This window comes from Rhyacophila brunnea, unplaced genomic scaffold (genome assembly GCF_057557595.1).
Source record: "Rhyacophila brunnea isolate RB1 unplaced genomic scaffold, BYU_Rbru_1.0 scaffold_11, whole genome shotgun sequence".
NCBI classification, from domain to species: Eukaryota; Metazoa; Arthropoda; class Insecta; order Trichoptera; family Rhyacophilidae; genus Rhyacophila; species Rhyacophila brunnea.
The window spans coordinates 18,825,480-18,969,658 of record NW_028232763.1 but is presented as its reverse complement, the minus strand read 5'-3'; the positions used below and the strand labels follow the sequence as shown (position 1 = coordinate 18,969,658).

At 30.1% G+C, this 144,179-nt stretch overlaps 1 protein-coding gene across 1 annotated transcript; it reads right to left on the bottom strand.

The window, feature by feature from the left end:
• Nucleotides 1-22,779: 22,779 nt before the first annotated feature.
• LOC147078446 (cell adhesion molecule 2-like) lies at nt 22,780-104,484 on the bottom strand. The gene is made up of 6 exons (XM_085957116.1): nt 104,330-104,484; nt 56,963-57,174; nt 55,338-55,473; nt 42,457-42,716; nt 38,642-38,783; nt 22,780-23,036 (listed from the first exon to the last, which is right to left on the bottom strand). Exons 1-6 carry the CDS (start codon nt 104,406-104,408, stop codon nt 22,942-22,944), a joined length of 924 nt encoding a protein of 307 aa, XP_085813242.1. The 5' UTR covers nt 104,409-104,484; the 3' UTR covers nt 22,780-22,941.
• Nucleotides 104,485-144,179: the final 39,695 nt, after the last annotated feature.

Below are 144,179 nucleotides of genomic sequence, written 5' to 3'. Positions count from 1 at the left end.
AGTGGATTGGATTATGGATTTCTTACGAAATAACTTTTCATACAAAACAGAATTAACTGAAAATGAATTCAATTCTACGGAAAGATGGCTAAAAGTATTAAAAGAGTGCATTGGCATCGTGTTCTGATATATTCTAAAGGTTTCAAATGTCTAGCTAGTCAGGAAGTTAGTTAAAAATCGATTGCAAGATTTGTACTGGATAAACAACCACCGGACAAACAAGAATACGAGCTAGGAAAAACGTGGTAATAATAAAAATAGTGTATATTAAAATATATACAACATTGAAAATACATATTTTGAAAAACACTTACTGAGAGAGTATATTATAACCAATAGAAAAAATCTTTTTTTTTAAATCTTCTGAATTATTCGTTGAATAAAAGAAATGGTTAATTATAAATTATTAGCAAGTGCAAGTAAGTTACATCATAAAAAATATTGGAGAAATCCACGACGTCGGTTAGTAATCGAAGTAATAGATACCTACTTTGATTTGAAACAAAAATCGATTGCCAAAGTAGCTTGATTTGGAAGAGCGCTGATGAGTAGGTATTAAAATTGACCAATAGTTAAAATTTGTCGTAATTAGTATATCACTCCGTAGCATATTGGTAAATGCGACGGATAGGGCGTAAACCCGGGTTCGATTCCCCGTCGGGATGGCTTACTTTTTTTAAAAAAAAAAAAGATTTTTTCTATTGGTTATAATATACTTTCTCAGAAAGTGTTTTTCAAAATATGTATTTTAAATAATTATAATGATATATTCTTATTCGTTGAATAAAAGAAATAGTTAATTATATACAACATTATTTTAATTTGTTTCAAAACCATTAAATTTTTAAATTAACGCTAGAAAAAGGATAAGATTATTCATGAAATTTTCGACTCAATCATAATTTTAATGCCATATATTACTAATATTATTTCGTTATAGAATTTTATAACAAAACAAATCAAAATTATTGGGCAATATTATAAATTAATTGTTATAAAATTTTCACTAAATCATGTGGGTAAAACGGTGCCAACTATTGTAACTTAGGAATGCTTGTTCCTTATCTTGTTAGCAAGATGTACATATCTCGATTGCACGACGTTACCTTATAATAACCAAATACATACATATTATTACACATGTTCAGGGTTGAACTTTTAAATACGTTATTTAAAATATTGTAATCACATATTGTTTTAAGTCATTGTCAATCTGGTAACATTTATTGATTCCTGATAACTAGGTATATAAAGAATCTGGATAATCAGTTACTTACTTTTCTAAGGCACAGACCTAATGTTTTATTAGTGATCCCATTTGGGAGAATAATAGCTTTAATGTTCAACTAAATTAGTTCTGATATTTATATTTTTCGCTTTTTTGGGGTTCGGGTTAGCGTTAGTTAGATGTTGTTTTATAAATTCTATAGATGGGACTTATATAGAACACTATATATTTAAAATAAAAATACATAAAAAAACACTTATACAATTAAAAAAATTACGTTCGTAAACCTTGTATATTATTTTTAACCTTCAATAGAAAATATGTAATTGAACATAGTCATAGCTATACATTATTTGTATGGTTGTGTGTATCAAAAATACTGTTACAACTGCGGATTATGATAAACGGGCTAGCAGGTACCTAGTTAAAAATAGCTCTCGGGGACGTTAATATAGCTAATCCGTCCCTGACGCAGTGTAACGCGTGACTCACGACAGGAAGTAGACAGGGATGATCGCTCGGCGTAGAGGGCGCCCATCGATCTTTGCCCTGTCACTTCGCTTGTAGCTCACCTCTGCTCGTTTTGCCCGGCGTAGAACAAATTGCCTCTACGACTTTCAGTTTATTCACTTATCTACTCACACGATCGGAAACTTGTAATGTATATCAATAAACATGGCTGAAATCAGCGGACTCATAAAAAAGGCGTAACTCAAAATCGAACATTCTAGATACGACTTTTAAATGTTAATAAAAAGAGTCTGATGTTGAAATAAAATTATACCAACATAATATTGTAGATTTATTTGAAAAAAAAAACGGTTAAAATAATGATAAAATTATATTAGCAGATTATGAAATATAAATTCGTTTGAGTAAAAAAGCTAGTTTTGTAGATGAAACTACTATCTTACATATAATATTTTTTTATAATAAGTTTAATATGTTTTTACAAATTATGAATAATATTATTTTCATAACAAAATATATTCGTATAATAAGCGTAACGTTACTTTAATTATATAACCAATTTAAAAGTTCTTAATTTACATACAAATAAAAATATAACGGTCTCTTGGCTACTAATTTTATTGTCAATTAATAGAAGTTATGATAATGATATCTGATTATATGTGAGCAATAGATTTTTGGTATTCGTTTTACTGACTGTTTCTTGTAAGACTATCAATAGTTTCAAGTTACGTCTATTTGTCATTAAATATGAAAAATAATTTATGTATGTATCCTAATAATTATTAAAAATGATGTACCTATTATATTTAAGTTACAGTCAACTTTGTGGGTATATTATTTATTTTCAAATTGGTATTACTTATAAATATACCAATTTTACGGTGTTATTTGACCATAATAATAGTAGATGCATAAAAATATTTATTTTGCAATATTTTAATCTTACGTAACCAAAAAAATTCTGTGTAAAAATATAAAGGACGATAAGTAGAAGATATTGAAATAAGAATTAAATAAGACAAAGCAATCATAAATCTGTAGATAATTTTCAAGTATCTTAATTATTAATTGTCTAAAACAATTTATTGATTAGTCAGTTAATATATATTGTTAAAAATATTTGAGACGTAATTTAACGTTGATCAATGACCTTTTGGAAACAACAGTTATTCAAGTCGTATTATGAATGATCTTTAGGAAAATTAATAGTATACCGTTAAGCCGAATGAGAATCTCTTTACTATGAAATATTAAATTACACCCTTAAAATTGATCGGAGCGTTTATTGAACAGTAAATTTGCTCTCAATTTACACAAAGCGAAAACCTTTTAATCTCTGATCGTGTCACAAGTGCAGACGTATGGCACGACAAAGGATTGAACTTTATAAAAAATATCCTTTGTTATCTTTCCAATATATATTTTTAATATATTTAGCTTACATATTCAGATAAAATACGAACTACTATCATATTAGTTTACTATGCACATATTAAAAAAATCTTTGAACTGTGTTTGTAGTGAGTTTTTTTATAATAAGACTAAATATATATCTCTATGATATTCAAATAAATGGTGGGATAAAATATACTGAAAGAAAATACTGAATCTTGGATAAAAAAATCATCATTAAAAGTGACGTAGATAATCTGTACATCGTAAGTATAAGGTCGGGTGTCAAATATTAGAAATTCTTAAAAAAAAGCAAACAGTAAAATAAACACTTTTTTAGCATATAATCGTTGGTTAAATTGTTTTTTCACTAGTATGTTATTCTATTTGTGTTGACATTAATGGAATAATAATAAATAGTTCTCGTATAATATCAACTTATATTTTTTAAGGTTTTTAGGAAACTGGTACATTTACAGAAATTGGAAATATTAAAAAAATATTGATACGCAATTTTATACAATGACTTACATAAAAATAAGCACGAACATTTTCATAACTCATTTTTGTGAACAAAAAATAGACACTCAACCTTTTAATTCTAATGTACATACCTTTTCACTAATTGAAGAAAATTATATATTCTTAACTTTCGCCGCGTTACCGCTCTAACTTCCCAACCCCGCAGGTTTTAGCTTATATTTGCTTACATGTGAGCAGGTATTAAAAAAACCAATAGTTAAAATTTGTCGCAACTAAGCATGGCAGTCGTAGCATAGTGGTAATGCACAGGGCGCGATACCCAAGATACGCAGGTTTGATTCCTGTCGGGTGTCTTACTACTCTCTTCTTACTACTACTTCTGTCTTATTACTACTGTAATATATTTTCTCAGAAGTGTTTTCAAAATTATGTATGTTCAATAATTAGAATGGTACATTCTTAAAATCTCGTGAATTATTCGTTGAATAAAAGAAATCGTTAATTATATTATAGATTACATATTATTTATGTGCTTATAATATGACTTGTATGTGTAAAGTTAATAAACATAAGGTTAGTAAAAACACCTTAACGCGAAAAACGACAAAATATTATTGCAAAATATCCAATATGGTATGGAGATATTTTAAAACTTCGTGATAATAAAATCTGCAAGGTGAAAGAGTGCTTGAAAGTTATAATTCGGTTTCTGCATGGGATAACGCTTCGCGATCCTTCATATTCTGTTCAAGTGATTGCTTTACCCGCTAGTGCTGCACAGGTGTTTACCTTTGCGCTTTTCCGCCAGCAGCACACTTTTCTTTGGCGTGGTGCAAAGTTTCGCAGCAAAACTACAGCACCTGGTTATATTGTATGCAAATATTTATAAGAGACGTGTTTCAATTTAGATGGTATACTTGATCTGGGGCGAATATATTGGCCAGCCGCGCCAGGATAACGCTACCCACTGTGTGCAGTACACATCGCAGAACAAGTTTGCTGTACGTTTATTCAATAAATAAGTTTTTGAATAGTGTGTGTGAAAATTTAAAATGCAAAGTGAAAAATTTTACTTTGCATTTACAGGTGTTAAGAAATTGAAAGAAAATGACAACGACTTTACTTTAATTATTGATATTTTTTTTTAGAATTATTAATAACTATGTCCTTGCTTTTTCGTACAAGGTGGTTGTTAGTAATTTTGAACAATCACAAATACCCAGGCTTTGAGAAAAACACATAAATGTTTTTTTGTCATTAGTGGGAATCGAGCCCAGAAATCTCGGGTGGAAGGCCAGCGCCTTACCCACTGCACCACGAGAGCCGCCTAATTATTGATTATTATCATTATATTATTATTAATCTTCTAGAACATAATAGAGTAGCACGCGAAGAAAAATCGCGAAAGGCGACCTTAATCAATAAAATTCCAGACTATCTCGGACAAAGCATGTATATTGTCGAATGAGGTATGTATGACAAAACCAAATCCGTATAGAGGACAATTTGGGAGCCTCATTGTGCAAATGATTCAACCAACGTGTGCTACCAGTGGTGATGAAGGGATGTGAAACTAAGATCCATCTAAATACTATGTGTCGCGTAGTTTAGTATGGAAAAGTACATGTTGGACATTACGCAGCAAATTACAAATAAATTGACATGCTAAATAAAGAATCATTTATTTTAATAGGGTCGTGAAAGAAAACAAATGGTAGAATACTCTCTTATTAGTTTGACAGATGATTGTAGTGAAATACTAACATATCGAATATTATACAGAAAGTATACATCACGATTATAATTAATTTGTAACAGATTAATGGAAAGGTATATACTAGTGTGGTATCGGATAAGAAACACGGTACCTATTGAAAATGATTTATCACTGAAAATTTAGGATACATTAAAAAATTTCGGGATTGGATAAATCGAAGTGAAAGAGATAAAAAAATCAACAGAGTGGCATTTAGATAATAAATTAGTGTGTTATCCAATACATAAACAATCAAAAATGGAAACATTATGGACGAGGAAGAACTATCAGTTAAGCGTCGCCATTTGACAATTAATGAAAGAGTTCGAGCTATATCAAATAATGTTGACAGATAGCACTCGTCATAGTAAAGTCACTTATTTATTTGTATTATGTATTTTTTCTAGTTCGCTATAATCACAGTTAGAAGATACACTTTTCTACGATAATAAACAAGAGCTTTCACCTCAAATAGGTGTAATAAATTTGTCCGTGTGAAGTTATATTTAAATAACCCCGGTGATTAAATAATACAGTCTTCACATGTATCACTTTCAATTAAGATAACTTGGTTGTAATATTATACTAAGATATTTCAATAGAGTGCGAAAAAGAGAATAGTAATAAAGATCTCGGTTAGAAATTGGCTTCCGGCGGTTGCCAAGGAGTGAAGGGAGACTGAATGACTAGCCGAGGGGAATGACGACTGACGAGTCACGAGTCACAAGTCACGACGTCACGTGGACGAAGCTAAAGGCAGAACATGATTGAAATAAAGAAATCCTACGTGGAATAAATTAAATGATGGGGAATGAAGGTTAATTTAAATGGAACCATCTAAGAAATATTGACTGACACTACTTTGGTATTGTTAAATAAAGTTTAAATAAAATATCTATTTATATGAGAACAATATTTTTATCTACGCTACTGACAAAGTAACCGTATCACGCGTAGGGATTGCAATACTAAATGAAAATATCAATACCGGTATTACGGTATTTCCAATTGAATACCGGTATTCGTGAAATATGTGGGAAAAAAAAATATCCACTAATAAAATATACTTAAAATATACTTATACTTAATATTAATATTTTATAGAATACAAATATAAATAGATAAATATATTATGTAAATGTACACCGTTAAAAATAGATAAAGGTACGATGTGGTAGAGATGCTGAGAGATGTTCACAAATACTTAGATGTTGAACCATTTGCACTTTCTTCTTCAAATAATGATCATTCAATAAATTTATATTATAAAGTGTTCTAAAAATGTGTATGTGCCCCATTGGTAATTCCACCCAATATTTCATTAGTTTATTGTACTTTTCACACTTAGCAATTTCTTAAATTTTTTCCCGTAAGCAGCAAAAACACAACATTACTCACTTTTTTGTTGAAAAAAATAAATATATTTCTCCATTATCTTATGAGCTATTCTTTAAACATAAAAAATGAGGCACAAGTCCATCAAAGTATATAATTATTACTTAATCTGTTAAACCTTTAATGTCAATTAATACATTTGTTTCCACTTTCAAAACCGAATACTTATATCGGTATTGTCTGATTTTTAAAACTGGTATTTCAGTATCGAATACTGGAATACTAGTTTTGCAATCCCTAATCACGAGTTAATAGAAATTTATTTTTTACCAATTGATAAAGTCGGAAAGCGAATTGATATTTAATAAAAATGTAGAAAAGTTATTATATTACATAACGTGGTCTGAAAATTGCAGTTTGACAGTGAAAAATATTAATACAATGAAACTAGTGTTTTTTTACAAAAAAAATTTATTGTGGCAAACAAGTGAAGGATAACTATTACACATCACTATTAAAAAACTAATTTCTAAATAAGATTATATAACCTCCCCACTATAAGAAGTGCATATTTAAAATCAAAATAAATTCGGGTATTTTTCAAATGGTGTATAAAACAAGTACCTACATATCGAAATAATCTAATTCAAAATTACAATAATATTCTATATGATTAAAGAAGGATAAGTACATAATATATTATCATCATCACCAATCGTGGCGCAATAGTATAGGGTAGGCCGTGGCCTCCTCTAGTTGTCTTTTCCAGTCCGGTTTATCCTCCGCAATTCTCCTCCGACCAGAGATGTCAATCGGTTGTTCATCATATGCTACGTAATTCTACCATACAAATTTGGATACCCCCAATACTTTCATCTTTCACCTTTGTCTAGAACTGGTTGCTCTGTGTCCATTCGTTCACATGGACATTGGATGTAATTGGGTCGCCCAAACTCCTCGTGGACTTATATGATTTATGTGTGTGACGTGTATGTACACTACACTCCATCTCCATTATTTTTTTGTCCAAATATGTCTCAAAAATATCAAAAGATCCTTTTCAGACATATTGCTGATGGTTTATGTTTAAAAACTGGTCTCAGCAGTGTTTTATATATGTAGTGTTGGATGTGTGGGTTATCACTTTAGGAGTCGTCAATGTGTCGTAGGTTATGGTGTTGAGGATGATGATGAAGAAGTCGAAGATGTATGCAGGAGCGAGTTTTATTGGGCGTAACGGTTGGTACAATAGTATGTTACAGCAGTAATGTTACAATACTAAACTTATGATAGGTACGGATCCGAGGTCCGCATCTCGGTATAATCAGAAGTTGGGTGAAGCGATATAGAGACAGCGATGGTAACAGACAGGAAACGTATATTCCAGTGACATTTTGATAAATCATTATTCGTAATTTATACAGTCAAAAGTAATACCTAAACATTATATTCTAGTACATAATTATATTGAACGAGTCAGCGGTTTAAATACGAGTAGCTGTGAATTTTATTTATTATTACAGTCATAATATAATTTGATACTATGGGAATGGATATTAGACTTATTTTCTATCGCGATACCGTATTTAATATCGCCAACCAATCTGCTGACACAGGTAAACAGTTGTTTACCGGCATATGAGTCGCTGGAAATATATTATTGCGGTCGAATAATTTGATACATTAAAAATAGATATTTGGTCAATAATATACTGACAGCTACATATATCTGGATTTTTGTTTTCCGATAGATGTAGATTTCAGATATTTACTAATTCCAAAGTAATACTTGGTAGCTATCTGTATTCGTCTTCTAATTTATTTTACCATGTCGAAACCCATATGTTTAAAGTGGTCATATTATATAGATCTCTAATAATATCACTTTTGATATTATATTGTGTAAAATTACGCCTTAACTTTTTACGTTGTAAATTATACAGGTGAGTTAATAAAAGTGTATCGACTGTGTTTAAGAAAAAAAGCGTAACCCTCGATTTTTCGAAAAGTGCTATTATTAGATATTAACAATGTATACAACTAAATAGACGTTCTGTAAAAAGGAAGTAAGCCGCAAAAGCCAAATTATTATCTAAATTCAGGTTTTAATTGAGCTTTAATTAAGTTTTAATTTAAGGAAAAAAGCATTTATAATTTTAATAATTTTTCTGTAATAACTTCTTTAATTATTGTTAGATCGAAAAGATATTACACTAAATCATCTTTAATCATGCACCCAATGTATGTGCCTATTTTTTAAAACAAAATTAAACCAAAATCATTCAAAAAACGTTTTTTGCCCCTCCTGTAAAATTGTTCTGTGAGGGTTACGCCCTTTTTCCTAAACACGGTCGATATGTGTTTTATAACAAAATGGTCGTGTATGATGAAAATAATTTTTATAATGAATGATAATATTATGATACATAAAGTGCTATTTTTTATTTTCAGTTTGACATTACAAATGAAAAATACGCTGTCGTATTTAATAAAACATGAAAAATGCTATACATAATATAATACATAAAAAAACAATTTCACAATAAAGTTCCATTAAAGCTTCAAAATGTGAATGAGATAATGCACTAATGGACGTAACAAATAATAACATAATGAACAAGCCTGTTTGGTATTGTTTTTTTTTTAATAACAAGCATTGATGCGCGAATTTTTCCCGCAGGGGGTCGGGGTGGGGCTTGTTTGTACTTGCCAAACGTCAATGGGCTCTCGATGATGGATGATGATGACCACACTGTTCGTCTAATGGACTAATCAATTCTAAAATATTGACTTACAGTGTCAATTTGTTTTAACCGCCGCTTGTCTGCAAGGAAGCAATAAAAGTCTTGTTGAACTTAGACAGTCTGTCATTTTTTTGTTGAAATCAATACTACTATGAGAAGATTTTTAGAAAATGTTTAGTGTATCTACAGATTTGGTTGATTTATTTTATACAGTATAATAATCTTACACCTTATGAACTAAGATACTTTATCTTATACGTAAATGTTTTAATATACTGTGGTAACCGCGTGGTCAATACGCATTTGAATATTTTGATTTTAAAAGAAAATTTTCAAAGAAAGTTATCCCGATCATAACAATACATTTGGTTAAAAAAATATACATATTATAGCTTAAGCGTTTTTATTTTTATAATATATATACCTACTAATAATTATTATTTTATTTCCCATAACACACTGAAAAATAATGATAATTATTGCTAACAATTGGTACGCAAAATAAAATAACCGATATGAAGTTCTCACATTATCAGTCAATATTTTTCATCGATATAAATATGAATGTCGGAGAAGGCCATGACTCTCGCTAGATTAATAAAGCCATTAAAATAATATAGCAATAAAGTGAGCAGCAAAAAGATTTCATGTTTTTCTCTGATATGCTTCTAAGGCATTTATTTCATTTTTCATCAAGAAGTTGTTGGGGTTTTTCTACATAGAGTAAAAAAAAAAAATTCAAAAAATATACGGATTAATATTATTCATTCAACTTTTATTAAATTTTACTGTGTTTCATTATATCGTTTGAAATATCCGAGTAAATTAGTACTATTTGTGAAATTATAATATTATATTATTGAATCTATTTTTTTTCTTATAGAATAAAAAAAATAATATACTTATTACATAATAAATTATGATGTTTCTTTCTCTACATTTGCACCTGTTTAGTTGGTGACAGATTTGAGTGCTGTATAATTTCAAATTTACATATGCATAAATATAATATGTAGATGTGTGTATTCAGTGCAATCATACTATTATTCATATCCAGGAAATGGTTCGAATTTTAAAAATCGCCATGTTGATAATAGTTGTCGTGTTGACTAATGGTAAAACACTGAAACCTGAATTGTTGACTGCAGATAAAACACGTCAAGGACTCTTATGGCAATTGTTGTAATGTCGTGAAGAGAAGCAGGAAATAGTTTTATGGGCATGAAAAATAAATGTATTCTTCTTGTTTTACTTGTTCAGTGTGCGATAGACTAAAGTAGATATATTTTTAATAAATTAAAAATAATTAGTGGTAAATATCATAATCATACAAATATTATAACCCAATATTTATATCTTTGTCGAGTTGTGACTAGAGATTCCAATCCCGGGATCCCGAATCCCGGGATCCCGGGATCCCGAGCTATTTTCGATACCTATGAATCCCGGGATTGATAAACATAATCCCGGGATTTCGGGATTGATTTTTTTATCAATTTTTATGGAAAATCAAATAAAAGCGAAAATATAACATAAAAAATACTTTAAAATAAAAAATAACTACATTAGAAATAAACTGAGTTTGAATGAAGTTTGATTTATACCCATGTGTAGGTTGCCGATTCATTTTATTTTTTCACATAAATTATTAAAAATGGAAAGATTGGAAAAAAACAATGCTTCGCACTTTTAACAAAGTAATTCCACCATGATATCATACGTTTTACGGCAGTTTCATATTTGTCTGACTAATTAGATTTATGAAGCGGAAAGGCCATAAGTACACCATGATTATTTGCTTTACTATTTTAAATCTCGCTAATCCATTTATTAAGTCTTTACTATCAGAAGCAGCAATCTCCTATTAAATTCACATTATTATTTAAATTACAATATTATTTACTCCGTTAAACTTGTGTATTTCCAAGATTGAACGTATACAATATTAACAATAAATTTCTTAAATAGTCTCGATTTATTTTTGACCGATTTTATGAATGTTATTTGTAAATATAAAAATTTTATATTAACAATGGAAAAAATGCCAATCCCGGGACCAGTCCCGGGATCCCGGGATTGTCAAATTGTAATCCCGAAATCCCGGGATCAGAATTTTGGCTCGGGATTGGACTCCCTAGTTGTGACATAGCTGTTAAGATACAATGAGAATAATATATATAATTTTTTCAAGATATTTTTGAAACATTGTATGATTGCTATATGCACCTCCTAGAACGTAAGAAATATCAGAAAAATAGTAAAATTGGGTTATTTATTATTAGGCATTTTGATGAATGATTTCAAATTATCAATTTTTGCATAGACAGGTAGGTAAGTAAATGATGCGGCAAATAAAATTCATTCGAAATATTTTTCAATAAAAAAAAAATCGTTTCTGTCTAATGAAATACGTCATATTCTCGGAAATTTTCCCAAATAATCTCATAAATTTTCCGTCAATTTGATGAACACATATACGGTGCCGCTATATGAAATATTGATATTTCAGGGTAGACACACAGTTTGCGAAATCTTTGTTTGTATAGTCTCCACAGCGTTTCCGGTACTCTTTCCGGGAATGTGCGGGGCGGAATACCAGAGTCCTGGAGATCCTTACATAAATAATACATTGTGTGTGTTGTACGGGAGATACGAAATGGTCTAGATAGCAACATACAAAGCGGCGAACATGCAAAGAAACAACCGGTGAAATGTACTAGTAATAAAGTTATCTACCATTATAGAAACTTAGTCTTTTAGATTTGCGACTTAGTGAAATAGTGTGTTTACAATGGTGCTCAATAGACTGGACATTTTCATTGCAATTGTGGTTATTTTAAAATAATAGCATTTTATTTTTAGATATGTTTTTTCAAAACAATTTGAAGAATATGTTATTGTAAGCGCACAGAAATAATTAAAAAAAACATCATAAGTAATCCAAGTTATGACGACATTATACTTGGTAATAATAGTAATTATTAATATGTATTTCAAAATAATCTATGGTAAAATTTAGTAGAGGTCACCTTCATAGGTATTATCTAACTGACCCAGTTATGTGCAGTTATTATTAGTCAATAATATTTTTCTGATTACGCAATACGAAATAAAATTGCATGTCTAAATAATGTAACCAATAATATTTTTGGCATGGAACTTGCTTTTTCTTGATAGTTACGAAAACATCGCACAGGCACACAGCGGTAACGAAAACGAAAAAATAAAGTCAAGATAGTAGCGCGGGTGAGTGGCTTTAGTGCTCAGCCGTAGTGGTTTGGCGGGCGCGGCGCGGCGGCGTCTTGCGAAACTCAAACGTATTGCAGTTTGCAGTTTTTTCGAATTTTGACAACCAGTATTCAGGGAATCAGTAGGCAAAGCATGTTCCATGTTTATTAATTTTAGCCGCCAGGGCTTAAGCAGCCATCATCTGAGGGGCCCAGGGGGGCGAAGCGCACCCCGTGAGGCGCAAAGCACTGAGTTTAGCTCCAGTTTTTTTTTAAAATTCTATTTTACTAAAACATAAACACAAAATTGATAAACGGTAAGCACCTTATTCTTAAGTTTATTTATTTAAATTATTATTAAAAATAACAATTTACTCAAATACAACATTATTATATCTTTTAATTAAGTACATATATATTTTAAATATAATAAATTGATGAATAAAACATGTATAAAATCTGTTTTTCCATTACAATATTAGGTACTTATATAATTTAAAAAATGTGCCCCGTCAAGATAACCTCGACAAAATAGCCCGCATCACTGTCATAGCTATGTCAAATAATAATACTCTTTTTAAAAACCTATAGTTACCTATAAGGTTCTTACAACATATATATATATATTTTAGATATATTTATAATATTATTATAATCATTAATGTTTTGTGAGGTTCATTATATTTTTTAGTTATTAAAATACTTTGTCTAGTCTATTTCTTTATTAAAATAATAGATTACACAGAGAATGAACATAAACATAGATACAGAATAATAAAAATAAATAATAGTGAGCAACGGTGGAAAATTTATATAAAATATTTATTAAACTCTTAATATCCTATATATTATAATAATATTAGTATTTTACAGTAAGGATCAATATTTTATTTTTGAAAACAGATTTTACAAGCAGACGGTGAAATTTTTTGTAAGGTATCTGAAGTATAAAAACATGAATATCTACAGACATTTTTGAATTCTAAGCAAAGAATTTATTATTGTTGTTTATTTGTGTTTCAAATAATATACTCCACATTGTTTTGTTAAATCATGCGTAAGTTTTTTTTATAAAACGATACGTAATATTAATGTAGATTTGTTTACAGATCCAATTCTTTCTTGCATTATTGAGTAAACAATAATAGTTCTATATTTATGAGATCTTTTGTTTACGTATCTTCGCATAGATTCATATATATATATAAATATATCATTTTCTATTCAGGTTAACCCTCACATGCTCCCTTTGAAGACGCATATATTTTCATTTCGCTATTGCACGAGTCCTGATAGAATGGTATACAGCTGAAAGGTCTAGATTGACATCAATGATGAAATATCTCCCAAAGATAATGCATTTAGGACGAATTTTAGAAGAAGGAGCAATATGTGTATATATTTTATGTGAACATAATACTTATATATATTTTAACAATGAAAATATACGAATTTATAAAATTATATATAAAGTTGTTCACTTTTCGTCTAATTCACAATTCATTTCCTAACTATCATCAAATTAATGTAAAAAAAATATAATTTGTATTAAATAGAAGAAATAGTTTTATAGCATCAAGAATATAATCTGAATTTATTTATTTTAATATTAAAATTAAGTATTAAATTATTTAACATACCTACCTAAATGAATCATAATCAGTCTGATTATAGCCATTGCGAAAAAATAAAGGCGTTTTACAGCGGCTCTCGTGGTGCAGTGGGTAAGGTGCTGGCCTTCCGCCCGAGAGTTCTGGGCTTGATTCCCGGTGAGGACACAATATTTATGTGTTTTTCTCAAAGCCTGGGTGTTTGTGATTATCCAAATATACTAACAAACACCTTGTACGAAAAAGCAAGGACATGGTTATTAATAATAAAAAAATACCAACCTAAATGAATTATAATCAGTCTGATTATAGCCACTGCTAAAAAATAAAGTCGTTTTTAAACTGATTACATTTTCCTAGATTCTGTACATTAAATTGGCAGTTTAACATAACATAGGTGACTAGACTGTCCCTTGTTAATATATGTGTCCAGCTCATTTTAATTAGAACTTGTAAGCGTACTCTATAATATCGGATGAAAATTAATTGTTTATTTGCTTATTCAAAGAATTCTTCTTTGTCATTTCGCCATGCACCTCTCATACTACCACGTCATGCTAATATACGTTTTTGGATGTATATTTTACTGAGAGTTCATGATTTCCACGTATTTCTGATTACGAGAAGTTCAAACTGGTTGAATAGTTTGCATTTTTGTCACAATGGGGCGTCTTTTTGAAGAAGACTTTTGAAGGTATTATTCAGGCATCGAAAGGAACTCATAAATTAAAATGAAAATTGTAAATAAATGAGATATAGCACAGATTATACTAATTTGACCGGAAATTTATGGGATAGAAAAAGTATATTATATTGTATTTCTTAGTAGATCTGTGTTGAAATAAATGAATAATAAATACCAAATCAGTCTGATATAATATGATTTATAATATGAAAGATATTTTTAAACGAAAATTAAAAATAAATGTGATATACGAGTAGAACAAAGTAAACTAATTTGATCCGACATTATTATTAGATTACAATTTAAGTTACATAATCTTCTATCTATCAAGAAATTTTATATTCAAAAATTTTCACATCAGTAGTTACTCTAGAAAAAGAACGATTTTCAGACTAATACTATGATACTTTCATAGATTCTATGTTTTCCTAGATCTATATTGGATAATATCACATATTATGTTATATTTACAATGATTATTAATTTTACTAACTTTACTTATACGCATTTATTTTACCTGTATTAATCTATAATAATAACGTTTCCTATTCCTAATCAATTCCTTATAGATTCCTAAACAATTTTTATCATCTAAATATTTATACTTTATTTAAAATTATTATATTTATGTATTTTTACTGTGTTATGGTGTATAGCTTCTTTAAATGAATTCTAACAATATTCAGTAAATTATAAACCAACAGTCAAAAGTCACCACCTGCCAATATATATTTTTGTATTAGTCGTATAAATATTTGAAAATAAATGAACTTACCTAAGCTGGTACTACAGACAAATGTGCTCCATGACCAAGTGTACAACTGCCCTTCAGGGATGTCCATCCCGAGCCCTTTCTACCCAGTCGATCACATTCAGCCTCGCGTCCATCTTGATGTTCATCGTCCATCTCCTCCAGAGCCCGAGTGCGTATAAGGGTTCCTTCATAAACTTCCCATCGCACTTAACAACGTGACCGGGCCAATCTGTGTCTTCGCACCCTCAAAACATTTACTATATTGGACTTAAAAATAAAATCCCAATTTGTGAAACATATTAAATAATAAAATGTGTTGAAAATAATATTGATGAACTCCTTATGTATAACATATCATAATATATTGTTTATATTATATTGTTTGAATTATATTTTTTTTACTCTTTACTTATTAATATATGTCATATTTGTATATTTCATGATTTAGTTTTAGATATAAACGGATCAAATTTATTGATATTTTGATCGAGAGATACAAATTCCGCATGTTTTTACATAGCTTGAAAAATAGGATATCATTAATTTAAAAACCGTTAATTTATTTTGTTGGTCTGAATAAACAGGAGGTTCATTAATCATCGAAATTGCTGACATGAAACGAATTTATTAGAAAATGAAAATGGATGACATATTGTATCAAATAGAGAGTGGCGTGGTATCAAAAACAACGATCAATATCTTAACATTTGACCTTGTTTTCATAATATAAGATGAAGATTATGATTAAAAATATATACAACATAATATTATATGTACATCAGATCAGATATACGAGAGAACGAAAGAAATATATATTACTCATAACATAATAATATATTCACACTTTTTAATATAAGGAAATAAATAGATAAATCACGATTTCCTATGACTTTCTTGTTCAAATGTCGTTTTTTGTAGAGCGAAAATATCGACATCGTACATTAATAGCACGCTGAACACAAAGAGAGTGGATAAAGTAATATTCGAAGAACGGATCATCGGAAACGTGAAGGTTTTTGAGATGTAGCTGTATCGACGTAGAACGATGATTTTTTGAGCTGATCACTTCGGTAAGTCAATTCAATTTTTTACCACGTTTTTATTAGCTATATTAAATACTATATTAAAGTCTTGTTTTAACTAACTTCCCGACTAGCTAGACATTTGAAACTTTTAGAATATATCAGAACACGACAACAATGCATTTTTTTTAAAATACTTTTAGCCATCTTTAAGCAGAATTGAATTTATTTTCAGTTAATTCTGTTTTGCATGGAAAGTTATTTTGGAAAAATTTCGTAAAAAGTAAAACACTATTATTGACTGCTAAGGGGGTCCTAGCAACTAAATTATTTATATTTACGTGCGTTACTATGGAAATCAATATGAAATTTCAAAATTACTTTTCAGTATTCTATATATATTCAGTATTTGTATCAAGTACAAATAAAGGATTTATTAAGGGGGGACATGCTCGTCGTAGGTCAAATTGAGTTTTTATTGTATTTTAAAACCAAAATCCTGGACACTCCTTAAATGTTGTAGATAATCTATTTATACAATTTTGAAGCCTTATTATCCTTTATATTTGTTTTAAACATTTAATGACTGCATAAAATATTTTTATTACATAAAATAGTATTCTTTTAAACCTCTACCTCTAATGTTTTAGAATATAGTCATATTTCGGTACATGAATGTGCAGTGGTGTTTAAGATTTTTTACATTTATTAATTTTTAAACGCATAAGTAAAACCATTAGTATAATTTATGACGAGATAATTTTAGTAAAACATTCACGATAAAAAATTATATTGATAATCTCTGTGATCCCAAATTTGACAAGAATTAGGCATTTTATTATTCAAAAATTGGCAAGATTAACACATTTGAAGATAATTCTAAAGATACTTATTATAAGCTATGTCTTTGACCATTCAAGCGTGATAAACATCTTACGAATAATGATTGCTTTATAATAATTATTGACCTAAGAATAAGGTAGTGCACCTTATTCTTAGGTTACCACACTAAGGTAGTTCGTTGCACCAAATCTATCATGGTTTGAGTAAACGTCGCGTGTATATCATCCATCCTGAACTTATCATCATCATTCATCAACCTCATATATCATCCATCAAAAGTGTACCGCCCATTTACCAGTGCGTGAGTGCGTGAACAACGAATGTGCTCCAGCACGCGCCAGCCCTATCAACATAAAGGTCAATGTCTGGCATCCTGTGTAACCCCCTCCCCCTAGAACCGTAATCCACCAGCATCCTTCAAAATTACAGTCCACTGCAAAAAGTGCAACAAATATTTTATTATTATCTTAACACAATCACTGCCCTGTTAATTAATATTAAAATTTATATTAAATTCACATTAAAATAACATGTTAATTATATCTAAAGGTCAGGTAATGCTAACGCGCCAGTCGCATTATTAGCACTAAATGAGTTAATGTTCATTCTTTCATATTGATTCATAATATAAAAAAATTAAGAGAGCCAATTTTAAATTAAAAAAAAAATTTTTTTTTAAATAACAACCATGAAATGAATAAGAGTACCATTTTCTCCTCTTTATCTGTTTTATATATAATTAGAAAATCAATCAATTAAAAAAATCTATCATCCAAAAAGCACTTTGACTGAGTCCATTTATCGCCAATTGGCAAAGAATTTTAATGACGGTGAAAAAAAAAAGTTTAAAAGCATCCATACTTACGGCTCTTGGCTATTAATGTATTAAGTTGACGTAATATACAAAAAAATCTAAGTCTTTTCTCAACAGGAAGGCTTAATGTCCCCCCATTAATCAGCCACGTCGGAAGCGTAGCGGTGATTTTGGGGAGAGCTTTCCGCTTTCTTGTCATAATAAAAATCAGTCAAAATAAAATAAAATGTCTCACTAAATCGTGACGTTTCACTATGCCGTACTATAGTATTCACTATTCTAATACAAAGTCAGAACAGAATAGGAAATTGAAAATTAAATAATACATAATCATTTCTGGTAGCTACAAAATAACTTATACAGCTTTACAGTGTTTAGGAGTTTTGGTAGTATTTACTACTATAATATTATATGAATTGTCATTTCAAATTATGTTTATTAACTAGTCATTCGTTTTTTATGATTTTTGTAGAAGGTTTATGAATGGATCATAGAATTACAAAATTACATAATGACTAAAATATGTGCCTATTTAGACTTGTGTCGTTATTAATACGGTTAAGCATGCAAAGGTGGTATTACACATCCATTCTTATGGGGAGATTTATTCATCTACTGTGCATTTTGAGTCTATATTTTATACGTCGTAATATATGCGCCTACCTTTTTATTATGGATAATTTATAGCAATGTATATTTAGACGTGGAGATACAATATAGTTTAAAAAACAGAATAATTGTAATTGTCTTTCAAAAAGTTATAAGTTAAAAGTTTTTTCGGTACTGTTCGGTTTTGAGGAATACAGCGGAAAACACATTTTTAAAATACCCGATATACTGGATTATTTGTTAGTTTGGGTTAGTTTAGGTTAGGTTAGGTTGGGTTAGGTTAGGTTAGGTTAGATTGGGTTTGGTTAGGTTAACCTAACAAATAATCCAGTATATCGGGTATTTTAAAAATGTGTTTTCAGCTGTATTCCTCATAACCGAACAGTACCGTTTTTTCTTTAAAAAAGCTTTCAAAATATGTGATTTTTGCGAGAAGAACTTGCAAATACAGCTCTAGACCCGAGCGCTCAATATATTCTTATTATCTATCTATTCCTTAGGTGTACAATATGTATAATATATATTTTTATGTATAAATGTAAGTCTAACATTAACTTTACAAAACCCATATTATGAAATAATTTTTTTAATTTTATCATCAGAAGGTTTTATCCAGTTTCTTACCACTCTTCTAAATTCCTTATTATTTCACTTAAGTCGGTGAGTTCGGCGATTCAGCAAGGTTTAGGGTGGGCTCGTGGCTGTTTTTTGCTCCATATTTTTATGACCCAACAATTGTAAAAAAATATTTTACACTATCCGTATACTTACATCATATCACTGAGTGGAGTTTGCTCGCCTCAATCAGTCTCTTCCATTCGGATATTTTGATCTTTTTCTACAAAAATCTACCCCCATCGCTTGAAAGTTATTGGAATACTATCAATTCTTTAAAGTAATCGTTTTATCATCATATTCGTTGTTTCCTTTGGTTTTGTAAAGAATCATGAGAATCAATGTAGGTGCTCAAACAATCGAATAATATTAAATGTGGATTTATGCAGCCACGACCACGACCAGAGTCGTTGCAGTCACCGATGTTTATTATTTAATGTGAAATCGTGCCATTCAACGTGCACGGCGACGCGTATTTATTATTAAATGATGAAAATTGGTGGTCGTAGTCGTGGCCGCATTAATGCATCCGTAGCATAAGATATGTGGCTGGCCTAATATTATAGGCATTGATTTTTCACAAATTTGATAATTTAAAATTTATCGATGAATTTATAAAATTCAGTGATCAGATACTATCGTCATATATGTGACTATATTGCAGTGGCGAAGAGTGACTTTTGGAAATAGGTAAGCTGTGGAGACCTGAGAAAAAGAGCACACTTGTCAGGTATATTTACGGGAAATAAGAAGATAATACGATATTTTACTAATGAATAGCTACACACTAATGACAGTGACACATTAAGGGGGATCCTATATGCCAACAGAGAACCTAGCGGAAAAATAAGAAGCTTGCAATTAGAGAATTTCTTTTGATAATTTACAATGTCAACTGTATTAATTAATAAATATGTATCTGAAAACATTAAAAAGATTTTTTTTTAAGTCAAAGATAAGCTTACAATTGTAAAAAAAAATGTGAATTTGTCACATATTTGGTACAGAGGTTGCGTTATTATTACATTATTTTTATGATTATATTTATTAATAAAATTTAGTTATTAAAAAGTTAAATAGAAGTTTTCAATATTTAACCGTTTATATTTTTCACTAATTCATAGTTTTTTTTTTTTAATTTTTTATATCTATTTTAAAAAACATCGATTTTTATAAAAAAATATAATTGTGTATAACTTGAAATCCTTTTTATTTAAATATTTTTTTTCTTACCAAACTAAAATTTTCAACCGATATGTGTCAGATGTATCAAATTTCCTGTATAATATATGTTCATTTTTACAGCTATTTACTCAACATGTTACTAATTGTTTTATGTCATCGACGCAGTTTTAAATTTAAAATGCTTAATAATTTATGTAAATCAATTAAAAACGTAGATCGTAGATGATATACAAATTCGATATTGTAAAATTAAGAATACAGCCAACAACCGCGATCGACCTGTTGACTACATCTGGTTATTACTACTAACGGTTGTCCATGTGATTTAAAGATAAATTATTATATTGTAAGTATTATTATTCAATTTCACTTCAAATTGTGTAATATATATTATTACAACATTCTGAAACACAAAATATTTTGTAACAGAGCATTTTTTAAAAATTGTTATACATTGTATAGACTATACTTACTGCTACTACACTATACTGAATGTTTTGTATGCATTAAGATGTATATACATATGAAATATAATTGTGTACATTTCAGCGAGTAAGCTACGTATTAAAATTGTTTGTGAGTTGTATACTTACTGTATTGCGTAGACAAACAAAAGCGATAGTTGCGAAAAGGGTTGTGATTCCGTATTCACTTGAAACGGCTATTAGCCGAAGCATCATTGGCGCGGTAACGGCAAACTTTGTCGGCAAAATAAAGTTCAGCAAAGTAAGTTGGAGCAAGAAAGTGATTATCTACAAACGTAGTTTTGCTGTTGGTGTTGGGTATTGCAAGCAAAGACGCCATGGCGCCAGATATCTTTCCGAACCGTTTAATAGATAAGGATGCTGGAATTAGCAAACGCTTTGGCAGAGAGCACATCCCGCTTAAAGCTCCGGGTGAAAACTTTCAGTAGTTAAGCCTCACTTTTGACATGACACAGTGTCGGAGCTTTTGCCTCGGCACTTAGAAAACTTTTCGCGGATTTTCTTTCCCGGAATTCTGAATGCATATTCTAAGATTGATGATTCTACAGCGCAAAGCAATTTGTTTTGTGATTAATTTTTGTATTCGCGGGGGCTATTAAGAGTTGCTTGGAATTTTCGGGGAATAAACGATTTCATTTCAGTCGGCTTAAATTAACGTCAAAAAATAAATGCACGTCAAGTTTTCTGAAAGAAAGATATTTTTATTGTAAATAAATTATTGCAAAGTTTTATAGGGTATTTAAACCTCATAATTTGTATTAATATAACAAGTTTATTTCACTTCATACCAATGAAAACTGTAAATAAAACAATACGTTTGATTGATTTTAAAGGTTAATTGATTATCGATTAACTGTTTATTTTGAAATTAATTAACAGTTTGACGTATATAAAAAAGAAATAGTGGAGAGAGAAAATAATATTTTCTTTTAAGCGGAGATAATATCTCCGCTTGGCGTGGCCTTGAATCTAAAGATTATTAACAAATTACATAAATATGTAGTTTCAAATATAATTAAAAGTAAATATTTCACTAGGTACAAAATACTTAAAGAATTACTTAGTAACGTATTCATAAAATGGAATATTGTAAAATTATTATTATTAGCAATAATAAATAAAATGTTCATTATTAAACAAAATATTTTTTAGGAGTGCCTAAAATATAGACTTAAAAAAAAGTTTTCTCTGTAAATATAGTATAAAATGTTATTTGACAAATATATTTCAATTGGTTTGATTACAATCTAAGCAGACCAAACGAATGCCTATTATGTTTTTATATTGGTGTATAATATATTTACTCGGAACACATTGAACAGGTAATTTCAGCGACATATTATGTGTGTTACGTGTATATATGTACGATAAATTTTATATGGGAATTATTTAATAAAAAAAACATTGAGATGACAGACGAAGATTTTTTATTATAAACTTATATATTAAATTACATTAAAAAGAAAATTTGTACATTTAAAATAAATCACAATTAATTGCACATTACATAATGATAGGTATCACTCAAACAAAAGGTTTAACTTGTACATTAACCACCTATGTTACTTTGGCATTCTATTTACGAATTATTAAGTAGTGAACTTTATATTTTTATATTACGTGGTAAACTTCTATATATTATATTTCAGGTTTTTAAGAAGGATAGCATTGTTAATTTTGTTATCTATCCGTGAGGATTTTATGAAGAATGATCAGAAGTAACGTCATTGTAGTCGTATTTCGGTGACAACATACAGATGCGTTCAAAGTGGTGGCTGAAATAAAAAAATACATTGTTAATTATTTATTTAATACAAAATATTTACCAACCAGTTAGTGGAATACTCAATATACTAGCTAATAGTTAGGGATGGCAATACCGAATGAAAATGTTAATACCGGTTTTTCGGTATTTACTATTGAATACCAGTATTACTACCGGTATTTCTTAAACATAAAAAAAACGGAAGTAAGTGCTTATCAATAAAAATAGCTATTAAAATCTTTTTAATATATATTTATTGCAAAAACCTACATACCTACATTTATTATGTTGACATTAAAAAAATATGTATTGATCATAATTGTAGAACTAATTAGTGATTTTTAGAAATAATTTGAATATATTGATAATTTTAACTAAAGCCCTCAAAAGTTCATCAAGTGCAAATAAGTTCGGCTGCAGGAAAAGCTTTTAAAATTCAACGCTTATACAGTCATCAATAATTATTATAGAATAATTGAACATTTTTGTCACGGATGTTTTCTATTTCGAAATAATATTATGATAATTTGTAAAATATATTTGATGCTATTTGTTTTATTATTTTTTCAACTCTGTTGGATTCACTCAATATATTTGCATTTTCTTTCTTTCGACCATGTCCGATCCTAATAGGATCATATGGGCCTCCACAGAGTAGAGATTTGTATTAAAAGATTTTGTTTTTTATGAGAAATGGATGTCAGCCACTTGCACAAGCTATTAGGGCGTTTTAGCAGCACATAACTTATAATTTATTTTCAAAATGTAAACGAGTGTGGTTTCTTAATACCGAAAATTCCGGTATTTTGGATTTTTAAAACCGGTATTTCGGTATTGATAAATACTGGAATACCGGTTTTGAAATACCGGTGTTGGAATCCCTACCAATAGCAATACTTACGAATACGGTAGTAACAGTTATATACAGTATTTGTGACAATAGTTATATTTATATATTAAATACTACAATAAGTCACGAAACCTAATTACAGTGCAGGTAGAGAAACAGTTGGGTAATAGTCACGTGAAACATTTACAGAAAAACCACGAAATTTAGACAAAAATACAAAGATATATTTATTGTGACCACACCAGTAATCAAATCAGGATCCAGTGTCTTACACATTAAATACCCACGGATTTGGTAATTTATTTACTTAAGTATACATATTATTACAAATAAAACTCTATAAACGTTTATTATTGGAACATATTAAAAAACACTTATGTATACAAATAAGATAAGACAATACTTATATAAATATTTAAAAAAAATAAAAGTTTTTGATAGAAATTAAAGAAAAGTACTTACAAAAAAGATTAGGTTATAATATAATATAAATAATAATAATAATAATAATATAAATATATCCAATATCAGGGGTGGTTAATCTTTTTATATTTATCTGACAAAAAAAGGGTTATGAAATTTAACGAATTACGCTCAGAATCATCAGGGTCGAGAGTTATTTTAATAATAATACTAATACATTGGAACATTATATCGTCGCCCTAAAAGCAAAAGGGCACTTGTGCATAAATTGAGTTTTGAGAAAAACGCATTTGAAGTGTTTTTGGGTTAAAAAAATCGTGGAGAGGATATTACTTAATATTTCTAAATAAAATTTGGAACACATGTGACCTAATTACTCAAAATTGAAATGCAATTTTTATTTTTTTTATAATTTGTCAATTTTTGAATTTTAAGAGGTTTTAAGTCACGTGTTACCTTTTTCCTATATGCATTTATGAATAGCATTATCTTCATATTTGGATTTGCGAGCGTCCAATTTACGCTTATCGTGATCTTCGAAAATATTTATTTGGGCCTCTTTGTCCGCTGCCAACATGTTTTTAAATATTTCACAAATTTCACAAGTGCCCTTTTTCTGCAACGAAATTATTTTTTTTGTACAAAGGCCCTTACTCACTTTTAAATAATTACACTTGTTACCTTTTTCCTATATTATTGTTGTAAACATTGCACATAGTTCCTAAAATCGTGTACATGTTACCTTTTTCCTATACATTAAATAAAGATCAGTTTACAAATACACAAGTGACCTTTATTTTCTTTGCTCAATTGTGAATTCATGGGTTTTCCTTCACAAATGCCATTTTGCCCATAATGTAGAGAAAAAAATTACGAAGAAAACTGCATTCATAACTCAAAACTGTCAAAATTGCACATGTGCCCTTTTGCTTTTGGGGCGACGATATTATATTATTAGTGTAAATGTTAATATTCATAAATATTATTATATCTTATATAAATATATATTATATATATATATATTCTTTATTACACTACTACAAGCCAAGAGGCCCCATGACAGTAGTGTAGCGAAACAGTAGTATATTTAGTAATATAAGTAAAACAATGATTTGAGTTTCCCCATCTCCACCTGTCATGTATATGCAGCCGCGGTTTGTGCACGGCCGCCTTCCATGACGCTATAAGCGTGTCAGAAAAGATTTTAGTGCCACACTTGTCCCGAAGCGATACTACACGGGACTGATGTAGCAACCATGCACCTTAGTGCTTAAAGAAAGAGTTTTAGAAAATAAAAAGAATCTTGACTTGCTCTGTCGTCATTTATCTTTAATGACATGAAGTGTTCTCTGTTCCCGTGTACTGAAACTCTGCCGAAACAGAGGAGTCAGAAGTTGAAAGTGAAGAATCTAGGGAGGGATCGGAATTATTCCGTCCTCCATATGACGCAGCAAATTTTCCGAATGCCATCATAAACACCCAGTTGACAAAATCACATTAATGTATTCCAACCTAACTGAGAATCAATCGAACCCAGAGCTCCTGGATGATAGTCAAGCCTTTTATGCAATGCATTACGAGATTATATGGTATATCAGAATATCAAGGAAAAAATAATTATTTATGTTCTTTTATTTAATTTATCATCAAATTATTACCATGCAATATGATGTATAGGTTGCTGTTAATCACATAATTAGATGTGTTAAAAAAATTTGAACCGATAACTAATTTCAAATTTTTTTTAAAATTAAATTTGAACTTTATTTTTATAATCATAGTTTAATGAAAAGTACAAAATCAAAACATAATAATACGCGTAATATTTAGAAAGAAAAATGTATTGTATACCTGTATTATGTTTAATGACAGGGCATTATGAATACAATATTGTAACACCAACTTAGAATCATTGTAAGGGTTAAAACAACTTACTTGTTGAAATAGTTTTGATCTAAGCGAATTAAACATTTACTGAAAGGAAAATGAAACTTTTAAATCAAAGTTAGGTACTGTCAATTAACAATATCATTGCTGATAAAACACATTGCGACTTTGTTTGACTTTGAAGTAAGACTAGGATTGAATTCCCAAGACATTCTGTACCTAATAATTAATTCTAACAACTGGTCGACTACAAATGACATAAGTACATCTCATAAATATACTTGATTTCTTGGAAACCATTTGGGAAACAAAAGAATCTTAACTGAAACGTAAAATATATCCTACTCATTGCTATATTCTTTGTAGTTTTTAATTAATCTATTGTAATAAACACGATTTTTTATTCCACGAAAACTTGACTCAAATGAAAATATATTTGTGTTATAATGTATGAAAAAATTATATAAAATAAGTTTATTCGTACATTTTATATGCGAATGTTTGTTAACAGTTGTTTTTAAATATATCATCACCTCAATACTACAACTAGATAACTTGATTTTCACTGTTTTTGAGATAGCTATTGCATTATGATTCTACATTCCTTTCTGTAAGAAAATAATAAAACTGGTCAGAAGTTAATGGGGACTATATTAATATTGTGTTTGAAAATATTAGATAACCTTAAAACCATAAATGCATTAAATAAATAAAATAATATATCTACAATATTTTTTAATATTGAACATTATTTAATTCTTCCCAATTAGACAAGCGCAATTTTCAATTTTCATTTTAAATAATAATAATTATAGCCTATATTTATGTTAATCAAATAAAGCTTAAATTTAATTTTCCCAGCAATGACCAAATCCGAGCTATCTAGTTGTGGTATTGAGGTGACGATATATACATATTGAAAAATATTTAAATTGTTATAAGGTAACGATATCTGTATACGAGAGGTTAAACTATTTTCTATCATCCTTTTTAATAACTATACAAGAAAAATACATATATTATGAAAATTTATTTTTTAATTTCATTTTATTTTTAAAACGTAGTACCTATTCATTGCAATTGGGTAGGTAGTTGTTGGAAAATTATTATTGTTTTATTTTTTATTTTCGGGATTTTGGCTTTCGGGTTTATGTATAAGATAGTTATTGTTTAACTTCGAATGAAATGCGGTAACCTATTGGCAGTAAATTAATATTTTGTTGGCATATTTTGATGTTTACAGTATTAACTTAAGCATTATCATTTTTTTTTCAATATGACATAAAGTAATTTTTACAAAAAAGTTATTCATATTGTATTCGAACAATAAGCGATAACTAACAATACGATAGAAATGTACTGCTTCATGCCGCGGCCTGTTTGTATAGGAGAGCTTTGGTATAACATATTATATCACGAACTATGATAATATTAATACTGTTATTAAATGTAGATAAAATAGATTAAATTATTTATATACATGGAAATAAATAGAAGGCTGAATAAAATATGGTTATTTTTGTTTATGCAGATAGGCTATTACTTGTTTGCCAATTTCAGGAAAAATGTTCAGTACTTAGACTTATAATGATATAAGTTTGGTCTAGCAACTAGATGCGAACTCAAAACCCTCTTATTGAGTGGCATGCGTTTAACTTTAATTCTTCACTGCACTCACTAAAACCATTCTTCTAAAGAAAGGTGACAAATTGTTTCAATATAAAACTGTGGGACGCCATGAAAGTGTAAAATTATAAGTCTATTCCCAATGGGGTGGATTTTATAGCAGTTTACGTTTCGAAAGGTACTTCTCATAAATAGTTAGAGTGAATATGTAATGACATAAACAGCTGCGGCTAAAAACTTGTCTTTGACAGGCAGGATAACGGGAAAAACCCGTCCTAGATGGGTGACTTCGGGGACTCGATAGTCATTGGGTTTAGCTAGGCTAGAGGGTTTAAGAGTATATTTATTGAGTCGTTTTCTTCTCCATTGGGAATATGCAAATTTATACATAACGATTTCCATGCTGTCAGGACATTCGAAATAATGTTCCGAAATAAAGTTTTCATATCATCGTTCCCATCTTGATAGTTATTCATATTCAACGTTTTTTTTTGCCTTTTGTCTTAAACGGTTCACTACCTTCCTGCTGAAAAGATAATATTAAATGATAAATCGTTTGAATCGTCCATTTTTTCTTTTTGTTGTAAAATATCAAATATTTAATAATATTGTAAAAGTACTTTTTCGGACATAAACATTCATAGCATTGGAATCAACGTATATACTAGTAAATTTTTATATTAATCAATAATGATTATTTTCAGTAGGACAATAAAAAAAAATACGGTTGAGAAGATATATTTTGTCCTAATCAAAATTTTGGTAGGAAAACTAATTTAAAATACTATAAATAATGTGCACAATGATGATTCCAAAATATGTGACATTATTGTATGAAGGCTCAAGGGATATTATCGCTTTGTACTAATATGATGCATCATAAACGCATTACTAAAGTACAAATATTAATACTTTAATATTATAATTGGTTCTCTATTAATAACAAAACATAACATTTTACATGCCGTAATACGTTTGACATTATAATTTATTGTAAGATACGAATAAAATATTTACCCATCGGTTATAAACTTAATTGTGAAATTAGAGTTATTTTTAGATTAGATTATTAGATTAACAAAAGTTTTACGAGTATTGTGTATAGTTTTTGATTTTGAAGTTTATTATCTAAATCTGGTCTCTGAGATTTAGAAAACGACAATGGTAATTACTTTAATGGATATGTATATTGAAAATACTTATTCCTCTTTTGAATTAAAATAATATAAAACACTAATCTCGAATGGTAAATGAATACCATGTTTTTTTCTCTTATTTAATAAGAGTAAAATATTATGACGAATAAAAGTCTTATGGTATTATAATATTACATAAAATATATGGCGTCTATAAACTGTGAAAATCTACACATTTTCTTTTATATTTGGTGCATTGTTATTTTTTTTGAAGTATTTATAACAGTGGTAGTAGGGATTGCAATACCGGTATTCCAGTATTTATCAATACCGAAATACCGGTTTTAAAAATCCAAAATACCGGAATTTTCGGTATTAACACAATGCTTACGGGCCCTTTTAATTAATTTTGTAATTAACGTGTTAATTTGCATTTGAAAAGTAATTAGCAAAAACACAATTTTGTGCGACCCGTAAGCTATGGGTTAAGAAAGCACACTCGTTTATGTTTTTGAAAATGAATTATAAGTTATGTGCTGCTAAAATGCAAATATATTGAGTGAATCCAACAGAGGTAAAAAAATATTAAAACAAATTTCATCAAACATATTTATACAAGTAATTGTCGCGATGAATTATCATCATATTATTTCGACATAGAAAACATCCGTAAAAAATATGTTTAATTATTCTATAATAATTAATGATGACTGTACAAGCGTTGAATTTAAGAACCATTTCCTGTAGCCGGCTTAATTGAACTTGATGAACTTTTGTGGGGTTTTGTTAAAATTATCAATATATTCAAATTATTTGTAAAAAATCACTAGTTCTACAATTATGATCAATAAATATGCTTAGATATCAACATAAAAAACGTAGGTATGTAGGTATTTGCTATAAAATAATATTTTTAAAAGATTTTGTTAGCTATATTTTTATTGATTAGCAACTACTTCTGTTTTTTTAATGTTTAAGAAATACCGGTATTAATACCGGTATTCAATAAGAAATACCGAAAAACCGGTATTGACAATTTCACATTCGGTATTGCAATCCCTAAGTAGTAAATTTAAAATATTTTGGTAAATAACATATGTTCATAACACCTAATATTATATGGCATTACAAATACTAGTTAGACTAAAAATGTCGATAGCTGTCGTATACCCTTTAGTCATTGTGAAGTTAGAAATAGTTAACGATCTGTCAAAACACTATATGGAAAGTGTCAAGTTCGATTAAATAAAGAGTTTCCAGTGTGAGCTCGCATTAAATGGACATAAAACTAATACATATTACATAGAGTGTTGAGTGTTTATTGCCAATCGTAAATACTTTATTTATCGCCAATAATATTAACGCGGTCCCAAAAGATTACATTGTATCGTTTTACGGGACTGTGAAAATCCAATAATAGATGTCGCCAATTGTGGCGGCCGACCACGGCGTGAAATTGCCATCGAAATAAATTCCTGCGTAACCCAATCGATAAATAATGGCCTCATCGAGCTAATGCATAATTTTAATGCCAATTTATGATAGCGTATGGGTTCGGATCGACCGCGGCATTAATCAGCTAGTGCGAGTAAAGGGTTGACCGCAAAGGCTCTGGGTAAGATTCCCAGGGATGGTTTTGCTGAAACATGCCTACCTTTAAGCTACATAAATTAAAGAAAAAGGGATCCAACTTGAACAATTCCTCTTTGACAAATTGTAGAGTAGACATTAAATGAAGGATTTAGATAAAATAATTAAACGTTCGCATCTAATGTAATTTCCATGATAATATATTATTACATGATAGTGTGTTTCTTAAATGATTAAACTCAAGTTAATAATATTTATGTAAAATTATTATTCGTAAAGAATTAATATTATAAATTTCTCTAGTATTCAAGTTATCAAGAATATAACGTGTAGACTATCAGTCTATCTGGATTTCATTGAATATGAAAAGGCATTTGATTATATTAAAAAATCGCCTTTTACAGCCGAAGAATTTCTAAGCGCTACATACACAAACTGAAAACATATACAATGAGCATAAAGCTTTATAAGGCTTCTTACAGATTTCTTATTAAGATGTGTGTCCGTTAAGAAGGCACATCTTACCAAAATAATTTACCGTTACTCTGGAAGATATACCCAGGCGACTTGACTAGGAAAACAGTGAAATTACCATATTTCTGTCATTAAAAAAACCCAATAAGACACTTTGCAGGAGCTTGCAAATGAAAGTCGAAATGTAACTTTAAATATAAATGTCTTCAAGAAAAATGTAACATTAAATTACTTTGCTGCACCAAAAACATGTATGTATGAAAATGCCCACTGAACCGTCAGAATGCAAAGATCGAGATAACCGAGCCGATGAAATGGCAATAGGCCAAACACGTTACTCAGTGAGTTAACAACCATTAGACAAATGCAGTCATACAGTGGTACCCAATTATCACAAAGACGCTCTTAAACGTATCGGATCGATGAGCTTATAAAGTTTGACGGATGTACGTGACAGCGAAGAAAAAAGAGTAGAAGAAGATAGAGTTCAGCAGTGAATTGATCCAGACCAATTACAGTTATTATATTATATGCAACATCTTTGGCTCCAACAGATATAATCTATATAGTTACGTGAAATGATTGGTGAAAATAATGGTGTGGTGTTGTACACCTGTAAACCTTTATTGGAAAAGATGTCTCCTTCCTTTTAGAGGAACTCAAACTTCCTTCTTGACTATGGAGAGTATATCGATGATAACATGCAATGCCAATAATCTTACTAATGCCGTCACTGTAAATATGTACGTAACGTAAAATATATTGATAACATGTGAGAGAGTAAGATCTGATGTATGCATATTTAATTAAATATAATTAAATTTCTACATTTTATGAAGAATAATAACTATTATCAGTATTGGCAACACTAATAGCTCCCCGTGTGGCCTACGAATATTCAAAACAAATGGATAAGTGAAACGGCAAATAATTTTCAACCGTATGTGGAACGAAATTTCGCAGTTGTCGCCAATCTGAAACTGATAGTCGAGGTGTGAGCACGTCAATTTATTTTGTGATGGCGTCGGAGGAATATATTCTTAAATCGTGTAAAGACAACTAAATATATTTTATGACAAATTATATTTCGTTCGGCTCGCGTCATTTGCACAATCCACGCATCGCTTAGTCACGATCTTTTTAGACGATGCCTCAGCTGAAGTATAGGCTTAATGTTATGTCGATAATCAGATTTGAAAGAAAATAATCGACAAGTCAGCAAAATTGATTTATATTTTGATAAGAAAATTCAAGTCTACGAAAACAATCATAAAATAGATTCATTTTTGAGATTTTTTCTGCAAAAGTTTAGGGTCCGACGATAGGTTTGCCGCTATCAGCTAAAGACATCAGTTTATCTAAAATAGTTCACCCACTGTGCGGTTTACGATTCAACCCGTACAATAGGCTTTAAAACGCGGTTTTCTTTGAGCATACGTAAATATATTTAGATGACCTAAAAAGCTATTTAAAAGCACAAGAATGCGTATAATATATTACGTTGCTATGTAATTATGAAAATATTTGCATTATATAATTAGCTCTCCGCGTAAATATTATCATATTTTTAATTATAAATGATGACAAATTTAATATTTTGTTTGAAGTTGGAATTTCACAGTGTAGTAAAATGAATTGCCGTATTGAGAATTGAACTAATTAGAGGTGCACCGTTAGCAAAATTGAGTACCTATAATAGTTGATTGTTAATTGCAAATATCTAACTGTTCTCAACGTGGTTTGCATGAGATTTCGTTGTTCAATGATACTTTATTACTATTCCGCAAATTATTGATAGAATTTTTTAGTAAAGTTTGTAGTGTTAAAAAAAGACAAGTCAAACTGGCATAATATTATTTTAAATTATATACGATTGTAATGAAAACAATAATGAAAATTATACACAATGCCAAAAGGATATATTCTACTGTTGGAAGTAAAAGCAGTTTGATTCATAATTAATTATTGAATCATGTTTATGTATATTTTTTGGACATGTGTTGATGCGAAAAAAACTCTAGCTTATTTTTAATTATATAATATGTTTTTAATTAACTATTTTTATTCAACATATAATTCACTAAATCGTGTGAATTAATTATTCATTGAATAAAAAAATGGTTAATTAAAAGCTAATAAAGCTAAGGCGAGCGCCTTACCCACTGCACCACGAGAGCCGCCAATTAAAACTTATTGGCAAGTTCAAGTAAGTTACAATAAAAAATCTTGGAGTGATCCGTGACGTTGGTTAGTAATTACAATAATACCTACTTTGATTTAAAATACTAAAGCTAATCGCCAATAGTATATTTATATATATATAGCTCAATAGCTATTATATATCTCAATAGCAATACCGCCAATAGCTCAATTTGAAAAGCGCTTCAGAGAGTATTAAAAGCCATTAGTTAAAATTTGTCGCAATTAAGTATGACTCATTTAGCATAGTAGTCTATGTGCACGGGTGTGATACCTGAAAGATGCAGGTTCGATTCCTGTGTCTGATTTGGGTGTATTAATTTTTGTTGAAAAATATTTTTTCTCTTGGTAATATATTTTCTCAGAAATGTTTTCAAAATTATGTATAAGTATGTAATATGTTACTTGTATTCAATATGTACCAATTTAATACTTACAGGAATAATGAATGCAAAAAAAGAAATTGAATGCCTTCATTTTACGATTGATCAACTTTCTAATGCTTACTATGGATAATGTAGGTAATATAATAATTTATTATGTATATATTATACAGTGTATGAAAATATAGAACAGAATCGTTTCGTTGAAAGAAGAATCATGAGTACAATAATTATTATGTATAATGGCTTTTGACAGATGTCATAATATATTTTAATTTGACGTAACTCTATAATAAATCAAGTAGGATATTAAATCCTTTCGTCAATAAGTATAAGAAATATCTAATTAAAAATATGGAGATAATAAAATTGTTATTGTCAACTTTCATTTTATTTATTTGTCATGCATTTTCTACCAGAACAAATAAGAATATTTATTCGTTGTGTACGTACAGGCCAGAGATCACAAAAATAAAGGAAGTGGGTTATATTTTGAGTGTGGCTGTAAGAAGATACAATTTTTGAGTGTGGAGTAATATCGGATTAATTTAAACACGTGTTATAAATATGTTATTTTCAATATTTGCGGATATATCATTTGCATTCAAGTTTGCCACGTGCGAGACATGCTGCGTAACTAATATTATCTGTCAGCCTACATAATAATATATGCTACTACATATCTCTCCATATACTACAGTAAATGATTTCATATGTAAACATAACACATTATTTAATACGAACGAAATATTAAATTATTAATAAATACTTTTTCACAACCATTTCACTTCATTGTATTGGAAGTAATTAAGCAATAACTAGTACTATGAAATCTTATTATAAAGAACCTTGTTGATTGCATATTATGCCATGAATGAACTTCCATAGGGTTGAAGGTTTATTGATAGATTTTTTACAAATTCTTTTTTCTTTCGACCATGTCCGATCCTAATAGGATCATATGGGCCTCCACAGTGTGGAGGTTTGTATTGAAAAATTTTTGTTTTTACGAGAAATGGATGTCAGCCACTTGCTCAACCTATTAGGTACATACTCTGACTCATACACAAATTGAAAAACAATATGTGTACTTGTCAGACCCAGGATTCGAACCTGGGACCCACGGCGTTATAGTCCAATGCTTAAGCCGCGCGGCCACCATGGTATTACCACAAATAATGGTGATTAATCATTCGCATAAACTATTGGTTTCTTGTTTTAGATTAAACACACAATAATAAAAATATGTGATTTTTTCTTGACTCAGGATTTAAATCCGCAGCAATGGTTTCAGTCATGGGCGCTCTTCCTCTACAAATGGTGTTCGAAGTAAAATAATTAAGGGTATTTAGAGTCAAAAATGCAATTACTCAACCACATATTTTAAAATGTTAATATGCCTGAAGGAAATTAGCGCCCTACTGCACTAAATACTTATCTATTTACCTTGTATAACTAAATATATTGAACATTTCTATAGTAAATAAACAAATAAAATAGCTTAAAAACTACTGTATAAGTGGAATGCTATAATTAATGTCTGCAATATTTTACATTATCAAACAATTTTTAAGAAACTATTCAAAAGTTTGAAGCATCTTCCGATGCACGACACAATGATATGTTTTATATTCAGTAAGGTATACTAGTATGGGGTTTGCATTACCTACATTGCCATATAAAATCCGGGTATCATCGAAAAGACTTTCTTTGCTTTCATGTTTTGCCAAAGTAAGTCCACGGAATATGTCGTGCAGCATTTTGAATGCACGATATTTTGTACCAGTGGAAAAATGTAGATAACTTGCTTTACCAAAATGTGCAGATGAATAAATGTAACGAAAAAAGTTTTCAAATGAATATTAATCGGCGTAGTTGGATATTTTTTTTCTTTTCAAGAGATTTATTTAAAAAAAATGTTTTTTTTTTACATTTTGCATACTTACACTAGAGTAAGTTTATAAAAATAAAATTAAGAAAATAATAAATTTATAAATAAACATAAATAACTTTAGGTACTGTGGAAAGACGTTGTATTAATAAAAATAAAATACCATGTATAGTACTTATTTCACATGATATAATAATAATCAGGATTGGTTTTGTCGTTTTAATTGAACACTGATACATCATATAAAATGTTAAAGCTGCTCTGCTATGTACACTCAAGATAAAACTTTTGTATTGACACAATGAAGGGAAATTAAATAAAATTCAAAAAAAAACTTTGTTCAAAAAATAGCTTTTCAGAGAACATCGTATTTAGGTACTTGAGATGCATTAAATAAATATTGGTAATATATTAATGCAACCCTCTTCCCCTTTTATTAATGCATTTTTCATAACTTGCATTACTGAAATAGTGATATTAGTGATTTGCAGCTTATGTAAATACGCTTATACTAATGTTTTCTGAAAATTTATAAAAATTATTTTGCTTTTAATATATTGTCGGTATAAATAGCGGAAATATTGTATATTTTGTATTTGTTCATAATTTTATTTTGGGTTAGACAAAACCGGACATGATTATTTTAGATATATAATATGTAATGCGTACAATATATATGAATATTTAAAATTAATTTAATTAAAATATTAATATTCATTGTATGCAGACTTTGCGAATACGATTAAACTAATGTTTTCTGAAAATTTATGTAAATTTAATTGATTTGTATTTGAGAACCTAATTTGTTAGAATTTTATATGCCTAATCATTGTCTATCATTATTTCCCAAACTTTTTCTGCAACGGAACACTTTGCAAACCCGGAAATTTTAACGGAACACTTTTTTTAGATTAATTCCTACTACTTAGTTAGAATTTAAAAAAAAATGTTATTAAAACACATTATTTATTTAGTAATTACATATTTTTAAGTATACAACTATAATTTAATATAAACATAAACATATGAATAAATAAAGCACTTAGGTAATGACTTTGATAATTTTGAGTCCTTGAATTGCATATCTTCTTGATATCAGGCATAATATTGGTAAGTTGCATTCTAATATCTAATGTGGCGTCGAGCCTGTTCCTGTACTTTGACTTCGTTGCAGCATAAATAGAAAATCCCGCTTCGGATAAATTGGTAGTAGGAAACGGAAGTAAAACAATCATGGCCCCCACATCCTAAAGCGGGCCCTTAGGCTAGGATCTTTGGCGGGCCACCTACTTATCTCTAATATTAAAGGCAGTGTGACACATCACATTAACAATTTTCAAATTTTGTTACAGCTCAAATTAAGGGCCCTTATTCAGTGTATTATTAACTATTTTTTTTCTATTTTTAATACATCTACTTTCATCATGGAGTTGTTGAGTAGAATACGCAATAATAAAAAAATACATCGTTCAATTATATAATTTAAAATTAACAAATTTGAATAGTCATGAAGTATAATAGCGCCGAAGGCAATTTTTTTTAAACTATTAAAGCAAATTTGTGATGTGTGTTTATCTTACTTATCTAGTCAACCCGCCATGCCGGGCCTACCCAGAGCTCGTGTTCCCAGGCTAAAACCCTGTCAGCATCCCCTTGTGGGGGCCATGAAAACAATAAGAGCTTGTTTTGAAAAATTGGGGGTACTCTTCTGACAAACTCACCCAGAAATCATTTAAAGGCTGATCTTCAAATCAGAGTCATTAATTAAATCAATAAGATTTTTATAGTCACTTGCGCTTAAACCTACTGATTTAGCTGTCACGGAAAATGGATTCCGAATCCAGGAATCGTCCTTACTAGTTTTCAGAAAATATTGAAAAAGTGTATAAAACCTTACCAAATTGTCGCGGAACACCTATTTAGGTTCGGCAGAACACTGGTGTTCCGCGGAATATAGTTTGGGAAACCCTAGTCTATATCGTCAATAAAGAATTTCGTTTTTAATTTATTGATATAAACAACTGAATATTGTAGTGGGACTCCAGCTTTTTAGGTAGACGCGGTAGCTACTCGGTCATCGTGGGTGATTTAATCAGTAACCTTAAATATTATATTAATTGTTTCATCATTATAATCTTCTAATATAGAAATATACATATATGTAATTTTAAATTAACACTATGAATGTTAGGTATTATTACAAGATCCGCTAATATGTTATACCATATTTTGTAATTCTAGATCAATTTATTAACAATGCTACTAACATTGATTCATAGACGGTGTCATAATCATTTTATATAAATTTTAGTTTTAACGTAGGTAAGAACACAACATTCGTCATTGAATAATATACTATATAGGTAATTTTGAAAAAAATACATAATTATATTTTATAAATACATAGAAAAATTAACCCCGGTGGTTAATAAAAGGTTATTCAAATAAACTTCAGTATATTTAATTATACATAGGATGGGAATTAAAGAGGTATATGTGATATAAGGAAACATATAAGATAGAAGCAATTTTCAAAAAGATTTAACAGTGCAATTCCTTTGGATGAAAAGTTATAAGCAGTTTATTCCAAAATTTGTGCAAGTACATATATTGTTTTTCAATTTGTGTGTGAGTCAGGGTATGGACCTAATAGGTTGAGCAGGTGGCTGACATCCATTTCTCGTAAAAAACAAAATCCGTTAATACGAACCTCTACTATGTGGAGGTTCATATGATCTATTAGGATTGGACATGGTCAAAAAAAAGAAAGAATATATTTTTAATTTTTAACCTGACTCATGCTCCTTGAAACAATAAAAATACTAATTAACTATTTGTATTTATTATGACATAACATTAGTGCATAGTTTATGAACCAGACCTCATTGTTAAATATGGTTATGAAGGATGAATATATATATATATTTTTTTTTACTTTGATGGTTGATTTACTCAAAACTATTTTTTATGCATTTTGAATCCTTTAATCCTCAGATTCACAATTATTTTTAAACGATTCGTAGTTATACTATACTTAGTACTAAGAGATATTGTGTATTTGATTTAATTGAATGTTATGTTATTAAGGCAGTGGGGCAGTGGGTTGGCGAAGCATCGATCACATTTCTTTGATCCCATCTTGTTTTTAGTACCAACCTTGCGCTCTGTCAGCTCGGGACTCTTCTTCCGCTTGGGCTGCGCTCTCCCTGCTTTCCAGGGCTGGAGCTCGTTGTGGCCGTTCCCCTTCCACACTCTCTTCATTACTGCGCCAGTAAATTGTCGCGATTGTGGCTAAGCACTGTAAAACGGGAAAGATACAGATATACTACATATTATTAAGATTAGTACGAAATTTTGTGCTTAAGGGGGGACATGCTCATTGTAGGTCAAAATTGAGTTTTTATTGTATTTTCAAACCATGATCCTGGACACTCCTTAAACGTTGTAGATAATCTATTTAAATAATTTTGAAGCCTTATTATCCTTTATAATATTTATTTTAAACATTTGATGACTGCACCGAACCGAATTTTTTTTTTATTTTTTTTAAACGGTACATGTTCAAACACGCGCGTCAATATCATTTTACTCCCTACTTCAATTATAGTTTGTCGATTTATGGCTACGGCCGTATGTTGTAGCTTAACCACTGGGGAATGACAAAAGAAATGGCGTATTTCAAAAAAACACTACCTTATTCTTAGGTCAATAATTATTATAAAGCAATCATTATTCATAAGATGTTTATCACACTTGAATGGTCAAAAATATAGCTTATAATTAGTATTTTTAGAATCATCTTCAAATGTGTTAATTTTGCCGATTTTTTGAAATTTGAAATTTGGGATCACAGAGATTATCAATATAATTTTTATCGTAAATATTTTACTAAAATTATCTAGTTATAAATTATACAAATGGTTTTATAAATTCGATTAAAAATTAATAAATGTAAAAAATCTTAACACGACTGCACATTCATGTACCGAAATACATTAGAGCGAGAGGTTTAAAAGAATACTATTTTATGTAACAAAAATACTTTATGCAGTCATCAAATGTTTAAAATAACTATAAAAGATAATAAGGCTTCAAAATTATATAAATAGAATTTATACAACGTTTAAGGAGTGTCCAGGATCATGGTTTGAAAATACAATAAAAACTCAATTTTGACCTACGACGAGCATGTGGGCCGTTAACATAATATGTAAAAAAAGTACATACTTATTAATATATTTTATTTTTAATTATTAGTAGTATTTTTGTGTTATTATTAAATTTATGAGATCATCGAAATCAGTAGTTTGGTATGAACTACAAATATGTATATAAATTAGTATATATATGTTTATCTGAACAAAATTAAATTACATACATGGGTTTGGCATGGTACAGATAGTCTGATAATAATTTTAATGTAATTAAATAAAAATAATTTACAGTTATATCACTTTAAAAAAACCTGATTTTTTTTTAAATTAAGCAAAAAATATGTAAATACTTTTAACTATAATATTTTCAATGAATTCAATTCTGCTTAAAGATGGCTAAAAATTATTAAAAAATGCATTGGCATCGTGTTCTGATATATTCTAAAAGTTTCAAATGTCTAGCTAGTCGGAAAGTTAGTTGCAAATCGATTGCAAGATTTGTACCGGACAAAGAACCACCGGACAAATAAGAATACGAGCTAAGAAAAACGTTTCATTTCTTTTGACCATATCCGTTTCTAATAGGATTATATTATGGGTCTCCCAGAGTGGAGATTTGTATTAACAGATATTTGATTTTTACGAAAAATGGATGTTAGCCACTTGCTCAACCTATTAGGTCTGTAATCTGTTTCAAACATAAATTGAAAAACAATATGCGTATATGCCAGAGAAGGATTCGAACTTGGGACCCACGACGTTATAGACCGACGCTTAAGCCGCTCGACCATCGTGAACGTATCAAAAATATTATTGTTCAGGGAAATCATCAAAGCTATTTAGTTGTCATTAAGTTTTATTTAATTCAAAAATATAATTTATCTTTTTTTGTATTTTTTATACATGTATAATTAAAACATTATCATTTTTATATTTTCACGTTTCGTATTTTGGTGTTAGGTGACCCTAATTGCACTTAAAACGTAAAACAAACTATCATTTTAGATATTATGATGGAACGCTATAGACTTATAGTTTTCAGTACTAAATTTAATAATAGTGTTTTATCATAAGTTTAGTTTGTTACGATATTCTAAATTATATTATTATTTAAAAATAAATTTGAATTATGAAACTAAATAAAAATTATCTGTAATATCGCAATACGATGATAATATTGTTGTACCATTTAGCGAGTCTATTTTTAGTATTTGACATTCAAGCCAGGGTAGAAAGGTTTAAATGATATATATACAAGACAGTTCGAGTTAGTAAAACAGATGAAAAAACCAAATCCAATTGTTTTATTATGCGACAGAACGTATCAAATCAACTGTGAAATATATATTCGAAAAAAGTGTTATACATTTCTCAATTTGTCTCAAATTACATACATTCTTTGAAATATCAAGCAGAAAATAACATAGAATTAAGTTTTTTGCAGCAAATGTCTGCAGGTTATTTTGCCAAAACGATTTAATAAAAAAAGGTAAATCTTTAGACTGGATAAGATATTATTTTCGGCTATATATTACTTTTGCATCGTTGTGCTTGTTTATTTTACGTAGAATAATGTCTGATTTGATTTTTATTTGATGAATAAATAATGCATAAATAACGAATAGAAAACAATAATAATTTTAAATTTGATTCATTTAACCAATCATGAAATTTTGGAAATAATATAAATGCATGATAATATTCACAATCATTTAGAAAATGTAATATTTTCTTTAATAATATATTTTACGTTATACAAATTATTATAAAAAGTCTGGCATAGCGGGTAACATACGAGTTATAAATGTACCGAGGAAAGTAATGGGGTATGACAGGATGAAAGAAGAAGAAAGAAAATGAATGAATAAATATGGAAATGACCTGCTAGAAATTAGTAATGATGATAATTAAAACTGTATATCAGTTCTGCTGACATTTTGTTTATATATGAGAAGAATATTGAATAAATATATACATAAAATGAGATGAAATTACGTACTTAAATAATGGACCTACATTTACAATCGTATCACTATTATAACGATGATGTGTGAAGAATATCATCTTAAAACTCGAGACACGGTGAGTAGTAAACGTACCTTTCGGGACATATAAGTAATAAGCGTTCCATTAACCAGTAACCTCTTAATAAATCAGACAAAGCGCAGCATTTATCAATTAATTTTAGTCACGAAAACCTTTCATATTTTGCACAACGGAATATTTAAAAATTGTAACGTGTGATAAAAAATGCGCCGCAGGTGACATTAAATTTTTGTAACTCCTTTTTGCGAATTTCTTCTTCAAGCTAAAACACAATTTTTTTAAAGACATCTTTAAGTATTGGAAAAGATGCGCATAACTCAAAATACTTCAGAAACATTATTATCATAAAAAATTCATAAATAATAAAAGTATTAGTATTATAAGTATTGCTACTAACTGGACAGGACTAAAATCCGTATCCATCGGGTTTCGTTCTTTATGCCATCTGTACCATACTGAATCTCGTGAATCATCACGAAATGAAAGTTTTTGATTTTGTGTCAAGATGTTATTCATAATTCTAAAATAAAAGGTTTTTAGATGGCGTCAGGAGCATTCAAAATTTGAGTTTTAACATGTATAAAATTGCTAAAAATTCATAATTAAAGTAAAGCTTCAATATATTACAATGTACCTAGTTGAGTGATCGTTATAACTGTTAACTATCATTACTATTTATATAGAAAACAATCGATGATTTGCATTGACAATACATTGGTTATTAAGTATATCTAAAAGAAATACAAAATAATATAAACTATATTTTCTTACCTTTAGCTTCATATCACCATTTTTAAAATGTTCTGCATCAACTTTAAACTCGAGCCCCAGTGACGTGGTAAACATCCCTTTGGGTCCTGCGCGGCGTCTGGGCCCCCGCAGCATGTCGGCGTGAGCGGCCTCCCCGTTCACGAACCAGGCGAGACCGGCGGCAGGGCTGGAGGGGCCCGACCTGCAGGTCAGGTTGGCGGTTTCCCCTTCCTGGTAGCGTCGCCGTCCGCCCGATATCCGCGGCCCCTTGGCCGGAAGTGCTACAAACATTTAAAATTCCACATAATCTTTCGGGTACGCAGATTACCGTTGTCTTATTTTATTTTACGCGGAACTCTTTTATATAATATATTAAACAAAATATTCCCATTCATTATACTATATTCATAATGTATACTAATACTAGTTAAAAAATGTAAGTAATGTTTTCTATTTTATGCAAGTGTGATTTTGAATGAATAATGTTTAACCTATCATAACTTTCTTTTGAAGGCAATCGAAGTAAAAAGATATATAATTTAACAGATTTATTAACATATAATATTATGATACAGGAATTTCGAAATGCTTTGTATGAATTAAATCACCAATATATGCAGTTTTAGTTACTCTCGTTACAATAGATTTAAGTCTTGCTATCCTCACTCATATTAATAATTTTGAATAAAACACGTATTTTCACCCTTACAGACAAAATAATTGTTGATTATTTTACACTTATACTGTGATTTATTCACGTTCACAATAGTTTTTGATATTTTTTTACAACTTTTTAAAGAAATTCACATACCCGACCGTATCAAATTTAAAAATTTGGCTTTTATACGCAATTAAATATTGTTTCAAGACTATTCAAAAATATATATCTTAGGCGTCTACGATATTCTGAATCTTCATCTTAGTAAACTTCCCTTATTGATATTTTAAAACTATATACAGACATACACTATCATTTGCACAAGCGCAAAGTAATGTGCTGGTAGGCAAACTTAAAAACGTAGTGTATTATATCTGTTTAATCCTGCCTGCAGCTGGACACAAAAATGTACATTGGCTTATCAATATGTGTTTTGTTCCTATACAAATTCCAAATGAGTTAGACAAATATATAACGACCATTCCTCGAAACATTTTTTTTAATATGTGGCCCATATGCTCCAAATATACCTAACATGGTATTTAATTTTCTAAGGTTGCTACCTATATCAAATTGATCTGTCAATTTTTATTAAGCTACATAATTATTTAAATGGTATATAGTTATATTTATAAATTATTATATTTGTAGTGTACCTAGCTGTCACTTACTAAGTCTTGGTTGAGTAATAATAAATTGTGCTTAAACTTATTCAGTATGAACTGTAGGTATAAATGAAAAATCAGTATAATTCGTTAGACAAATTCAAAATTTGGATTTCAGAAGAAAATTTCTGATAGTAATAATAATAACATGGGTTAAACATGACAAAAACGATATTTTATTTAAAATTATTGCAAAATGATAACTTGTAATAGAAAATAAAATAAACTAAAATATGTATTATCCCATAGCTTAAAAATAATAATATAATCATATGTTAGTAACAGTTAACACACAGAACTAATATTTATCACCACTAAATAATGTAGAATATTATTATATTATAATAAAAATAGTAATATCAATATTATGATATTATATTATTGTATATATCTACATATTATATTAAGGATTAAATTCCCAGATTTTGTATTTTCCATGTTAATTCTCGGAAAAATTTTACATAAAAACATTTTTCAGAATTTCATATAATAATCTATCTGTTTTTTTCACGTTAGAAATATTTTTATATTTTGGAGTTGAGAAAAAGACAGTAGTGTAGCAATAAAACTGACGATCTTGTAATCTCGAGAAAATAAATACCCACTACATAATCTCTATATATATAAAAATCTCGTGTCACGATGTTTGTGGTCGAACTCCTCCAAAATGGCTCGACCGATTTTTATGAATTATTTTATGTATATTTGTTAGGTATGAGAATAGGTCAACAAGTATATTTCATATCGCTAGGTGATTAGGGTATCTCTATCCAGAAAAATTTTCTTTTATTTTTTTGACAATTTTTTTTTGTATTTTTTTTATTATTTGGCATAAAAAATTACTTATAACCCAAAATTTTCACTCTCCTACCCCCACCCTCCCATTTTTTATTCGCTATTTTATTATTTTTGTATGAACAAATTTAACCGTCGTTCGTATTTCAAACAGAACGAAATTATTTATGTTGTTGAATGACAGATGGCGCTACGTCCGAGAAGAATTCAAGAGAAGCGTCGCGTCATTTTGACATTTCATTCGGCATATCACAACGCAGTGCGTGCAAAATTTTGTACGATTTATTTTAATTTATCTATTTTTTTGTGCGTGTATCAAAGTCACAATGCCAGCAAGACGCAAGGGGGGCCATTTGGGCCGTCGAACGATTCGAGTACGAGCCAGATGATATTGAATATTCCGCTCATCCGAAAGTGCTGATTGGTGCTATGGACAAAGAATGCCCCCATTGTCATGCGCTCAAATTCAAACATGAGTCAGCCGGGATGTGTTGCGCATCAGGAAAAGTGCAACTACCAGAAATTGAGATACCACCAGAACCATTGAACGGCTTGCTCATCGGCACGGTTACAGATTCAAACCTGTTCCTGAAGTCCATTCGCACATTCAATTTATGCTTCCAAATGACTTCGGAGCAACAGAAATAGTTCACAATACTGCGGCAAATGGTCAACAATTTCATTCTACGTTCAAAATCAAAGGCCAAGTATACCACAAAGTAGGCTCATTGCTGCCAATGCCAAACGAACCACATAATTTTTTACAAATCTACTTCATGGGCGGTGAGGACATCAATCATGTGGATGCACGTTGCGGCTACAATAGCCTCAATTTGCCTAATGCCAGGCGCATCGTCGGCGAACTGGACGCCCTGTTGAATGAGCACAATGAATTATTGAAATTCTTCAAAGCACACATGCACGAATTGCAATGTGACAATCACGCTATTGTCATCAATACTGATAAAACACCAGCTGGAGAGCACGTGCGTCGATTCAATGTGCCTGTTGTTGACGACATTGCTGGAATCATGGTTGGCGACCGCACATCGACGCGAGAAATCGTGATTCGAAGAAGAAACAATAATCTGGAGTTCATCGCTGACACACATCGTTCATACGACGCTCTCCAATATCCGCTAATTTTCTGGAAGGGACAAGACGGATATTGCATAAACATTAAACAACGAGATCCTGTCACAGGTAATTCATTCATTATGAACATCATTACTCATTTTGAATTGAGAAAATGAATGGTTGATGTTTTTTTGTTTTTATCGGCGATCATCGTCTACAGCGCTCTATTCATCTTTTTGTCATAGATCCCATCCCCACACACATACGATACATTCGTTATTTTTTATTTAACAACCAAAATATTCACTAGAAATAATTTATATGGCAGAACAACGTTTGCCGGGTCAGCTAGTAATAATATACTATTTTTGGTATGATATATTTGTATACCTACAACGTTACATATATACCGACCATGTAGCCAGGATTAGATAAACGTACGAGTATAATATGTTCATGTAACAATCCTGACTGATGATGAAAAATAATAATATCGGTAAAATTTAACATGAAGATTGAAAAATACATTAATATGAATAACTGATATTTGAATATTAACATTTTATATAGCTGACGCCATTTTATCATACATTTTATATTATAAGAATTTATATTATAAAAATATTCATTTCTTTCAAAGTGTTTGTTTAATTTGGTAATAAACACTTCTTTAAGTTTACAAATTAGTATTAAATGATTTTTTACAAAAAAACCATGTAAAACTAATTTCTAACAAAGTTTATAATAAAAGCATAAACCAAAATTCCAGCATTTAAATATTTTCAATCACGGAATATTCGAATTGAGAAATTGTATGCAATCCTGGAATTGCAAACTTCATATTTTTTTGATTAAAGTATGTACTTTTACATATTTTTAGAATACACTGAAACCGTTGTCGTTATACGACATTATATAATTAATTAAACTATAATGGTAGAAAATCAAATAATTAATTAAAATATATTATATTTATGTTTTGCAAATTAAAAAAAGTATGGCGAGTGTTTAAATATTTTAAAAAGAGGGCACGAATTTTAAATATTTCCTCCAAAGTTAAATGAACCAGTATCATAATTCCCATTTCATTCCTTTTTTGAGGTCAACCTCTTACATTAACAGAAAAAATTAGCAAATAAAAAATTACATAAAGCGCGAATAAAGTTCACCCCAGTGGCGTGCCGGCTGAAAACGAAACAGCCGGGGGAGGGGTTGTTTCCACTACGCAAGTTGCCTTCCACTTTTTTTAACGTCTTGATTGCCAAACCAAATTAAGTCGCCGTTATGACGGCGCTCGTCTCTGCCTCCTTTATGAAGATTAAAATTTTAACATTCATCTCGGATAAGACGCCGGGGGGAGGGGAGCGGCTGGCACTCGGAGAAGGAAATGAGAGAAGACTTCCGAAAAGCGACACAGCCCCCCCTTTTAAGCTCGTTGCTGTATTAAGTTATGTATGAAACACACCAGGGTGGCATGTTTTATGTAAGTGCACACCCGTAAAAGAAGAAATACTTTTCGTGTCTGATGTTTTTTATGGAAGCTATGATTTTTATATTTGTAAATTCGCATTCAACGGTATTCCTAAAAGCCAAGTTTAATACGACCGGGAATTGATGGAAATTATAATTGTTTCAAAGACTTTCTATATGTGAACACACATTCTATGTTTTATTATGTTCCTACGTTCAATTGCACAAATGTGTAATACAATGAAAAGAAATTGATAAATGATTTTTTTAACCAACTGATATTAAAATTTTAATTTGCAGTGAAAATTATCAAATTTTTGGAGTTCATTTAATTAAAGTTCTGATATAATAACTTAAGACCACGAGACTGACGTCTTCAGCTTATAATTATAAAATAATATAAATATTGTCTTTAGGGATGTATTTAGAGAAGAAACTGATTTAAAAACTTGTGTCTAATACATATTTTGTAGATTTAAACGATTAAAAGTTGCTTTAAATTCTGCCTAAATAAAATAGAATAATTTCATTACTTTAAAGTTGAACATGTACCTATTGAGTCATCATTTTACCAATTCCAAAATGACTAAATAAAAATAACGATAATACTAATAAAAAAACATAATCTAATTATAATGTTTTCTATAGGTGTGGGTATATATGTATTTAACCTAATATTTTATTAAGTTTTATGTACATTTATTATGGAATTGTGTACAATTGCATCATAGGAATTCACAAAATAATTTATACTTATGTAGTTTCATCCGAATGTAACAAGATAAAACGTCCGTATGGTTGGGTTAACGAATTTTATAGTAACCACTTTCGATAAAAAAGTTGGATTTTTTAGCTCAGATTAACTTAAACACATAGATACAGCGATCACGAAATAGTTGGCCATTGGCTTTTTTTTCATAATCGACCATTTATCATTCTATTTTCCCGGTTGGTGAAAATTGAATACTAAATATTACCCCATTTTAAAACGATCTATGCTTAGGGGTTAATAGCTTAATTTATATACTTTACAGTCGAAATCATGAAAAAACAACATTTCACAACACCATGCGTTGCTACTTATTTCCGGTGAAATAGTAAAAAAATCGCGCAAACGTGTCCAGTGTCCACCCTTACTTGTTAGGTGGTGCATTAACACAGTATGTTTTCCATCTGCGGTAAAATAAAAAAAATACCAGAGCTTACATAAAACATGTTTAATGCTAATTGAAAACAGTTTTCATACTTTGTTTATTTATTTGTCGACAGATGTATGTAATTATACTGGGTTTAATTGGGTAAAAAATCTCTATATGATACTAATGAGAAGTAAAATGAGGTAAATTAGAAACACAATTTTATGTAACAGACAGAACTGAAGTTATCCCATTTAAAGAGAATATTTATGTATAGTATAGTGTATGGTATTATATTGTACAAAATTACTCACATGTTATTATATTAACTGTGGAAAAATTAATATAATTTAATTGCCTCGATAGGTATTGTTACATTCTTAACATAACCCCACCCCGATTATTCTTTGGGTCTAAAATGAATATCGTCAGTTTTCAATGCGAGTGTCTTGCAGCAGCTTATCCTGTATTGGTTTTTCAGTATCTATTTAGTTATTATATATTATTTAAAATAAATAAATTTCTTATGTTGTGAACTAAGCTCATTGATAGGATTCTTTATAGTATGATTATTAAATCATTAATGCACATCAACAAAAATTATTACACCATATTATATGTAGGTACGTGATTGTTTCAATAATTAATATGGTTTATCTTTGTAAATTTAATAGTGATATCGGTACTTATAGCCATATTTTTTATGTCGAGAGATTGATCATAATATTATATTGTGAACATATTGTTGAGCAACTTGTATTTTATATTGTATGTGGATTTTTTGGTGAACATAATAATTTGCAAAATGAAAGCGTTTACAACATAACATTAAAAAAATAGTGTTAACAATAAAAAAATAAAATATAGGTCAATAAGATCATTAAAAATTACACAGAAATACACTGAGTAATAATATTATGAGTAAAGTATAACATTATTAAAGTACATATGGTTTGAGTTACCCCACCTCCACCCGTCATGTATATGGAGTCACGATTTGTGCACTACCGCCTTTCATGACGCTATAAATGTGTCAGAATGATTTTTTTTAGTGCCACACTTCCTTTTCCCGAAACGAAGCTGCACGGGAGTGATGTAGCAATCATGCACCTTGGTGCTTTAAGAAAAAATAAAAGAAGCATATTGACTTGCTCTGCCGACATTAATTTTTGATGATATAAAGTGTCATCTGTAGTATCTGTGTACTGAAACTCAGCTGAAATAGAGGAGTCAGGAGTTGAAAGTGATGAATCTAAGAAGGGATTTGAATTATTCCGTCCTCCATATGACGCAGCAAATTTTTCAAATACTTCAAAGTTGGCCTTGGTTGATATCAAGTCGGCGTTTTAAAAATGCAACACAGAAAAGGCAAACTTTCAAAAAAAGCCTTTAATGAATATAGAAATCGAGTTACAGGTAAAAGTGCTGTACAGTATAAATAATACAGCGTTGCAAAATTTGTCATCAGAGGGAAAGATTATAGATAAAAATATGTCTTCTATGATCGAGTAATGAGAAATTTTTAAAGCCTAATAAACTGTGTACGAACTGTAGTAAAAAAATGTTATTCAAAGAAGAAAGGATAAATCTATTTTAAAGTCGTCGTGCTAAAAGTATGATAGCCATGTTTTAGTATCTATCTATTTTCATAATATTGACGACATGCGCAACGTAATACGACATCTATAAGTAATAGGAAATTTAAATTCAAAAATAATAAAAGCCGTAAACCTAAAGGCCGACTGTGCATTTTCGCAACGGAGAGAACTTTTTATGAGTTAGTGATTTCATTTACGATGGCTCTTCCGAAAATTAAGCCTATAAACTCTTTAAAGTTCACCAGATGAAAAATTGAGACAATTTTTTACAAGGGCGTATTATCGTGAGTTTGATGTAAAATCTCATATCCTTTGGCGTTTACTCGTAAAATGCCTTTGTTAAAGTTAGACGGTATCCTAAGAAAATACTTATACTTTTTTATTTTTATTTAAGCCACTTAGTGCGCGCAGGAAGCTTTGTTTCTTTTCCCTTTTTCGTCAAAAATTAGCGCCGTATTTCAAAGGAGATATTTTTTGAAAAAGTTGTATGTCTCATTATATGGGGTGGCTGTTCTTTATGAAACTGGCCTTCATATATAATGCACTTTGTAAATAAATTTAAAAAAGATTAATTTTTTCAAACTTTTTAAATTATCACACATCCTGTGTACTACGTCGCATTTGTATAAATTTAATTAAAATTTAATTCTCATATTGATGTGCTTATTTTTTCTACTAATATGTACATACACACATATATATTATATGTGTGTATGTACATATCGCACCGTGAGTGTAAAACCAAGACATGTGCAAATTTTTAAATTTCGAGATTAAATGCAAAACAACTGCAAAAATCATGAACTTGATAATGTAAAAGTGAAGTAACTGAAAGAACATGCAATATAATGTAGATATTAACCAAATATTTTGGTTTTTTTTTTAGAAACTCTATTTGTCCTAACAAAACGAAGACGTCAAACCCTATTATCTCCAAACTATGTCTTTTGCACATGTCTTGGTTTTACACTCACGGTGCGATATATGTACTGCGAAAGAGCACATCTAAATCAAATAAAGCCCGCACAATTGCTTTGAGTAAAGAGAGAACATTACACTTTAACTAAAGTACAAAAGTATGTACCTAAAATAGTTTTATTTAGTTTAAAGATATAATTAAAAACTGTAAATTATATTAGCTGTCAAATAAGATCTTCTGAATATAAAAAATAAACTATGTTAATAAATTCATAGCAATAAGCTACTTAGCGTGTAAAAAATAAACATTTTTCATGAAAATATCATGCATAGAATACGAATGATAATTAAACATAATATTAGGTATACAGTTTTGCGTTTGGGATAGGATAAATACTAATTATTTTTGTATCAGAATAAATATCGGGTCAAGTGCTGAAATTTTATATGTTGTGAGCATGGTATAGTGTTGAACTCCAGCAACTGTATAAAAAAAATGATTTGGTATGCTTAGAAGATGACAAAACAACGTGACACATCCGTGGGACGTTACTGTATTAACGAGATATATTTGATCCTAAGAGGATCATAATAATAGTCCTCCACAGATTGAAGGTTTTATAAAAACATTTTTGTTTTTACTAGAAATGGATGTCAAGTATTGGCTCAACTTATTAGGTCCATACTCTACTTAAACAATATTGTCCAAACACACATTAAAAAATGGCATGTGATTTAGGCATATTTGGGATTCTAACTCGCGATCTACGACATTTTAAGTCGACATTTTACCTTTCGGCTATAGTAAGCATTTTACCAATAAATAAATATATTTTATGGTAATTAATATTTATATATATCAGTAGTACTTATGTGAGTACTAGTAGTATAAGTGTTCAACCGATGTGTGTTACCAGTGATCACATACAGATAACATGAAACATGGACCCTTATTATAAAGTAAAGTAAAGTACTGCAACGTGGTGTAGAAAGGTATTGGGTATAACGCGGAAAGACGACAAAATAAATCAATATTTAAGGAAGCAGCCAAGAGTCCGCCATACGATATAGGTCGCCAAAGAGATGAAATGGCAATGGACTGGTATGTTTTGCTGTGAGTGGACAATCGCTGGGTAGATGAACTCATAAATTTGGTAGACGTATGTTGCAGCGAAGAACTAAGAATCGAAAAGATTGGAAGAAGATAGAGAAAACCTTCATCTAGCAGTGGGTTAACTGAATATAATAGTGATGATGGATAAGTAAGACGGCCATTCATCTCTCCTATGCAATTAAAAATATATATAGTGGTTAGGCCAATTGTGGCAGCGCAATCCCCTATAAATTCCATACCCACGTCAAGGCATGCTATAAAACAATTTAGTTACCTCCAACCCAAGAGCGCGGTTAGACGTGTGATCAAGAAATAATTCGCTTACAAAGTATCGAAGTGCAGTGCCTCGTAACGCACAGTAAGTGCATGTCAACAAAGTGACTCAAAATAAACAGCAACGCCCGATATTGGTAATGCGAGTAGGTGACGACCAAGACCATGGAGTCAACATCAACAAAATGTCAGTGCCTGGCATCCTTAATTTAACTCCCCCCCATCATCCAAATCACCTCTCATCCCGTCTAATACAGTCCACAAAAAGTGCAGCCAAACAGTGATATTAGTTTTGTTTGCATGGTCTCTGGGCTTTTTGAATACTTGTAAGAATAGTTTTTGTGCATAGAAAATGATAAAATGTGTTTATTTTGTATTACACATATGACAATTATTTCGTACGTATTCGAGTTTACGGTGCTACGTTTATAATATCTATATTTAATGCAAATATGCACATTAACTGAAATTAAAACCCGCATTGTGAGTTCAACTGGGGCCATACTCGTTAAAAATTCTACAAAATTAATAAACTTCTGTTCTGTCAAACTTTTAATTTCGTTTAATAAATTATGTATAAGTCATGCACACAAGAAGGCAGTTGACGAGTTGAATATTTTGCTTGTTGAAAAGAATAACCACACAAATGACTGTTGCAAAATTTTCTGTGGGGCAAAATCAATAAATGTTTAACATCATCACTGTATTTTTGAAATCATGTTATGATGCATTAAGACGTGAATACATCATAGAAAGAGCTATTTTATAAAGTGTAGATTTGATCGATTGAATGAACATACAATGATGATATTATGTGGTACAATAAACGATGCATGTCTTTTGATTTACATCGGTTTATTTGATAAATATGTAGATTAATACTTATTATGTAATAGATCACGTTTTGTGTATTTTGAGAAAATCGAATTAAAAAATTTCGAATCGATTGAAATCAAAGCCAAAATGGACAAAGTGTTTGAATGTCATGAATACCTTAATCAGACGTAAAATAATATTACAGCATAAAGGTGTGGTAAAATGGGCCTTTTGTGTATAAACGGGACATGAAATATCTGTACACTCATCCATCGAAATACATATTGATTAATATGAAAAAAAATACGTACACGTATCAATATTTGTCTATGTAATATGTATTCAAAAATATTCGCTTCCGTAAGTACTGATATTAAGTGCGAATAAACAAGCTTTTACACGGGAATATTAATTTTCAATACATTTTGTTAATTTAAAAAGTCCAAACACACATATTGGTTGAAAGAAAAAGTAAATTTTATACAAACACATAATTGGACTCGCTATCCATATAAAAAGAGGCAAGTATTTTTGCCTGGACACGATTACTGTCTATATATTATATAATATTTATATGGTAGTGCACAGATGTTATGTTTTGAGAAAATTAATGGAAACATATACGTACAGCATTAACTCGTTTACACGTGTTTGGATTTATTGATTGCAAGTAGTACGTATTATCGCGACAATAACAATACAAAGCAAGTGTAAATACGTATTATCGTGCAAATTGCAAGACTGGATGCGTGTATCAAAAAAGTTCAGCGGCTTCAGAATTTTCACGTGATAATTGCATCTTGCGCGATACCTATCTGCGTATGCGCACGGACGATAGTGGCGAATCTGTCAGAAAAAATAAGAATAACATCGCGCAGCATAGAAAACCTTCATGCAACAACAACCAACGCGTTTCATTGATACTTGAAGAATGAGATAGACATGATAATTAGCATTGTTGTGTGTAAACTATGTGTAAATTATTGCGATAGTTTAATTTACACTCTATTGCTGGTAGTAAATCCATACACGTGTACTGGCGCTATTAAGGGATGCCGTATTACGGTATCTTGGTAAAAACTGGAATACAATATTGGAGCGCTAACTTATCGATATTATTAAATTTGGACTCAAATATTTTACATAATACTTATGATTTCATGTTTATAAGAGTGCGGAATTGTATATTGGCCAAATCGAATATTTTTTTTTTTTTAATATTTAAAATGAAATATATATGAGGCGCCGAGTGCCAAAGGAGCTCAAGCGCCAACTTTTCGATTTTTGACATTTGAATGTAGGTTTTTTCGATAAATCGATATGTATCATGCCACAAAGTCTTATCGCTCAAATAATTATAGATATTTTACAATAGAGATTTATTTTCTGTGGCATAATTGTTTTGGTCGTTATGTCGGCACGCCACAGAAGCTTATCTGCCATTATACTATGGAGAGCGCGAGACCAAAACAGCTGGCAGATTTTTCTTATTGAATATACGTTCTTAACAGTGAAAAAAACTAAAAATGAGCTCAAGAAGGATTAGAAAAATAGTTTCAATGTGTGTTAAACCTGTAAACGAGGAAAATCGCGGTAAGTTTAACATGTTTTATCCGTTTTTCTTTCACATACGCTGTTGTTTAAAATATTTTAGATTACTTTTGAAATATGGTTTTTAACGTCATTTTAGTAATTATGTCCACTAAACTTTTACTTCCATGAAGGAAAATAACTCCTATTTCTAATTTCATCTTGTTTTATATCCAGTTACGATTGATATACACTAAAAAAAGTATTTAAAAAATCACCCGAATCCTTGAGAAAAAATGATGGTGTTAAATTTGAATAATGATTTTGTTATTTTGGCCAGTTTGGAGTAACGCTTATTTTTAAATGATTTATTTTTTTAAATTAATGCCATTATTTGAGTTTGAAAATGTTAATGCCACAGAAGCTTATGCAACAAAAAAAGTATCAAGTGCCACCTTTTTTTCATTTTTCTATATGCCAAAGAGGCTCAAACATCATTTTTTTGGAATCCAATAGATATTTTTCATTAAATATTATTGCAAATAATACTTTAATCTTTTTAAATTTGCTTTGCTTACAAAATAATTGTCCATTATTTCAACATTCAAGTTTAAAATTAAAAAAATAAATTCACTGAAAACTTGTCGGCCATTTTGTAGCACTTTTGTTAAATGGTGCTTGAGCTCCTTTGGCGCTCGGCGCCTCATATATAGTTGCTGTCATACACCCATGATTTTTGCAGGAACACATTGATCGTGAATGGTGCACAATATGTTTTCCCATGTTATTTTGTCTGCGTGATTGAAACCATAGTATTTTAATTTGAATAAAAAAAGATTCGATTACACTCACCTACAACTGTCATGTCACCATGTTCAGCGACTGTATGAAAAGATGGCGCCTCTCCAAGAACTTCGCAGCGGTATCTGCCACTCGCGGTTAGGCTTACTGCATTCAATGTCACCATGGTGTCAGTTGAATTCTCAAGCTGCGACAAAAATATAAATAAATAAATACATAAGACACGCGATTTTCAGCCAAAACGCCTTAATCCTATGAAGCATTTATTTCGCTATTGTTTTACTTATCATAAGAGAAAGTATAATGGGCAGGTACTAGGTACGTCTATTGAAAAAATTAAAAAACATGCACTCAACTGAAAATTTACTTTTAAAGTATCTATTTAAATTTTTCACTGCGTATAAAAACATTATGAAAATTATAAATATACATAATTTAAAAACACTTCTAAGAAATATACTTATAATTGCTAGAAAAAATCTTTTTGAAAAAAATACGACATCCAGCAAGTTCAAACCTGCGTCCCCTAGAATTCACGTCTTTGTGTCTTGACTACTAAGCTATACGTCCTATTTAATTTCGGCAAAGTTAGTTAGTGGTTGTTACAATACTCTCGCGAAGCTCTTCTAAATTGCAATACTGTTTTGAAATCGGCTTTTGTATTTTAAATCAAAGTATTAATATTGCCTCAATTGTTATCTTAATAATAATTACTAACATTAACCTTGCCGGAATTAGATAACACACAATATAAAGCTTGGTAGTCAGGGCACATGAGCGCGAATCACAGAAGGTGCAGTTTTGAATCCTGCTGGGTGTTATATTTTTTTTTTCAAAAAGATGTTTTCTAGCGGTTATATATTTCTCAGAAGTGTTTTCAAATTTCGTATGTTCAACTAAATAATGTTACATTCTTAAATCTTACGAATTATTCATTGCATTAAAAAGAATAGTTTATTAAAATAAATGATAAATATTTTTAAAATTACAAAACTTTTTACGGAAAATTTTCAATACATTATATTCATAAAATTGAATATCTAACCACTCCATGATTAGGCATCCTTAATATTATGTATTACATTTGACTTAAATATTATGGTCTTAAAGCATGTATAAATAATGTACAATATTTTAAGATTACATACTGCAATGACCATTCAAAATTAATTTGAAATGTACATGCGTATTTATTATATAGTTCCTCCATTTTTTTTTAATAAGTATAAGTGTTTTTTTTGCATTATTTAAAAAAAATCTTCTTCTTTCGACCATGTCCGATCTTAATAGGATCATATGGGCTTCCACAGAGTAGAGGTTTGTATTGACAGATTTTGTTTTTTACGAGAAATGGATGTCAGCCAGTTGCTCAACCTATAAGGTCCATACTATAGTCCAACGCTTAAGCCGCGCAGCCACCGTGGGCATTTAAAAAAATAGTCTAGCTCAAAAGGGTGTTTAAAATATGTTTAAATTTAAGTTAAGTAGGTGACCTTTCACCATGTATCAATATTTTATTATATCACTTTGTATTATCACGTTCAAAAAAGATGATTAACTTCGACAAAGTTTACTTCATTTCAGTATAGAATGGGTAGTTAAGTAAAATATTCTCGTGGGAATAAATGTTACGGATTCAAATGTTTTGTACTTCAATAAATAGATGACCAACTTACATCAACCGAAATGCCCGGTAATTCTAGCGCCATAGCTGGCGGTACGTCCTCGGGGTGAAATCTGTAAAACTCGTTCCCGTCCTTGTACCACTTTACAGAGTAGAGTGACTCGTCTTGGTCGAGTTCGTAGACACATTCCAGGCGAGCAGGACTTCCTCGTATAACGTGATTTGGTATTCTGACCTCACTCATTCTGAGGCATGATACTCCCACTGAAACAACAATGAAAGTAAATCATTATTTTTTATTTGTAATTAAAAAAATATGTAATAAATACTAATTTATGAAATTTGTATCTTTTTATATATTATTTATTTTTCTCAGTATATGATAGTATCTCGAGAATAGCAAACATTCCTATCATTTAATTCCTCATAATGGTGGGTATTTGAAATACATACTGTGAGACCGAAAACTCAATACTTCGAGCCTTAGACTACTTCTTCACTCGGGTTGGTATTCTGTGCCCTGTTATTGTTTTGTTTGTTTAGGCTGTGATATACTATCTAGTATCAAAACTGGCAGCGGTCTTCCACACTCTCCCACTATCATTCTTTAACTTATTTATTTAATTTTATTTATTTAACTTATTTGTATTATATTTGCCTGAGGACACTGAGGTGTTCCAAATTAAGCAATACGTGTCTTTTACTTTCAAAAAGAAAATTAATACTCAATTTCTCATTAAATTTGTCGTGAAAATTACATTTTCGTCTCTTCGTTACTGTGCAAATTGTCTACTGCGCGACTGTAATAGTATGTATACGCCTCAACTTAAATCACGGGATTTCACATCTTCTCTTTCTCTCACCCCTGTGATAGGTTGTTACTAATGGAATACAAATAAAATAATACGACGAGGTCAAGTGGCTCTCCTTTTTTCTTTTTTTTTTTTTAATTTAATTGATTTAATTGAACATTGAATAGATGCGGAATGTGAATTTTTTTTCAAAAATTCCCTTTTTTCGGCCATGAACAATTTTTATTTTATGCCACAAGATGTCAATATAATATTTCGATGTTTATAATAATTTTCATAAAAACCTAGAAATCTGTAACGATAAAAGAGTATAAACTTAAACTAGTGGGAGTCTTTTCATTTATTCCTAATATGGTAGGATATAGAAATCACCGAAATATTCATCTAAACAAAACCACTGGTACTAATAAGTTTTTTCTTCTTCACGAAACAGTTATTATTATTTAACAAGCACCCTGTAAAGTCATGATAAAATTCGCTAGCATGGATTGAGGCTCAATTGAACAATTCGTCAGCTTGATGGATGGCAGAAAAACACACCGGACACAGGTTTGTACATCATACTATGTTGTTTGGATTTCTCCACGCGCACCTGAAGAAGAGGGACAACCTAAATAATAATAGTTCATAAGAAATGCCAACTCAATATGAGTTAAGTATATGAGTTGCCTAGAGTCGTAACTCACATATTCCAAAAATCTAGTTTTGAGATAATCGCAAAAAACCACCAGAGCACTGTTGTAATTAGAAGAAAAATATTGAACTCACTTGAATATTAATAAGAAAGTGAGTCGTTCGACATTATTTAAATATACATATTTCTTTTTTTTTAACTGTCAATTCATGGTGGAACTGCATTGTATTATTGTTTGATTTAATAAAACGCATTTTTGTAGTACTTATTCCACTTTTAATCAATAAATTAGGACCGGTTTCGTCCGCCTCAGAGGGACATTTTCAACTCTTTTAACTCTAGTTGAAAATGTCCTTCTGAGGCGGACGAAAACGATCCTAATTTATTCATTGAAAGTGGAATAAGTACTACAAAAAATTGCGTTTTATTAAATCAAACAACAATATATATATGATTTAAACATATATATGTATATATATATATATATATATATATATATATATATATATATCTAATATCTAATCATAAGGCTACAGACACACATCACACTATGAGAAATAGAGCTTCCTGATTGGTAAGAAAGGCCTTGGTGACAGAACAGTTATAACACCAACAGTAAACTTTGTCAACGATTTCCACATGATTCAAAGTGACTTTTAACCCACATATTTTCTTTATAAATTGATTAATGCCTTTAGAATAACTTGGTATATTTAACTAAAAAATTACAAAATTTAAAAATGTGAGTTATGACTAAGCGACTTATATACATATTTACAATATGTGCACATTTAATAATATTTATAAAATTTAGCAATTAAATGAATCTAAAATTGTCTGAAAAATGCAACCAATAATAGTCGAATTGACTACAAACAAATATTATGTAATACTACATGACGTATTTTTTGAGTCATTAGCCGCAGTAACTCCTTTTCAGATTTATTTTCATATATCTAGGCTGCATTTAAGTATAAAAAGTTTTTCATACAAGCGCATTTGTGGCGTTTACAATATTTCCTTTGATTATTAACGATGATTTTAATGATCCCGTATCTGTTGAATAAAATAGACACGTTTTTTTCACTTTCACAATATAATTTCAAGTAAAGATTTTGTAAAAGTACCTTACTAAGATATAACTATTGTAGGTAGGTATCGTTTTTTTACGAGTTCTAATTTTAGGCATCGTATCAACCCTTTTCAATGAAGTGGAAAAAGGAAAGACGGAAAAAAATATAAACAATAATATTATTCTAGCTATACGATAAGGATATAAATATAGTATGTAGGTACGGCCACCCAACGTAGTCTACTTGATAGTATTACTCTGTATATTATATACCATGAATCAGAATAGACTGAATAAAATTTACTTGTATTTTTTATATATTTTCAAAGTATGGTTATTTCAAGTATTCTCCTTTTGTTATTCTGTATCACTAAACCAAATATAGGGATATAAAGCATGGTTTATAACCAACCCTGTTAATGTAATCTTCTATGTTGTGAGGTTTCTTCTGCATGGAGCGGAAGTAGTAGTTTTAAAAATAGAATGCGTTGCCGACTCATATTATACGTAAGTATAAGATTTAAATATATATTTGCATTGAATGAAAGTCAAAATAGTTGAATGAGTTTCAAACATACGTTTTTCAGTTGCTGGGTGATATTTTCGACCACCGTTTCCGACCCAAGTAAAATTATTGTACATTTTTAAAAATTAAAATAAAATTTGTGGTAGGCACTAATTTTACATAATTTAACAATCATCAGGACGGGCTTAGTCCGTGTCAATGGGACATTGCAAAATAAATAGTAAAATAAATACTAGGTACATAATATTGTGAATTATATTAATTAATACAATATCGTTTAACCAGTTAACACCATTAAACAGAAGAAAAGATATTTTCTAAAAAATATTAATTATGTTATGAGTGATTGTTTTAATAAATAGTTTGCGTCTGGTGAAGTTTAATTAAATTAGGTAGAATGGAAAACAATTTGAGATTTTTTTGTAATACACTAATTGTTCGATATAAAATAAAACTGATACATTTTAGCGGTAATCAATGTATGAAAATATACATATTTATAAATAAACTCGGTATAGAACTGAAATTTTATACCTATATTGTCTATTTTAATAAGAAATATATTGTCTCTGTTCTGGCAGAACACACTAACTGGAGAATACTAGTTTTAAGTAATTTGACTTTGAAGTTGTTTAAATATTTGAAATGGTCTATCATGTGAGTTTATTAAGTAATCGTAAAAAGGATGACTTTAAAATAAAGACTATTTATTTATTAAGAAGGTTTCCAGACGGTAAAGTTTGAAATAAGGAACATTTTGGTATAACTAACTTAATATGTAATTTTTTCGAATTAGTGTTTTCAGTGACGATATGGTCTTTATTAAGATAATGAAAAGACGACACTTCAAGTAATAATGTCATGTTATATTAAAATACAAGAGATTAATGAACTGTTTCCCACTCAAAGCATTAAAAAAACACCTACTATTTAAAAGTAAAAAAAAAATAATACGAAAGAACAATTAAAAATAAGCTTTTTCATTGTTCGTGCCGGTCGGGGAAAGTCATGATTCGTAAGCATTTTGCGAATAAAAAATTATACTTGGCACGGCTTTTGTATAAACGTTATCCGCAATTATTATTATGAGAATTTTTATCGCATTAAATGACGCAAATTTATTTACTTCGAGTCCCAAAGCGATAGAGATTAGTATAATTCTCTTTTATGGATAACAAAAAATCTGAATTCATTCAAACCTTTGTGAAAAAAATAAAAATATTCTTTCGCTTTGATATGCTTCTATGATACTAAAGAATATAAAAGAAAATGCCACAGGTTATGTAAGTGCGTGAGATAGAAAAAGGAAATTGTAGATAATTTTTCAATTTAGGACGTTTCTTTTTCGAAATAATTATGAAATTGTAATATAATTCTTAAAGAAAACAAAGATATATATTATGCCAGGCGCATTTAAAAATACGTCATCATAAAATTTTATAATATTTCCATATATTTTGAGTTAAATTTAATGTATGATATGAATATGAATTTATTTATCAATTAATGCATCAGGGTATATACGGCAGAGATAGAGGATGCTAACATGACTTGTGAAGAGTGACGAGCATCAGAGATTCTTAGAGGCACCATGCAGTTATCATGTGTTCCAGATAAAGAGCATACATGAATTAATATAAAGAGAAAAGGGTTTCAATTCGAGTTGTCAATGTTTTCACAGTCAGCTGTTAATGAATTATGTTACAATTTTTTTAATACATATCTAATAGCCATAGTAAGTTCTAAAATTGCATGAATTATACTATTATATATTCAATAAGATATATTGTATTATAACAGCTTCAAAAATGTTGATGAAAATGGCTTAAAAACAAAATCTATATGCTAACATTCTCACTATAGAGCATGGAATAATAGATAATATTATTGTACAAAGAAGTGTTGTACATTGAAAAAAATATTGATTCGTCAAATATTTAACATTTTTTTTTAAAGTTTTATTTCTTCTCTAACCGGTCTCTTTTGGCTCTTTTTTAAAAAGAAAATCAAAATTATGCGTTTGTATTCCATGAGAATAAATTCAACTGGGTGACAATATTCATATAATACGAGTATGTCCGTATGAATTGTTTTTTCAATCAGCATTAAAATGCAACCCAAAAATCGGATTAATTACTAATATGTATATAAACCTGTAATGTTATATGTATATAATCAAAATAAAACCATTTCAAATAAAAATCTATACACGTAAAAAAACAAGAAAGTTTCTTTTATCTTGAAAAAATATGCAAAATATTATATTAACATATATTTCGATTGTAAACCAATGCCTACCTTGTTATATAATTTCTAAAAATAAAATTTAAAAATTATTATAATATTATAGATATGTACTGCACTTTATAAATTATAATAACATTTCTAATGATATATAAAATAAATAAACAAACACTAGTGTAACAGCGTTACGTAGCAGTTTAAATATTTAAACAACAGCGTAGTAAAAAGTTAATAAAAAAACTAAAAAAATATTTTTTCAGAGTACACCGAGAGAGCTAGGAATTATGTTTTAAGAATTTACGAAACAGCGTCTATCCAAACTTATTTTCACGTAAGTAAAATATCAATATGAAATTTCTTTATGATTTGAATACGTGTTGACTTGATAATACGAGTGAGTTTGTAAAATTATTGATTTGATTGAATTATTGCTTTAAATTTATAATTATATAAATCGGACAACAGTATTAATTCGAACATCAATTGTAATACCAAATGGATTTGTTTGAACCGTGACTAATAAGTGGAGTTTTTTTGTAACGATTATAATAAATTATGTATGTACACGCGCGAGTTTTCGCTTCCTGAAAATATACTGTAAAAGTTTTCACACGATGAGGGCGAATTGTACTCGGCCATGTCGACATACGGGTAATATTTTTGAAAGCTTGTTTTAAAAACGACAAATGGTTAAAAAACTGATTATTTTTCAATAATTATTGATGATAATCATTTAAAGCATTTTGTAAATAGTAGAGTTGTAGAAAACGCCAATATACGTAACGAATGGATGCACATTTATTCATTTATGTATACAAAAAATGTATGTTCAAACCGAGATGGCGTACATTTTACTGTGGCGAGTTGGGAGGATATAGTTTCAGCAGAAATCACACTAGAATAAATTATGTCTATTCACAGTGACTCGATGCGTGTGCCGTTCAGCTTAGCTAATTTCGAAAACATCGCTATCTTACTATCTTCGTTCTCTTTGACTGGTCATATTATTATTCATGTCTTTAATTTCAATATTTGAACTTGTACTTGGCGTATGAGAATACTGCCCTGCCAAGACGTAAAAAGTCAGTTTTTTGAAGTTATACTTATTTTGGCACATTTGGGAAATCAGAGTGTATTTTTGGCGTGTGACATGTAAAACAAAATTTATTTTTTCACACGAAAAAAACACACTCGATTCGAATTCGGATTCGAACCACCGATATCAGCCGAACGCACTACCTTTACGCCACAGTATGATACTGCAGTCGTGACGATTATACAGTATAATTTTATAGTTTAGAATTATTCCGTTGCCTAGGCAGCGAATTTATTATTGTCGGCCATTTGCAATTCCTTACTCAAAGAAACGATTAAACGTCAGAGTGACAGTTGGTACTTTAAAAATAAAAACAACGAGAAACCATTATATAATTTAGTAATATAAGTTAAAGTGTATGGAAAAAATGGCGTTCCAATAAGCGGTCCCTTTTCTTGAGTGTGTAGTTTAACAAGATAATTAAGAGCTCGTCAAAGAATCTAGTTTATCATAAGTCTTGTTTTTGTTTTGTTACGCCAAAGAAGTATAACTTCTAACGCACGTACATAAGTAACCACACCGATGTTTTTTTACTTAACAGGGCAGAATATAGAAATAAATATTATAATATATTGTATGAGTACATGTAATAAAATTTTTGTATGAAAAATATATTTAGACAATATTTTTTTTTAAATAGCGCATCACTTAATGATATATTAATATATCCCGTTAGTATATTGATGCTGACTTGAACAATAATTGCCACCGGCGTCTCATAACCTCAATACGAAAATTTATTGATAGCAGTAAAATCAAGACATCGACCACGTACACATACAAAAGTATTGTAATTATAAACAGTAAAGACATCCATTATACGTAATGTGAATATTATGGAAAGATGATAGTTTTAATAAAAAAAATATCAAGGTTCTGTCAACCTTGATACGATCTCCAGGGAAACTACCCTCATCTATGCGATAACGTATATAAATAAAATGGATCAATAATTATGGGTTTACATACGGAATATTTGTTAATATAGTATAATTATTTTAAAGTAAAGTAAATGTGTGTCAAATATGTATAACTAATTCTAATTATACTCGTATATATTAATACTTTGGACGCGGAAGACGCACACGGTGCGTAATGACCAGGCGGCCGATCGATGTAATTAACGTGCATTTTAAAGGGGGCAATTAAAATCTCATTATCTATTCAGCAGCGAAAGCGTTAATTGGGTTTTTTGGGCTTTTTATCCTGGACTAATGGTTAGCAATCTTATTGCCATGCAGTGGGTATAATCAGTAAATGACTAGATTATACTATTTCCTAGTCCAGTGAAAGTGCAATGAAAATTTACCACATGCACAGCATTACTAACTTTTAGCCTAGACCAGTGATTCCCAAAGTGTGGTACGCGTACCCCCTGGGGTACGGGAAGAGTTTGGTGGGGGTACGCGGTACACCGGGCTTTGACTGCGCCTAATGCAACAAGCATTAGGTAATACGACATCAATACAATATCCATACTAGAAGGTTTATCACATGCGAAAGAAGAGGAATTAATTGTTGGAAATAGCTTCAGATGGATTCTTGAAAAATAAATATAAGGAGGGTACTTTAACATCATTTTTGTTGCAAATACAACATGTGTATCCAGTTTTAACAGAGAAAGTTCTGAAATACATCTTGCCTTTTCCAACTTCATAATATCTATGTGAAGTTTTTTTTTAGTATTTGTGTCAAAAGGCTTTTGGATGTGGAATCGCATCTCAGATTAAAATTAACAACCAGGGAACCAAATTATGATGATCTGTCTCAACATAAACAATTTAATTCTTCTCATTGATTATAATGAATGTTATTTATAATATAACTTTTATTTATATTTTATTATGAATACATTTTATTTTTCGTTTATTATTATTTTGTTTATGTATTAAAAAAGGAAAAAAATATATTTTGATCGGTATTAAAGTATTATAATATATGCATTTTATTTTGACGAGGGGTACTCAGTGCTATGAAAATTATAGAAGGGGTACACAGATATCGAAAGTTTGGGAAACACTGGTCTAGACGAAATGTCTATGAAATATTTTTTCTATAAATAAACTATTTTTATTTAATAATGCAATATTAAATTTATGAAATAGTTTTTTATTGTGTAAGTACGTGGTCATATAGTATAATCGTTGACAATGTAAATGTGATTCGGCACTGAAAGATATGACAATTTAGGTATAAAATTTGTACTAAACTAATTAGGTAATTTTCGACAAATTGCAAAACTGGGCTTGCGATAATATAATATCTTTGAGATGGAGATATACCTAACAACATATATTTTATCAAAGTTTGCTTAAATGGATAGATTATAACTGAAACGAAGATAAAATTATATAATATGAAATACATGTATTTAATAATATAATAATACTAAATACACTATTGTTTGTGATATTTAACATTTGTCTACCCAGCGATTTTCGGAGTATCCGGTTAGCGTTGGCATAAGTATGCAGGGAAATATGCAGCGTGATTAATTAAAGATCCAACAGTGCGCAAGGACCTGACCCTCAACAAATTGCCAAAATATTTGCGGCAAGACCAACATAAATTCTGCTATACTTTAAGTCAGGTATGGGAGGGGGCAAGAGTTAGTTAGTGGTCCAAATGAGAAGTATTTTAAAAGGATTTTTTTTTGCTTACAAATAACTGCTTTAGTTAATTATTTAAAATGCTAACGCCATTCTTTAACCACCGTTGGACGTATGTTTCAAAAACTTTTATAAATTAAAGCACAAGTTTCAAAACAACTGATAATTGTTTGGGAAACTTATTTCGAAACCATTTTTCGCTTATAAATAAACAACTTTCGTGAACATAATATATATCGTATGTACTAGTAGTCTACAAACATATATCTTTGTAATAAGCTTGTATTTTTTGTTTTCTATATAAGTATGTACTAAAAACTCGGAATAATATTGTAAAAGTCAAAATTACTATAGATTTATATAATTACAATTTCATGTAATTATTTTACAAGGTATCAAAAACTAGAGCAAGTCATAAGTACGTTGACATAACGTTTTTGCAATAGCCTGATGAACAGAAGAGCTATTTTAATTCATTGTAAAAAGATGCCGAGATATTATTATAAATGTATTGTAAAGATGCATTCAATAGAATGCAATATGATAATAATTGAAGCAGGGAACAAAAAATGGACAAAATTATGAATGTCGGGGTGATACTAATGATGAAAAGTTAAAAATAATAATTATCAATGAAGTCAATACTATAAATGCAAAATAATGTATTTTATATATACATTGTTAAATTAAATAAATCAGTAATTTGTATTATAAATGCATGTTACATAATTTTGTAAATATTCTAATAATAATGACTACATGTTACTCTAAGGAAGAGGGTATTAAAATTTACTGTGGGCATCTAATTGAATAATCATGATTACAAAATGAAGAACATTTCTAGGTGCTAAATAATATGAGTTAGGAATTTACAATCTAATGAAGATTAAAATAATCTGGAATATTGTTAAAGATATTGGCATTTGAATTTTTTACATAAACTCGATTCAATTTGAAAATCTGTGTTTTTAAACTTTTATTTGGTCCAATATAATTTAGCAATGCTCAATGAAATTTTACAGTCCAATAAAGAATCGACCCAGATATTGGTGTATAGAATTGTAGTAAATCTATAAAGATAAAGTGCTATCTCTTGACACAAAAATCTAGATGTGTATAATTCTGCTGACGCCAGTTCTCACATATGGGTCAGAATGTTGGATCATCAGAAATTAGTGAGAGATCCTAGAAGAAAGATATTTGGATCGAAAAATTAAGATGGGGTATCTACAAAGAAATTAAGGAACCCAACATAACCGAAACCACCAAATCTAAGCGGCTCTCGTGGTGCAGTGCGTAAGGTGCTAGCCTTCCATTCTGGGTTCGATTCCTGATGAGGACATAATATTTATGTGATTTGGTTATTAATAATTCTAAAAAGGAAAAAAAAAACCACCAAATCGACTAAAATGGGGTGGTCTTATTCAACGAATTTAGTTAAGCCGACCAGTCCGGAAAGTATGACAGGTCATCAGAGGAGTGTTAGAAGATTCGAATTGCGGTGGTCAGATAGATGGCGTGGCCCAAGATGCACGAGTGATTAAAATCCCCGTATGGAGGAAAATTAGGCAGGATAGACAACTTGAGGAAGCCATGACCCACTCTGTGCTCTTATTTTATGAATAATGATGATAATGATGAACTTAAGTGGCTGACATTCATTTATCATAACAACTAAATCTGTTAATATAAACCTTCACTATGTGGAGGTCTATATTATGATCTTATTAGGATCGGAAATGGTTAGAGGAGGATGATAAGAATGCATTATTTGACTGTATATAACATTCAATATTTTTTTTGGTTTGTTTTTTAACTTAATTATATATAACATCTGGTGTATCTACATAGAGTGGAATCGTTTATAACTAGAAGGTTTATCGAAATACTTTATCTGTTGGTACTGATCTTGTAAAAAAAGAACTATCATCTTTTTTAATAAAAAAAATATATTATTATTATAGTAGTCAGTTGGGTCTCATACTTTAATCACTAGGTGTTTTTAATAACTATTATTATTTTCTTTTATGGCGTTATCTTTCAAATAACTAGTCAATAAATAAGGGACACAAGTACTACATATTGAGTTTTACTTTAATTAAAAATATTATTTTATAACCCTGAATCGAAAATGTAATATTTACGATACATATTTTGGTGACATGGTCTATTATAAATATTTTATTATTATTTTTTTAAGAAATGATATTTGAACGAAACAATAAACATCAGCTGTGTTAGTTATCTACGGTTTCTTTGGTAGTAGTACAAATTTCGAAAATGTTGCAAGATAAATACGTCTTGGATTTGTAATAATTTTTTTAGAACATCGGTTAAATTAAAATAATCTATTAAAAATTTGTGTTTGCTATTTCCGACAGATAAGTTGTCATTTTATCATATTGTAATCGGAAATATAAGAATAAATGATTATTATTGTGTCACTTTAATACTACGGTGTGAAATTAATAAAACCATGATACTCCTAAATCGGGTCACATTAAAAATCACCAAAGTGACACTGGGATTGGGTAAGTCAAAAATAATTGTGAACTTTGCACCAAAAGAAGATAATTCGGAGTTTGGTATCTTTCTTAAATAATAAAATAGATTTGTCAGAGAGTTTCTTAATAATATGTCAAAAGTTGATACCGTTGGATATAATTGATTTTCTTTTGATGAGTCTTGAGGAACCTTTTGCGGACCTTTGGTGACCTTTAACCGGGTCACGACCCCAAGTTGGAAAGCGGTGCCAGATGTTTTGATTTCATTATAAATATCTACAAATCAATTCGCAGCAAGCTACACCAATCTTGTCAACGCTGTATATTTATTGCAATTTAATTGCAAATACATTTTGTTATGTGATTTATACCAAAATTAATAAACATACAGGCGGAATAAAAACTGCATTGAAATTTAATATTATTTTTATGTTTAGAAAATTTGGCGATAACGTAAAATTGTATTGAATGTGCTTAGTATTATATACATAAATTTATACGATGTAAGTTTTGTTAATATTGTAAAAATTATAAAAAAAAAATAAGTAGTTGGAACGTAATATTACATTTGAGTTTTTATTAACCTTTAACAACTGTTAATTATTCTTCTTCAGATAAAAAGAGCTACCATGAATTACACGATCTCACGCTTTGACATTTCTCTCACATAGTTGTCTATAGAATATATCGCAGTACCAAGTGTTTTATTTACGATGGAAGAATTTATGAGTAGGTAGGTATATCTCCATTCTTGGTCATTTTATGATAAGTACGATAAAACACTCAACATATAAGAACGCACTGAAGCACTGACAGTATAAGTCGCAGGTAGTCTACAAAAATAAAAACTGATTTATGCGACTATTTGACTAACTTAAAACTGAAATGAATGTCACGTGTCCATAAGTATAAGTGTGCACTTATACTCTTAAACCATAACAAATTTTGCATCAACCCGGTCGGTTTTATCCACAGAACAGATAATAAATAGAATACCGATAGGCTATATTCAATACGCCGCATCTTGATGCAGGGTTTTGAATGTGTGAGTGTCCTACGAAAATGAAGCACGCATATGCACGTGCAATAGTGTGTGTAATACACCCACATTAAATGAGCGTAAATGCATAAACCGAGAGCAGTATTCGACGTTAAACGTATTCTTGACACGTGTCTAAGCTTAACCCGGATTCTTCCTTACTCGAGTCGGTTACCTGCTATCGAGTTCCCTGGTTTTATCAGTATAACTTTTACTAATCTTCTGGAGAATGTAAGCTTTAATGGTATAAAAATGACTACGGAAACTAAATTTGTAACTTATTACTTTTTGCTCTATATAACTTTTTGCTCTCCTGGAAAATTCTCTTTTTGGTCTTATACTCATCAGTCCGCCCATCATAGATCTACTATCAACATTAATTAATTGTCAATACAATGTAACATTTTTTAATTTCGGTAAATGTGCCGCAGAGGTCGACATGAGATTTTATAACTTTCTTTTTAGACCAAACCAAGCCTAACCTAACCTAACCTATCATAATCTAACTAAACATAACCTAATCTAACCTACCTCAACCTAATATTACCTCATATTATAATCTTAGTTTGTGATAATGGTGTATCAAAATGTATGAAAATTTCAAATTTTCAATTAACGATTATTGGATCGAAAAGCCGATGCGCCGACAGAAAAAGGTATTTATTATAATAAAATTGTCTACATGGAATAAACTGTTTTCGTAAAAAAAAATATATATATAAAAGCTCGTGTTCACCTCTGCGGCACAATTACCTTAATTTCAATAGTTGATATTGTTGATCTGTAGTGTTCTTGATTTGTTTTCCGATAATTACATTAAAAAATAACATCAACGATTAAACGATATTATCGTGAATTTATAGTTAAACTACGTTATTTAATGAGTTATGGATGTTACATACATCAAAGATAAGTAGATACAATGTTATAATATACGCCAAAATACAAGGACAGTATGACAGATTAGTGATCTGACATCTTACAGAGTATAGAATATAACTTATAATAATATAATGTCAGCGAGTGACAGCTGGTAAATTTGCAAGCAAATGAATAGAGGTGAATGTTGTTATGTATTATTTACCATTTTTATATATTATGCTTGATTACCAAATAAATGACAAATCTAGTATAATAATATATATTTTATTTATACTAAAGATAATCTGATCCTATATTTTAGCGCAATTTTACATAATCAGCGGAATGACATAATATAAAATGATGAATTCAACGGAATTATTAAATTATTAATTGAATATCATGATTATATACGCGAATAAATTCAATAAATTCAAACATCTGTAATATTCAGCTACTTGTTACATTGCCTCGTATTATATAATCGTGGGGACAAAAAATTGAGATGTCACTCATACTAACAAACGAATTCAACATATTCAAATGCCTGTTATAAAATTGATAAATCACTGTCAGTGATAAAATCATTACTTTTGGTTTCTGTCGAAATGATTATTTTTGTATTGTGAAACACTTCCGGAGTCTATGTAAAAAATTTTGAATTTTTGGTGATTGTGAAAGGAATAAAAGCATTTTTATATAATCACTATATAATATAATATTGTCTCAAAGACAAAAGTGATGAGGAACTGTCTTTCGGACCCTGCGATTATCTGTATTAATGGCACCCAACTCGAGCAAGTCAGCAGCTACGTCTATCTCGGACAGCAGGTGCCCATAGACGGAAGCATGCACGATTAAATTGTTCGAAGAACAAAGCTGGGATGGAGAGCTTTCGGACGTCTGAATAGTATCTTCAAGAGTGACCTACCATTATGTCTTAAGCGTAAGGTGTTCAACCAATGTGTGCTACCTGTGCTCACGTATGGCTGCGAGACGTGGACCCTCAGCACGAGAGATGTCCAAAAGCTAAGAGTCGCACAGCGAGGCATGGAGAAGTGTATGTTGGGCATCACGCGAAAGGACCGTTAGAGAAACGAATGGGTTAGGAAGCAAACAGGAGTACGCGATGTAATAGACGTTGCCAAACAGCTGAAATGGAGATGGGCGGGGCACATTGCTCGCCGAAAGGACGGCCGCTGGACAAATGCCGTCATTCAGTGGTACTCAAGTGGCAGGAAACGGCCACAAGGTGCCTTAAAAGCCGCTGGATTGACGAACTGGTAAAGTTCGGCGAAAATACGTGGCAGCGAAAGATACATGACCGAGATAGTTGGAAGAAACTTCATAAGAGGGAGGCCTTCATCCAGCAGTGGATTGATCCCGACTGATAAAATAAGCATACCTAACATGATTTTTCATGATAGTTCACTGATATACTGCACAGTGCAAACCTTAATCTTCCAAGTCAACAATTTACCACATTATTATAAATCGATAAGCAGAAAATCTAATGATATTATTGACAGACTCTTTTCTACACAATCGTATCTTAATACTATACGACATACATACATACTGTCTATGGTATATATTTTAAAGACGTATACTTTTATTAGTAAATTAATAATATTTTATTTTCAATATTTAAGTCTGTACCATAATGATATGCTTTAAAATATATTGCGTAAATGTAACGCACATTAAATACTTGAAGAAGACCGGTCCGCTTTATTTTGATGGTTTTTTTGGCCTGACCGTTATAAAGTACCCTGTTTCAAAACCTACATCCATAGAGATGGCTTTTACTTTTCCTTCTTATTAATCTGTTTAGTAGTTATTACAAGACTTGTATTGACAACGAATAATACTTTTGTGTTCAGCGCAGTATTGTAACCCTCTGTATAATGATTATATGATGATTATGATGAAGCTATGTGACCTGGAATACACCGATGACGCTGTTCTATTTGACAACTCAATCAAGGGCATTCAAGAGACAATCGATATGTTGCATAACAACTCCTCTCGCGTTGGTTTGAAAATCAACGCGAAGAAAACCAACGTCTTGTGCAATAGCACCTGTCCTGATCCAGATTTCCCTTTGATTAGCGACGGAAAAAAACATCGAGAGCGTTAACAGCTTCAAGTACCTGGGGGTACACATCAAGGCAGATGGCATTTTGGAGAAAGAGCTCACTATCAGGATGGGAATGGCTGGAGCAACATTCAACTCGATGCGGAATGTCTGGAACTCACAATTGTACTCGGTCAAAACCAAATGCCGCCTATTCGACGCTTGAATTCTGACGGTGCTGCTTTACGGTAGCGAATCATGGTACCTTACGAAGGCTCAGAGCAACCGTATACTGAGCTTCGAAATCAGATGTTTGCGACGAATACTGGGTGTGCAGTGGTATGACTTTAGGAGCAACAATGAGATAAGAGAACGCACCAAGCAGTCTCTCATCTACTAAATACAATCTACAGAGTGTATACGGTGGAGCTACGGGAAGTTGGTTTAACCTGGAACGAAGCAAGAAGACTGGCGAGCGACAGGGATTCTTGGAGGCGCCGCGTGGTGTCCATATGCTCCAGTTAAGTGGTGGATATGGCCAAAGAAGAAGAAGTATAATAATTACAGTACAAATATCTAGTATTATTGAGAATACAATAACACACGGAACATTTTACTTTATTAATTCTTCTAAATTATAGTTATTTTGGCGTAAAGTTATAGTATAAATTACTACCTATTATGTCATATAAATACCTAGGGGTTCAAATCACGGGAAATGGTACTTTGCAAAGAGAGTTCGGAATGCTATCGTATTATAAATGGCTGGAGGTCAATTCAACTTGATTCAGGGTATCTAGAACTCACAATTGTACTTGAATAAAACCAAATGCCGCCTAGTCAACGCTTATATTCTGATGGTGTTGCTTTACAGTATCGAGTCATGGCACACAAGCAATTCGAGAACAGATGTTTCCGGCGGATACTGGATGTATGCTGGTAAAACTTTAGATATAACGAGGAGACAAGAGAGCAGACGAAGCAGCCACTCATCATACTGAGAGTGAAGAGAGAGAACCTGGCTCAGCTACGTGCTGTGGATACCTCAAGAATTTTTTAAGCTGACTTGTCTGTTATTAGCCAACTGGATTCCGGTGTCTTGGAACGCTGCTAAATACCATCCACAGAGTACCTATATACGGAGGAGCTATTGGATGATGGCATGATTCGGGACGACGCAAGAAGACTGGCGAGTAGCATGGACTCTTGGAGGAGTCATGTAAAATAAATTACCATGTTTAATCATAATCGGAGAATATGGGTCTCACGTATATTTTTTATTGTTATTAGAAATTCGCCCAAACAGTGACGTCCCTGAACAAAATGCCGCCATTTTTATACAGTACTTTTTATCATCCTTTCATGACCCCAATATCTAAGAAATGTGTTCTATGGATACATTACTAACAAGATATATACCACTAAATCTAATTTAAATGCCATTTCTGCTTCAATAGACAATATTGCGAGTCTACGGTTTCAGATAGATACCTACATTTAAAAATGCACCTGATAACTTTCAAAACTCGTGAGAGACTAGTAAACATATTTGGATTAATAAAAAACATAAATTAGGTGTGCACGTGTCATTGCTATTCACGAAGAACATGACGTCCAAGGACAACAGAAGTAAGCTAGACATCGCAAACTAGACAAAAAAATAAAGTCCTGTTAAAAATTTTATAGTAGGGAACTTATATTTTTTTTAATTTGAAAGATATCTCCGTTATTACTAAGTTTAGGTAGATATTTCTATATATACCTTATGCTTCGCATCGATTTGCGCCCTTTGGGTAACTGCCGCCCCCAAGCGACGCTCAATCTGCCTACCCCTCTGGGACGTCACTACGCCCATATTACAGAGAGATCATAGTAGTCAAAGAAAAAGAAGATGAATGACCATCTTATATATTATGTGGAATCAAAATTATAGTATTGTACTATAACTGTAATAAATGTGCCGATTTTTTACGTTATAAATAAATGATATCAATAAATTATGCTTTACTGACAGTGAAAAACTAACGAATTTGGTGATAGTGCTTTTATTTATTTCGATACTCCATTTTATTAAAAGGTTGTTGTAAAATAATAAAAAATAATAACACGACATTAACTACACAGTCCGACAAAAATGAAACCAGCCGATATTTTTTTGTATATTTTCGGCTCACTATGAACTGATTTATAAATAAAGAAATATTTAGTTAGCCACGTTTGTATTTGAGCCCCTTAAATATTCATAAATGTTTTCGATAAAATTAATATTATGACCCCAATGTATATTTATACAAGGAAAACTGGCGTATTTAATTTTGTATTGCAGCAAAAGCGTCATAAAAAATCCACCACAAATGAACGCCCATTCCCTGTTTCGGTAAAACGCTTTCGGCAATTTGTTTGATAGAGAACGATAACGATGTTATTAATTTTATAGTGAATGATTACATCGATTTTCTATAACAATGCAATATTTTAACATTTCACATTTTTGTAGATATCGGATATTTGATAAAAAAATGTCATTCATATAATAATTTGTAATATTAAATTTGAGTATTTTTACATTAGTAGAATTACAGTTTAAACATAGATTTCAATCAGTCTGAATGGATTCCGTTAATACAATTTTCTCATGTGAGTATCTAATAATATTTGATACTTCATACCGGAATAAAGAAAAAATGTTAACATTGTGATTCAGTGTATTGAGATCTATAAACTGGCGACACACGGAAAGCATTGCGCCATCGCGTTCAACTGTTCAAGTTCTCAATGGGAGGGAACAAGATGGTAAAGCGGGGAAAACCGGCACGCCAGCTTATAGAAGAGAGACTCTAGGTACTATCTCCGGTTTACGCGTCGGCTTATAATGTCGTGGATCCCACATTTGAATCCTGGGTCTGGCAAGTACACATATTGTTTTTCAATTTGTGTATGAGCCAGAGTATGAACCTAATAGGTTGAACAAGTGGCTGACTTTCATTTCTCGTAAAAAACAAAATCTGTTAATACAAACCTTCACTCTGTGGAGGCCATATGATCTTATTAGGATCGGACATAGTCGAAAAAAAATTATAATAAGTATGTATTATTTATTTTAAATTTAAATTGACAGCTAGGAAATACGACCATCAAGTTTTGACGTTAAAATTTGTAAGTGGCTTGTGTAGAGATTGGCATATGATATCCTAATGGGTGGTGTTGGACTTCAACGAGATAATTTAGGAAAAAAAATATATTGGTTGGGTCGATTAATATCCCAATCCAATCTCTAAACCCGCACAAATATCTCATACCTACTATCCATATTTATTGTTGTCATCCAGTGCTTACTATTTAACGAGTCATTAGTCGCCGTGATTGATACAAAGGTAATTATTCATAGTCAACTTGCTACATTGTGACCGTCGTCCAAGCAATAATTCAATTCAAGTCTCATTACAAACTCTGTGAACTAAACACCTGACAAGTCGCGATATCGGATCTGGCGATTTAACAAGCGTAAATGCATACAGTATCTCATCAAACGAGTATCCTTTCGAGTGTCATTATTAAACCCAAAATCCCAGTGAACCGTGAACAAGAGTGACACTCAGAACCATCCACCTACCAGGACGTGAGTGCATGAACCTAGGATCTTCTCCACCCAGACAGCCAAACAACATCAAGGTTAGTGCCTGAATTGCCTGCCCCCAGCATCCACATATAGGTACAATCGACCCAAATTACAGTCTACTAAAAAGCGCCGCCATATATGTTTATTAAAAATAGTATTTAGGATATAGTATTCCATAAAACATAATATTATTTATATAATTTGAAGTATACATAATTATGCATACTACTTTTTAAGTGTTTTTGAATTATTATAATATAATTCTGGAAGGTAATAAATCACTATTAGAATAATTATCATAAACACTAATCTAAAGATTCAACTACCTTTTCGAACCTGACTTGACTTGGGAATGCAAATTAATTCCCAGTCAGTTGAGCATGTTTGCATCCATAACTAAGGTGCTTTGGCGGCAGGTAGTTAACGGTTTGAATAATTAATAAATCTTAACTAAAATAGTTCACACGCCCAGTTTATTTCATTCACGGCCATGTCAAATATTAATACTGAGTAATCAGCGACGCGAGCTTATGACGCAGTTAAGCCCGAAACGCTTGCGAAAATGTTACTAACTAAATTCGCCATTAGAGGGGCAGTTTAGCAAACGAGTGAGCGCCTCTTTACAGTAACTGTTGAGCTTGAAGCCCCATTCGTCCAACAGGAAACTGTAACGAAGCGATTATTTTAACGGTAGGCTTTGCATACTCTACCGTCCGTCACATATTCGCAAAGCTCCATATTATAGCACAATGGGTTTATTGTTAACACTGTGCTTCCATATGCTGTTTAATGTGGCGCATTGCTCCAAGCTGGTAGTTTACTGTTGGATTGCATTTGCTGTATTTTGGAAATGCTATAATATTATATTTAAAAAACTAACCCAGCAATTGTTTCGAGAACATAATATTAAAACTACAGAAACATAATATAATACAGATGGATTCATGCCATACCTTTAAGCAGAAAAAAAATGCAACCACGTTCACCTAATCTGTGGCAACGATTATTTTTTTCCACTGCCTTATTCCTTCCCTTCCCGTTTATTGCCTATAAGACGAGTCAATTGCTGACAACCGTCATTATAAAATTTAGAAAGGTAATCTATATTCAATTGAAATATAGAATAATATAATATTTTTTATGTCGTATTTACCTTTGGTAACTAACCAATCCTGTTGGCTTTTGATTTTGTTGAAATTTTTAGAAATGGTATTTTTAAGGTTTCTCTGAGTTTTTTTCCTAACAGTACTGGGTGAGTGTGATATGAGCGAATGACAAATTAATGGTGACTAAGGCTTCGGCCACATAGGCAGGTGCTTCGCTAGTACTGAGCTAGATGCTATGCTTGTCTACTGAAAACACTACTGCCACATTGCACGCTACGTGCTTAGGTACAAATTCATTTGACATTTGCGAGCACTTGAGTCAACAACGATACGTCACTCTCAAAACTAACCAGAAAGCTACTTCTCACAGAGAATTTAAGTCGCAAATTCTTGATAGAAATACTGAAATGTCATTTTGACATTTCATATTGATTTCCATAGTAACGCACGTATATATTAATTATTTAGTCACTAGGACCCCCATAGCAACCAACAACAATAACTTTCCATACAAAACAGAATTAACTGAAAATGAATTCAATTCTACTTAAAAATGGCTAAAAGTATTAAAAGAATGCATTGTCGTCGTGTTCTAATACATTCTAAAAGTTTTAAATGACTATCTAGTCGGGAAGTTAGTTTAGAATAGAATTAGTAGACTCTTCAATCGTCCAATACAAATCTTGGACAAACAAGAAAAAATTTGTACTTGACACACAAAAAAAAATTGTACTGGACAAGAATACGAGCTAATAAAAACGTGGTAAAAAGTTGAAGAAACTGGCCCAGAATATTCTGTAGTGCATCCAGAGTAGGGATTCCAATCCCGGGATCCCGAGATCCCGAGCTATTTTCGATACCTATGAATCCCGGGATTGATAAACATAATCCCGGGATTTCGGGATTGATTTTTTTATCAATTTTTATGGAAAATAAAATAAAAGCGAAAATATAACAGAAAAATACTTTTAATAAAAAATAACTACATTAGAAATAAACTGAGTTTGAATGAAGTTTGATTTATACCCATGTGTAGGTTGCCGATTCATTTTATTTTTTCACATAAATTATTAAAAATGAGAAAGATTGGAAAAAAAACAATACTTCGCACTTTTAACAAAGTGATCACCATGATATCATACGTTTTACGGCAGTTTCATATTTGGCTGACTAATTAGATTTATGAAGCGGAAAGGCCATAAGTACGCCATGATTATTTGCTTTACTATTTTAAATCTCGCTAATCCATTCATTATGTCTTTACTATCAGAAACAGCAATCTCATATTAAATTCACATTATTATTTATATTACAATATTATTTACTCCATTAAACTTGTGTATTTCCAAGATTGAACGTATACAGTATTAACAATAAATGTCTTAAATAGTATAAATTATACTAGATTTATTTTTGACCGATTTCATCAATGTTATTTGTAAATATAAAAATTTTATATTAACAATGGAAAAAAATGCCAATCCCGGGATTGTCAAATTGTAATCCCGAAATCCCGGGATCAGAATTTTGGCTCGGGATTGGATTCCCTAATCCAGAGTAATCACGATCCTAAGTCAAGAATATGGCGACGAGAAAATGTATATTCTGCCATGAATAAAATATGACTACGAATATAAAATTTTACTACAATGCATGAGTACATATTTGGAATAAAAACTAATCTATTGATTACATATTGACAAATAGAAATACAGTGCTATAAGCCAGCTAGAGATATGCATGGTTTCGTCCAAATATTGACGGGTTTGAATGCGTGTAACTTCGATTACATGTAAGTTGTACGTATGAAGTTCATCGTGGGACACTTATTCGTGCGCTGTAGTACGTGAAACATAAGTTCGTATAACATTTTATCAAATGACGAGTTCTTCGTTGAATATTTCACCGTGGAATACATTTGTACGTATCTTACAAAATGCGGCGATAGTTTGCAAATAGTATTGTTCCAATTAGATTAACCCTAACCTAACCTAACCTAGTAAAAACATCCCATAAAATTTGCCACATGTTATAGCGTACGTACAAATATACTCCACGGTGAAATGTTCAACGAAAAACTCATCATTTTTTGATTAAATGTTACACGAACTCATGTTTCACGTACTTCGGCGCACGAAGAAGTGTCCTGCGGTGAACTGTTTACGTATAAATTTTTCGGATTCGTGTAACATCACGTGGATAAGTAAACGACGCGTAACAATACGAAGATTATACTCAAAGTATGTTTGCCATGCTTCAAGATCCCCTTTTCTAGAATATTCATCGAATCAAGCCGTCAAAGTGGGCCATTGAGTAGGGTTTAAGCTTATAACGTTGCGGTTTCCAGGTTCAAATCCCAGATCTAATAATTCACATGTTGTTATTCTCAGTGTATGTTTGGAATCGGAGTATGGACCTTAGAGGTGTAACAAATGGTTAACATTCGTTTCTCGTAAAAATAAATATCTATTAATATTACCTAAAACTCTGTTATACATATAAAAAATGATAACTATATTTCAAACATACATTATTATAATGTACACATTACAGATACAAAAATATTGTTCAATATTTATATAATATATGGACAAGGGGTGTACATAACCAGGGTGGCTCACAGAAAACATTCGAGGAGGCCAACTTTAGTAAAATTGAAGAATAACAAGATAATACATAATATTTATAAAATTAATACTAACACTCTTGTCAATAACATTGATTTAAATAAAACGTACTGCATAGTAGAATCGTAATATTTTAATACATATTGATCAGAATCGGTTTATTCAGCATACAACGATATTTTAAAATAAGTAATATGTAATGTATAGTTTTTATTGTACGAAAAAACTGTTTTCAAACGAGTTTCATACAAAATATGCACCTATTTTAATAATACACACAAAATATACACACTCTTTCCGGGCTATCTTTTTTCTCAACATTGTAAATTTCTTTATATCAGGTAAGGGTTTGTTGAATTAAGCCACACACTTCCCATTTTTTTTTATTTTCCCAACCCATGTATTGTTTTTACGTCTGCGTGCATTGCAATGGTAAAAAAATTACGGCCCCATCGGTCGTATGTGCGAAATGTCGTAAGTTCAGGAGGTCGTAACTTAAGGAATACCTATAGTGCATTTTAACAAAATATTGACATCTAATATTTTTACGACGTACCTACTCATATTTCACATTGACAATATTTATTGACACGTACATAATATTATGTTTAATATAATTATATAATATATTATGTACCTAATAAATATTTAATAGTTTCATAGAAATTTGATGATTCACATTTGTTAATAAATTGACAATAAAAATATTGTTATTGGTACTGTTGAAAATAATATGATTATATTATTACTATATTTTTTTTTATATAATATCTAAGTGTTAATATTTATCCGTTCATAGCAGACGTGACGCGTGCATAACGAGAATATGCGTGAATATATCGACAAGTCAAATTTAATAACACTAATGTCCAGGATAGCAATAATAAGTTTTTGCGGCGCTTTTCAATCAGGTTTATTATTTTTTAAGTATTTAAAAGTTTAAAAGTAACTTCAACTACTCTGGCTGACTTAATGCTTAATGCACTCTTAACATAAAGTCATGTTAATTCAATTAAAGCATACTTGACTTCATGGTGACCTCAGTCTTGGGTTACTGCTTCTGAGACACATTTTCAGTCATACAAACATACTGGTGTTTCAAATCTAAACGTGGAATCCTGTGATACGCCTGATCAAAACCGTGTGTAGTTTAGTGGGGCCAATAACTTCAATGATAATGTATAACGTAAAACATAAAACATATTACATTTATATACTTATAGTATAGAATAATTAATTGGCTCCCCGTCAATACATTATTGTATACTATAATCAAAACTATTGAAAAAAACATGTTTCAAAATTAAAATGTTATATATTACATAATATGAGACGCATAATTACAAAAATCGATATGTTCACATACCGTCAAAATATAACAAATAACTTTCGTATTATATGTACAATTTCACACAATATGACAAAGGTCTATAATTTTTAAAACATCCCAAAATTGCATAATTTATTTTATAAACCTAAAGATTTTCAGAAATCGACTATTTAAACTGATAAATAAAACATTATGTTGGCACGTCCAATTTATTTTTCATTATTTTATTTGAAAAATAAGTTAATCAGCTGATAAAAATTTGCATATTGCTCAAGTTTTAAAATAAAATACGATAGAAAAGAGACTTCTAAGTTTAAAAACTAACGTAAAATCAAAGAGTTGCGTTGTAATTTCCCAATGATGTTTAATTGTGGAATTATTGGTTTTTATAGGTATTTGACAACATAATATATAATATCTAAGAAAAAAATCTACAGATATGCTAAATAATATTAAGATTAAGTATTGAGATTAAGTGTTCAGTGGTGAGAATTTCTGTTGTTAGTTCAAACTATTTCATTTTATTAAGTATGTAATTGTGTTTGATTTGTATAATATACCTTTATGAAGTACGTCATATACTATTTTAACAGATAAAAATAACAACAAGGAAAGTTTAATAATTAAGTGACGGATTACCGTTCTCCTTCATACAGCAAAAAGTCATGATCAACCATTTTAAATATTAGCCTTTAATTAATTGTCGACTACCGTGCCTAGTTTGGTAATCCATCGCACAAAAGGTTATGAATTTTATTCATAGAAATAAATCACGGTCATAGTATTCATAAAATACCCAACAAAAATATAATCGAAGTACCGAGGTTTGGTCGATCTCATGTGCGCCAGTGAAAATTAAGAAAGTAAATCGAATTCAAAGTTAATAATCCCATTATAAATTCTATATTTATAATGTTTTTTTTAATCAGTTACAAATTTTATATAAAATGCTATAATATTATATAAGGAGGAAAAGTCAGATAAAAAAATGAGATTTTATTACGTTGATATGAAAATAATAACCACAAATTTTACGCTGTCCATGGAATAAATAATCCAAGGTTAGGAATAAAATTCATTTAACTTTTCATAAAAATATCGACAATGTACATATTTAAATCATGATTTGTTATTATTTGTGACTCACTTATTCTGTTGTGTATATTAATAGACAACTTCTATGAAGAAAAAAATGAAAAAAAGTTAAGGAAGATCTTTTTCTAGTTATACGTAGATTTATTATATTCACTATGTGAAAGGTTATAATATATGGAGTGGTCTTGTCAGTGAATATACTGTTACATTATGATATATTATACCTAGTAGGTACTTTTCTGTGATTTTTTTTGTTCTTGTTCGATATAACTAATAAGATAATATGGGCCTCCACAGGATGGAGGTTTGTATTAACAGATTTTGTTTTACAAGAAATGGATGTCAGCTACTTGCTCAACCTATTATGTCCATACTCTGACTCAAACACAAATTGAACAATATGTGTATTTGTCAGACCCAGGATTCGAACCTAGGACCAACGACATTACAGGCCGACGCTTAAGCCGCTCGGCCATTGTGGGTTATACAGACTTTTATTGAACATATATTATTTTGAAAAAAACACTTTCTGATAGAGTATATAATAACCAATAGAAAAAATCTTTTTTGAAAAAAGTAAGTCACCCCGACGGGGAATCGAACCCTGTATCTCCCGAGTATACGCCTCATCCGTCGCATTACCATTATGCTACGGCGTGACATACTAATAGCGAACAAATTTTAACTATTGGTCAATTACTATACCTACCCATCAGCGTTCCTTCCAAATCAGCTACTTTGGCAATCGATTTTTGTTTCTTAAATCAAAGTAGGTATATTACTATTACTTTTGATTACTAACCGACGTCGTGGAATTTCTCCAATATTTTTTAGATGTAGCTACTTGCACTTGCTAATAATTTATAATTAACTATTTTATTATTTGACTTTTATTATTTGAAAAAGCACATTTATACGAGTATTATAGTTATAGACGATTGAGAAATTAATTTTAACTATGTGAAAGAGGCTCAAGATTACAAGATTACTAAAGCCTGAGGAAAGTTACATTTTGAATCAGATGCTTACTAATACGGTCAACGAGCAGATGATCTTTCATCTAGTAGAAAAAAATAAAAGTAGTTAAGCTGACCGCTGCTCGATCGCTTTCGTCTTGTCATTTGCATGCTAAAAGGCATGGATTTCAAACTGGCTCTGATTTGGTCAATCGTCGATCACGACCAAAACAATATAACGATTCACGTCTTCTACATCAAATTTAGATACTTGACATAGCCATATAAAATTATTCGTTCTTAATAATCTCTTTAGTTCCTTGAAGTGGTTAAGATATTAGATATATTATCAATATTGTTGACTAAGTAAATACTGGTTTGAAACAAATAGTATAATTATTATGTGACTTTAAAATGTATATCATATATTTAAAAATCTTTTTATGATTTAGGATGTCAGTCGGTTCTTTATACTTAGTAATTATTAATTGCGGGAAAAATTGGCTACCTCTAGCCCTGCCGCCGTCTTTTAAAGTCATGTTTCTTAACTTGTTAGCACGTTTCAACAATTATTTCAGTAAAGATGTCCCAAGTATTCTTCCTTAGCTGTTGAATAATTGACTACAGTGTGTTGACTTAGGTCTTGTTCTTTACGCAGCCTCATATAAAGCAATCTGAAACAGAGTTACATTATTTGTTCAGACAATTTTTCTCCCAAAACATACTACGCGCCGTATGATATGCTGTACTGACTTGTTATAACTATACGTTGATAAGAGTAGTTAGTTCTTCAGTTAACCGTTGGAGAAATGGCTAATCATTACGTGTCGGTAGTCCATCGACCGTAATAATATTTTCACTGAGACTTAAAAAAAACAGTGCACCGATAACACACACCACCGACCCAACAAAAAAATAAGTTGTGAAAGTAGTACAAGGAAATCGTTATTTAATTAGGTCAAATAGCGTACCAAATTACAAAATTGTTGAAGGAGGTCTAGATTGAATAAGTATGTAACAAAGTAGCTTTGCATTGAAAATTTTGTAGCTCTAAGATTTAAATATTATAATTGTCTCCTTAAACTAATTAAGGACCGTAATAATATTAAAACACCTTGTGATTATATTATGATATATGCGTAGGGTGTGAAAGAGTTTCTGATATGCAATATGTAGGAAAAAAGTTCCATAAGCTCGTGGAATGGTGGTGAAGTATCAAGTATTGGAGTTAAACTATTTTTTTATTGTTAAGTGATTCTTTTTAGGTATACTTGTGCAATTTCTAGTTTATTGTTCTATCAAATCACTTTCAATATTCAAAATAACAAATGCAAGCCTATGATAATTTTTAAAATGTCAATTACTGAGCTCCGTGTAGGAGTAATTAAATTACTCACAAAACAAGGAAAAAATGTAGAAACGATCGAAAATGAAATGAAATTAGTTTATTTCACTCTCTAATATGGTAAAACCACGAAGAAAGACTTACGTGGAAAACATTTTGATGATAATGAGTCCCTACAGGTAGCCGTAATCGAGCATTTTGAAGGCAAACCGGAAAATTATTTTTTATGAAGGTTTATAAAAATTGATCGATAGATCTTAAAGTGCACTCATGTCCAAAGAGATTATATTGAAAATAAAAATATATATTCTTTCCTTCCTGTCCCATTCCGCGAACTTATGGAACACCCCTTGTATAGGTTCCTCGGAGGAGTTTCAGTTATTATACAGCAGGCGAAGCTTATAGTTAAACGTTTAAAAAATTCATAATTAAGAATTAAAAGTGAAATAAATTAATAACATTTCACTATTTTAAACGGATCTAAAGTATAACATACTATTTTTGAAGTTATAGTTGTTTAGGCGCATTAGATCAGAGTGTATTTTTGGCGTGGGACGAAGTTGCGCGCGCAAATGTAACGCATTAATTTGGCATCGGACGGAAGTTTTGCCCGCCGATGCAACACAATTTATTCGCGGCGACGTTCGGGTGTTCTAAGTACTGGAGGTTTGTAATTTTCAGCTGTGATATTGAGGGCTGTTGCTTGGGCCGGTTGGTAAAGACTGAATGTTGCAACTTTTATTTATGAGTACAATTGTATATCAATTCATACCTATTTTTATATCATGACAGAAATCATAAGAGGTCAGGAACTGATGTTATAATGGGATCTATTATTATAACCTTACATAAACGTAAAGTGTTAGGCATAAAGCCCATTGACGCAGCGAGTGCGGCGCTCGCGCAAATTTTCTACAAGTGGCGCGTAAATCATCAAAAATACAACGTAATCAAATACGCCAGCGCCCACTGGACTTAACGATGCCTTGCGCGCCGCCTGCCGTATGAGTCACCGTTTTTCGCTTCTCGGCGATACGATTTAATGAAAATACAAAGAAGTCCATTCATTGAACACGGCTACCAAAATTACGCTGCTTGAGGCGTCGTCGTACGACGGGCGAAAAGCAATTATTTAATTACAGAGAAGTCATTGTTTAATTTTATTGCGTGTTCAGTTTATCGCTGGTTGAATAATGTCGTCGTAAATATTAATGAGAAGCCCCGAAATAATATAATATTTTTATTGCTTTGTTATGAGAGACGCTGTAAAAATAATTGTTTTGTGCTGCTTGGGCCGCTTATTACATAGGTGAAGGGTAATGCGCGGCGAGAGACGTGTGATTATGGTTATGAATAAACACTTAATACGCCGACTTCGCGCACTCGACGCGTTCTGTGGGCACCATCGCTTATGCCTCTAGAATTTTCTCATAGGTTACACTTTGATACTCGTATTATAGGTTAATTCGGCTGATCATAATTTATTGTAATTCATTAGAGTAGATGAAACGGAATCTAAATATTATTTTTAATTGATAATAAACAACATAACATTGATACTTGAACACATCTAGTATATTGGATACTAAATGTATTATTGAGGTAACGTGAAATTGGTTAGATGAGATAACATCTTCAGGAATATAGAATCTCGGATTGATTTTTTATTGCATTGATTTTCGTAAGCGCTTCATCACCACCACGAATCATCTTCAAACAAGATATCTTCCGGATAACCAAATACGCCTTGAGCAATCAACTTCTCTTAGAGGCAAGATCACCTGGGGGGGATTTGTATGGCGTAGCTCTTGCGTTAAGCGCAAAGTGATGTTGGAAAATTCGTATTTTCTGTCTTCAAACTAAACGCGCTGTCTAGAAGTCGCTCTCTGGCTGTGACTATCCAGGCATGTAAATTTATGTCAAGATATCGCTATCTTATCGATTACTGGAGCGTTTACGCTGTTTGCATTTTAAGTTATGGTCCGCTGATGTAACGATTTTATACATTGCCTCGAAACGAGCCGATAATTTAATGATACGGAATAACTTTGTACTAAAATATGTTTTGTAATATTAAATTAAAGACTTTAAATTATTCTTTCATTATAGAATTACGTGGTATTTGCTATTAATTCTAAATTTAAACTTATATATAACAATAGAGAAAAACGCTATTTGTCAAATTAAGAATGAAAAAGTGTAAGATTCATTCGCGTAGATTTGACTATCAGTTTATTATTACCTATAGAGATATAAATAGATAATGGTAGAAATATTATATAGTTATTTATTATAAATGCGTGAATGTAAGAAAGTATATGGGCACCTTGAACTTTTTATGCATGTAAAATATTTTAGTTATACAGTTATTTTAAACAGAAAACACTGTAACTTATATAAGACAATGAAGATTTATTTCAAATGAAATATATACATAATATTATAATCTTATATGCAATATAAAATAGAGAGAGATAGTTTTATGTAGACGAAGACTTCGTAATTTTTGGCTCGCAGAAATAAAATAGCATTATTTTAAACTATGTTAAAGATACCGGTAGAAGCTTGAAGCTCTCCATCGTCATTAAATTTAAACTGACTCTGGTAAAGTTATGTAAAGGAAGTTACATGGTAAACTGTGTTTGTATGGATGCCGTCCGAAGGCAGCCTTTAAAAATAACATGTTCAGGAAAACGTTGCTAAGGATCTAAAAAGATCTTAGTTTGTAAGAGGTTAAGCTTATAGTGATTAAATGAATGGGAAAGCCTTGCTCTAGAAGTCTGGACGGTATGAAAGAGATGCCCGATGAATTCAAGTGCTGTTCTTTTCTCTCGTCATGGTTTTTTCGTATTTTTGATTAAGGCTGGATATTGTAGATAATATGTTTTTCTGCCTAATTGTTTTTCTATAAATACCTAGTATTTGTATAGGTAAGACGTGATGTGATAGTTCACAAAATATAGGTACTACATATTTACAAAAGAATCAGCTTATACTCAGTAATTAATTCATGATAATTTAAAAAAAAATCTATCATTTGCACCATATAAAAAAAAATCAACTATTTTGATTACAAATTTAGTTGAATTAATATGGGTAACAATATTTAATGTTTGTATTTATATAATATTATCCATTATTGTTAAAATTTTAGAGAAATGAAATATTATATTATAACATGAGAAATATACAGCTAGTAGAATTTTAAAGTAACGAGATATAAATTTATTGGTACTTTAACTGCATGAGCTTTTGAAAGAAACGAGTTCTGTAAAATACCTTATTAATATACTATATATAATTAATATCAAGTTTTACATTTTATAAATCTAACCCATTAATAACGCTTGATACAGAAGTTAAATAGTTGGCGTGCTTTTACGAGGAAGGTAGAGTAGAGTTCCAATAATCAAGAAGTTGTTAAAGAGAATTACCATGCGATATAGTTAAAATTTGTTAAAATTGTTGAAAGTGAAATTCATCAAGCATCGATGGGTCGATACATATAGTCCGAGTGACACTAGTAGCAGGTAATAATGTGTGAAAGTTGTAAAATCCGTCTCCAGCAGCGGATAGCACCACACGATCCGACCTTTACGGAACCAGCACGCATCTTTATCGCTTACTAAATGTTTATAATATTAAAAAATGTACATACGAAAATAAAAATTAATATTAGAGATTAATTCCGTTTATTTTGCCGCCAAATACTGGTTCTAGCTTGCTTTCAGAGGGTGTCCAAAATGTATATAGATATCACAGTACATAATCTTCCTTAATATATTAACAGAATTTTAAATAACATCGCATCCACCTGGCACAACGTGAACGCTAATATATTAAAAGAAGGGTGCTGTATTTCCAGAAAGGGGCTAAAATTAAAGTGGCCTTAATAAATACATGTTCATAAAATCAATATTTAAGTCATTTGTTTCATATTTCTGTAATATCATTTAATTCTTGCTAACTTTTTAAACAAAATAATTTTACCTTCACTGACATAATGATGTATCACTTTTTATTCAATCAAAAGTTTGAAGCTCATTATTTTAGTTTCATGTTAATGTCTACTGGAAACTTGTTGGTTTGAGGTCACGGAATGTCGTGTCCCGACGGGAATTTTCCGGTCTGGATGCTCCATGCATTTAATGTTCTCACAAAATATGTATAATTGCACGTAGATTATCATTAATTATTGTGCCCTAGCATGTTTATACTCAAAATATATACACATAATAATATGTATATTAGATGCAAATTCCAGCATTGTATAACTTTTGTTTAACATAATGATGGACTAGTTAATAAAGCACGCATTTTGATATTTTTTCATTATTAATTTCAACGTTTGTATATGGCAGCAAGGAACTTTGGGCTAATAAGAGTGGAAAGAGCAAGAGGAGGCCTTCGGTTTATGACATTAGTAATGCCATTTGGAAGAACAATAATTGTGTTAAACGAAATCGCTTCGGATATTGATATATTCCACTTGCGTGGCGTTTTAAAGATCTAAAAAATAGGGTATAATACTCATTTGGTATACTTCCGTGTACTTTTTATGATGTTTCTGTTAAGTCATCTAATAACTATGTTATTGTATAAATATTATTAATGCTATGACATGTTTCTTTATTTCTTCCCCCCCTCCCATATGCTGTTGTGTGAATTTATAATTTGTTTATTTAATTATACGTAAAATATATATCAATTTGAATTTGAATTCATTCTACAGTAGTTTAGTACAACTAATTTCGGGATTCTAGTATTTTTAAAAGCGAGTCTTAAAATCTTTATTTATTGCGAGATCCCATGATCCTTTAACGGTGTATGGACTATTATGGATTATAAAACAGAGGCGAAAGTTTGGCGTAGTGGTGAAAAAAAATACTGAAGTGTAATTCGTAGGAGTATCTGTGGTAGCCGAAATATGTAAAAATGAAAATAGGTAACGTTTTGTATATTTACAATGTATGCCATAAATGTATTGGATGAGGTATATATCGTTTTGATAAATACTTAATGTATCGGTAAATTACAAACGCTTTTTTTGTTGTGTCTTTTTTGATACTTATATGTGTATACCTATATAATATATCGTCACTATTCTCGCAGAAGACACTATTTCGAAAAAATTACATATAGAGTTAGTTATACCAAAATGTTCCTTATTTCAAACTTTACCGTCTGGAAACCTTCTTAATAAATAAACAGTCTTTATTTTAAAGTCATCCTTTTTACGATTATTTAATAAACTCACATGATAGACCATTTCAAACATTTTAACAACTTCAATGTCAAATTACTCAAAACTAGTATTCTCCAGTTAGTGTGTTCTGCCAGAACAGAGACGATATACTCAGTTATATTTTTAGAATTCTATTTTATGAAAGACATTAACATTTTTAATGTTTTTTTTATTAATAAATACACTAATACCTGTATAGACTACATACATTTATTATTGCACTGATATATCTGTAATGCATAACCATATAAAGATATTTAAAAGAATAGGTACATAACGATGAATTTATTATTTTTCACATAAAAGTGAACTACGTGATACTCTATAATACTCTACCTCTACCTAGTTGGTAGAGTAACCATCTCGTGACTAGACAAAATTCATGTTGTTTGTTTCAATTGGTCGAAAAAATGACAAACGATTATTACTTTTAATTTTTTTAAATATATCTTCTGCTATGTCGGTGTACTTTAAAGTGAACTTACGTCAGTCGCACATTAAATTGTTTATTTATGAAAACATGAATGGACCCAAACATAGCAATTGTCTATTTCAAACTCAATATTTGATGTAAAAATCAGCTAACACTACTTGCGTTTATTTTATTGAACAAATCCAACAATATTACTTTGGAGTTGGCAGTATTGAATTCGGATGTTTAGATATTATTATTAGATAAGAATAGTTTGGATGATCGTAGATGAACCTTAGAAAATTGCGCTGGCTGGGTGAGAGTAAAGTTATGGAGTAAACCCAGGCTTAAGTTGACATGTAGCGCCATCGAAAGAAGAAGAACATGGATGTCAAAAAAGAGCTGAAAAGAAGAATATTATAGAATATTAGATTACATAAACAGCACATGAGGCGACTAATTCTAAAAAGCGATAAGTCCACATTTGGTCAAAATCGAGAAAAAATACGCACGTATTCTTTGTATAATTTTACACAATATGTTATTGATCTATAAATTCCAAAACGCGACAAAACCCTACGAAAAAAAATATTTTAAGTCTCTTACAAAAATTTTATTGTTAATTACAAAAAGCGCCAAGTCCGTGTTTCATATTATTTAAAGCATGGTAAAGCGTCTCCCATACTGTAGCATCCAGTAAACTCATGACAGTGCCACGGAAATATGTGGTTTATGCTTAATAAATTAAAAAATGAGATACAAGTAGCGCTACGTCTAATTTTATTTTTCCTATATTTATTACATTTAAGAGTTTATCGAAAAGTTTATGAAAAAATTGCCATTTGGTTCTAATTTTGACATAGAATACAACGGAAAAAATAATCTTACGTTAAAACAAATAATTGAAGCTTGAAACATAAAAACGTTGTTTCCCGCAAATATCGAATTGTGGACTTATCGCTTTTTGTAATTATACGCCTCATATTAGATTTTTTGAGCCAAAAAAGTTAGTAGGTAACCTTATTAAAATTTTATAAAACTTATTAGATAATATTTACTTAGTATTCGTGTTACAGCTGCGTATACAATATTTGTTTTTAATAAAAAGAAAACTTACATCTTCCAAATTACTTTTAGATAAAATATTGGCCTTAATAATAAGCCAATATAAAATATTGCCGAAAATAAATAAATGGTCGCTCATATAATTCACTATATTACAACGTACGAGTGTTTTTATATTTATCATCGTACTAAAATTTTATGGGCCATATTTTCAGAATTTCCTTCACTAATACCCGAGTTCAGACTAAAAATGATTTACTCCGCACCCAGTATTGAATTCGTATAACCCAAAGAGCATACCGTAAGATGAATGTCCATTACACGAGGTGATATAAAAATTGTGAGTATTTGGTACGTTAAAATGAGCGTAAAAAGATGATATAATGAAGAAGAATGATGAAACTCATTTCTCTTCGCAGAAGGCATTACATTCCAATACTTGGACTTCTTTTTTGCAGGCGGCTTTAACCCAGATAAATAGAGTAATTTTGGTGTCACTGTGTAATAAATAACACTAACATAATAATAATATATGAGATACTAGTACACGAGTAAGTATATAGATTGGCGCCCAAATAAAATAAATAATATCATTTTTTCTTATAGAAAATTCAGTGTAAGAAACATTTATAGTTTAATAAGTAATCAAAAATTATTTATTTTAAATATTTGAAAGGTGAATTAAAATTTTCGTTCCAGATGAAACACATGCATTTTGATGGAGTGAGATGCAAAAGTCCCAAAATATATTTTAACACCCGGCAGAAGTAAGGAATCGATTCGGACTCTGGGCGTTTATTTATTTTTAGTAAAACAGCTGATCAAAAGGAAACCTTTCAAAAATCTCCATAGTAGGAGTGTCTAATATTGGGAAAAGGAAATTGAACTGAAGAATTGTTTTTTTTTTGGACTTGAGACCTAATAAAAAACAATTTTGATTTCTGGTAGACAAAATTAAAAAATCTCGAATTGTATCAATTTACATACTTATAAAATAATTAGCATACATTAAATATCACCCAGCAAAGTCAAAAGGTTTGACACCTATAAAGGAAAAATTATTTGTTTCAAACTAAAAAAGGAATTTAAAAAATCCTCGGCACCAATTATTACAATTGTTTTTTGGTACCTAAGCATAAAGAGGTTTGCCATCCCTATAATTAAAGAAACGTAGAATACTAAATATAACAATGTTCCATTTTCAGATATGCATATTGATACAAACAAGGTGTAAATGCAAATATAATCACATTTAAGTATAAACTAAGTACCTACCTAATACCATAAAAATCATATAATATACCACTCGACGAGTATTGGCTATAAGGGCAGTTTACTTCACATTTTTTAAATTCTAGTTAGGATTCTTAATACTTAATACAATCAGTTACAAAACCGGAAACATCAATTGAGATGCTGATTCATAACTTTGCACTCCGGCTCTAGGATTAAAGTGATGTAATATATTCTAAAAATATTTTTTTACAATATATATATTTTTTTATTACTACATTTATTAATACAGTCAAGTGAATATTATTTGATCTAATTTTAAGCGAGGTAATTAGGCAAAGAGGCGAATCAGTGTAGTAAAAAGTGCAAAAAAAGTGGAAAGCTATAAAACGTATACTAATTATCTGATATTTATTTTACATTTGACCAATGGCAGAATATGGTATTTATGCTTATATAATATATATTGTGGATTATATGACTTTATTTTTATTTAACCTATCAATTAAAATTAAAAATTAAAAATAGAATTAATAACTTTTAAAAACGTCAGAAATACACATATAAGAAGAATTCAGTTGGCAAGAGGTCACCCCTGGATAGAAAATTCTTATATTTAAATTCCACCATTTTTGTATAACAAATCAATATGTCTGTTAAAGCGGATAATAATATGTTCTATTTTTAATGACAGTCAGTTTTGTAAATATCTAAAAATATTTTTTACTGAATTGACTTAATTGACTTTGCAATTAGTACAGTCATTATTTATATTTTGTGACAATGGTTTCCTCCCAAAATATGTACTTAGTTGATACATAAAATACATATTTATTTATATATTACACAAATAATACTGAATTGATATATAATTACAAAATAACCACCCTGTGATAAGTACTAGACTTCTGATAACGATAACAATTTGTAATAAAGGAGAGCTTTATAAATAAATGTAATCGGGATGTTGACAGTTAAATTATGGCGTTGATAAGTTTTAATGGGGGCTGTTTCTACTGGTATATGTTAAAAGCAGAAAGAATAACAGATAAATTTAATTATCGTTTTTCGATTCGAATGACGTATGCGTGTTTATTTTTATAAATGTTAAAAGCAAAATGTGAAATAATTGGTTATTTTATAACACTAACGAATAGTCCCATACATACAATGATAGATAGGTACCTACAAACGTTTTATCGTAAACACAATGTGTTATTAAGTCTATATGGATTATATATTGTATATAATATTTATTATTGTATGAAGTTAAAAATAAAAGAGAAATTGGCAAAAAACAAGTAAATTATAAATTTCTTTCTTAACCGAAGTATATTGACGGTTTAATGTAAACAAAAATGTAATTATCATTTTGTGAAAATACATCTACAGAGGATTCTACAGAGTGAATGTTAGGTTGTGATCACATTGAATTTGTTATGTTCATTACATGATAAATCAATTTTAATTTTAACAGACTTTTTCGGAGGAATGATTGTTAACCATTTGCTCAATCCAATGTGCTAAAATAAATGTACATAGAAAATACACGATACATACTTTATTTTCCATGCACCGGTATTAAACCTGCAACCTACGGGTTTATAGGTAACCGCTCGACAATCTCGGTTTTTTTAACCATTTAACTACCTAGATTATATGGGCCTCCATAGGGTGGAGGTTTTTTTTTTCTTTCGAGAAATGGATATTAGCCACATGATCAATTAGGTCAATATTAGGTCTATACTCTGGGTACAGACATACATTAAAAAACAACATGTGATTTTTTTCGAGATTCGAACTTAGGATATGCGACGATTTAAGCTTTATGCATAACTGCTCGGCCATCTTGGATGCTCAATTCGAATTATTAAATAAAAAAAAGTTGATTAAAATTAATGGCTCTTAACCAATTAAAATTTTTATTTTATTTAGTTCCTTCAATTCAATAAAATATTAAGTTTATTGAGTTTTTTAGAAATAGAACTTCGTGTCATTAGATTGGATCAAATACTAATTTAAAAAAACCAAATGTTTGATAAACGTAGGGTTAAAGACCATGACGCAGAGCTTCAGATAGACTATTTTTGTTTATGCATTATTAAATGATGATGAAAATGTTGCTTATTTCATATAATATGTAAATAAAAACGAGGTAATGCATGTAACTGAATGCGGCAAATACAATTTCGTCGAAAAAATAACTGCATTTCATTTTTCCATAACCGGAATGGTTTTCCGGGCGTAAAATGAAATTAACTCACGCATTGCTTGCCGTGTCAAACTGTGGTTAAAATAAACACCCCAGCAGCTTTTAAACGTGGAGTTTGAATATTCACGCGGCGAGTTGCATCATTCATAATAAATGCGACAATTTCACACACTTTTAACATAGTCCTAATTTGTTTTAAACAGGAAATAATATTGACCAAATTGTTTTGAAATTCGACCGCAATATATTCTATAGCGCTGCGTAGAAATACGCGTCGGTGTTTTTATATGAAAATATAAATAACTACGTTACGATGACGTGACTAAAAGAAAAAGGATACTTGATGACATTTAATATAAATATAATTGTTGAATATGTTCAATTCTATCCAGTGAAAATTTAGCTACATTTTTAATATGGTTTGTTGACAATGTATATCTCTAAAGCATTGATAGAATGAACGAATTGATTGATGCACTATATTTTAAAAATATTTAAAAACGTTACTTTTTCTAAATATATAGATATTGAATTTTTTTAGTGAGTGAATTAGGTAACTGAAATAAAAAGGGGTGAATTTAATATAATTATATACTTATTATATAATATTTTAACACTATAACAAATCTAGAAGTCCAATGACAGTAGTCTAGTTTAATAGTAGTGTATTTAGTAATAAAAGTGAATTTGATGAAGTAGTTTTGAGGAAATAACATAAATATATTGTGTTTTTGAATAAAAACATTAAAAATGGTTTATTAACACAAAAATTCTTGAAAACTTCATCGATCAGAATCATGGACAAGGGCCATGAGCTCTCTGTTTGGTCATGGTATATCATTTATTATACCTATGTACAATGTAATACATGATGTTGCCTAAACTCTAAAGTTTAGAGTTTCTCAACCTTTTTACACCTGCGGATCACTGAACATAGGAGAAACGTTTTTACTCACTAACTTAAATAAAAATGTATTATTTATATAGAACATTCCGAATTTTCTAGGGTTTTTTGGGCGGATAAAAAGATATGAAATGAAAAAGATATTTGTGAAATTTTCAAATTCAAAATAAAAAAAAAGTAAAAAATAAATTTATTTATTTCTTTAAAATTTATGATATAAAACAATAAAAAGATATTAAACCGACACATCAAACAAATTATACAAAAAAATATTATATAAAAATTCTGGAATTTTAAGAAATGGTTTAAAAAAATTAATGCGAAATCTATTGCTGCTTCGCTGTTATAATATTTGATATATGTGGCTTCAGCATTGTATCATTCAAGCATTGCATTTACATCTGACATGCCCGAAAAAGTCTTCTCACATGAATATGTAGTCAAAATGTAGACAATAATTTAAGATTATCTTTCTCTCGTGTATTAAGTATTATTAATCCATAGATTCCCATATAAATTCAGTGGTATGATACGCCTATATTGCAAAACAATAAGTGCTAGTAAAACGTCTAATCATGGTTGATTTTGTCACGTAAAACCATTGACTGCTGACTAGATAATTACTTTTTAATTACAACATTTAAATAGCATGATAATAATATCGATTGGACACCTGATCGTTTCGCGCTAGGTGCGTCTTTAGTGTCCAATGACTTTCTATTTTAAGAACAAAAACACATTGCCCAAACACTTTCAGGTGCACGGGTTTTGAAGATTTTACTGAAATAATTAGCATAGGCATTTGAACGCCAAAAATTTGCGGATCACCAAATAATTAACACTAGTCCAAACTAGACGAGCCATATATGGATGATCAATTATTGACAAAGTGGCTCACATTTGGTCAACTACAATGAAAACGGAGTGCGGGAAAACCACGTCTTTGAAATCTTTTGATGGCATACAGAAAGGCTTGCGAGCACTGGTATTTATCAACTGAAGTTGGACAACAGATGACCTATGGAAAGAGTCTGCTTAAGGAGATCAAGGTTCTCCCCGGGCTTTTATAAACTTTATACTATAATAGGTGAAACTGTCAAAATCTGTTGTGTTGGGTAGTTAATGAAGTTTCGCTATGAATACTAAATTCTAGCGCCGTAACAATTTTGTAGCATTTATTCATACAAATAAAAAAAATATTATCTGAAGTCACCCTAGTTAAAACTTAAAGCAGAATAGGATTTTTGAAATATTCATGACATCAAAAGTTTTCCAAATATATTACGTAGGTTAAACAACGTTGTTTTACGTGACCTAGTGTAGCTTTTATTGTTTATTATTATGTGTTTATAAGCCTTGTTTTGATTATTTGTACCGTAGGTAGTAATAAAAAAAACTCATTTTTTTAATCACTTTCCATTTTTCTGCTTTATTTGTAAAATTTTCAATTTTAAAAATAACAATATTAATTATACATCGGTTAGAATTTTGTTTACGCTGGAAAATTTGAGCATAGGAAAATTGGTTGCAAATTAAAAACCATTATTTCAACGTTTGCAAAAACAAATATTCATAACGGTGAAGCTTGACTCCCCCTAACCAAATAAGGGTTAAGTAAATACAGCTAATAAACGATATTATCAAGGGCAACAATGGAGATAAAGAAATGTTGTATTATATTTTATACCTAACGCTGTATTTATTTGTTTTAGCGAAGAATTAAACAAACATCATTTGTAGTTCAAACGGGGAACCCATACTAAGGTAGGAAGCACAAAGGATCCACAATGTAAACGTAATATCGTGAATAGCTCATTATTTATTAGAGGAAAATTTTGCGGGGCTTTTTACTCCCACAGAGGATAAGTGAATCAAGACTCTTGCTGCGAGTGAAATTATGAAGTTATTAATGACTGAGCTTCATCCTTTTGGAGCATTTTCAGCCAAAACCTTCGAGGTATTCTCTTTATGTGTAATTATTTAGGTCGGTTATTTCGAGTAAGAAAAGCATCGTGCAAGAAATGTGAATGAAAGATACTTATATAATATTTATCAATGGCGTTATTTTTTTTAACCGTTTCAGAATTGATTTTATTTAAAAAGTCTCTAACAATAATATATATCAAAGTAATTTATAAAAGGTTTAGGATGTTTGTAACAATATTAAATACTGACGTCAATCAATGAAGAATTGCAGTTAAATCCAATATATATAAGTAGAGTTACATACATATTCTTGTTCGAAGAGCTTCGTGACTCTATTTATTAAATGTCTGAGCTATATTTCTCCGGTGCAGTGACCATTGTATTAACTATTATTGAAGTAATAAAAGAAATATTGTTTTGAAAGTATTACTCACCGAGTAGCAAAAGTAATAAAAGTGATTACTGTTAAGATCTAATATAGATAGTGCACTCTAAACTTTTTCAGTCATACGTATTTGTTTTCATTGAACTAAGACTACAATTTACAGATAGTGTTGGTTAGTTTTTAGAAATCAATGGAATGCCTGCCTTACCAAACCATTATAGTTTTGGTATGCTATGGGCGATCTGACAAAAATAATGCACACTTTTTCAGTAGTAGTTATTTATTTTCGTTGAATTAAGAATACATAATATTACAGATGGTAGTGGTTAATTTTAAGCCAAACCCTAATAAATAAATAATGTTCTTCTATCAATAAAATATCCAAAATTATGTATTGACATAATTTTAGATATTTTATAGATAGACGAATGTGTTTTGACTATTATCTATTACATATGGCTTGGTTTATGCAGGCTTTATTTGAATTTTTAAACTAATCGGCACTAACTGCAAATCATAGTCTTAGTTCCATGACAACAAATACTTAATAATGTTGACTGACAAAGTTTAGTGTGCACTGTTTATGTGCACATTTTATGTGTATATTTATTTCAATAGGAACGTATATTTTAATCCAAGACTACTTATTATATTAAAAATTGAGACAAATTCATCAAAAAGCAAGTTTACACATTATCACCATGCCGCGAAACTTTATGACATCAGAATGCGGAATCAAAAACTGTCATATTATATTTTAAGTAAGTTAAATTAGATGATGTTTGCGCCATTATCGATTATTGTTTTATTTTTAATTTATTCAATCAATATGAGCAATTACAACAATAACCAATATTTATGTGTATGATGATGGTACGGTGTTTCAATTTTACATGTGTGAAATTTGGATTTTAGACTTTTTTGTCAGAATAAATCATTGTTATTTTCGTTATTATAATGCTAATTTCAACAAAAAAAAATATTTCCATTATAATAATCGACCCACTTTCATATTATTATAAATGTATATTTTCACGAAATATATTTTTAAGGCCTGTAATGCACGATGTATGAAACGACTGGTTTTTTAAAAATTAAAATAAAATTTGGAATGTTTTCTTTTAAATTATTTTAACCATTGTTAAAATACCTATTGTAACGAAAAAAATATGTATTATAACTTAAAACAAAAAATCATGCATTCAAGGGCTAAATACAGCAACGAATTTATTTTGCTCGGTAACAAATAATGTTGTTTTTATCTCACCAAAGTATTTTTTTAAATAATCATTCACTTAGTTTCTTGTACAAGGTAGTTGAGAAAGTTAATTACATTGAGTCATATTCGCATTGATGGTGATATTGAAAACTTTTCTCGATATCAGTTTTAAGGTGACGTGTGCAGTAAACTATATTCCTGCTTTTATGTCTTTATGGCCAGCATTAAATATTTTGTGTAGTGCTCTTGTGTTGTTTTGTTGTTTAGTATTTCGTGATTATGTTGTCTACACTTTCGGTTCCGAGAGTCCGTCGCTATTTTTTTAGTATTGGGCAGTCGTTAATAGATGTGTAGTCAAAGTATTGAAATTACACTTGAATGCATCACGCAGAAAAACTAGTACCTAACATAAAGTTATCATAAGTTTAGTTCAAGAGTTTGGAATATGATGAAAAATATGGAAAGAATGCTGGTCTAATTTTACCGAAGCATGCTACATGGTACCCAGCTATAATAATGAATTTGGAGTCTACACATCATACAGTTTCAGCAATTTGCACATTTGTGCCCCGTATATGGTTATGCTACTTATATATAGCGAACAATTAAAACTGACATTCGGGAGGCTATAAGGCAAACAAAAATCTAAACGGTCTCACACATGATAGAAGGATAGTATCGAGTTATATTTAAAGATTTAGAGTTGTCAAATTGGAAGGAAGTAGCTTTAGATGGAGGCTAAAAACCAATTGGGTTGTAGCACCAGAAGAAGAGAAGGACATCTGCATATTGTTCTCGTCGAGTGTGGGATCTAAAACAAATATAATATTATAATATACGCATCAAACAGTATGTTTAATGCATGTAATGTTTGTGTTTCTCCTTTTGAGTATATTTTATTATTTAAACAAGGTGCGAGAGCGAAAAATATTTTACGAAAAGTAAAAAAGATGAAAGGAAAATAATAATTCCCCTCACATTATATTTATTGTAAGGAGGAACGAATCCGGATTGCCTGCATTTTTTTTCGCGGGATTTATATTTTTCCACTATATTACACGGTTGATGATTACGTAATGTGCCTAACGATGCGCCCCCTTGCGATGTTTTTGTGCGTAGAAAACATTTCCACGTTTTCCTGCCATCAAGTGGGAAAAACCGCAACGTTTTGTCGGATGGCATTGTGCGCGAATTACTGCTCTATAATAATACATGGCTTAAATTGAAACATCATTTATTTTGTAAAGCTATCTCATAAAATTAGATTCTTCTTCTTTCGACCATGTCCTATCCTAATAGGCCTCCACAGAGTAGATGTTTGTATTGACAAATTTTATTTTTTACGAGAAATGGATGTCAGCCACTTGCTCAACCTATTAGGTCCATACCCTGACACCCACAAATTGAAAAACAATATGTGTACTTGCCAGACCCAGGATTCGAACCTGGGACCCACGGCGTTATACTCCAACGCTTAAGCCGCGCGGCCACCGTGGACATAACTATGTTATATTCCCCCGACCATGTCCGATCCTATTAGGATCATATGGGCCTCCACAGAGTAGAGGTTTGTATTAACAGATTTTGTTTTTTACGAGAAATGAATGTCAGCCACTTACTCAACCTATTAGGTCTGTACCCTGACTCACACACAAATTGAAAAACAATATGTGTACTTGTCAGACCCAGAATTCGAACCTGGGACTCACGGCGTGATAATTCAACGCTTAAGCCACGCAGCCAGTGTTATATTACTATTTTATTTTTCAAAGAGTGAATTCACAAGATTTGAGAATGTAACATTGTTTATTGAATCTATTAAATAATGTAATTTTTTTTTAATTTGTTAAAAGCATCAAATTATTATACTGCTAGTTAATTTCATTTGTAATTAGGTAGGGTGAACGCGGCTCAATTTCCAAAGCGTATTGACGCAAATCTAGTGGATCACTTCAAGTCCCATCGGGCATCGTATTTTTTCTAGTGGGTGTTTTTAAATGATGTATATTCACGTGTGTGATATAATGTCATGGGTCCTGGGTTTGAATCCCGAGTTTGGAAATTGTTTTTGATATATATATATAGCAAGTGGCGAATACCCTTTTCTCGTAAAAACAGAACCTGATAATACAATATTCACTCTACGGAGGTCCATATTATGATCCTCTTAGGATCCCACACGGTGTAGTAAGTAATGTTCAATATAGTATTTAATTATAATTACTATAAAAAAATATTACTGATAAACGTATAGTAGGTTTGGTGAACCTTTTTGCGTACGCGTGCCAAAATTTTCCAAATAATATTTTTCTAATAATAATTAATCATATTAACTATCTGACGTGCCAAGCAGTTTTGCAAGCCGATAATTTTTAAGAATTCTATTAAAATAGCTTTAAAATTACAATTGAGTTCTTGATATTCTGTCTTTCATCGTATTTATAGCCAAAGGCATATATTTTTTTTTTCGAATATTTTGTTTCTTGTCTTCAAAATTCTCAGAGATCGTGGAAGCATTTAAATCACTCTTCTTTCATAATTATTATACCCTCCATTATTGAACGGTTTTCCATTTTCAGAGATTATGTTTGAGACTGCCGATAATTAATTTCATAAAGTTTGTTGATTGAATATTTTTATTTTTATTGCCCGATCCTGAGGACCGACCCATGCAGTTGTATATTTACATTAAACATAACGATTATTCTTGAAAAGGATTTGCTTGCTATTTTTTATGCAATGCGATTTGTCATTAATTATGAATAAATTTTGATGTTTCCGTTTGCGCATCGATTGATAAACATTATATGAAAAACCGAAGAAAATACGCATGGCTATGTCGTCATTATTTTTTAATATTAGTACTCATATATTTATTTGTAAAACGTTTTTTATAAAAAAACATTCGCTTGCCATGCAAAATCATCTCGCGTGCTACTAGTGGCACGCGTGCTGTAAGTTTTCTACCCCTGACCTATTGTATAAATATTAGTTTACAGTTCATTTATAAAACGTACTTCATTCATATTAATTTGTAAAACATGTGCTCACTTACACTTGGAAAAATTGGAGAATAACTCTTCAAAAAATAATAAGCTTTGTTATTGTTTTTGAAAGAAAAAACCTCCCTTGTATCTATGAATTAATCACGGACCACAACGATACTAGAAGTAGATACAATATAAAGCTATAGTGTGTACTTACATCAATTAAAGCGTGGTTTAATCAATTATTATTGGGAGCCTGTGATCGATAAACTAAGTATTAATGAGTAATTGACAAAACGACGGACGAAAGGACGAAAATAAAAAGTTGGATGAAAGATCACCGGCGGGATACTATGACTGGTGAATACCTGGAAAGTTGAATTGGAACGCATCCACTTTCAACAGCGACAAGCGAAGAGGGTTATTGGAGGAAGCCAGAATGATGACGATATTTTGTCGCAATCTGAATGATGATTTTATACACATGATATAAATTGTTTAGAAAAAAATTGTATCTTCATTTCTCTAAAGAAAACATCTACGTAATCAGTAAAAAGTATTTGTGAAAGTATGTAGAAAAATAACTACTTATAAAATTAGTATAACTTCATTACAAGTTTTTATTGAGAAGAATAATGTAAAATTTTCTTTGTTGTTACATAACCATTATATAAAAAAAATCACACCAACCACGATTAACATATTAATATAAAATATAAAACTTAGAATGAAAAAAATCTGTATGTATTCGAAGCAAACTTATGTTTTCCACATAAAAAGAAAAATATTTCATATTCTAGCAAATATATGTACATGTTGCATAATGTTTTAAGAGAAAACGCAGCCTTAACTTTTTTTTGTACATTTATGATAGTGAACTACTTATATATTAGTTAAACTATTCGTTACACTATGTGCCTACGTACAGAAAAAGTTGTTACTTGTAAAAACTCTGACTTTGAAGTGAAAGTTAGTGGAATATCATGAATAAAATAAATAGTTCTTACGACATTGTACACGTAAAAAAAGTGTCTAGAGTAGACATGGGTAGCGTATATTGTATAAAGAAGACTTTATCTATTAATTTTATCATAGAGAAAGCGATGAAACTATTAAGATAGCCTGCTTCGCTATAGCGATTTTAGTTTATACATTTAGAAAAATATATATATATTATGTATATTGTTTTATTTTCATTATTTATTTTGAATGTGGTAATAATTTGTGGTTTTTGTAAAGTTTAATTGAATTTTAATAATAGAAATTCATGAAATATTATATAAATTGTACTAATAAAATATTAAAAGTAAAGTTACTTTGAATCAAATTGAATTATAAACTTTGCTTTTGTGTTTTCGTGTCATGGTATTCATCATATGTTAAAAATAAAGTGCAACCTATTTTTTTGTAGTAACTGCGTAATTTTAAATAAATACTATTTTATGCAAATAAAATATTTTTTTATACGTTAATTAACACACAAAGTAATAATATTGTATAAGAGTCACACATTTAATAAATCGTTGAATGAAACGTTCAAAAAATATCTGATAAACAATTTCAACAAACCAGTACATTGAAGATTGAAAAATAAATTAAGTATACTATACTGAACTTACCAACATATTATGTATAATAAAAGGTAAATATTTGTCATTATTTAAAAAAAAATGTATAAAATGCGAGTTTATATTTTCAGGGAAGATATAATTTTACTGTGGAAAAAATACAATTAAGTATTGGTTCTAATTATTTGAATATTTACTTAGCAATATATTTTTTTGATAATTGAAAACATATTGTAATATTAAATTACATGAATTTTAAGATACTGATGATCTGCGATATGCTCCACATACAGATGTACAGAATTTAATTTTAATGATAAATAAAGCTCGATATTAATGACAATATAAGGTTTCTATTATTCGATGTCTTTTTATTATTATGTGTAATATTTTAGTATGTACTCTTATGGTGATTAGAATTATGTTAGAATAATGTTTATAATATTATAAAATAAAAACATCATATTTTATATATGATAAATTATAGAGACTGCTTATATCTAGAATTCTTAATTTTATGGAAATACATATTTACATAAAAATATGGTTACATATATGTTTAATATTATTGTTTATTAAAATAAACACATTTTTTAGAAATTGTTCATTTGTGTTTGGATAATTTAATTGTATAGTTTTTTTGTATAATTACATAAAGAAAACACTATCAATAATATGAAACAAATTATATAAGATGATAAAAATACATACCATTCAGTGATATAATTACAACAGCCAAAAAGCTTTGAGTTCTTTTGACTGTATCGAAGTATCCCTTGAGAGACGTCATATTAGTTACCACTTTTTATGACTTATTATATTTTAATATAGTAATAACTAATGTTATTTTTACACTTTAAAAATGTCAGACTCAGTTACTGTCTCAGTTTTACGTATTATTTATTAATTGAATAAAGGTTGTTATATTATTAAAAGTTACATATTATTATAAATAAATTTGTAATTTAAATACTGTTTCACTTAAAATATATCTGTCAAATTTAATAAGATAAAGAGTAATACATATGTTTAATTATACGTTAATGAAAATATTATGATAAGAAACTTATCATTTATTTTTTTAAAGTCACATATCACTTTTTTCACATCAGTCACGTTGCGTTTAAAAACATTTTTTTAAAATTTGGAATGTTTATTTTGGAATGAGAAAATATTGTTTTAAAAAATCACAGAAAAAATTGCGATTTAAATAAATGTTCATAGTATTCAATCATAATTCATCTTATATTTCCAGCTGCCGTGCGGAATTGTAAAACATTGAGGGAAAGCGTCGTCACGACGTCCATAGCGGGCGTCCTGTACGCGCGCCGGGAGACTGACTAGTGGGCAGGTTGGCCGTCGTGCAGCGCCGCGGCGGCTGCGGCGCGAAACTGCTTTCGGCACATTTCAGCAATACACACGTAACTGGTCGGGCGTGGTTCCCGCGTTTTTGTATCGGGCAATCGCACTAAAACCTCTTGATATCTTAATCAGGGTCGAGTGGTAAAAAGCTGATTGGAGTTTTGATCGGAAATAATAAACATTTTAAATCTATCATTCGAAATTTGAAAACGAATTGTTAAAATTAATAAGAATTATATCCACATTCACGGTGTTCAATAAAATAATGCAAATTTAATTTACTAAATACTCTTATTGGTAGAATAAATGCAATAGTCATTACTTAATTATTACTTTTCAGCATTCAAATTACAAATCACATCTTCATAGTATCACGGAATTCGCAAATTGTTACCTCAAAAATGCAGTTTAATATAAATATTAATGTTTTAATAAAATAATTTTATAAATTTAAGAAATAGTAATCAATATTTAGGAGTGTAAAATTTTATATTGGACATACTATGTAGTTTGGCACTACCTAAAATTCACATTGCAAAAACAGTAGTGAGCTTTACCGATTAAGATATCGATATAATTACTAATCATTCATTCAATTTATAAATATTGGTGACCATCTTTTGTAATTTTAAACAAGGTATTAACAAAATTTATTCTTACATGCCGTGGGAATATCTCCAAGTTTTAATTGTAGTTAGGGAAACGGAAACCTCATTTTTATTTTGAATCTGGAATTCTTTTAAATCGTCGGAAATCCGGAGGCCATTAGAAAACTATATATTATTTTGGCCATCATTCACTGTTCTAGATAAAAATTATCTTAATGGCCTTATAGATAGTTACATTTGATGTAATTGTAGCTGAAAGCGTGAAGTCACTAGCTTTTCGAAGCTTGCTATCTATAAATGGTGAATAATTCATATTATATCTAAATGACTATTGGTTTTTAGACATAAGTTTCATTAATTGTATGAACAATTTACTGAAGCAATATAGTCAGTATAGGATCACTCTAGAAAGTGATTGTGTCACTATCCTCAGTAATGAGACAACAGGTATTCAGAGAAGAAAATCGACAATAAATAATTAAATTAAATAATTATTCTTGAAAGAAAAATAACAAAACATTTTAATTTTATTAGTATGTAGTTATCTAATTTTATTTTAAGTAACTTTTTTATATTGTATACAATCCCATCATCGGTTTAATATTACAATTAGATTTCATACTTGTTGGTACAGTTCCTAAAGAAATAACTAATATAATTAGTATCTCTTAATATTCTTTTTTAACAATCATGTCTTTAGACTAATAAATAATAGTAAATAAAATAAAAAATACTTTAATTTTTAATTAATAATACAATTACAATACTATATTTTAACCACATTTTAATACAAGTCAATACGACAAGATAATCTATTGCTACTATAAAGCTGCATACTTTGGCAATATTTTCCTTAATGGGAAGTATAATTTACTACAACAACTGTAAGTTTACTACAGCAACAACGACAGCAGGGGAAGGTCGAAGTCAGAATAAGCATACGTAGAAGGAGAATCTGTTGGCTATGCAGTTTCTGTAAGTGGGTTACTGTCCAAGACTTTTGGGGATCTAAAATATAGAGGTGTATTGTTAGTCACCAAGGCCAAGACAGCATCAAAATAAAAAGAAGGATGCTCCACTTGAAAAATAAGTGTCATGTAAATAGTATCAGTTTTTCATAAAACCGAGCCGCGGAATGTCTTTCAAATTTTTTATTTCAATCGATCCTGGAAATTAACACTGGGTTGTAAATATTTAAACTCTATCAATATTAATATAATTTGGTATTCTCGTATTACATATTAATATTTAAATGATATTCAACCTACTAATAACGCTCTATATATACGTATATATGTACTATTTATTCACCTTTGTGAATCTAAAATTAATTTTCATTATTCGACTTCAACTGAAAGTATAAATAAAATATTACTATTCGTATAATAATAGTATACTGTTATTCTAACATGGTTTTCGTCAAAAATAATATATAATATCCATAATATCGATAAACTTATTTTTAGTTTGTGTAATGTGCGTAAAGATTTTACCCTTCACAGATTTTACTTTGGTGAATTATTATTTTTTCGTAAAATGAAATGATAACATCTACACAAATAATGTTGGAAATTAAAGCGGAAATGCTTTAAGATATAAAAAAACATGCGCCTAAGTACTAAAAAATTGAGTATCAAATTAAATTGTATGTTTTATTTCCAGCGTTTTTGTTGTTTTTATGGTTTTAATAATGACCAAAAAATCACCGATTATACAATAATGATGCGTGTGGTACACTATTGAACGATTTAGCGATTTAATTTTGTTTATTTACCATTTAAGCTTGGTTAAAGTGTTGCGTGTATAGCTTTTATATCTACAACAGAAGTTGGCAACTTAACTGAATTTATTTTGCAGTTGTTTAAAAATCATATGAAATCAAATAAGCAACTAAACACCTAATTTTTTGACCGTGAACATGATCCCGAAAGCTTGAATCTAAGCAGAAATGATATCTCGGATTATTAATATCTTTAAAACCAATTTTTAAAAAGCTGAAATCGCAATTTACAATCCTAAAAAGATAGTATGGGCCTCTACAGAGTAGATTTTTGTTTTTAGGAGAAACGAATGTTCGTTACTTGCCTCATCCTATTAGGTCCATACTCTGGGTCCAAAGATTGGAAAAAATGTGAATTTTGCCAGACTCGGGATTCAAACCCGGAAAAACATTATAAGCCTGACGCATAACTGCTCGGCCATCGTGGACCGTCAAATAACAACAATCAGAACAATAAAATATTTCATTAAACACCCAATTAAAAAAATGATATGAATGAATAATTTATATTGATAGTTAGGATTTTTATGGCCTCTACTTATTTATTGACGATTGTTAGTATATTTATAAGTTATATTATTTGAGATTACGATTTCTGAAAATTATTTTTTGAAAATCCAGGATCTCAGCTTTTGGAAATTTTCCTGGCATCCCTTTTTGTTGTAATAATCCTAGACTCCAGTTATCAACTTCTAGTGATAGAAAAGTTTAATGCGTACTTAGCAATCAGGCCACCATATATAATAAATTATTTATGTGTTACTTTGGTTCTGTCAGCATGATTCGTATCCGTGGTTTATCGGTCTGAATCCCATGTAACACAATCCGTTGCTTTTAAAATGAATATTATCTTTAACTTCATAAGGTGTTTTTTATAACAAAAGTTATCACAATAGAAGACACAAATTAACGTTACCCATTTGTCAATTTTGGGTAAGAATAAAAAATCAAAAAAAATATATATATATTATATAGGTAAAAGGTAACTTAGCTCTGATACATAATACGTGCGTGCTTGCTCGAGTGTATTTTCATTATAGGTTATCCGTGAATATTGATTAAATGCTAATTTAATATGAAAATCGTTTTGTAATTATACTGCTGTGGATTTGTAGTTTTCAAAGCAAATAGGTATGTTGACTGTGAATTAAATATTCATCGATAATATAATGATACCAATGTTGTGAGAGTGACCAAGATTTTATCCATTGAGAATTCTGTAAATAGCATAAAAACATGGAACGTATTTTGTGAAAAAATAAATAATGATATGTAATTATTAGAAATGTAATTGGTTTTAATTTATAAAATTGCTTTCAAAATTATAAACTGTGAATTTTAAAATATTTCACAAATCTATCACTTGGAAATAATAATTAAAGTAAAAATAAAGTATTTAACTCACGATTCAAGGGTTTAAATAATGAAAATATTCTTTATTAAGTATAAAAAAATAAAAGAGAGTATTACATAGAAATAATTAATATGTTGCACTAATTCACCGCATAGTGCAAGTCGCAGTCACAAGATTTCCCTCAATCTAACATCACCTCCCGTACATATTAACATATTATAATACCTGCAGTACGCAGATCTACCTTGTAGCATTGTTTCACGGTAAGCACAAAATATAACTAAATATGTATATGAAAAAAATAATATTAGTATTTATATGATAAGATTTAAAATTTTACCTATCCTATTATTTAGAATATGTACCTACATTAAATTAATCAATTATAACTGGAAAATATTTAATACCTTACGTTCACTTGTTATAAACCCGCCAGTGAATATCTGGTACTAAACTAATTTGATGTAATCTATCATGTGTCTATTTTCACGACAATTGGTTGGCAGCTTTACGTAAAACTTATTGGAACCTTGTTCTTAGGGCCGCCACGAGGACTACCGCTATATGTATATTCAAAACTTATCACTCCAAGTCAGACGTAGTCTTCTAATATAAAAATACTATATGTTTATTCATTTATTAGCGCACATTACGTTCCACATTCAAAACAATTATCTCTCGTAAATAATATAATATATAATCACTAACCTCGTGTATTTCAATTCGATAAGTTTTATTTATATTCACACTATTTATAAATAAAACATTTTTGATGATTTCACATAATTAAATACTTATGATGAATTAGCAATAACATCATTGAATATTATGTTATATCAGATTATATCCATCCGCATTAATTAAAGGGTGGTAGTTGTTTTTTTATCATGCCCAATTACTAATTTTGCTTTTGCATATGCACACATTCTATTAAAACACGGGACTTTTATGTTGACTTGTTGTTGCCAAATATAACTATTTTTTTATAATATAATGTTAAGCTATATTATTCGGCTTCGCACAGGGTCGCTTTGTGGAAACATTTATCTTCCATATTTAAAAAAAATAAGTAATTATCTTTTTAATATTAAAATATCTGTGTAATGCAATATGGCAATTTGAAAATAATTCTAATATAATGTCAAACAAAAGAACACTAAATTAAAATCGAATCTAAAATATGCAAACGTTAAATAGTATTAATATGTAGCAAAAAAATTCAAAGTTGGATGGAACAAACAAACAACAAACTTTGTATTTTATATAATACTAATTAAGAAACCTTTGTGGGTGTGCACACAACAACTGACAAAAGTTTCATCGCAATCAGGTGAATGGTATAAGAACGCATACGAATAGAAGAAGAATATGGTTTTTCAAATTCAGAAACCATCACGGGCGTGCGCACAACAACTCACATTCACTCATTGCAATCGGATGAATGGTATAGGAACACATAAGAATAGAAGAAGATCGTTGTAATAATTCAGAAACCTTTGCGGGCGTGCGCACAACAACTGATCAAAATTGCATTGCAATCGGATGAATGGTATAGGAACGCATACGAATGAGAAGAAGATAGAATAGAAGAAGAAGAAGAAGATGGTTGTGCTAATTCAGAAACCTTTGCTGGTGTGGGCATAATAACTGACGAAAGTTTTATTGCAATCAGATGAATGGTATAAGAACGCATACGAATAGAAGAATATAGAATAGAAGAAGACGAAAAAGAAGAAGATGGTTGTGCTAATTCAGAAACCGTTGCGGGTGTGGGCATAATAACTTACGAAAGTTTCATTGCAATCGGGTCAATGGTATAGGAACCATACGAATGATAGAAGATAGAATGAAGAAGAAGAAGGTTGTACTAATTCAGAAACCTTTGCGGGTGTTGCCACAACAACTGACGAAGGTTTCATCGCAATTGGGTGAATGGTATAGGAACGAATACGGGACAGACAGACAGACAGACATTCATTTTTATATATAAAATATAGCCTATAACCTTTCCGCAAGTGCAAACAATAAGTTGACAAAGTTTTATCGCAATCGGATGAACGATATGGCAGCGCATAAAATACGAAAAAAACAAACAAATATTGATTTTTATATATTAGATAAAACAATAATAAGTTTAAGATCATTTGCGGATGGATGACGTTTGCTTTTATTGAATGTTGACGTCTGTTTTTTTATTGGCCGAGGCAGTTAGTTTCATTTCCTGTCGATAGGTGTTACTATACGATAATTAGTGTCTGAACAACAAAGTTATCTTATTAGATTTCACATTCACTTTTGAATAATATATAGGTAAGCGAATAGCAGTATGTTACATTGTAATTGTGTTACAGCCTGAAAAAAAAACAGCTACTGAAACATACAAATCTGTCATCCATAGTGCATCGGCCTATTGGACTAAAATTTGGAATTAATAAATGTATCGAATTTACTCAGCAACCTTAAGAATTGATCGCCGCGGTGTACACTTTAAAATTCTCTGACGTAAAAGACAAGATATTACGAGTATTATAATTACATACATGTAACTATTTTTTTTTCAAAAGATTTAAGAATGTAACATTCTAATTATTGAACATACCTACATAATTTTGAATCTTTTTGAAAAAATTAAGACACCCCGCAGGAATCGAACCTGCATCTCTCGCGTATCGCGCCCACGCACATAGACCTCTATGCTAAAGTAGACATACTTAATTGCGACAAATTTAATAATTTAATTTCAGCACTGGCTTTTAATATTCACTGTAGCGCTTTCTGTTCGAGGTTCGATTCCTGTGGGGTGTCTTACTTTTTTCAAAAAGATTTTAAAATATCGTAGCCTAACCATATATTATGTAATATTATTTTGATAGTAATTTTAATAATATTACATACTACTTCATTCAGTATGAGACTGATGTTTTCTAACTCTAACGGGATAACTTAGCTAAAAAAATGAACATTTCTATAAAAACTTTAATTTTTATTTGATAAATAGGCATATTATCCTAAGGATATTTTTTAAGATATTGAATGGTGGAAAATATCAATTTTCTATGATTACCATCTGATTTGATACATTTAAGTGTATTTTATGGTTTTCAATACTAATTTAATATTAAACTTGACATTCTATATTTAAAAAGTCCATCCAATTTCAATATGGTGGCCAAAAATTGAATTATCTATAATTACCATCTGATTTGATTAATTTTCAGTTTGAAAATATTAAACTTAACATTTTTGTGCAATTTTATGTCCATGAAAAACTAAAATGGCGGTAAAAATTAATGTTTATATTCTTTTCAAAAGTACGCACTGCATTGGACTTTGTAAACTATGCCACCTGACTATTAATATTATGTATATAAAAAATACAGAGCGAATGTACATGTCTAATTTTTTAAACCACTATTTTGTTGGAATGTCGCAAAAAGCATCGTAGCATTGTCGTAGCAATATCGTAGCAACGTAGCAACGTAGCACCGTAGAGGTCGGCGCAAATACACATAAAGTATAGCCAGAGTTTGGTCCAAACAAAACTTGCGATGCCGCCACTAAAAAGCATTAAACTGCCGATTGCGTTTTGTTTGTGCGGTTACTGGTGTAGTGCTACTGTTCCGAGCCTCAGTAAACGGCTCAATCGTCCCGGGAGTGTTTGTTTGGATGTCACATTAGGCGGGCCAGGTTATCGCCTTGGAGGTAATACTTGCCGCTTTTATGTTGCAAAATGCGGGCAACGGAAGAAGGTCGTAAAACGGAAACCCGACCGGCCGTGGTGCGAAATTCGCCTTTAAAAAATGATAAAATGTACCGAAATAGAATGGTTCAACTTGCTTCGTGAACTCAATTGAATGAATGTATTCAATTTTATTTTATAAAACACACAACTAACTTATTCAATTGGATTTAATCAACGTACTAAACTTTTCTAAAAAATGTGGTCGAAATCTGACATCTTCAATAATATACTTGAGTAGACAATTTTTCACTCTTATTAAAATAATACATTCTAGATGATTTAAATGAATAGTTTTGACAATCAAATAGTGTTTGTTACAACCAAAAATAATAATAAAAATGGAGACTCAATTACTAAATTAATAAATTTGAAAGTATCAATAATTGCATATATTATGCACGGGAAGTGGAGCAAATGGACTTCATTAGCAGGGGAAGAGCTTCATTAGAACCACATTGAAAAGGATACAAATAAATTAGTGTGATTTGATGGGTGACCTCAGTGTATTCTTTATTTCGTAGACGATTAAGATTGCAGAATGTACGTTGGAATTTGATGTTGTTTCATTGAAGGCGATTTGAACACTCACTGAACTGCATAACGGGCTCAATAAAATATTGGTGTAACTGTATGGAACATGGGTAAAAATGAGATAAATCGGATATAATTGATTCAAAATTTATAATTTTTAAAAGTAAACGTAAGTACGAATGTATTTTAAAATCGTACCTATTTATTTTAGACTACAAATATCGATCAAGAAATTAGTTAAAATTGAAGTATAAACAAACATAGTGGCACTGTGAATGTAATAAATGTAGATGGATTTTCTAACGATTTCACTACCATATCCAATCAAAATTAGTATGTCATAGCGAGTTTTATATTTTTTAGTAGTCATATTATTAAATTATATAAAATAATATATAGCTGGTACGTATGTCATTTGCAGAAATAGTGGCATGACCAGAGTTGATAATAATATATCAAAAATACGCTTCTTCGAAAAGCGAAAAAAAAATTAAATATTTAAGATGTACAGAATTACTGGCAGAACAGTTTTCAACTTGGCTCAATATCATCATCATAATTGGTACTTTAACTCAGTGTTAATCTTGGTTGCCTTTAAGAAATATCTCCACTCACTTCTATGTACCCCAAGCTTCGTCCACTGCCTTAGCCTGAAAGATAGTGTACCTCATTCTGCATATTCTTACCGCTGGTGACTAGGTTTTTCGACCCCCATTTACCCTTTTTGTTTATTTAAGTAGAGCTGTTTAGGTGGTTGGGTGGTTGAGCAAATGATTTTCTTCCATTCTTGAGACATACCATACTTAACTTCCAGTTCCGAAGACCCTTTCTAATATTTTCATTTAAAAAATATCTAGCTTCCTTTTCAATTTTTTTGATAAGGCCAATTACTCCAATTTGTATGCCAATGTGAATTGACCTCATGGTTAGATTAAACCTTTTTTAGTTATCGTTCTAATGTTGTATTTATGGTGTACCTAAATCTTCTACTTCTTTGCTGATGTCTTTTTAAGGAGTGGCGTTCAAGAACCCAAGAAGAAAATATTGTACGGTATAATAAACTATGATAATATATTCTACTATACTTGATTTTCTCTGTTTCATAGGTTATATAAATAGAATAATATTTTTTTACTTGATTTTTTTTTATAAAATAATATTATTAATCTTCTACTTCTTCTTTCACCCTGTCACCATCCAGCATTGGGGGATAGAGCAAGCACAAATTCATGCCACTTTCTTCGGTCAATCGCCAACTCCCACCATGCCAGACCTGCAGTGCGTAGATCATTTGTGTAGCACCGCTGCAGGGTGAGGATGAGCCCTCTACGGCGACGGAACCCTTTAAGCTGTACCACAAGGATACGAAGTGTCGCATTCTCTGGCGGCATCTGGAACACATGTCCCAACCACGTAAAGCGTCTTTTCACCGTCAATCACCGAGGGTTGCTGTGTCCGTTTACAAACTCGAATGTTCGTAACACGGTCGTACCAATGTACCCCTTAGATACGGTGGAGACATCGATTCTCAAAGTTCAAAAGCTGAGACCATTGCAGCTTGGTAAGATGCCATATCTCACAGCCATACCGGAGCACAAGTAGCACGTACCCATTGAACAGACGATATTTTATCTTCATAGAATACAGCCTTGACCTCCGTCTGACTCCAAGTTGGCTGAATGCAGCTCGCCATACCCATGAGGCTTCCAAGCTCATTGAAAATACCACCATCGTCGGTGACCGTGGCACCTAAGTATTTGAACCTAGTCACTAGCTCGACGGGCAGACCATAAAACCGCCGAGGTGTGACGGCGTCAATGCATGCAGCATTGCACATGAATTTGGTCTTAGCCGTATTATTAATAGTAAAATAAAAAACAGATAAATAAATAAAGCTACTAAGTAGCTGTAACCTTAATAGGTATACTTGCTGCTACTAATGATGCTTAGCATAAGATTAAAAAAATATTTATATAATTGGTATTTAATTCATTTTATACATTTTTATTATATTACACCACTTTATTTATAAATAAATAATGACCCTTACACAATATTCAATAATCTAAAAATACAACTTCATTGAACATGTGTAACATTCGGCAAATGTCTACACAGTTAAAATTGGATTTATGTATTTTTCTTAAATGTTGATACAATAAATGTTAGCAGTATTTGCAAGTAACTCTCGGTGAAAATATTCAGATGTCAAATCCACACGGAAATATTAAGCATTCAAATACAGACGAGAATAAGTCAACACTATTACAAATCGAATGGGGAGCTAAAATTATTCGATAGCAAAGCGCTACAAGGTGGAAATCTCGCTACGATTATCGGAAATGCCACTTTAAGGCTTATCACTAGGAGAAAATGTAGCCAGCGCAGCCGGATATTTTTACTGAAATATCACAACGGATTCCTGTCACCTGCAGGATATTTTTGCAATTACTGTGTCATTTTTCTGAGAATTCAAGTGATATTTTTTTAAATTTCACATTTAAAGGGCAGTTTTTAATCATTAAAAGTATGTCAATCTACTGACGTACATGCTTTTAATTTAGAAAATAAATTAAATAAAGCGAATTTTATATTTGTTATTTATTACATTTTAAAGCTCAAAGCTAGTTTCGTCAAAATATTATAACGGTATTAATTACTTAATTAATAAAATCAACTGAGGGTAAGTACTTGATGGATTTTGAATTTAAACTGTAAAACTGTTATATATTAATTTTGTGATAGTGATATAAGTTTTATACTATTTTATTGCAGTAGTTTTAGCGACTCAAGTTTTGTCTTTCGGCATCTTCAGGCACTATGCTTACTAAACATTGACAAATGAATACTGTCACAGAATACAGATTATTCTCGTTTTAATTAATACAATAAAAAAAATCGTTCAAAAAGCAAGTCTATTAAATGTTAAATGTATTAACGGTGGGCATCTAATATTAGTAGGTATGGTCAAACATTTCAAATTTCCAACACCATAAATAATACTTGTTTTTTTACTTAGTAAGGGAGAGTTTGTTTAATTGGACCAGATTTGGATTTATTTAAATATATCACTATTTACTTATACCTACACTTTTAGTTATGAAATAAAAGATACATAATAATATGTTGGATATCTAAGCAATGTATTATTTTTATTAATTAAATGTATTTAAGTAAAACAACTCGCTAGTTATTCCAATTTACTTATTTTTTTGTTAAATTGGACTTACGGGAAATATTTCCTCAATTATTCAAGTACATGCTACATATATCGGGATTCGAGGTGCATTACTTGTGACAACATACACACTGAATCCAATCTAGCGCTTAGCCCTGCTCATAAAATAACTTTTGTTACAAAATGGGTAAAAATCATCATCCAATGACATAATCGAATCGTCATCTTCTAACATATCTGTAATATCCTTATCTTCGTCACTGGAACTACTAGTTTCCTTACACTTTTTTCGATTCAAGGTTTTTCTCTCTTTTGCCCCTGCCTTGTCCTTTAAATATTTCTTGAACTGCTATAAGTTTCTTTCTTTATTTCATTTAATCTTACTATCATTTCCGAATTATTAGTTTTTTATTTTTAAAATCATTCTTATAAGGATTTCCAGTAGTTTCAACAGCTCTACTTACTTAAAATTTGCGATTTAGGCAATGGTGATAAAATGTTTATTTAACACCTCAATTGAATATTTTTTTTAAGTTTTAGGGTAACTCAAGGTTAAAATTATTTACGCCTTTGCTTCTGAGATATTTTTAGTTGTAAAGCTTGACATCATATAATCTATGAATTTATTTTCTGTTGAAAACCGTTTGGTCCACAGGTTAGATACCAGATGCTCTAAATATTCTTAGCGTAACTTCTCTAACTTTAAATAAAATGTAGTAGGTTTTTAAAATAATAAACACTGTTCATTATATATATTTATATATTCTTATCTCTGAACTACAACTAGATAACTCTATTATCGTTGTTTTTATGAATAATATGAATTGCATTTAGTCTTTTCTATATTATAAAATTAGCATACTTTTTATATTTATATTTTATTACTTTTTTTATATCATGTATATATGAACTTTAAATATGAAAATATAAAAAAGATGATTGATTTATATGTTGATGTCCTTAAATACACGGAAAATTATTTAGAGGATTCTTCTTGTATAAAAACTAGGAAACTATAGTAACTCGGCCACATTTTGATAGGACACAAGTTAAGCATTCACCGGTGCAAAGAAAGACGAACGGTATATATAATAATGTAGTTGAAGATGTCGCAATTAGTTACTTTTTCTCTGTGATTGGTATGAGTGTAGCTCTACCAAACCGAATAACATTGGCCAACTTCTGATCGGAAATGGCACAAGAAGAAGAAACAAAGTCTAAATACAAGTATAGTCGTGTCTAGTTGTAGTATTGAGCTGACGATTTGAATTGAAAAAACTATCAATACCAAATAATCATTATAATTTCGGTAGGTAAACAATTGACTGAATGTTGTTACGCAATATTTTTTGTTTTATTTTAAGCTCTGGCTATCATTCACATAAGAAAGTTTTGAGATGAGAATGTCACAGAAAACTTTTTGATCTCTTACGCCATCTTTTGAGACAAAACTAAGTTTTTGTATTTATTTTATAAATAGTTGAACTGTAAAAAAATATTCATTCATCTCACACCTAATATCAAGCATGAATGAGTTAAAAAAATCGGCTAAAATTAGCCTTACTATGAACGGTAAAGTGAGTATATATGCATAATTAGTATACAAATTTGTTTAAAAATATAGCAATAAATATTATCTATTTCTTTAAATATCTCGATTTTTGAACGAAAACGTTGACAAAGAATGAAAATGCCTTTTAAAGGTGCACTTTAGATGAAAGCATTGCATTAGTGTCGACCTATAAGTTTGGAGTATTTGTATTTAATTTAAAATTATTTATCACTTAACATTTCACACAATTTTGTAAATCTTTTTTTCTGTATGGAGTGAACATGGTGGGAAAATTAGAATGCATCGTTTGTGAGCAAAAACATCTTTATTTCTAAATATATCAATTTGGTGATATGAAAACTGTAATAAAACCAAAGTAAACTATTTTTACAGGATATATTTTAATTGATTACTAGAACATCTTGGGCGGAATATAGTGGATGTTAGTAAAAATCCCGTTTGGTATCAATATTAATAAAAAAAAATCCTTCTTAAGTGTTCCAAATTATCTGTACTGAAAATTAATGACTTCTGGGCTGGGTTATACCTATAACTTTAAAAAATAAAACAAAAAATAGGAAAAATATAAACCCATAATATAGCATTATTCATCGACCATTGCAGAATGGTGTGGCTTGAAATATTGGGACTTCTAACATAATAAACATTAAAGACAATTTTATCAGTTTTCAGGAACCGTTGGTTGATTTAAAAAACACGTAGTAAATAAATTGAATGTGTTATTCAGTATATTATATTTTAATTTATAATGTTTTCCTTATTTAATGAACAAAAATGATTATGATTTTGGGTAGCCTTCAGATAGTAGAGGAAGAATTAATATTGGAGCGCTGGAATCAAGAAGCTGACTGGGGCAGGCCAGAGAGAAGCAGATAACCGTAAGGTGTGGAGAGTCTTATGGTTACTACCATCACATCACGTTGTTACATGCTGTCACGCTGATATAGAGATATCACGTGACGTGAAACGGTTGATAATGAGATATACTGACCAATAATGGTTTTGTATCGTGAATTTTGATGATTAATTTGGATTAAGATTGTCATCTGCAAAGTATATGTAGTGACAAGACACGTCAAGTTTTGTTGTTAAGTCGGCTATTAACATATCTGCTTACTTGAGTAATATAATTGTGGAAAAAAATTACAAGTATAAAGCGGTATCCATATTCGCAACAAATTGCTGGCAACATCATTAAATTTTACGTAAGAAGTCATTAAGAAGTGTGCAGTTACGTATATAGCCCAATGACCATATTATTATTATTTGTAATCACCCAGTTTATCCAGTTTACCCAGTTACACATTTTCAAGTCACTTACTGTGACGTATCTTTTATATCAATTGCTTTAAAAGGGATCTAAAGATGATAGGATATTGTAATATTAAATGTTATGGGAGTTTTGGCATGTAAACTGACATGACACGATGGTAATGTGTATCTCGCATTATTGTATTTTTTCCTTATTTTAATCTTTATCAGTTTCTTTTTGTATTGACGGCAATAACGCTAGCCAATTTGAAAATGGTGCTTTAGTCATAATGTTTGGATGTAATCTCTCATTCGGTTTGTCGTTTAATACCTCAAGATTCTTCGAAAAGAAATCAAAATAACAATGAGTAAAATGTTTCTTTGGTGTCATTCATAGACTAATTATAACATATATATGTAAAAAATTAATAGCTGTTCTATTCAATCTGCATAATATTATGTAACTTGTTTGTTATTAATTCAATGAAGCCTTCTAGTACTGATAAGAATTACTACCAGGCGGTTAACTTAGCAGTAGTGAAATGCAGGACTTCGAACCGGATCTGAACCAAAACCCGGATAACCGTTATTTTTGTCAAAAACGAAACCGGAACCGAACCAGAAAAAAATGGTTTTTTTGGTTCGGTACATGTTCAAACACGCGCGTTAACATGATCTTACTTCCCACTTAAGTTGTCGTTCAGTTGTCGTAGCTCAACACGTCTTATGTATTGGGTCTTAGTGTAACTATTGGTTTCGGAGCGTGACTCTGGGTTAACGTACAAGTACCATAACATATTGTTCTAAATTATGGTAGAAAATATTTTTTTAATATAAATAAAATTTATTTACTCGGAGCTGAACCGAAAATCGGAAAAACCGTTATTTTATTAGAATGAAAACCGAAACCGATTCGATATATTTTTTTTTTACTTGAACCGGAACAAAAGCCGAAAAGAAAAAAATAACGGTTCGAAGCCCTGGTAAGATGCTTTTTGAAATCGTTGTTATGTAATATTTCATAATATAAAAATATTGTAATGATCAAATAATGTATAACTACCCGAATGTCCTTAAAGCCTAGTATATGTATAAAATTTCATTTCATGAATTTTCCAATGCAATATGAGTTTAGAGTTGACTTATGAATCTCATATATGAAGGAATTTTACCATTGTTATAGTGTGCGTGCTCTAGTCCGTATATATTCAATAATTCAACCACTGGCATCGACATCTACAGTGCATATGAAATCACGTATGCCTGGATAAAATATTTATAGAGCTCAAGAAGGTACAAAGAAAATAAATTATTTACATCGCATTTGATTCAGAAAGCGCTTTTCTTCGATTTTCCTTTTGCAATCCTTTGGATTAGATGCCCAGGAGTAATCTTTCCCATATCGGATATCGTTTTTTCGCTTAAGTTATTGCCTATTATCAAAGCCAACGCACGCATAAACAATATTTTACGGAATTAAAGTACTTTTTAAACAAAGAAAGTTCCTTTGTAAAGTTTGCCTTTCGAATAAAAAGTTTCATATACGAACCTACTGACTTAGGTATACTTTGTTTTGTTTTCATTTAAAATATTCATGATTATTATGCGGATAAGCTACTACCACTATACTGAAATTCAATGGAAAAATGAGGCGAATCATAACATATTTACGAATTATGATGGAAGGGAATAAGAAAAATCTCCACAGGATGGAGGCATCGTTAAAGATATTTTATAACAAGTAATGTTAGTGAATTGCCCAAACATATTTCCGGACATCATTCGGCATGAACGTCAAACCCGGATTAGTCCTGGTTTTCTCCAACAACCTTTCATCTATCCGTATTTAAAATAGCTACTTTCTGATTCGGTGATTTATGTTACCATAATATAAATCATAGATAGATAGATACATATATATATATATATATATATATATATATATATAATATTTATTTTATCAATCAACAAACATACGAAAAATTTTAAACATCCTATTTATTCTATATGAATGGTTTCTAAAGACTCAGGGATCTTTTTTAATATCATTGGGCTCTATTAACATCCAATGGTTAATACAAAACTAAAAAAATATATTACGATTAACTAAAATATTTTTTTCGTTCATTCGTATAGCATCAAACTGTAGATGTCAGAACAGATATATCATAAATTATTAAATTAAAATATTTCCCAAACATCCTAAAAATTATAGGTATTATAAAATAATTAAATAGTTATTGTAAATAATGATTTTTTTTTAAATTATGTAGTAATAATTAGCTTATAATTAGTAATTAAGATATTTGTTATAACAATAAATCCAAATAATTTTCAATTTAGTAAAATAAATTGACTCGTCTGGTATTATTCTAAATCTATTGAAATTTATTAGATTACATTATAATATGTTCATAGTATTAAAATAATCGATTACTATAGTAATATGGATTTAAATTTACCAAAGTTTATACACGCATATATAATAAATATATTATTATAGATTTATATTGGATAAAACAATGTGATGCTAGTAAATGTATGTCTCAAGCTATCGAAACGCGAAATGCGGGTTAGTAAAACGATCATTATGCAGTATTATAAAGCGAAATCCGTAAAAGTATGTTATATTATGATTTTAATACAATCATTTTGGAAACACTATCAAGTATTGTAATGGTCGAAAACTTAGATTTTTTTTATAATAATATATTTATACCGTATCAGATTAATTTTTTTTCTATATTTATTCAAAATGATAAAAAAATATAATATTGTCTATTGCCTTCAGCGGAAAAAGACTCATGGTTTTTTAAAGTGTATGGAAAATTTTAATCCAAGCAACAAATAATCGACTTTAAATGATATTTTCCCCACTCTATGCAAAACTCTTGATTGAAAGGAAATCAATTTTCTCTTCCGTCTTCAGTTTTTGTTTACCAAAGGAAATTGAAACGCCGATTGCATACTCTGTGTAATTTATTTTTTAAATATTTTTTTTTATTTGCTATGTGCACGTTTTTTCCTGCTTACGACGAACGTAATCAGTTTAATACAGATTAAAAAGGTTGGTTTACTCATTTTCAAAGTAATAAATTGTAATCAAAGACCCACGGTAAATATTTTATTCATGTTATTCCAGAATTTATTTCTAATTTTATTACTGTATTTTGTAATTGGTAATGGTGATTGAAATGATTTTCTCCAAATAATATAGATTTTTAATAATATATTGACCATAAATTATTATTCTGTCAAAATACCCCAAGAAAGAATGATTATATTGTTATTGTCTAAAAGCCACCACCAAATTTTTCCGCGTTAAATACGGAAATAATAACTAATCAAATAGAATTTTAATGTAATTTATCCAACTAGGTACAATATAGACTATAGTTGGATCTAGACGTAGGTACCCTCTACTTATACTTAACCACGGCACTAAATCAATATTATCTGACCAGTTTACCTACTCGTGATTATATTTTATTATTTGGTCCAAGTAAGCGAGTGGTTGACAACGGTTGAATGTAGGTGCACGCTTTTCTACTCGAACCATAACCTTACCAGTCCACCACAATTATCCGATCACTTTACATAATCGTGACGAATTGTTGCAAGTGCGTTATTTGATGATTAAACGAATTATTTTCAACATGATATATTTCTTATCTAGCTTTTTTGAGTAAGCATCAAGTAGGTATAGTAATCTTTTTAACTAAAAACCTAAAAGACCCCTAGATAGTAAGCGCGGGGTATCAATAAAGGGATCTAGAAAAAATAGTGTGATATGGGCGCGTACTCCTTCATCCGCACCTTACCTTAACGCTCCACCGGAACCTGTGCGATCCACAACGGTTGGGTGTAGGAACGCACCACTTTACTCTCACCATATATCATCACTCTACAGCTGCTATCTAACCACTTTATCTACTCTTGATGATTTTGTTGCACGTGGGTTATGTTTGAAAAGTGTTAACTTGTAACGATTTAACTTTTTGAAATATTAAGGTGAAAATCTACTCGATTGATATTAATCTATTCTATAAGCTATGAAGTTATCAATATTGGTTATTATAGAAAATAGATAAACAGACAAAATTAAAAAAAAAACTATATTTTGAAATATCAAACACATACTTCGATTTTATTTTTTAATATACACATAATATTGAGAATATAGACTACAAATGTAAATATAAATTGTAACCAGTAAATCAAACGTTTATCAAAACGCTGAAAATATGAAAATGCTCTGGTTAAGAGTAAAAATGGGGCTTATTTATAATTGAATCAAAATTACGAGAGTACCTACTCCGTTAAAAATGTAGATCTGTAAACAGTTATTTTTTTTAAATTATCCCAAATTAATAAAATATGATAAAAATACTTTATTTACAAACTTATTTAAGAGCTGTAAATAGATTAAATAAAGCTATTGTGACTTCTATAAACTATTGTGCTTTATGTCGAAGTTATATTTACTGTAGAATTTTTCCAGCAGAATACACAAAATGGTTGCTGAAGTTTCTAGGTCGCTACCATTCTCCTAAGCAATATTTACGTCGACAGGTTCACCGAAAATTCTTGCTTTTAGTCCTATTATGTAAGTATCGGAATCAGAGATGGCAAACTTTGAACGTAACTTATTGTTATTCCAAATACGGTTTTCGGTTCCTATAAATATATACATTTATTTACGAGTATACAATTAAAAGTTTTGTAAGCCTTCATTTGTTATCGAGAAATAATTTTATTTTCAATAATTTTATACTTCTCTTTTCTTACTTCGAATATTTTGCACACATTGTCATACTTATACCTACATACATAATAATACCAGTCAGTGAAATAATTAACTTTAAAATCAGATATTCCATAACTAAATATATAAATTATACCAGAGTTTACGTGGTAAAGATTTTATTCAATATTATGTAGTTTTCAATAAGAATATATTTTAATTATAGTTGAAAACAGTTATTAATAACATATTAATCACCAACTAAAATATATATTTCAAAGTCATCACAATTTAACAAATATATTGTTGTAGTACTTAGTACCTAGCTGACATTTATATAAAACATTAAGAATTTTATAGAACTATAGTTATTTAAATTAATACAATACATTAATATAAATTAAGATAAACGTACCCATAGTCAATATTCGTTCTCGCATCTTTTCATTTCTGTACATTTAAAGATATAAAACCAATCTAGATTACTATTAATTGTCTAATAGCTTGATTCTACAAAACTGTGAATCAGAATTATGACAGCGATCGAGTGGAACTGTTTTGTTATTTTGCTTCTTTTAAATTTAGTTTCCACAAAATTTACCACTCATTATAACTAAGCGACTGAAATTTGTATTATATTTATTCTGATATTTAGTATTATCTCTTTATATAGGTATACCTTTTTATGGTTTTCAGTATATTTTATTTTTCACTATAATATTATATTATGTACCTACTACTTATTTGTGTTTTTTAATCATTTTTAATAGCTCCCTCCGTTCATAACAATATTGTATATTATTTATTTTATTTTGATTTGATTATGTTTTCAGTGTCTTCGACCTGTTAATGCGACCATCACTTACTTATTCCTTTATTTTATACCTCGTTTGTACCTACTTATTCTTTTGTTATTGATCCGGTTGGTTAACTTAAATAAATAATAAAAGGGGATTATTATTTTTTATAAATATTTATATTTAAAGATCCTGTCACAAAAAGATTGGTCAGGTATCTAAGAAAAGCTTTATGACAATAGCTATACTTTTGACTGTTTCTGATTGGCGTGCTAAAAATAAACTGGTAACAAAAACGTAAGATGTAAATATTATTGAGATTATTCTCCAATAAAAATAATATTTATGCATAAGTATAGGTTAGGATATGTATTACATTAATACTTAACAATATTTGTGGTTATTCCATAAAACATTACATTAATGATGTTGTTGGCAATATCTGCTATGACCTTACCCCATAAATTGCAGACTTTGACCACATACAGCCCACACACTCTTAAATATTATTCCAGATATCCGTTTACCATTTCAAATGAATTATTTGCAATGAATGTCTGATTCTTTTACTACTTTTACTGCTGAGTAATTGGTTCTGTAAAATCTTTTAACCGAAGTAAAAAAAAACTTTTATAACTTTTTTACTATTGTTGTTGTATTTTCATCGAGAAGGCATTTTTTATTAAGATCAGGCATTTGGATAACCTTTTATGAATACAAATTTTGATGTAAAGAACAAACATTCATTATTTTATTATATTTACAATATTTTTTAAGCTTTTCTATTTTCATTATACCTACATATTATCACAAGTTAGGGTCGGCTTCCTGGTCACCTTCAGCATCCAAAAACCCATTAATGGCACCTAGTGTTACATGCCAAGCTAGTCCTTGATGATAAATATTATCACGTGGGTGGAAGATTTGTTTCAGATGCCCGGCATTCTGCATCCTCGTAGCACTGTCGCGCAGATTCCATCACCATGTCCGATCTTCCCTTATTCAGAATTGATGTTATAAAAGCAATTTACACGCTGCAACTCTCACATAGCAGGAGGTACGGGATGTGATGATGGGACGAGGAAGATGGTATGACCTTGGAGCATGATAGAGTGAAGTAAGTTAGGGTAATTGTGCCGCAGATGCCTTCATGAGCTTTTATATTTTTTTTTACAAAAACAGTTTATTCCATGTAGACAATTATAATAAATATCTTTTTCTGTCGGCGTATAGGATTTTAGATCCAATAATTGTTAATTAAAAATTTGAAATTTTCATACATTTTGATGAATCACAAACTAAGATTATATAAAATTAGGTTGGGGTAGGTTAGATTAGGTTATGTTAGGTTTGGTCTAAAAAGAAAGTTATAAAATCTAATTATGGCATCTGCGGCACATTTACCTAAGTTAGTAATGATAATGAAAAAAAAAATATACATTCTCACTTCTTCTTTTTCTTCTTCTGTAGCGTTTCGAACAGTAGTCTCTCTGTGCGCAACCAAGCTACGTACTGAAGTCATGACGTATACATCAATATCACATGACTGGCCTATCACATACATACGTTTGATTTTGCATCATGACCTAGTAGCGGCGATGATAAATGGTAAATGGCATATTTAAAAAAAAAGTATTTTTGAGTCAAGGAATATTTTTTTGCTGAATATTAGACATATGAGAGACGCTTGCCTGTGGCTATTGATTGTGTTGAAATTATTTGCTAACGATTCTTTTGGGATTTTGATTTTGCACCATTTATACTCCTTGGTGTAGAATATTAGCGTCCAAAAAGTGAAAGATATAGTAATAGATTTTTTTCGCGGAATGGATAATAACCAGTTTTCCATACAATTTATTCGGTAATTGGTATGGATCAAAAAGATTGTAGTAAAACAGCGTGAAATTAGAATCTACAACTATGGGTTTACATGCTCGTAAAAGTAGCCTATAATTATTACTATATTCCAGTGGCGAAGGCTCCATACTAAGCGATTATTTAAAGCTTACCTTCTATTTTCAAGTATTTAATTTAAATAAATAAATATCTAATTTAAATAAATAAATATTATAATAAAAATATTGATTGTCATCTATCGTCGTTATTTATAAGTAGAGCGTTTAATTAAGTCAAGTTTCGAATCAAAAATAAATGACGGAACGTCACAACGTGAGTGCTATTTTTAGAATTATTTCAACGATAATCCAAGCCAAATTTTCTACCGCAATTCAGTTGCCAACTTCATGCATGTTTGCGTTTTTGTTCCCGACTCGGAAGCGTAAACAGACAAGCTTATGCTCTATGTTGATTTGTTTATTGTCTATGCGTATCTTTAAAAGCAAATAATAAATAATAAGGATGATTAAAAAAAATAATAACTATTGTGTTCGATCACATATAATTTATAAATTGTTATTAAAAATAAATATTGTATTAATTCGCGATTATTATTAAGGTTACTTCAGTCATAGACAAACATAACATGCTATTCACAGTTCATGTCATTTTGACATTTCAAAGCGGTGATAAAGGTTTATTTTATAATACAAAATTCATTGTGTTACTGTGTTTTGAATGTGGATAAATTATCTCATATTGTACAGAAATCATTCGCCAGTGCTGTAAATATATAATGCTTCAAATACACTCTATGACGATTGGTCATATATATGTCGAAAAACCCGTTTCTTATGTTGGCGTCTTGTGTCATAGGGTGTCACAGAGTGTAAATAGGATGTCATAGCTGTCATACAATATGTATGTATAATATGTCGGAATGGCATAGATTTGACCATAGACACTAAAACGCTCTTAACATATATGTGCCCGATCGTCATATAGTCTATTTGAACCTTAAGTATTTATTAAATTGTGTAGTGTCCCGGTAGAAAATGTGCGAACGATTGCATTTCAAAATTATCAAAGCTTGACCTTCCAAGGGTTCATTTAGATTTGAATACAGCAAAAAAACTTATATTAGACATTTTCACACCAATTTATATGATAAATATTTGTTTTTAACTGGCAGTTATACATTAAACAAACTTTTTTGTTGGCGATGCATATTGTTTGGTAAAGAAAGTATGCGTGGAATTCTACTGCCATAAGTGATTTAAATAATTTGACAAATTCAGCGGTGAAACCTATGACCAGTGTGTCGTTGTCATTAGTGTGCACTTATTCATCAGTAGTAATATCGTAAGTATTATCTTCTTATTTCCCGTAAGTTACCTGACAAGTGTGCTCTTTTTCTCTGATCTCCACAGCTTACCTCTTTCCAAAAGTCACCCTTCGCCACTGCTATATTATGATTGGAAATATAAATAAAAATATTCAAATTCCGCTTCAAAGTAGAAATCTAATTTCACTATTAGATACATATTTTTATAACAGCTATTTGGTTTCAGGGAATTATTACCTACTAGCTAGATCGTGGGTTATAAGAATCTGATATTTTGAATTAAAAGTCCTTGTAATAAAACGTAACTTTTAATGTTTGTATATTACAATGCAAACAAGACAGGGTACCATTTAATGAAAAATTATTATTAATGAGACATTTCGGCGTGTTTTCATAAAATGTACAACAATATCATCTATCTCGTTTAGTTAGCCTCATTTTGTCTTGTTTGCAAATGTAGTGTTTATTTTATTCTTGCTTACTCCTAACCGTTTTATAATGACTACATTAATATCATAAAACAATTCGAAGCACAAAAATATAATTTATGCTAACATATTCTTCGTAAAAACAGTCGTTAGGAAAACGAAAACCTTTCTGCTGTTATCTTAATATATAAAACCATAACCATTTCCTTTTATAGCGCTGGGAAGTTAAACAATTATTACGATAAGACCAAGGTATATATGCTTTCAACAAGTAATTGGTTACTTATATACAGACATTGTACATTTTTAAGCGAAATATCTAAATTCAAAGTAGAGGTGGAAGAATTTTCCAGAGAAAAAAAATATGAATAAATTACGATAATATTGTTAATGCTTAACAACACGTAAAGATATTCATTTATTTTTAAGAATATTTTCAAAAATAAATATTCTTTTCCACAAAAATTTAAAACAAATTATCGCAGTCATACAGGACTTCTTTAATTTATTACATCTATTCAATTTAATAAGATATGATTTATTTTCGAAAATTTTATCACTCCGCATTTTTTGTTGAACTCAAAAAACAAATTTTAATACAGTATTATAGCTAGGCCATCTTCAATTTCTTAATTATGCTAATTTATGTTCAAATTAAACCGGATTGAAATCCCTTTAGTCAAACGGCATTTTTTTAAATTAATATTTATATATAAATCATATTTATTTCATTATATTAGTAAATTATTTATAGCGGAAATGTACTACGTGTCAATTACACACTAGTTTTATATTATTTAAGTAGTAAACATGTAAAAATATCATGTAGTATAATTGTGATTTCATTGAAATTTTGAAGGGGGACTATTCATATTTTTATTTTCTTTACGAGAATATGGGAAAATCGTTTTAAATAAAATTAACGAATTCATTCGTATTATATACAATGTAGATGTAACTCCCCTTACTGCTATATAATAGGTTCTTTACACAGGAGGAGAATAGATTGGCGGTAAGTGCAATAAATGCCCAATAAAAGACCAAAACTTATTATTTTCACAAGTTTTGTTGTTTAATTTACCCCAGTAAAATAAAAATACGTTTGTTAGAGTTAACGCTATATACCCTAAATTATGTTGAAATTGATTTTCCAATTTTGTTTTCTGGTTAAAATAAAATTTCACAATGAATTAAAATTAAGAAGAAAAAAACATATATACGTTTCTTTTCCATCATTGTTCTCTTTCGAGCATTAATCTAAACTTTAACGAATAATAAAGTAATTTTTATTTGATTTTTGCATACGTAGTAAATGTATTATTTAATACCCAGTGTGGATAGTAACTGTGCAAAAAATATTAGTTCTGGCAGTCCTGGAAAAATGCACGTGTTTTTTTTCCAATGAGGATTTGATTCAGAGTAAGGACCGAATGGGATAGGCATTTTTTCAGACAAGCGGGGCAAAATGTAAGTATAAACTCAATTTAGAACTTTTTCGAGATATATAGAAGTTCGGTTGATTTAAATTAATAATTGACCAAAAATTTAATTATACCTACCTATATATTTGTGATAAAATTGAGAATGTTTTTTATAATATACTAGCTGAAGTACCCGGCTTCGCACAGGGTCGCTTCGTGGTTATATTTATCTTAGATATTTGAAAAATAATAAGAGGTAATTATTTTTTTAATATTAAAATATCCGTGTAATACAATATGGCAATATGAAAATAATTCTAATAGGAGTAAAGGTCAAACATAAGAACACTAAATTAAAATCGAATCCAAAATATGAAAACGTTATTAATGTTATAAATATGTAGTAAAAAAAAAAATCAAAATTGGATCTAACAAACAAACAACAAACTTTGTATGTTATATAATAATAATTTGGAAACCTTCGCAGGTGTGCGCACACAACTGACAAAAGTTTCATCGCAATCGGATGAATGGTATAGGAACGCATACGAATAGTAAAAGAAGATGATTTTCTAATTCAGAAATCTTCGTGGGCATGCGCATGACAACTCACCAAAGTTTCATTGCAATCGGATTAATGGTATAGGAACGCATACGAATAGAAAAAGAAGAAGATGGTTGTACTAATTCAAAAACCTTCGCGGGCGTGCGCACAACAACTGGTAAAAATTTCATCACAATCGGATGAATGGCATAAGAACGCATACAAATAGAAGAAGAAAAAGATGGTTGTACTAATTCAGAAACCTTTGCGGGCGTGCGCACAACAACTGGTCAAAATTTCATCACAATCGGATGAATGGCATAAGAACGCATACAAATAGAAGAAGAAAAAGATGATTGTACTAATTCAGAAACCTTTGCAGGCAAGGGCACAACACTTGATCAAAATGTCATTGCAATCGGATGAATGGTATAGGAACGCATACGAATAGAAGTAGAAGATGATTTTCTAATTCAGAAATCTTCGTGGGCATGCGCACGACAACTCACCAAAGTTTCATCTCAATCGGATGAATGGCATAAGAACGCATACAAATAGAAGAAGAAAAAGATGATTGTACTAATTCAGAAACCTCTGCGGGCAAGGGCACAACACTTGATCAAAATGTCATTGCAATCGGATGAATGGTATAGGAACGCATACGAATAGAAGTAGAAGATGATTTTCTAATTCAGAAATCTTCGTGGGCATGCGCACGACAACTCACCAAAGTTTCATCACAATCGGATGAATGGCATAAGAACGCATACAAATAGAAGAGGAAAAAGATGATTGTACTAATTCAGAAACCTTTGCGGGCAAGGGCACTACACTTGATCAAATTGTCATTGCAATCGGATGAATGGTATAGGAACGCATACGAATAGAAGTAGAAGATGATTTTCTAATTCAGAAATCTTCGTGGGCATGCGCACGACAGCTCACCAAAGTTTCATTGCAATCGGATGAATGGTGTAGGTACGCATTCGAATAGAAGAAGAAGATGATGGTTGTACTAATTCAGAAACCTTCGCAGGCGTGCGCACGACAACTCACCAAAGTTTCATTGCAATCGGATGAATGGTATAGGAACGCATACGAATAGAAGAAGAAGGAGATGGTTGTACTAATTCAGAAACCTTCGCGGGTGTTGGCACAATTACTGACGAACATTTTATTGCAATCGGATGAATGGAATAGGAACGCATACGAATAGAAGAATATAGAATAGAAGAAGAAGAAGATGGTTGTACGAATTCAAAAACCATTGCGGGTGTTACAACGACAACTGACGAAGGTTTCATTGCAATCGGATGAATGGTATAGGGACCATACGAATAAAAGAAGATAGAATGAAGAAGAAGAAGAAGATGATGATTTTTCTAATTCAGAAACCTTCATGGGTGTGCATACAACCACTTACCAAAATTTCATTGCAATCGGATGAATGGTATAGGAACGCATACGGGACAGACACACAGACATACAGACAGACAGACATTCATTTTTATATATTAGTATAGCTTATATTCTTCCTGCAAGTGCAAGCAATAAGTTTACAAACTTTTATCGCAATCGGATGAACGGTATGGCTGCGCATTAAATACGAACAAACAAACACACTAATATTAATTTTTATATATTAGATAACTATGGTAAATAAATACATTAAAAAATGATATTAATAATTAATATATTATAATAATTATAAATGTTTATAATACATAAAAAACCGTACAATACACAATATAAGGATTATTAATTCCGGTGAGATCACAATATATTATTTGTAATTTTCTTATTGTTGTTAAAACCTCTGATGTGACAAAATGAAAATATAATTTGACTGTACATTGATTTGCAAGAATATTATTTGACCATAAAAATCAATATTTGATTATCACTACATTAACAATTTTTAGTAATGATGGTATTAAAATAAGGATATGGTCTCTTTTTACACAGAAAAAATGTTCTCTGTCCATTTTATAAAATATGATCTTCTTACGTCCTCCGTGTCCTCCATTTTTCTATAGTCGTGCATATTTCCATAGTCACATTTTTTGACATTTTTCTTATAAATCCGATTTTTTGAAAAGAAAAAAAAAACTCAGCTATGACGCATTTCTTTTCAGTAAGTATTTATATGCGCTATCTGCGTGTGGTATTATGTTATGTTTTTTCAATAATTATCTTTGGATTGGATGTATGGATACTATTCAGAAGATACCACGGAGAGTTGAAGCTTTCAATATGTGGCTGTATAGATAGATAAAACCTCAAAAATCCTTTTACTGATGAGGAGAAAAATATTGATATTTACAGAACGAATTGGAAAAAATCGAGAAACTATCAAAATCGGAAAAACACAGTATCTCACATTATGACCAGATAAAAGAACAGCATACCGCAAGGAAAATTAAACGATAAACAGTAGAAAAAATGACATTATATTCTGTGACTTCACAACCCTCGTAATTGGTACAATGCAGATCTACATAACTTTTCCCAATATGAGACTATAGAGTGAATATTACTCTGATAGTGACCTACTTTTGATAGGACATGATAAAAAGATGATAATATGCATTAAATAAACGATTTCGTTAATTATTTTTTATTTTAAAACCTAAAAAAAATGCCGTGAATTTGTATTTTTTCATTTGGTAACCCTAAGTTTTAGGTCGCCTTACTTTTAGTTTAGTTTAGTTACGTAGACGATGATGAAAATAAATACATGAAGCAAAAAAAAGTGTTAAGGAAGTGATATTGCTTGGATCAGATTACATGTCATAGAGTGGATAAAGATCACTCTATAATAAATGTGAACGGATGTGCAACGATAGATGTGACATCACACATCGCGCACGTTTGCAGCTAGGTAAGTGAGTTTACGTTGAATCAGGTTACTCGTACCTTCGTTTCTCTTACGATGAGGTCTTCACATATAAAGTAAAGCCACGTCGCAGACGAACTGTATCACAACTCAGATTGAACAATATGGAATTTATATGGCAATATTCAGTATTCAAATTCAAACGGATTTCGAGTATTATGCAAAGATGGTCGACATTATGGAAAAAGAAAAACTTACTTGTTATGAGTCTGATGTGTATTTAATAGTTAAAACATATAAACAACAATATGGAAAAGTCGCTTTTAGCGATTAATAGTGAGATTATTTTGTAAAGTAAATTAAAATACATTATCTACAGTGGTAAAACTATAAAAATAGTACACTATAATTATATAATTATTAATCGTTGCTTTTTCAGTCAGTGGTGTATTTATATAAAATAAATACATAATTAAAGCATGCTGTGTATAATAGTAGAAATAGTAACGCGCGTTTAAAAATATTTGTAAATGAAAATTTTATAATATGTAGGTATACATATTTTTTTATTTAGGTCAGCCAACACGATCAATTACAGAGAATATGTATAATTATAAAATATAATAACACACAAAGAATAATAAATCAAATTAAATTAGATAAAATATTAAGTACAGCTGTAAAGAATATAATTGTACAGATATTGAAAGAAAATATACAAGAAAAATACATAAGAAAAATAGAAAGAAAAAATCTGAAAACCAGAAGAAAGTATATATTTAAAGAAGATAGGCAATATAAAAAGAAAGAGGCAAGAGAACAAAACAGATCCATTTGATCACTGTGAAGATTCAAGGTTATGCAGAGTCGAGCTACTGGACAATTATAACCTAGATTAGTCTTATTGTGTATGAATGCATATGAGTGAGAAAATGTGAGAACGAATATTAATTTACTCTAGGTACATTAAATTTAATATTAGACAGTAATTGTGGGGAATCTGAATGGTTATTGATTAATTTGAAGATAAAAATAATATCAGAAACAGTACGCCGTATTTCTAAAGATTGGATTTGAAATAATAAAATGTGCAAAATATCCATTTCAATGGTTCATGTTTGCGTTGATAATTGATAAACAAATAATTTTGATGCATTTAAAACATGTTAAACGACATTAAGTACGATATATTTGTTTTGGATTAGAATATATATTTTTGCGTTTACCTTTGCAGGAGCCACTCGTTATGCGTTATTTTTTAGGCGCCCTTTTCTATGTTTTGTCATGGACGTAAATCGTGATTTTTTTGAAGTAAGTAGATAACTTTTTTTGAATATTCAAAACCTTTCAGGATTACCCATGTGGAATAAAGGCTGCCCTAGTAAGCTTCTATATCAGAAAAAATAAAACATCATTTTAAACATAATGTTGACGGCCGTTCATTTATGTCTCTATATTTATAACCAATTTGTTTGAAATTTTTGTGTCTAATGAATTCAAATAATCCTAATTAAAACGATAAATAATTAAAAGTTTAAATAAAACACAATATTATGTAATACATATATCATTTATAATGCTCCGGTTGGTTTTGTTATGGCAATATCTTTTCATCAATCATTATTGTTAGTTATCACCATTCAAATGTTAAAAAATAATATAAATAGATTGATAGATACTCGTAGTTTAACAAGTTGTATTATTTTTTCAACGCATTCTTAATTAATAAAAGTAAGAATAATAAAGTTATATAATTATAATAATTATATTCAAATAATAGTTTCTGGGCCAAATCTAATATTCAAAAAGTTTTCATGCTCACATACGATAGCACAAACAATTTATTTCCTATTGAAATCCACCCCGTAAAATATTAGTTACAGTGGTGTTGATATAGAGGCGACTTTTATTCTTTGCACGCGCGCATTGCTCGCGGACGAGGGTCGACAGTCCGTCAATCGGCAAATGGAGTTTCGACTTTTCGCCCCAAAAGATATCTCCTACTACTGCCATACCGAGCAACACGATACCCAACATATTCAAAGCCCGAATAAATGTGTCTTGGCTGTATGTTTTATTAAAATTCATGGACATTGGACCTGTCATATTTCATGATAGTTAGTCTATCGTTTGTAATACTAGACTCCTTCTTGGAATTGTCAGCGAGAATAACGAATAAAAAGAAGAATTTTATTCTGTTGCTCTGACCGCCTTCCATGTCAATGATACTTTTGCCTTAAGAGACCTTTGATATTAGCTGTACCGTGTGAAGAATCTTTAGTTTAAATGTGAAACAAACAACATTCTATAAACACGTACTGTACTGGACTGCTTTTGAACAATTTGATACAGGTTTTATTTATTATCTAAACCAGTAGTTCCCAAAGTTGACTGGGCTCCGACCCATCTAATAAAAATTTCCAATCTTGGGACCCACCTCTTAGCTGTCTTAGAGAAAAGAGGGCATACATATTGGTAATGCTCAGATTCCCTAGTGGCGAATCGTGGAACTACTTAATGCTGTCTTATTTGTTCTAATTGAAATAAAAAAAATATTTTTTATAAGTGTTACCAATATGAATGAAAGACTGTTGAAATAAGAAACACAATTTAAATAAAAAAAATATTACTTAAATACCTACACCTGCAAGGTTTTTTTACAAAGTTATTTCAATGGGAAGGATGTATTTGTTTCTTATTTTTCATCATTACAGTTTTAGGATCAACTTCAACTTTAGTTTGCAATCGCAGTGAGTTTGATATATCCAATTTATTTCGGTATTTAGTTTTAATGTTAACCATAGCCGAAAATCCGACCTCACATAGATATGAGGTAGTAAAGAGGAGGAGGACTTTCATAGCTTCATCGAACAGCCTCGAACAGGCAAGGATAATTATCAGCAACTGAGAGCCAGAATTTCGTTAACTGTTTACGATTAAAACTATTTTTCAGTGATCTTCTGATAAATCAATGAATTCTTCACTTGCTTTTGTTGACATACTAGTTGGTAAGTCGTCTTGAAATGGGTTACAAATCCAATGCAACGAATCAAACTTTTTCATCTCTCTCCCAAAACATCTGTAGTGCATTGGCAATTCAAATTATTATTATTTTATCACAATATTTTCCGTAACTTAAGTTTATTTAAATTTTTAGGAATTATAAATAGCTGAATGAAATATCAAATTTATCACTTCCTATTTTTTTAAATTCATGTATACAGTGGCGAGGGCCCACTCAATATTCGTTCGCTCGCGACCCATAGTTTGGGAATCCATGGTCTAAACTGTATAGGTCTAATAAATAGTGAGTTGTATAAAACATAATTAAGGTAATCCATACTTATATCGATTCTGTCATGTAGTTTGGTGGTTTGATAAAAACATAGCTTTTAAGATTGATTTAAAATAACTAATATATATTAAATAATTCTTAATATGATTTGAAATAATATACCTATAAATAATTTTATAATTTTCATGTAATAATTAATAAGTAATACTTAGTTATTTTCGGATTTAGTCAGAAAGGTGGCTAATGGGTGGATTTAGTCATTAATAGAAAACGCAGATCTTCATCAAGGTAGTGGACATATTACAGCTATATATACCTACCCTTAATAATTAGTATTCATATTTTAGACTTCAGTTTCATGCGTATTTTTGAAAAAGGTATATTACTGAAATAAATTAAAAATAAATAGATACTGACAATTATTGCAAACTGAATTTTTTTGTATATGACAGTTTTAGCAGTATAAAAAGGACAAAAGCGATAACGGTTTATTACAATTTACTGAGTTGAAAAAAACGTATAAGTATGCCATTTTTCTATTGTTTCTTTTTCATTATAAAAAAATAACACTTCATGATCAATCCACTGTTGGACAAAGGTCTCCATTATCTCCTTCTGCTAGGAATTCTTTCATTCTTGTGGTCTCTTAGTGCTTTATGACAGTATTTGTTCAGCGGTTGTCCACTTGCCGTGTGACATATCCAGCCCATTGCCATTTTATCTCTTTAGCGATCTCTTTCACATTGCGAAGTCACCTGCTTCTTTATTCATCTGTTTCTTTTGTAGTCTTTTCTCGTTATGCTCAACATACACATTTTCATGCCACGTTGTATTTACTCATAATTTTTAGATGTCTCTGATATTAAGAACCAAGCCATAGTTTATGCTTATATAACTCTTAAAAATATATTTTTATAAATACGTGCAGTAATCCATTAATTTTATTAATAAATATCATCATATAGTGAATATATTTGGTAATAATTTCATTATTCTTTGAAAGTTACTCAATATTTTGGAGAAATTTTAATATAAATTTATTTCAGTATTAGCCACTATATATTATGTTTATACTTATTTGATGATCATTTGATATACTAAAGTACCTACATTCTTCCCGAATGCTAAAATTAAAATAAAAATACCACAAATTCTTAATTTTATCGTTAACTTTTAGATTGCGCGTTAGCTCTTATTAAAGGCTCAAACGAATATTATGGGTAAGTTCATTCATCTATTTTTTCATTATGTATTAGCAAGTAATTTAAAATTTAATTACTTAAAATATAATAGTATATGCTTAACGAGTATTAAAGCACTATTTTATAATATAACTCGACAGTATGATCTTCTATTCTAAAAATGTACCTTTTTTGAAAATTTTCATAATGTTATTTATTTAATAAAACATCTTCCACGATTCATGAATAATAAAAGCAAATTATTATATTAAAATTATAGGATGTTTATAAAATATTCAAAATATTGTAATAATAAATTTGTATGAGCATGGAGAGGGAAGAATATAAGTCTAAAACCTTATTTTTTTACCAAATAACAGTATTTTAACATTAAAATAATTTAATATTGTTTTGAAATTTTTGTCTGTAAACTCATAACACTTGAAGGCAACTGACGAGTAATCATTTATAAATTATCTTTTCTTGTTTTAATAGACATTGTATTTATATATTTGGTTTTTTTATGATGAACTTCTTGACCTAATATTAAATCAACGATTTTGTAAAAAAAAAATTAAGAATACCTTTGTTGATACACCTACACCGATTTCATATATTTAGATTTATAAATGCCATCATCTATTTCTTGACAGAATTGTCAAAAGCTGACAGAAGGTAGTACTTAGTTGTTTGACAGATGTCTTATTAAATCAGTGAGTTTCTTTGTGACGTAGCACTTTCCTTAGAGTTCCGCCTGTCGAAAAGCCACAGCTGTATGTAATAGTAATAGTTTTCTACGAAAAAAAGGTTAAGCAAAGATATTCAGATCACAATATCAAAAATAAGTTATTAATAGTATGAAAAACCTACACCTAAACTACATGTTGATAAATGTTTCTTAGTTTTCTCGTCCAAATGATGAAAATGATAATATATTCCGGAAAATTATTTTTATATTACTATACTATTTGAGTGATAAAAATATTGATAATTGCGTAGGTACTTGTGGCGTACTTATGTATTAAAATCTGTTTGTTGTCCGTTTATTTGTAGGTGATATCTGAATTTTACAACGTTTTTCTTAGCCAGTATTCTTATTTGTCAGGTGGTTCTTTGTCCGGTACAAATCTTGCAATCAATTTTTAACTAACTTTCCGACTAGCTAGACATTTGAAACTTTAAGAATTTATCAGAACACGATGCCAATGCATTTTTTAAATATTTTTAGCCATCTTCAAATAGAATTGAATTCATTTTCAGTTAATTCTGTGTTATATGAAAAGTTGTTTCGACACCATTATTGGTTGCTAAGGGGTCTGGGGTTCTAGCAACTAAACTATTAATATATATGTGCATTACTATGAAAATCAATATGACATGTCAAGTACAATTTTATTTGATCGCTTAAGCCAGTCAAGTCAAGTGTATATGGTTCAACAGAAAGTTTAAAAACGTTGTATATATAAAGTTCTTTTTATATTGTAATTATTATATTTATTTATTCCTAAACATGAATTGAAAGTCAATAAGCATTAAGCACTGTGCCTTGATTGTTAGTAATTGAGCTTAAGATGAGTGGAAAAGTATCCGCATATTAAGTGTTGTACCTTTGAGTTCTACTAGGGTCTGATAGATTCGCATGGTGTGGTTGGATCCAATTCAAAAATTTAATAAGCTGAGCAGGTACCTAATATCCATTTATCATAAAAATGGGAAAAATGGCTAAAAATTTGTCGGTCTGGATTCTAGATGAAAAAACGAGTAGCATTGAATTTTTTTTTTAAGAAAAAAAAAAACTCTCGAAATATTATTCTGAACGGAAAATTTATTTTATGGAAAAGAGCTCAGCTGATTTCATAACTTTATAAAAATCCCTTGGTCCATTATTACAAATATGACACCCAAGCATAAAAAGGTTTACTACCCCTGGACTAGAGTATGGTCATTTTATGTTGAGTAAAATGGTAAATGGTGTTTTCTCGTAAAAAGTCTGTTGAGAAACCATATAGGAGGTTAATAATATCCGAACCGAACTATAGAGACAGATGATAATCAATAGATTTGTAAAGATTTTGAGATTTTGGCTATATGATAGATTATTTTGAATGTATGCAAAATTTTCATATAAAAATGGGTAAGTAGGTACTTACATTTTATGTTTTGTTTAAAAGAAGATTCAAAAATATATACCTTTAGATACAATCCTTCACTATTAGAAAAACATTTTGATCATTATAAGATCTACTGTTTATAAGAAGTCTAATTATAATATAGACTAATGTTTCAAGAGAATTCTGCATATTGATGAAATTAATTGAAATACTTAGTTTTACTCATCAATAATAATTGAACGTAATTTGAAATAAAGTCTAATTTAATTTAAGTACCATATTACTATTTATTATATTAAATTAATAGACAGACATCGGTATGAAAACATGTTTTCAATTTGTTTAATTTTTGCTTTTTAACTTAACGTGGTATAGAAATATATTTACATTTTATTGTCTAGCAACATTATTAATTAAGTTTTGTTTATAATAATGGTTATATATTAATATTGTTACGCTAAAAATATAGATAATATAAAACTAGGTATAAGGTTGATCTGAACGACAAAGATAAGATATTAATTTTTCCCTTTCACACAAAATGAGTACAACGCTGCCGGCAAAATAATGGCATAGATTTCTTCACCTGATCACTCTATCATTGATTCACTCATGGATGGATTTCTTTACTAATCAGTTTACCTTAACGGATGCCAATCGGAGGGCAACCAATTAAATTCAGTTTAATACGTAGCTTCATTAGAAATTTCGGTACTGTTCGGTTATCAGGAATTCTGCGGAAAACACATTTTGAAAATACCCGATATACTGGATTATTTGTTAGTTTGGGTTAGTTTAGGTTAGGTTAGGTTGGGTTAGGTTAGGTTAACCTTTTATAGGTCATAAGCGAAAAACGGATAGTTTTGAGACCGGCAACATTAAGGTCTATATTTCTTTAATTTTACAAGTTATAAACACCCTTATGGGTTTTAATCATTCTCAGATAATGCACAGAGGTCTTGAATCTGACCAATCGCCCTGAAGTTCGCACATATTGAGTATATTACGAAAAATGTGTCCCGGTCAGTTATCTGACCGGTGTCCATTTAGCGACATGATAGCTGCCAGTTTTTCAACAACAGTGTTTTTAAGTTCTTGTTTTTTGAAAATTGTGACTTGTTTACTGAAAACAAAGTATGCACATTTATACTATACATACAAATATATAGTTTTTTGTATTTCACCTATAAATTGTATGTGTTATAGTAAAATAATATCAAATTATTGAGTGGCATGTCGAAAATCTAACCTCAAATTGTATAATTTGGATCCTTTTTGATTTACATAATAATATAAACACTAAAAATAATTTCTAAACCACAACACATCTAATTTCATATAACAATATAGTGAACTTTTAAAATTACTAGTTAGCTTTTGTGGATAATTAGTCGCTATCGAGTTATTTGATGATATGTGTCATTCTTTGAAAAAATGTTTTCCATAAAAATCGCGGGTAAAAATAATTGTTTTTGTTTTCATTCAAACTGTAATAATTTTTTGAAATACATATCTCAGAATGAAATAAAATAGTTATGAAATGTTATATGTATAAGTAAAAGCCTATATTGCCGAACAAAATTTTGTTTTTATTGTCTGAGGATGGAAAATGGGAGAAGCGGAGGTTTTAGTGCGAAAGACCTTGAAGACATGGGTAAAGACGCATCCCTGAGATTATTTGAAGGAATAACAGAATACCAATGTGTGTTGGATAATGAAAAAAAAACCTATTACACATCTTCACTTTAGAAACAAGTTGGCTGATCAGCTGATAGGATCTTTTACTTCACGAAAAAGGGTTGGTCGACCTCCATTTCCTGACGATATCAATTCAAATCATTATCCAGAAAAATGTACACTTCGTAGATGTGGTTATTCCAGCACTATGCTGAAAGTGATACGAACCTCAGTAACAAATTGCAAAGTATCCCTTTGCATACCGTGTTTTATGCCGTATCAATTATCTGAACAAAAGAAAAAGCCAACAAGGCCTTAGAAATGTTTATTATTTTGAGAAATTTCTATAAAATTGATAAAGTAATTATTATTGTTACAGAAATAAATGAAATTATAATTTTTTCCTAAAAAAAATTATTAAAAATTTTTTTTGTGAACAAATATTTTTTTTACCTAAATGGACACCGGTCAGAAAACTGACCGCTGGGAAATCGATAATTACGAAAAAACTATATACATTTAAAAAAAAAATATATTTTTTCTGTTCATCAAAATGAATATAGAATACATAAAAAAAATAATTAAGCACATATCTTTAAAAAAAAAGTTGTCATATAAAGGGTTAAGTTAGGTTATGTTAGGTTTGGTTAGGTTAACCTAAGAAATAATCCAGTTTATCGGCTATTTTCAAAATGTGTTTTCCGCTGTATTCCTGATAACCGAACAGTACCGAAATTTCAAATAGAATCAGTTTATATCAAAAAAGACACATGATTCGAACCTGCGACCCACGACATTATAAGTCGACGTTTAATCCGCTCGGCCATCGTAATACCGCAATATCATAATTAATTTTAGTGATGATAAACTACCTGCTAAACCAAAAGTAATTCTCAACAATGGCACTCAAATCGAGCGGATCAACAACTACATCTATCCTGCTGGATGGACGAACTAAAAAAAATCGGTAGATGTACGTGGCAGCAAAAAACTAGAAACCGAGAAGGGCCGGGGAAGCTATGAGAGGCCTTCATTTAGCAGTGGATCGATTGCGGCTGATGATGATAAAATTATATTTCAAACATAATATGGTGATTGTTATTTTATAAGATTTGACAGCCACACACATCACTTAATCTTGATAATATTTTGTGTGCAAAGATTGATTACTAAATCATAAAATACAAATAAATAACCAAAGAAATTAATTTCGGTGAAGTACTGAATAAATATAATAGCATTCATAAATGATTTAACAAATAGCAAAGTACTCGGAAAAGTTCAATCAATATTATAATCTCCGATACAAATAGCATTAACTAAAATAATTTAAAGCCTCTACCTATTTAATTACATGGAGTAAAATTGTATTTCATCCTTCTTTGAGTGAGCTGAACTATGAATATATTATATTATTAAGATGAATACAAATACCGTCCCAAAGTCAGCCAAAGTCGATTTCATAAATAAACAGAAAATATTTTAAAGCGAACTTTTATATAAAGATCAGGTTACTTTTGCTTTTTGAAAGAGGTTTAAGTACACAATTCTGGAAGATTTCTGTCTGGAGTTATGTTTGGGCTAATCTGCTTACGGCCCATTAAATTTGACCTACAGTAAAGAAGATTTTATATTCAAACTGTCTTTACAAACCTGTGGAAATGATTGATAACGATTTTTCTTGAATTTTTTTAAACATGGTACGTTGACATTTTATCCAAGTGGATACTTAGAATAAGCATTTATCATATTTCATCCATATTAACTTCAGATATACTACGTTAATGTGATGTTTGATAATTTTGACAAATAATAAGACACAGTCGGAGAGGAGGGCCCTGAACAGGAGAAAAAATAGAGATAAAATAGAGACATGCTATTTTCTAACAATGCAGACTCGTGATCTATGTTCGCAGAGACAGAGTTATTATAAAAACATTGTAGATACATGGATACTCATATGTACATCCTTAGATATTCACTGATTCTTTGTAAATTATAAATTGTTAATTAAGCTACTTATCACACTGAATTTAAAGTTGGATGCCGTCTGAGCGGCAACCATCAAGATAAACTGTTTATCAAAGAGATCCATTCATCTGTGCAGTCAAAGTTAAAGTGACCAAGTCAAATAAATATATAGCCCCTCTCTTCTGCTGCACCATTGCAGTTGGTGTAAAAGAGAAAATCAACATTTTGTCTTTGTTGTTCATCCCTAGACCTATTTTTGATTAGGCATATTTGCAACATGACAAGGAATAGATGCAGAAATGATATTAATTGACACAAATAATGTTAACTGCAATCATTGTTTTCAATAACTTGAATTTTATATATATTTTAGGTTTTTGGTTTTACCGCAGTGGTTTTCAAAGTGTGCGCCGCGGTATTTTATAGACTGCAGTTGATTATTAGAAAACTAGAAAACTCCAGGAAATTACGACTGCATTGGTAGATTCGTATATTGTCGCTATTATATTTATACAATATCAATATGCAAGGCGTCGAAGTCGGATATGACTATTATAACTAATACGTCTTTCAAGAAATGATAATAAAAACATTTTAAAGGTGGGTTGAAGGGAAAGTTTTTAATTAACTGCTCAGAATATGCATCGTGACATGGAAGAGTTGTATCTTTTCGTATTGTTTTTTGTGAATATTTAGATATCTTATTTATCTTGAATAAAAGATATTTTTAAGAATATAATGAATCGTACTCGACATATTTACTACAATGTTTATATTTTTTGACTTATATACGGATTTAAAGAAAATCATTTAGTATCATATTACTATTTAAGGCAGTTACCTAACTCAATATCGGCTACAACTACATTTGGATAAGATTTAACTGGTAGTCACTATAGTATTATTATTATCTCCCGACATAATATAACGATCAATTTTCTCTGAGTTGTAGTGGGCATACAAATAGACTTAAAATTTGGCGCGTTGCTATTGTGG

Coding starts and splice junctions, on each gene's coding strand:
- LOC147078446 (XM_085957116.1), bottom strand. CDS start 104,408: ATGACGTCTCTCAAGGGATACTTCGATACAGTCAAAAGAACTCAAAGC. Junction 55,474..56,962: donor TACCGGGCATTTCGGTTGAT/GTAAGTTGGTCA, acceptor TTTTTGTCGCAG/CTTGAGAATTCAACTGACAC. Junction 42,717..55,337: donor TGGTGACATGACAGTTGTAG/GTGAGTGTAATC, acceptor AAATGTTTGTAG/CACTTCCGGCCAAGGGGCCG.